Genomic DNA, 121,896 nt, shown 5'->3' on the forward strand with positions numbered 1-121,896 from the left:
CCCTGGAGCTGCAAAGACCCAGTTCTGGGCCCCAGCAGTTACACATCAGTAGTGCAGCCTAGCAAAACTGTCGCGACATTCCCAGCCTCATTTTTTTTTTTTTTTTTAAATCCAGAAAGAAGCTGGAGAGGTCTGTGGCACAGGTGCTTAGGAGAGTCAGAAGAGCCCCACTGGCAGCACAGACTGGCCATAAACAACTTTCAACCATTAGCTACAATAGTCTCCAAGTCAGCATTCAGTGGTATCCTGCTGCACAGGATTTCAGTTAATATGACAGTGACAGGCTGCATGCTAGAGCTGAGTACCAGTCATCAAGCCGTGTTGCTCTGGGTTTTTATAGTAAGTCAGGGAGAGATGTATCTCACACTTCATTAGTGCAGAAGAGGGAAGCCCTGGACCTCTCTCCAGAGCACAGGCTAGCCTGGGATGAGCTGAAGTCCTCTGCCTCCACCTCCTGAGTGCTGTGAGTGCAAGCATGTATTACCATGCCCAGCTGCCACTTTGTCCCCTGCAACTCATCCTAGTAGGGATTTAATCCTCCTAATGGGACTTTACCTTTTGCCTGGTGGCATTAACGACTAAGGGATCAGGATTTGTCCTGCTTACAGGCTATGAATCAATTGCTGTGCTCATGAACATAGGCTCAAGAATGTAGACACCATATCAGAGCAGCAGCAGTTGACCAAACACTGAGCCACATTTCCTCAGGGTTCTGTGAGGAGGGCAGACTGCCCCTCTGGAGAGTAATCCTGGGCTTTGAACACACCCAGCTCTTGCATACTGGACAATAAGCATGCTGCCCTTTAGTCAGATGGATACTTCTTTTATATTTTTAGATTTTTGAGATAGGCTTTTGCTCCTGCCCAGGCAGACCTGGACTTCACTATGATGTCTCAAGCTGGCCTTGAACTCACAACAATCTTCCTACCTCTGCTTGGGATTAAAGGTATGTGCCACCACCCTGGCCAGAATGACACATTTCGTACAGACATTTCTGAAAGGTCATCTAGAGAGTAAGCACTTAGCACATATGCCCTCAAAATAGGCAGAATCACAAAAGGCCCCTTGTTTGAAGATCAAAGCAGGATTTCTTCCTTCAGTAATGCGTGGGCATGTACCATTCTCCAGTGCTGCTCAACTCCTCAGGGATCCTCCACTCATCTGAAAGACAACAGCCCCAGTGCAAGTTGCTTGTTAGGATAAAGTTGGGATGTGCTCAAAAGAGAGTTTTGTGTGGGACTTGAGCTGTTGTTGCATGTAGAACCAAGTGTTCCAGTATGGTTCCTTCAGGAGGCCCCTGAACACAGGGTTTGTACCTTATTCTGGTGTGTAGAGTGTTTACCAGAATAAAATTTCTCTTTATATTCTTAGACTTCTCATTACCACCTTACTTACAGCATAGATTACCCTTTTCATAAGATGGCAAATGAAGTCCTGACCTTCCTCTTAAAATCCAGACTGTCCCCATCAGTGACAAGACAGGGGATATATGGTTAGAAGGATTTGGCTATATATCCAGGCATATGGTCACCTTATCTCCCTCACTGCCCACGCTAAGGGGCCCTGCTTGTTTAAGAGAACTGATAGTTTCCTCACATAGGATAAGAGTTTGTGGATTCTCATTAAGATTTTGTATTAGCCGGGCGTGGTGGTGCACGCCTCTAATCCCAGCACTCAGGAGACAGAGGTAGGATTGCCATGAGTTCGAGGCGACCCTGAGACTCCACAGTGAATTCCAGGTCAGCCTGGGCTAGAGTGAGACCCTACCTCGAAACCCCCCCCAAAAAAAAATTGTATTATTTTATGAAAATGTTACTTTAAAATTTGCAAACCTGGGATGGAGCAATAGCTCAGTGGTTAAGGTACTTGCCTGCAAAGCCTTAATGACCTAGGTTTGATTCCCCATATCCACGTAAAGCCAGATGCACAAAGGGGCACGTGCATGTGAAGTTCACTTGCAGTCTCTGGAGACCCTGGTGTGCCCATTCTCTCTGCCTGTCCTCTGCTCCACACCCCACCCAACGGCTTGCAAATAATTTTTTTTAATTTGCAAACTTGATAGTATCTACTATATTACTAGCCTCAAATACCCAAAAAGTTAACTTGGCCCTGACATGTTATACCAAAGGTTTATTTTTACATAATGCTATAGCAGAATTTATTTTAGAGAGACAAGTTGCTAAGCTATTGGGCTTTTAAATCAAGACTTCATGTTAAGCTGGGCATGGTGGCACACACCTTTAATCCTAGCTCTCAGGAGGCAGGGTAAGAGGATCACCTTGAGCTTGAGGACACCCAAAGACTACATAATGAATTCCAGGTTAACCTGGGCTAGAGTGAGACTCTACCTTGAAAAACCACACACACAAAAAGACTGCATGTTAATGTAATTTCTAACAGGAAGTTGATGGTTCACTGTATCTGATGTATCCCTGCCTGTTTACAGAAGATAATGATCACTGAGTGGCGACTGTGTTCTGCCTGACCCATAGGAGGCTTCACAGTTTGAAATGATACCAGGGAACCATATATGGAGGTATAGATTTAGTATCTCTTTCAATGTGTCAACTAATCTGATGAGATAACTTTGTCAAAACAGATTGGGGACATAAAAACCGCTGAAAAGTATTTCCAGGATGTTGAAAGAGTGACTCAGAGACTGGATGGACTGAAGGGCAAAATGATGGTTTTGATGAACAGGTAAAAACTTTCAGTATGCATTTTATCCAAAAAAGCATCCTTTCTCTACTCTTCTACCAGCCTTGACCTCAGTGCTAAGACCGTGGGTCTCTAGCCAGGAGACATGATAGCCTCCCAGAATTGAAGGCCTACTCTTACTCAAGAACTGATTATTTTATGTTTCATTTTATTTACTTATTTATATATTCAAGAGAGAGAAAGAGAATGAGACAGAGAATGGGCACGCCAAGGAATCTAGCCCCTGCAAACTCCAGACATACACCACCTTGTGCATCAGGTTTACATGGGTTCTTGAATATTGAACCTGGGTCCTTAGGCTTCATAGGCAAGTGCCTTACCCACTAAGCATCTCTCTAGCCCCCAAGAACTGATTTAAAGAGACCCTATTCTTTTTACTTTTGTATTGACAACCTTTATACATACAGACAGTATACCATAATCAGAATCTCAATCCACCACCTTCTCTTCCCTGCTCCCCAATTGCCACTCCACTGAATCTCCTCTTCTTTCCAACTAGTCTGTCTCAGCCAGGCATGGTGACGCACACCATTAGTCCCAACACTCAGGAGGTAAAGGTAGGAGGATCACCATGAGTTTGAGGCTACCTTGAGATTATGTAGTGAATTACAGGTTAGTCTGGGCTAGTGTGAAACCCTACCTCAAAAAGAAAGAAAGAAAGGGAAGTAAGGGAGGAAGGAGAGAAAAGAGAAGAAGGAAGGAAGAAAGAAAGAAAGAAAAAACTAGCCTCTTCTACTCTGATGTCAGCATTCCCCCTCCCCCCACCTCTATTACGCAGGTCATGTGTAGGTAACTCCAGCCACTGTGAGGTCATGAACATAACAACCACTTTGGGCCTGGAAGACAATATTGCAAAGTACTCCTCCTGTTCCTTTGGCTCTTATATTCTTTTCATCATCTCTTCTGCAGAAGAGACCCATTCTTCAGAATACTACCCGTGGGGCTGGAGAGATGGTTTAGTGGTTAAGTCACTTGCCTGCAAAGCCAAAAGGCCCAGGTTCGATTCCTCAGGGCCCATGTAAGCCAGATGCACAAGGTGGCGCATGTGTCTGGAGTTCGTTTTCAGTGGCCAGAGGCCCTTGCTCACCCATTCTCTCTATCTAACAAATAAAAGTTGGGTGTTTTTTTTATTTAAAAAAAAAAGCTTTTTTTCAAATTTTTATTAACTTCCATGATTATAAAAAATATCCCATGGTAATACCCTCCCTCCCCTACTTTCCCCTTTGAGACTCCATTCTCCATCATATCCCCTCCCCTTCTCAATCATTCTCTCTTTTAATTTGATATCATCATATTTTCCCCCTATTATGGTGGTCTTGTGTAGGTAGTGTCAGGCACTCCAAGGTCATGGATATCCAGGGCATTTTGTGTCTGGAGGGAGCACATTGAAAGGAGTCCTACCCTTCCTTTGGCTCTGACTATAGAGATACCAACAGACCCAGTTATTCCCTTACTGGACATCTACCCTAAAACCTTCAAACCACAGGCCAGAGAGCTTTGCTCAACCATGTTTGTAGTGGCTCAATTCATAATAGCTAAAAGCTGGAATCAACCTAGATGCCTATCACTAGAAGAATAGATAACTAAGATGTGGTATATCTATACAATGGAATTCTATACAGCAGTAAGAAAAAATGATACAATGAAATTTGAGGAAAAATGGTTGAACCTGGAACAGATCATTCTCAGTGAACTTACTCTTCCGCATTAGACCCTGAGCCTTGGAAGGTGTGATATGGATATTGCAGTACTGAGCACTATGGTCACTTCTTTCCAGCACCATACATTCTGAGTCATCCCAGGGTCACTGCCCTCTGAAAAGAGAAGATTCTCTACCAAAAGTGAGATTAGCATTTAATATAAGGGTATGAACATTAAAAGAAGTACTTACTGGGCAGTTGATAAGCATAGTATATACATTTAGCCAGACAGCAGCACACATTACACCCTTACTGCTCATGACTACTGCTGTTTTAAGTTTTCAGTATCAGGGATGTATTTCCTCCCATGGAGCACGCCTCCAGTCCAGTTAGAGGGCAGTTGGTTTCCACCATGACAGATGTGCCACTATTGCACCCATTGGCTCATTTGGCCTGACTGGCCAAATATAAGGCTTGCAGTGTCCACTGTTGAGTATCTTCACTGGTGGTATCTCTTTCTCCCATTGAACTGCATGCAGAATGGCTTCTTCCAGTTTTCTGTCAGCTGGCCTACATGGAGGAGGTTATCAACTCAGATCCAACAGGATTTCTCAGTGGCCTTGCAGCCTAAGTATGTGGAGTCTTCAGCAATAGGGTCTTACCATCTATTCCTGGTAGGAAACAAAGAGCCTTGGCAATGGCCTATAATGTTTGTGGGGCATCAGGGACCTACCTCCCTGGCCAACAACTCACTGGATGATATCCCATCCCTGGCACTGAAAATTTTTTTAGCAACAATCTATGGCTCCTGAGTGTTCCATTGTCCAAAAAAGTAGGATTCCATGTGATTAATTTATATCCTCTTAGATTTTGATTAGCCCTCCCTCTACCTTTCCTTTACTCGATCTCTTCCCCTAACCTCACTTTGGGCCTTTTCACCCCCATTTATCTATTCTATTTACATATATACAATACCATCCTATTAAGTACCCCTTTCCCTTCCTTTCTCTTCCCTTTATATCTCTTTTCTAGATTACTGGCCTCTGCTACTGAGTTTTTTTCCTTCTCACACAGAAGCCCAGTCATCTGTAGCTAGGATCCACATATGAGAGAGAACATGCAGCACTTGGCTTTCTGGGCCTCGGTTACCTCCCTTAGTATAATCCTTTCCAAATCTATCCATTTTCCTGCAAATTTCATAACTTCATTTTTCTTTACCGCTGAGTAGAACTCCATTGTATAAATGTGCCATATCTTCATTATTCACTCATCAGTTGAAGCTTTAAAAAAAAAAAAAAAAAGAATACCACCTGTGGCCCATTTTCAGTGTAGATGCAGTACACAGTACACATGAATGTTTCACCCCTGCCATTTTGTGGTTCACAGCGTTCCTGTTCGCAGGCTGCTTTACCTGAGTCAGACTTTCCAGGATAACAAGCAGCTTTGAGTGTGTCCATGCATCAAGACAAGCTATAGACTTCAGGAAGTGAACACAGGCTGGAAAGATAGCTCCATTACTAAAGGAGCTTGCTTGCAAAGCCTGGCAGCCCAGGTGTGATTCTCTGTTACCCATATAAAGCCAGATGCACAAAGTGGCACATGTGTCTGGAGTTGGTTTGCAGTGGCAGAGGGCCCTGGTGCACCCATACTCACTTTCTCTTTTCTGCCTCTTTTTTTTTTAAGTGAACACAGGACAGAGGTTAGTGGTAGGGTGGAAAGTAACCTTGAGTGGTATTACCCTGTCTGAACTGACGTGCTAGCAAGCCTACATGATGTTTTAGTCAGCTGTAAGGTCGCTGCCTCCTCCTGAGAGTGTGCATCTTACTCTGGTGTGTGTCACATATCCCTGTGGTGCATGTGGAAGCCCCTGTGCCTGGTTGGTGTGCACTAGACCTGGCTTTTCCAGACTTAACTGCTTTTTCTGTCATTTACATTACAGAGCCTTCTTGCACCTCGGCCAGAATAACTTTGCAGAAGCTCATAAATTCTTCACAGAGATTTTGAAATTGGACCCCACAAATGCAGTGGTAAGACACCCAAGGAAAAATAATCAGTGCCCACAGGTCCCTCTATGTTATGCATCTTGTAGATGCTACAAACCTGCATGCCAGCAAATTCAAGTCCTCACTCCTATCTAGTCCTGGCCACAGACACTTTCAGAAGCGAGGGGGCTGACAGTGCATAAGGCCAGGAGCAGGCAAGCTTGCATCTCTGCCCATCCTGACTGAGCAATGTCCTCTCCTCCAGGCCAACAACAATGCCGCTGTGTGTCTGCTGTACCTGGGCAAGCTCAAGGACTCTCTGCGGCAGCTGGAGGCCATGGTGCAACAGGATCCCCGGCACTACCTGCACGAGAGTGTGCTCTTCAACCTGACCACTATGTATGAGCTAGAATCCTCACGGAGCATGCAGAAGAAGCAGAGCCTGCTTGAGGCAGTTGCCAGCAAGGAAGGGGATAGCTTCAATACCCAGTGCCTCAAGCTGGCCTAGGTCCTACCAGGTCTCTCCCCTAGGAACCCTGGAGCAGATGTGTCACTGCCACTCTTGTGGACTCAATAAAAGCCTGTTTGGCTGGTGAATAGGAACATATCTTCAGCTAGGGCCACTGTACTACCCCCATAGCACTGCCTGTTTGTGAAATGGGGAGGAGTACATGTTAGGATGAGGAGCACAGGACACTGGGTCTCGTTGGTCTGTTCCTGCAACCTAATTGCTCAGTTGCTAATTCTAAATATCCTCGGAGAAATGCTAGATATATCACCTGTTCTGGCTATAAGAACTCAATGTTGTACATCAGTTAAGAGAAACACCAAACAGATCATCATTCATTATCATTCCATCCTCCACATCCCAAACCAAACACATCACTTTCATTCAGCTGAGCTATTTCCAGCCTGATGCAGACCACCCTGCACTGCCGAGGGATGGGTGGAGGCCCATCATTACTGCTTCTGCATTTTACACACTATCTTGAGAGCACAAGGGGGCATACTTTAGTAGAGTGAGTAAAACAGAAGAATCAAACTGTGTAGCCCAGCCAGAGGCCCTGGGTAAGGAGCTGGGAAGATGCCTCAGAGGTTAACAGTGCTTACTTGCAAAGCTAGCCAGCCAAGGTTCAATTCCCCAGCACCTGCAAAATGCTGGAAGCAAAGAGTGTTATCTGCTATTCGTTTGTAATAGAAAGAGATCCTGGTGTACACACTCACACATAGCTGTGCAATAATAATCCAATAAGAAGAAAAAAGAGGCACTTGGAACACAGGGCAGGGCAGAGAAGCAACTGTGGGCCCAAGCAGCATAAATTAGCCAACAGGAGTCGTTAGGAACACAGGCCAGGAGGGGGAGGCATTGTGAGTACAGGCATGTAGCATTTGTGCATTCTTTCATGCCTGAAAAGATGTTTTAAAGGCTGCGACACACAGGGCTAGGGATGTGGTAGAACATAGCTTGTACCTAGCCTGCAAGAGCACCTCAGACAAAAGGCTCAGATGCAAATGTCTGTGTCGCCAAGCAAAGAAGAAATGAGTAGTGATCTGTTGTAATAAAGTGAAAAGATACAACACTTGTGTGATTTTTATGAGGAGATATGACAAATGCCTATACCCTGATAGGGTAAAAACAAACTAAAAAATATTACACCCAAATCTAGCTTAGAGAATCATTGAACTTATTGGGGTTATTTACAGGACCACAGGTGAGGTTATTTGCCAAGGAAGCTGCATCACTAAAAAGCCCATCCTGGCATGGGTGACAGTTCATGCAAGCTGTATTGCTGGAGCTCCAGCACAGTTTATAACCTAGCAGCAGGTTTCCTCTCCCCAGCAAATAGTACTGCTTATATGAATCTTAAAGCTTTTTTGTGGTTTTTCGAGGTAGGCTCTCACTCTAGCCCAGGCTGACTTGGAATTCACTATAGTCTCAGACTGGCCTCAAACCCATTGTGATCCTCCTACCTCTGCCTCCCAAGTACTGAGATTAAAGACATGCACCACCACACCCAGCTCCAAAACAAAACAATAGTGGCCTCCTACTGATGCATGCTCTGCACAGCAGTGGTCTTTGCCATACCCTACAGAACCAGACTTAAGTTCCCATCTGTGTCACAGACCTTCCAGTCAGAAAATAGTTGCACTCATAATAATCATGTCACTACTACACATTTGAGTACATCTGCCTGGCATGTTGGTAGTACAGCACCTGGAGTTCATAATCAAATGGGACTGTCAGTGACATTTTCCCCCAGCAGCCTGTACAGCACCTTCTGACACTCTATATAATAAATGCTACCAGGCTGTTTCCATTTGATTTCATGTCCTACAGCCAAAATGCCTTTAGCAATAGAGTCTTACCATCTAGTTCTAGCATGCAACCAATGCCTATGCAATAGTCGTGATGGTTTGTGAGGGCCTGTGGGCACCCTTACCAGCATCTTGTAGCAAGGTAGTCAAACCTTGACACTGGGAGTTTCACTCATCCTTAAGGCTCCTATGAGTGACTTTGTTACTTACTGTTGTTTTTACTACTAAAAAGAGTAAAGAAGTGTGGGGGTGGGGAGGGAGGGAATTACCATGGGATATATTTTATAATCATGGAAAATGTTAATAAAAATTTAAAAAAAAAAAAGAGTAAAGGGACTCAGTGGATAAAGGCACTTGCAAAGCCTGTCAGCCCAATTCAGGTCCTCAGTACCCACATAAAGACAGATATGCACAAAGAGGCACATGCATCATTTACAGTGGTAAGAGGCCCTGACCTGCCCATTCCTCCCTGCCTCTCTCTGCTTATAAATAAAAATTTAAATTAAAAAAAAAAAGAGATGAGCAAGATGTGGTGATACACACCTTTAGTCTCATCACTTGTGAGGCAGAGGTGGATGATGATTCTGAGTATGAGGCTAGTCTGTGGATGGGCATGCCAGGGTCTCTTGCCATTACAAATGTCCAGAAAAAACAAAAGGAAATTTTTTTGGTGTTTCATTTTTCTTGCAGTCAGGTTTGCATTACTGGTAGAAATCACTCAACGAAGAGCAGTTTGTGGGAACAAAGAGGTTTATTGTGGCTTATAGGCTCTAGGGGGATGATCCATGATGGCAGGGGAAACAATGGCAGGAACAGAGGGTAGAAATTACCCCCTGGCCAACATATGGTGGACAACAGGAACAGGAAAGCATGGTAAACACTGGCATGGGGAAACTGCCAATAAGCCCACCCTCAAAACTACACGCCCCCCCAGAAGGCGTTAATTCCCAAATCTTCATCAGCTGGGAACCTAGCATTCAGAACACAGTTTATGGGGGCCACCTGAATCAAACATTCTGTCCATGGCCCCAATAAGCTGATAATCATCTATGATGCAATGCATTCAGTCCAGCTTTAAAAGTCTCCATAGTTTTTATCAATCCCAATGATGTTCAAGCATCCCCATAGTCCCAGATCTTTTAACTGAGCCATAATACCAAAAAGTAATCTCAAAAAACCCATAATGGCACAGAATAAACATTCACACTGCAAAGGATGGCAATGGGCATAGCAAAGAAACATCCAACCAATACAAGATTTAAAACAGCAAGGGGAAACATCAAACTCTGTAGCTTCAAGTCCAACAATTCTAGCCAGTAACAAGTCTAATTCTGACCAGCAATAAGTCTGGCATTCCAATTCTACCCCTCCAGCTAGGCTACTCACAGTCCTGGAAAACTTCATCTGGGGCCCACGGCTTTCCTTAGCAGCCATCTTGTGGTCCCAGCATCTCCACTGGATCTCCACTGCAACCCACGGCTCATCCTCATGGCCCCATACAGGCATCCAGCAAACCTGTTTCACATTGCCCATGGCCATTTCCAAACACAAGCCGTGTTGCAAATTCAATGACCCTCTCTTCCCTGCATTTCTTATACTCCACAATACCAAGTAGGGTGCCAATTTGTTAATCCATGGGGAAATAAAGCAGACTTTGAAGAACAGGACTCTTCTTGAGTACTCAGGCCCCTTCAAAAAGAGTCTACATTCTTCCTGTTGCCTCAGTGCAGGTCAGCTGGCCGATCTCAAAGGTTGTAATCTCTCAATTGCAGTTGAAAAGGCAGCAGTTCACCCAAAGATTTTTTCTTTTTTTTCTGTGCCATATCCCTCTGCTGACACCAGTTCATTTCTGCACAGAGCAACTCTGCACAACTTCTCAGGTCATGGGCATAACAGCAAGCTTCTCACACAAACTGCTAGCCCAGTCCAAGCAAATCTCTCACCCTCATAAGCCAAATCTCACAGTCCATAGTTGTAACTGCATTCAGGTGTTTCAACTCTGACCATAATAGTCCATCAAGCTATACTTAAACAGCACTGAAAAGTGTCTCTTAGGCCAAGGTTTCAAATCCTTCCACATTCCTCTTGAAAATCAGTTCCAAAAGGCCAAAGCCACACAATCAGGTGTCTAGCAGCAACCCCACTCCTGGGACCACTGTTGCAGTCAGGTTCACATTGCTGGTAGAAACCACCCAGGTAGGAAAAAGGGGTTTATTTTGGCTTACAGGCTCGAGGGGAAGCACCACGATGGCAGGGGAAAACGATAGCCTGAGCCATCACCCCCTGGACAACATAAGGTGGACTGTAGCAATAGAGTGTACCAAACACTGGCAAGAGGAAGCTGGGTATAACACCCATAAGCCCTCCCACAACAATACACTCTCTCCAGGAGGCATTAATTCCCAAATTTCCATCAGCTGGGAACCTAGCATTCAGAACACCTGAATGAATGGGGGACACCTGAATCAAACCACCAGTTTTTATAAGGCAGGGTCTCACTCTAGCCCAGGCTAACCCGGAATTCACTATGTAATTTCAGGGTGGTCTCAATCTCATCAGCAGTACTCCAAACCTCTGCCCCTGGAGTGGTGGGATTAAAGGCATGTGCCATCAAACCCAATGCTATCCAGCTTTATGTGGGTGGCTGGGGAGTTGAACCCTCAGCCACCAAGAAAGCACCTTTAACCACTGAGCCATCTCCTCAGCCTTGATTGCTATAGCAATTACTTTATTGTTGCTGGGATAGAACACCGAACCAAAAGCAGCTTATGCAAGGAAAGGATTTATTTCAGCTCACAGTCCCAAGGGAAAAAGTTTCATCATGGTAGGGCAGGCATGACAGGCCTAACCAGGAAACCAAAGTCACATCTCCACAGGAGTGAAAAGAAAGCTATCTACTGGGCTATCACCCCAAAGCCCCCCCCACACACACACACACTCCCAACAAGGCTCTACCTCCCAAAGGCCCCACCTTTCCCATTGCCACCAGCTGGGGACCAAGTATTCAAAGCATGTGAGCCTGTAGGGGACATTTTATTCAAACCACTACAACTGCTTTAGCACTTTATAAACCCAGTGTACACATCAGTCTAAATTATTCAGATCCACCTTTCTTACCTTGTAAAGATCATGTCCTACCATGGGGCTCAGCAAAGCAACTAGAATCCCATACTGGTCTCAAGGTCCTTGCTCAATCAACCTCTTTCTTAACTCCTATGAACAGTCCCATCTGGCCCAGCGAAGGGCATTAAACACAGCTGGTCATACCCAGTTCCCTCAATAATACCTGTGCTTCCTCTATTGTCTCCCAGTCCCTTATATTCATGGGAACCTCAGCCAACCATAACCAGGCGTCCTTTGTGGCTCCTATAAGCCAGTCCTTCAAGGACTAAGTCCCATCATATTCCTCAGGTTATGCAGACTTTGTCTCCAAAACGAATTTTTTTAAAAAGTGCTTAGATCAGTTTCTCTGCTTCCACAGCACTCAAACTGAACCCATCCACCCCCACGCCTCACAGCCTCAAGAGCCAGGCCATGACGGGCTCTTTTATTCCTTGCTTAGTTTTCCCTAATTTAAGTAATTTTTTAAAATTTGTATTTATTTGCAAGTAGAAAGAGATAGAAGAGAAAGTGATGAAAGGGCACACCAGGGCCTCCAGCTGCTGCAGACAGACTCCAAATATGTGTGCCACTTTGTGCATCTGGCTTTACATGGGTACTGGGGAAATGAACCCTGATCATTAGGCTTTGCAGACAAGTGCCTTAACCGCTGAGCCATCTCGCCAGCCCAGTGTAATTAAGTCAGATGCAGAGCATTACCTGATTGTCATCAGTGTTGTACTGGGCCATGCCCCCTTCCTGTGTATTGAAGGTTGGACCTGACGCATCTTTTCTGTCACTTCTACCTCACTCCCTTCTCAAGGTCCAGTTCTTCCCATGGATTATAAGATTTTTGGATCACAGGAATGGCTCTTTAGCATAGATCTAACTTCTCTTTTTCCCCTGCATCCTGCCAGCTATAAGTGGAAAGGCAGCACCTCCATTTCATCTTCCCTTCCACTTGCCTGCAAAAACCGGGCTAATTCTTATTCCCATTGTAATTCCTTCTATGGGCAAGTTTTTTCATGGGCAGACAGCTCAGCCTCATTTGCATGTCTATTCACAGCAAATGCCACACAAAATATGTGCTACTTTTAGAAACTTAATGTATTCTCTAGTCTGTCAGCTATTCTGAGGGTATCCTCATACTCTCAAAGCAGACCCTCGTCATCAAAGAGCGATGCCACCCCATAGCATATATAGGAGCTGACCCCCTAAGGAGTCCACTCTCAAACAGCTTGGTTGAATGTCTTATCCTATCTCTGGAAGCATGCAAGGAACCCACCATCCCATACCACATGTGGAAAGGAAGCCTTATCAAGATTGTCCCTGTGAGCAGAGCGTGGTGGCACATGCCTTTAATCCCAGCACTCGGGAGGCAGAGGTAGGAGGATCTTGCCATGAGTTAGAGGCCACCCTGAGACTACATAGTGGATTACAGGTCAGCCTGAGCTACAGTGAGACCCTACCTCAAAAAAAAAAAAAAAAGCAGACATGAACTCGGGATTTGGGGTTCAAAGATTGTTCCTGTATCCCATTACAAATCCTCAGAGTAGTCGCAGTTGCATATTTTAACACCTATTGTTGGGCCATGCCACTGCTGTTCCACCCCAACTGATCCCTAGTTCTGTCTGTCCCTGTATGTATGTGTGCCAGTTGTGTTGTGTGACTTCCGGGGAAGACATGAACAATCGTCTAATTACCCCAGATAGACAGACCAAAGAAACAATTCCACCTAAGTCCATCTTAGTGACCCAGGGAGTTTATGGTATTTCTTCCGGGAGCACAGAAGAGCAGTGATAGGAACATGATTAAAGGCAGCTGCGTCATCAAAAGGCCTACCCCAGTGTGGGTGGATGGCAGCTCACAAACTGCATCTCTGGAGTCCCCTGCTCACTCTGCAAGCAGCTGGGAACCAGCAAGCTAGTCTCCACTCCCCAATAATTGCTACTGCTTATATAATCTTGAGGAGGGACCTTATTAATCTGCAACTATTTAAGTATCCTTACAGAGCCTGGTTGCATGGACTTCTATCTTTGGTCCCTCAAGAAGGGAACTATTTGGGGGATGCGGGGATTTCAAGGTAGAGTCTCACTCTAGCCCAGGCTGACCTGGAATTCACTATGTAGCTTCAGGGGGGCCTCAAACTCATGGTGATCCTCCTACCTCTGCCACCGAGTGCTGGAATTAAAAGGCATGTGCCACATTTTAATTAAAAAAAAATGGTTAAACAAAGCTGTACACGGTGGCACACGCCTTTAAACCCAGTACATGGGAGGCAGAAGTAGGAAGATCATGGTGAGCTCCAGGTCAGCCTGAACTACAGTGAAACCTTACCTCAAAAAATAAAATAAAGCCGGGCGTGGTAGCGCACGCCTTTAATCCCAGCACTCGGGAGGCAGAGGTAGGAGGATCACCGTGAGTTCGAGGCCACCCTGAGACTCCATAGTGAATTCCAGGTCAGCCTGGGCTAGAGTGAGACCTTACCTCGAAAACCAAAAAAAAAAAGGAAATAAAATAAAATAAACCTAGCCAGGCATGGCATATTTGTCTGGAGTTTATTTGCAGTGACTAGAGGCCCTGGCATGCCTATTCTATCTGCCTCTTTCTCTCTCAAATAAATAAATAAAATAAACCTACCTTATTATTTGCAAAGAGAGAGGCTGAAGGGTGGGTGGATGGTTGGGTAGGTAGATAGGTGGTAGGTGAGTAGATAAATGCGTAGGTGTATGGACCCCTTAATTCAGGAGAAAAATGCAAAAGGAACTTGTTTCTGAGCAGGTGCATGATAATTTATTATGAGTGATTAGAACAATAATGGTTGGTAAGGAAATTGGCAATGTGCTTTTTTGCATAAACTTGCAAATAGCCTATCATTCCTGGTTTCACATACCAGAGTGAGAATAGTCTGGCTTCCTGGGATAGTTGGAACTCACTCGCGAATGTTTATGCTCGTGTGTGTGTACATGCATGCGTGTGCATGTGCACACGTTTATACATTTGCTTTAGTGCCTTCACTCACGAGAAGGGAACAGTACACAATAATGTCTGTTTTCATTTGATCAGGAGAGCAATATTGAGTGTACTGTGTGCCAGGCCATGGAGACAGCATGAAGGACTGATGCCTGCCACTGTGGCCAGGGACTGGCTTGGGATGGTAGCTATAATGCAAAGACCAAAGCTGACCATATGAGTGGCATAAATCTTTGGCCACAATCTTGAGAGGCAGAAGATAGTCATTTGATCTTTTCTGACCTCTGACTGTCATCCAGTGGGGCTTATTGAGCATTCGTCCCCTGTGAAGGAGGCCAGGACTCCGGAGAGGTTGGTGTTTCTGTTGCCAGGACATGCAGTGGCCCCTGGCACTGATGGTGTGATGCCTGAGATGAGCAGGGTGCCCACTCTGACCCGATGGGAACCTTGGTGGCTTGGATCCCACTTTCATGGCCTGACACAAGCAAGGCATTCTGGTCAGGTCTCAGCCCCTAAACAGGAACTGCTTTTTGGTGAACTATGAATCTTTGTCCTTGGTGACAGTGAATGTGCTCTTGGTACTACCTCTGTCCCATATGCCATATTCCTAGCAGAGTTTCTATCCTAAAGAGGCTGCAGAATAGGCTGGGCACAGGTTGGTACACACTTGCTATAACTCTTGGGGCACGATCAGGAATTCAAGGGTATCCATGGCTGCATAGCAACTTTGAGTATTAGGTTACATAAGACCCTGTTTGACACAAAACAAAACAGAACTTGCAGAACAACTGAGGCAAAAAATAAGGTAACAGTGGCTTGGCCTAAAGCTGAACTGGTGTCACTCTATACTCCAAGATGGCCTCCAAATTACAGTGACTCTCCTATCTCAGCCACCCAAGTGCTCAGATTAAAAGCATGTGCCACCATGCCTGGCCTTGAGTGTTTTTGTGTCAAGTGTCCTCATCCCTGGTGCCACGTCATGTCAGTGAAATAGGGAGGCTAAAAGGATAGTGCATTTGGGTGTGTCCAGTGCTGTGTTATCCAGTCTTTTTTTTTTTATTTAATATTATTTATTTAAGAGTGACAGAGAGAGAAAGAGGCAGATAGAAAATGAGTGTGCCAGGGCCTCCAGCCACTGCAAACAAACTCCATATGCATGCGCCGCCTTGTGCTGAAGGAACCCCAAAATGGGGACCCCACACTCTGCCCCGTGTTATCCAGTCTTTACACACACACACACACACACATATATTAGAGAGAGACAGAATAGGTCCTTTAGGCTATCTTATCTCTCTTTTTTCTTGTTTTAATGGGAATTCATCTTGTTTTTTTTTAATACTTTTTAAAAAGTATTTTAAGCCAGCTGTGGTGGCATACACATTTAATCCCAGCACTCTGGGAAGCAGAGGTAGGAGGATCACCATAAATTGGAATCCACCCTGAGACTTCATAGTGAATTTCAGGTCTCCCTTGAAGGTTACCCTGGGCCAGAGCGAGACCCTACCTCAAAAAACCACATACACACACACTCAAAAAAAATTATTTATTTGAGAGAAAGAGAGAGAGAGAAAATGGGCTCACCAGGGCCTCTAGCCACTGCAAATGAACTCCAGATTCATGTGCCACCTTGTGCATATGGCTTTACATAGTTACTGGGGAGTTGAACTAAAGTCCTTAGGCTTTGCAGGAAAGTGCCTTAACCACTGAGGAATCTCTCCAGCCCAAATAAAACAATTGTTTAAGGTAGGGTTTCACTCTAGTCCAGGCTGACCTAGAATTCACTATGAAGTCTCAGGGTGGCCTTGAATTCATGGCAATCCTCCTAGCTTTGCCTCCCAAATGCTTGGGATTAATGGCATGCACCACCACACCCAGCTCCAAATATATATTTTTTTATTTCAGTCAGGCATGGTGTCACATTCCTTCAATCTCAGCACTCTGGAGGCAGAGGTAGGATTGCCATGAGTTCAAGGCCACCCTGAGACTACATAAGTCAGCCTGGGCTATAGTGAGACCCTACAAAAAAAAAAAAAAAAAAAAAACACCTTTCTAAAAGACAAAACACAGAAAAAGCTTTTGTTTGTTTGTTTGTTTGTTTGTTTTTGTTTTTCAAGGTAGTGTCTCACTCTAGCTCAGGCTGACCTGGAATTTACTCTGTAGTCTCAGGCTGGCCTCGAACTCATGGTGATCCTCCTACCTCTGCCTCCCAAGTGCTGGGATTAAAGGCATGCGCCACCACGCCCATCTAGAAAAAGCTTTTGTAAAGCCAAGGATACTATGATAGACCACAGAGGCAGCCTATGAATAGGAGAAAATCTCTGTCAGTTATCCATCTGACAGAAGATTAATATCTAAGATATACAAAGGACTCAAAAAAAAAAAAAAAAAGAAATCAGGGGCTGGGGAGAGATGGCTTAGTAGTTAAGACATATACCTGCAAAGACTAAGGACCCAGGTTCAATTCCCTAGTACCCACATAAGCCAGATGTCAGATGTCTAGACTTTGTTTGCAGTAGCTGGAGGCCCTGGCATGCACACACACACACACACACACTCTCTCTCTCTCTCTCTCACTCTTTTTCTCAAATAAAGAAAAAAGTTTTGTTTTTTTTTTTAATTTTTTAATGATATCAGGAGCTGGGCATGGTGGCACACACCTTTAATCCCAGCACTCAGGAGGCAGAGGTAGGAGGATTGCCATGAGTTTGAGGCCACCCTGAAACTCCATAGTGAATTCCAGGTCAGCCTGGGCTAAAGAGACCCTACCTCAAAAAAAAAAAAAAATATATATATATATATATATCAGGGCTGGACTTAGAGGTTAAGGTATTTGCCTACAAAGCCAAAGGACCCAGGTTTGATTCCACAGTACCCACATTAGCCAGATGAACAAGGGGGCACATGCGTCTGGAGTTCATCTGCAGTGTCTGGAGGCCCTGACATGCCAGTTCTCTTTCTCTTTCTCTCTCTCCTTCTCTCTGTTTAAATAAATATATGGCTGGAGAGATGGCTTAGTGGTTAAGCGATGCCTGTGAAGACTAAGGACTCCAGTTCAAGGCTTGATTCCCCAAGACCCACGTAAGCCAGATGCACAAGGTGGCGCATGCATCTGGAGTTTGTTTGCAATGGCTAGAGGCCCTGGCATGCCCATTCTCTCTCTATCTGCCTCTTTCTCTCTGTGTGTCTGTTGATCTCAAATAAATAAAAAATAAATAAATAAATGTTTAAATATATATAAAATATTTTTTAAAAGATATCAAAACAGAAGAAAGAAGAAGGGATTCATTGAGGGGGAAATTGGAAGGGGGATGGGGGTGGGAGAGTATTATGATCATGGTATATTATCTGTGTTTATGGAAGTTGTCACTAAAAGTTAGAAAAGGGGGCTGGAGAGATGGTTTAGCAGTTAAGGCCCTTTCCTGCAAAGCCAAAGAACTCAGGTTGGATCCCTCAGAACCCACATAAGCCAGATGCACAATGTGGCACATGTCTGGAGTTCATTTGCAGTGGCTGGAGTCCCTGGTGCACCCATTCTTTCTATCTGCTTCTCCCCCCTCATAAATAAATAAATAAAATTAAAATTAAATAAAAAGAACTGCATTATGAAAATGGGATGTCTGAGTTGGTTGTAGCTCAGTGGGAGAGTGCTTGCTCAGTACTTGTGAGGCCCCAGATTCCATCCCAGCAAAAACAAAATAAAACATTATTTTTTAAAATTATTGACCAGTTCCATAATTATAGACAAACCATGATAAATGCCCCACTTTCACTTTCACAATTCCACTTCCCATCATATCCCCACCCCCTCTGTATCTCTTATTTTGATGGCATCATCTTTTCCTCCTATTATGATGGTCTTGTGTAGGTAGTCCCAGACACTGCAAGGTCATGAATATCCAGGTCATTTTGTGTCTGGAAGAGTGCACTGTAAGGAGTCCTACCCTTCCTTTGGCTCTTACATCCTTTCCTCCACGTCTTTCACAATGGACCCTGAGCCTTGGAAGGTGTAATAGAGATGTTTCAGTGCTGAGCTCTCTCTTGTCACTTCTTCTTGGCACTATGGTGCCTTTTGAGTCATCCCAAAGATTATCACCATCTGAAAAGAAAAGATTTTGTAACCAAAAGTGAGAGTAGCATTAATATATAGGTATGAACATTAAGAGAAGTGCTTACTGGGCAGTTTGGTGAGCATAGTATATACATTTAGCCAGACAGCAGCAGACATTACAGCCCTAGGGCTCATGACTACCCCTGTCACAAGCTTTCAGTATCAGGCATTTGTTCCCTCCTTCGCCTTCCAAGAGACCAATCATCCCACAGCCATGCAAGGGTCACACCTACAGACCCAGCAACTCAGAAGGCTGATGGTGAGGAGCATGTGTGCCCAAGAGTTCAAGAATAATCCTGGCACCTCCACACACGGAAAACCCACCCCCATTTGAGACTACATGGAAGGGAAAAAATCAAATAAGGGATCAGGGTGAAACAAAACCTGAAGAAACCAGACACAAAGAGAACCTACTTCATGGCTCTAGATAGTCCAGGTTCCAAACCAGGTCTGCAACAGTGACTGGGACTTCAGGACAGGAGTGTCTAGGCTGAGGCAGACACTGACTGTCATTTTGTCCAAATTTAAAAACACAGGCTGAGAATGGTGACGCACACCTTTAATTCCAGCACTCAGGCAGCAGAGGTAGGAGGATCGCTGTGAGTTCGAGGCCACCCTGAGATTACATAGTGAATTCTAGGTCAGTCTGGACTAGAGTGAGACCATATTGCAAAAAAAAAAAAAAAAAAAAAAAAAATTTGTAAACATCGCAAGTAAACAACTTAATACTTCACCTTAAAGCCTTGCAAAAGAAGAACAAGGCAAACCAAAAATCGGTAGACAGGAAGAAATAATAAAAATTAGGGCAGAAATTAATGAAATAGAAACCAAAAAAAAAAAATCTAAAGAATCAATGAAATGAAGAGTTGGTTCTTTGAAAGGATAACCAAGATATATAAACCTTTAGCAAATCTGACCAACAGACAGAGAAGAGACACAAATTAATAAAAATAGAGATGAAAAGGCAGCACCACAACACATACCAGAGAAATTCAAAAAATAATAGGGATATAAACTAAGAATGTATACTCCATTAAGTTGGAAAATATGAAATAAATGGATTTCATTGATTTATATGACCTACCTAAATTAAATAAAGATGACATTAACAACTTAAATAGACCTGTAATAAGTATGGAGATCCAAGCAGTTATCAAAAATCTCCCAAATAAAAAAAGTCCAAGCCCAGATGGATTCACTGGTGAATTATACTAGACCTTCAGAGAAGAACTAACACCAATGCTTCTTAAATTTTTCTATAAAATAGAAAAGGAAGGAATCCTACTAAACTCTTTCTAAGAAGCCAGCATCACCCTGATACCAAACCAGGCAAAGATATAACAAAAAAAAAAAAGAAAGAAAGTAAGAAAGAAAACTACAAACCAATCTCTCTTATGAACATAGATGCAAAAATTCTTTTTTTTTTAATTTGATTTATTAGTTTTCTTTTCATCAAATACAGGCAGTTTGGTACCATTGTTTAGGCTCATCTATGATCTACCCCCTCCCATTAGACCCTCCTTGTTGATGTAAATGGGTCATGCACTGTGGGGTTAATCCCCAGTTATTGGTATGCTAAATGTCTCTGCAAATCATGACCCGACATGTGACTCTGACATTCTTTCCACCCCTCCTCCTGCAAAATTTCCCTGAGCGATGTTGGGTTCATTTTTGGTCTGTTTCAGTGCTGAGGTGTTGGGGGCATCTGAGACTCTGGCTCTCTGATTTGGTAGGAGTTGATTTTTATCTGCATTGGTCTCCTACCCCATTGCAAAATTTCTTAACAAAATATTGCCAAAAAGAATACAAGAATTTATCAGAAAGATCATTCACCCGAACCAACTAGGCTTTATCCCAGAGATGCAAGGATGGTTCAACATATGTAAATCAATAAGCATAATACATTTTATGAATAAGCTGAAGGGTAAAAAATCATATGATCATCTCTTTAAATTTTTTTTGTTTGTTTATTTATTTATTTAAGAGTGACAGAGAGGAGGAGGAGAGAGAGACTGAGAGAGAGAGAGAGAGAGAGAGAGAGGATGGGCACGCCAGGGCTTCCAGCCACTGCAAACGAACTCCAGACGCATGTGCCCCCTTGTGCATCTGGCTAACGTGGGTCCTGGGGAATCGAGCCTTGAACCAGGGTCCTTAGGCTTCACAGGCAAGCGCTTAACTGCTAAGCCATCTCTCCAGCCCATGATCATCTCTTTAGACGCAGAGAAACCATTTGACAAAATCCAGGACCCCTTCATGATAAAAGTCTTATAAACACTGGGAATAGAAGGAACATATCTCAACATAAAAAGGCAAAAAAGGAGACTTCCAGTTAAGACGGCGGCACAGGTAGCACGTCAAAGCAGCCTAGGGGGGAAAAAGACCAAAAAAATTCAGCAAAATACACACTTTTACTAAAAAGTGAGGTGTATAGGAAATTGAAGCGGCAGCGGAGAAGTAGAAGAGATCCAGAGCATCCAGAGCCCGCACAGGCTGGCAAAAGCGGTCCCCGCAGCTCCGCCAAACGCAGCGGCGGCGGGCACACCAGAAAGCCGCCAGACTCGGCTCCAGCCACAGGAAAAGCCAGGTGTGGGAGCTTCCACTCACACCGGAGCTCTCCACAACTCAGGAAACATGAAGGGAGAGTGGCAGTGAACAACAGAGGAGCAGACCACGAAGTAGAAGAACACGTGGAACAGCGAGAGAACCAGAGCAGCTGCGGCTTACTCCCGCCCCCACTGCCTGAGCCCAGCTCCAGCAAACAGAGCACCGTCCTGGGACATGGACACGCCAACTTGAGCCAACAGCGGGACCCAAGCAGGAACAGAGTTCGGCAGCAAAAACAGTTGCTCCAGCACCGGTAACAGCGGCCCCAGCAGTAGCAGATCCAGTAGCGGCAGCAATGGCAGACCCAGCAGCAGCAGAACCAGGAAAGTAGCAGTGGCAGAACCCGCAGCAGCAGCTTCAGTGGCAACAGCGGCACTGGACCCACAAACAGCAGCTTCAGCAGCAGCGGTGGCTCCAGAAGTGGCAGCTACAGCACCAGCAGCACAGGCAGCAGCAGCAGTGGACCCAGCAGCAGCTGCTGCAGCAGCAGCTACAGACCCATCAGCAGCAGCTTTAGTAGCAGCAGTTCCAGCAGAAGGGGTGCTGATCTACAGGGCCACACTTGGCCAGGCCCGGTTTGCCCCACAGGAAAAGCCAGTGCCCAGCTCCAGAAATCAGAACAGCAGCGCAACAACCCAGACAGCAACTTGACTGAGACCAAAATCATCCAAGGTAACTGGGATTGCACCAGGGAAGGGTCTCACTTGGTCACAAGCTGACTTGGATCCCTCAACAGACCAGAAATCTTAACCTCTTTGTTGATAGAGGATCTGGTTGTTATAATAACTACTCTTGCATATATACTTGGGGATGTTTTTGATTGAATGTGTACAGTGCTTAGTTAAATTTTAGAATCTACCTGTATTTATTCCACTCAGCCTGCTTGAATACTCCCATAGAAGGGAAACTCAACCCCTAGGCACACCTTGGTAGATATTCTGAGAGTCTTAAGAGCCACACCTAACACCTTAAGCTCCTACCCTGAAAGTATATAACATCAAATCAATTGATACAGCTAAGAACACCCAGCTAGCTAGAAAATCCAAACTTTGACTTAATCCAAGATGCAAAAATATATATATTATAACATAAGAAACACTAAAGAGCAAGACAGTATAAATCCACCTAAAAGTATTAATGCATCAGAAATGTCTTGCAGTGAGAACAAGTTAGAGGAAATGCCTGAGAGATTTCAAAAGAATGATTGTAAATATGTTCAAAGAAGTCAGAGAACAAATCAAAGGAGTCAAAGAGGAACTTAAAGAGGAAATCAAAGGAATCAAAGAAGATGCAGGAAACCAATTTCATGAAATAAAGAAGGCAATACAAGACACAAGTAAGGAAATAGAAATAATAAAGAAAAACCAGTCAGAATTACTAGCAATGAAGAACACAGTTAATGAAATAAAAAACTCTGTAGAAAATCTCACCAGTATAATGGATGAAGGAGAGGACAGAATATCTAAGCTAGAAGACCAGGTGGCAGATCTAATACAGTCCAACAAAGAGATAGACAAACTTATAGAAAAGTAGGAGTGGGAATTTCAAGATATTCAGGATACTATGAAAAAATCAAATATAAGAATTCAGGGCATAGTAGAAGGAGAAGAATTCCACTCCAAAGGCATAGTAGGCATCTTCAACAAAATAGAAGAAAACTTCCCCCAAATTGGGAAAGAGATGCCAATGCAGATACAGGAAGCCTTTAGAACCCCAGCCAGACAAAACCTGGAAAGAACCTCTCCTCGCCATATTATAATCAAACTTTCAAACACACACACCAAAGAAAAAATATTGAAAGCAGTTAGAGAGAAAAATCAAGTTACCTACAAAAACAAGCCCATCAGGATTACAACAGATTATTCAACACAAACTTTTAAAGCCAGAAGGGCTTGGAGTGATATATTCCAAGTTCTGAAAGAAAACAACTGTCAACCAAGGTTACTTTATCCTACAAAGTTATCCATTCAAATAGACACAGAAATAAGGACATTCCAGGACAAAAGCAGGTTAAAGGAGTATTTGAAAACAAAACCAGCTCTACAGAACATACTTAATAGAATCCTCCATGCTGAAGAAAAGGAAAAGCACACATATAAGGAACCTAGAAAAAACAAGCAATACTCATATATTAGTTAACACAAGAGAGGACAGGTAGAACTAGAACCCACCCCCCCCCACGAAAAAAAAATGGCAAACATAAATGCACACCTTTCAATAATATCTCTTTATATTACCAGCCTCAATGCCCTGACAAAAAAAAAACATACGTTTGCAGACTGGGTTAAAAAGCAGGATCCAGGCTGGAGAGATGGCTTAGTGGTTAAGCACTTGCCTGCGAAGCCTAAGAACCCCGGTTCGAGGTTCAATTCCCCAGGACCCAGATGCACAAGGGGGCGCACGTGTCTGGAATTCATTTGCAGTGGCTGGAGGCCCTGGCATGCCCATTCTCTCCCTCTCTCTCTCTCTCTCTGCCTCTTTCTCTCTCTGTTTCTCTCAAATGAATGAATAAAAATTGAATAAATTTTTTAAAAAAAAAAAGCAGGATCCTACAATTTGTTGTCTCCAAGAAACTCACCTTTCTACAAAGGATAGTCATTATCTTAAGGTGAAAGGTTGGACGACGGTGATTCAAGCAAATGGGCCTAGAAAACAAGCAGGGGTTGCTATCCTAATATCTGACAAGGTAGACTTCAGTCCAACGTTAGTCAAGAAAGATAAGGAAGGTCACTTTATATTGATTAAGGGCACACTCCACAGGAGGACATTACAATTCTAAACATATATGCACCTAACAGGGGGGCTCCCAAATTCATCAAACAAACACTATTAGAACTAAGGTCACAGATAACACCAAACACAGTGGTGGTGGGTGACTTTAACACCCCACTCTCATCAATTGAAGGGTCATCTGGGAAAAAATAAACAGAGAGCATCTGGACTAAATGAGGTCATAGAACGAATGGACCTAACAGATATATACAGGACATTTCATCCAAAGGCTGCAGAATATACATTCTTTTCAGCAGCACATGGGACATTTTCTAAAATAAACCATATATTAGGACACAAAGCAAATCTTAACAAATTCAGGAAAATTGAAATAATACCTCGCATTCTATCTAACCACAATGGAATTAAACTACAAATCAGTAACAAAAAAGGCTACAGAGCATACACAAAATCATGGAAACTAAACAATACACTAGTAAGTGATGAATGGATCAATGAAGAAATCAAGAATGAAATCAAAACATTTATAGAGTCAAATGATAATGAGAACACAACATATCAAAATCTCTGGGACACAATGAAGGCAGCTCTAAGAGGTAAATTTATAGCCTTAAGTGCCTATGTTAAGAAATTAGAAAGGTCGCAAGTAAACGACCTAATGCTTCACCTTAAAGCCTTGGAAACAGAAGAACAAGGCAAACCAAAAATCAGTAGACAGGAAGAAATAATAAAGATTAGGGCAGAAATTAATGAAATAGAAACAAAAAAAAAACAATCCAAAGAATTAATGAAACAAAGAGTTGGTTCTTTGAAAGGATAAACAAGATTGATAAACCCTTAGCAAATCTGACCAAAAGAAAGAGAGAAGAGACACAAGTTAATAAAATCCGAGAAGAACAAAGTAACATCACAACAAATTCCAGAGAAATTCAAAAAATCATAGGGACACACTATAAAAGCATATACTCCACAAAGTATGAAAATCTGAAAGAAATGGATGATTTCCTTGATTTATATGACCTACCTAAATTAAATCAAAATGAGATTAATCACTTAAATAGACTTATAACAAACATGGAGATCCTAATAGTTATCAATACTCTCCCAACTAAAAAAAGCCCAGGCCTGGATGGATTCACTGCTGAATTTTACCAGACCTTTAAGGAAGAGCTAACGCCATTGCTTCTTAAGCTTTTCCAGGAAATAGAAAAAGAAGGAATTCTACCAAACTCCTTCTATGAGGCCATCATCACACTGATACCAAACCAGGCAAAGATAGAACAAAAAGAAAATTACAGACCAATCTCCATCATGAACATAGATGCAAAAATTCTCAACAAAATATTGGCAAACAGAATACAACAGTATATCAAAAAGAACATTCACCCTGACCAAGTAGGCGTTATCCCAGAGATGCAGGGATGGTTCAACATACGCAAATCTATAAATGTAATACATTACATAAACGGGTTGAAGGACAAAAATCACATGATCATCTCATTGGATGCAGAAAAAGCATTTGACAAAATCCAACATCCCTTCATGATAAAAGTCCTACAGAGACTGGGAATAGAAGGAACATATCTCAATATAATAAAAGCTACTTATGACAAGCCTACAGCCAACATATTACTAAATGGGGAAAAACTGGAAGCTTTCCCACTAAAATCAGGAACAAGACAAGGGTGTCCACTGTCCCCACTTTTATTTAATATAGTTTTGGAAGTCTTAGCCATAGCAATAAGGCAAGAGACACACATAAAGGGGAAACAAATTGGAAAGGAAGAGATCAAGTTAATCATTATTTGCAGATGACATGATTCTATACATAAAGGACCCTAAAGACTCTACTAGCAAACTGTTAGAGCTGATCAAAACCTACAGCCATGTAGCAGGATACAAAATAAATACACAGAAGTCAGTAGCCTTCATATATGCTAACAACAAACACACAGAGGGTGAAATCAGAGAATTACTCCCATTCACAATTGCATCAAAAAAAATAAAGTACCTTGGAATAAACCTAACCAAGGAAGTAAAGAACCTCTACAATGAGAACTTTAAAACACTCAAGTGAGAAACTGCAGAAGACACTAGAAAGTGGAGAAACATCCCTTGTTCCTGGATTGGAAGAATCAATATTGTGAAAATGGCAATCTTACTTAAAGCAATCTACACATTTAATGCAATCCCTATGAAAATTCCAAAGGCATTCTTCATAGAAATAGAAAAAACAATCCAAAAATTCATTTGGAATCAAAAAAAAAACCTCGAATATCTAAAATAATACAGAGCAACAAAAATAAGGCTGGTGGTATCACCATACCTGATTTTAACCTATACTATAGAGCCATAGTAACAAAAACAGTGTGGTACTGGCACAAAAACAGACATGTAGATCAGTGGAACAGAATAGAGGACCCCGATGTAAGTCCAAGTAGCTATAGCCAACTGATATTCGATAAAAATGCCAAAAATACTCATTGTAGAAAAAACAGCCTCTTCATCAAATGGTGTTGGGAAAACTGGATATATATCTGCAGAAGGATGAAAATAGATTCTTCTCTCTCTCCATGAACAAGAATCCAAATGGATTAAAGACCTTAACATCAGACCTGAAACTCTGAAACTGCTAGAGGAAAAAGTAGGGGAAACCCTTCACATATTGGTCTTCGCAAAGACTTTCTGAATACAACCCCAATTGCTCAGGCAATAAACCACAGATTAATCACTGAGACCTCATGAAATTACAAAGATTTTGCTCTGCAAAGAACACAGTGAAAAAAGCAAAGAGGCAACCTACAGAATGGGAAAAAATCTTTGCCAGCTATATATCTGATAGAGGATTAATATCTAGGATATACAAAGAACTCAAAAAGTTAAATAATAAGGAATCAAACAAGCCAATCAAAAAATGGGCTATGGAGCTAAATAGAGCATTCTCAGAGGAAGAAATAAGAATGGCATATAAGCATCTAAAAAAATGTTCTACATCACTAGTCATCAGGGAAATGCAGATTAAAACTACATTGAGATTCCATCTCACTCCTGTCAGATTGGCCACCATCATGAAAGCAAATCATCATAAATGTTGGTGGGGATGTGGAAAAAGAGGAACCCTCCTACACTGCTGGTGGGAATGCAATCTGGTCCAGCCATTGTGGAAGTCAGTGTGGAGGTTCCTAAAACAGCTAAAGATTGATCTACCATATGACCCAGCTATAGCACTCCTAGGCATATATCCAAAGGACTCATCTCATTTCCTTAAAAGTACGTGCTCTACCATGTTTATTGCTGCTCAATTTATAATAACTGGGAAATGGAACCAGCCTAGATGTCCCTCTACTGATGAGTGGATAATGAAGATGTGGCACATTTATACAATGGAGTTCTACTCAGCGGTAAAGAAAAATGAAGTTATGAAATTTGCAGAAAAATGGATGGATCTGGAATGGATTATACTAAGTGAGGTAACCCAGGCCCAGAAAGCCAGGCGCCACATGTTCTCTCTCATATGTGGATCCTAGCTACAGATGACTGGGCTTCTGCGTGAGAATGAAAATACTTAGTAGCAGAGGCCAGTAAGTTAAAAAGGAGACATAAAGGGAAGAGAAAGGAAGGTAGGAGGATACTTAATAGGTTGATATTGTATATATGTAATTACAATGATTGTAATGGGGAGGTAATATGATGGAGAATGGAATTTCAAATGGGAAAGTGTGGGGCTGGGGAGGGAGGGAATTACCATGGGATATATTTTGTAATCATGGAAAATGTTAATAAAAGTTTTAAAAAAATAGTACATAGGAAAAAAAAAACATTTAAAAAATATTTTTAAAAAAAGAAATGAAGGGGGCTGGAAAGATGGCTTAGCAATTAAGGTACTTGCCTATGAAGCCTAAGTATCCAAGTTCAATTCCCCAGTACCCACATAACCCAGATAGACACGGTGGTGCATGCATCTGGCCAAAGACCCTGACATACTGATTATCTTTCCATCTCTAATAAATAAATAAAATATTTTTTGGTTTTTTTTGTTTTGTTTTGTTTTTTAAGGTAGGGTCTCACTCTAGCTCAGACTGGCCTGGGATTCATTATGTAGTCTCAGGGTGACCTTGAGCTCATGGCGATCCTCCTACCTCTGCCTCCCGAGTGGTGGGATTAAAGGTGTGTGCCACCACGCTCAGCTAAATAAAATATTTTTTAAAAGAAAGCAAAGAGGGGATGGAGAGATGGCTCAGTGATTAAGGTACTTACTTGCAATGTCTGGCAGCCCAGGGTTCAATTTTCTAGTACCCACAAGACAGATGTATCAAGTGGTGCAAGCATCTGGAGTTCCTTTGCAGCCAATTCTCTCTCCCTCTCTAATAAGTAAATAAAATATTTTTAAAAAGAAAGAAAAGGGCTGGAGAAATGGCTCAATGATTAAGGCACTTGCTTTCAGTGCTTAGAAGCCTGGGGTTCAATTCCCCAGTACCCATATAAAGATAGATGTACCTTAATCTCAGCACTCGGGAGGCAGAGGTAGGAGGAGCACCGTGAGTTCAAGGCCACCCTGTGACTACATAGTGAGTTCCAGGTCAGCCTGGACCAGAGTGAGACCCTACCTCGAAAAACCAAAAAATAAAAAAAATAAAAAAGATAGATGTACCAAGTGCATCTGGAGTTCATTTGCAGCAGGGAGAAATTCTTTGTGTATTTCTCTCTGTGTTTACAAATAAGTAGATAAGTATCTTTTTTTAAAAGCCAATCATGTCAGGTGTGATGGTGCACGCCTTTAATCCCAGCACTCAGGAGACAGAGGTAGGAGGATCACTGTGACTTCAAGACCACCCTGTACTACAGAGTGAATTCCAGGTCAGCCTGGGCTCGATAAGTGAGAACCTACCTCAAAAAATAAAATAATTAATTAAATTAAATAATAAAAAGCCAATCATGGTGATGCACACCTTTAATCCCAGCACTGGGGAGGCAGAGGTAGGAGGATCATTGTGAGTTCAAGCTCAGCCTGAGACTACATAGTAAATTCCAGGTCAGGCAAGACCCTACCTGTTGCAGTCAGGTTCACCATTGCTGGTAGAAATCACCCAACCAACATCAGCTTATGGGAAAAAGAGGTTTATTTTGACCTACAGGCTCAAGGGGGAAGCTCCATGATGGCAGGGAAAGGGGGATGGCATGAGCAAAGGGTGGACATCTCCCCCTGGCCAACATAATAAGGTGGACACTAGCAATAGGAGAGTATACCAAACACTGGTATGGGGAAACTGGCTATAACACCCCCACAAGCCTGCCCCCAACAATACATTCCCTCCAGGAGACATTAATTCCCAAATATCCATCAGCCGGGAACCTAGCATTCAGAACACTTAAATTTATTGGGGACACCTGAATCAAACCACCACACTTCCTCAAAAAAAAAAAAAAAAAGAGGATGGTCAAGCGGCGCCTGGCCGAGCCACTGGCGCTGCACGTGCCCTGCAAGCGGCTTCTGCTCTGGCTTCCCCAGGAGCCGCGGCCGCTCTGGACTCCGCTCGCCGGGCTGCGCGGCCCAGAAGCGCGGAATCGACGCGGGCGCCTCGGCCAAGCCCGAGAGCCGTGGCCGGACCGGCGGGACGCCGACCGCGCAGCCCCGGGACGGGAGGGAGCCCCGCGTCGCCCGGCCGCTCACGGGCGTGGCCCACGACGGGGCGCAGGGAGGAAGAGTTTTGGCATGGAGGAATCCTTTACCACCTGTGGACCGGGCAGGTGTCCAGGGAGCGAGTGAAGCCAGCCTGGCCGGCAACACTTCAGGACAAGAACGGAGTGGCTGAGATCGAAATGGAGTCTTGACAAGAACTGCTGACAAAATAGAATTTTCTAGGGCTGGAGAGATGGCTTAGCGGTTAAGCGCTTGCCTGTGAAGCCTAAGGACCCCGGTTCGAGGCTCGGTTCCCCAGGTCCCACGTTAGCCAGATGCACAAGGGGGCGCATGCGTCTGGAGTTCGTTTGCAGAAGCTGGAAGCCCTGGCGCGCCCATTCTCTCTCTCCCTCTATCTGTCTTTCTCTCTGTGTCTGTCTCTCTCAAATAAATAAATAAAAATTTTAAAAAAAATTAAAAAAAATAGAATTTACTAAATTTGCAGAGTCCTAAGGAAAGAGTGACTTTCCATACTTGACATTGTTTCTAGACCTGAAAATAAGTAAAAACTATTTTGACAATAATTAACTATAGTTACTACGGAACTCCCAGTGGGGATTTATCAAGGATATGGTAGAGTTATAGGTGAAATATTTTCTGTACATGTTTTTTATGAAGATAGTTTTGTTCGAGATCTAACTGTGAAGATACACTAGTCTTACAGAAAGGAGTCTGGCAGTTGTAGAAATAGATGGGAAGCACACCTACCTGTCTCCCTCTGTTAAATCTTTGCACTGATAAAAAGTTGTGGGGGGAAAAAAGTTTGTGGAATATGCAGTGAATATCATTTTATAGAACTAGTATTAAAATATTTTCTAGGGCTGGAGAGATGGCTTAGCGGTTAAGCGCTCGCCTGTGAAGCCTAAGGACCCCGGTTCGAGGCTCAGTTCCCCAGGTCCCACGTTAGCCAGATGCACAAGGGGGCGCACGCGTCTGGAGTTCGTTTGCAGAGGCTGGAAGCCCTGGCGCACCCATTCTCTCTCTCTCCCTCTATCTGTCTTTCTCTCTGTCTCTATCACTCTCAAATAAATAAATAAAATATTTTTAAAAAATTTTTTTCTAGTACATCTACTGACTCAGCTGAACAAATCGGTGACTTGAATATCTATGCAAAATTACCATGTGGGAGATACTCTCTGAAAGCTGATAATGTTCTAAAAGAACTTTGTAGATTGAACTCGTGAGAATTTCAATTTGGGAAGCATTTTAACTTTCGATATTTCATGTCTGTTAAACTGCTATGGCAATCAAAACAATGGGAAGTGGGTGCTTGCCCCTCCCCCTCCTAAGATAAAAAGAAAAGAATTTATTCTATGATCAGTTTATTGACTTTAATTACTTTGAGGGCATTTTTGTTACTACTTTAGACCTGTAGTTCTCAACACTTTAAAAGCCTTTACATGAGCCCCATTCAAGACATTTCCTTAAATCTTCTGGAAGTGGGCCTTACATGTTGTTACTTCACACACCAGTCCTCTCCTTCGTTTCTCTAATGTGCAGACAGGGTTGAGAACCACTAGACCAATGACAGTTTTTCCTACTTAAAGGTGATGACTAATTTGAGCTGATTAACCCCTGTTCATTAGTTTTGTCCTTGTTTTGCTCTGCTGATGGCTAAGTTACTTTGTTACTGCTACTATTTTGTTGTTAAAAATAAAGTAACAATTTGTGTTTGAGTTATGTATCAATGAATAATTTTTGTGCTGCATCCAGAATGTTGGCTTTGTTACTGACTAGCTTGTCACTATATTTTGTTGATATTAAATGTAAAATGTGGAGAAATGATAAATAGTGTCTACCTCAGAGTGACAACATTTGTTGTCTAGGGCTCTAAGTACTTTATATGCACCTCTTGTTTAAAGTAGAGCCAGCAAGTCATTAGAGTATAAACTGGCTTCTTCCTGTTTTTTTTCTGCTGTAAATGTGACTAGAAGTTTCAGGATAAATATAAAATATAAAATAATGGAAAAGAGAGAGAGAGAGAGAGAGAAATCATGTACTACTTCTCTTGAATCTTGACTGTGAAAGAAATTTCACCCTTGTGGTGGTTTGAATAGAATAGATGGCCCCCAATATATTCAGTCGTCTGTTTGTAGTTTGCATCTGCTGTCTACCTGGCTGGAGGCAGTGTCACTGGATGGATCTTAAGGTGTGGTGGTGGGTTTCTGATTTCAATCTAAAGATATGCAAAGTGTGCCTAGCAGTTCTTGAAGTGTGCTGTGTGGCTTTTGACCTTTAGGTTTGTGCTTCCCTCTCTCTGCTTGGTCCTGTGAAAGGCCAGCTTCTTCTGCCATTATGGAACTTCCCCTGGATCTGTAAATTTCAATAAATCCCTTCCTCCATAACTGTGCCTGGTCTGGAAATTCATCTCAGTGAACCTAAATCTGTCTGATACAACCCTGAAGCAGGGCGTGGTAGCACATGCCTTTAATCCCACAGGTAGGAGGATCACCATGAGTTCAAGACCACCCTGAGAATACAGAGTGAATTCCAGGTCAGTGTGTGCTAGAGTGACACCCTGCCTTGAAAAAAACTAAAAAGAAAAAAAGAAATTTCACACTGAAAAAAAAAAAATACTATCACAGACATGTAGGAATTAAGTAAATATATAAACTCAAGTAGGTAATATAAATGGCAAAATATCTTATGTGTATGTGAATAAGGTAACTTAGAGGCACAAGCATCAAGTTAAAGTGAAACTACTTTATTTTGAACAAGACACAAACAATGTAGAGGTACCCCTAACATGGGACCATTTCCCCACCCCTTTATAGTTTTGAAGAAAAGGGTCTCTCATCCGGTTAGCTGTGCTGTGTACAACTATACACTCCCAAAGGATGGGTGTGGTTTCCCACCCTGACACACACCTACAAAATATACTTACTCTGCAGTTAATGAAAGCATGAATTTTGTTACAGATGAATGTATACATCAATCTAGGACTCCCACACCTCTAATCTAGACTGAATTAGGGAAAATGAATGTGACTTATTATTTATGTAGCATCTGTATGAGAATCACATTGAGAGTTCCCTTCACTAAAAGTATTCTGATCAGATAATCTTGGCAAGAAAGAGAACCTAGCATCAAGCCTATTTGGTAAAAACAGAAGAGAGATTTCCGGAATGATAATCATAGTGGAGATCTCATAAGGCACGGTCACTGCTCAGGAGGCACCACTATGCCATCTGCTCCAAAAACTTCATGTACTGTTCCCGGGCGTTGAGGTGGTCAGCTGGCCGCTTGTATGCTGTCCACACTGGTTCTCCCACAAACAGCCTCATGGCCTTCACGTAGTTCTAGAAAACAAACACAACCCACACCTCAATGAACACATCCATCACCTTCTGCTCTCATCTCAACACTCGTCTCCCCATCTCTGAGCAGACGCTGCGGCTGCTGCCAGGCGGCAGGAGTGTCTGTGGCTCATACTGTGTCCATGCCCTGTGCACAAACATGGCTCAGGCCCAAGCACTGCCACCTGCACAAACACGCCCACTCTCCTTTCTGCCTCTTCTGGGTACACTATCCTAGCAATCATCACAGGGCCAGTGGTCCTGGCTGGTAAGAAAGGACCACTTTGCTAAGCATGGCGGCACGCATCTTTAACCTCAGCATTTGGAAAGAAGGGCAGAAGTCACCCTGAGTTCAAGGGCAGCCTGGGACTACAGAGTGAGTTCCAGGTCAGCTGGGGCAAGACAGAGTGAGACCCTATCTTGAAAAAACAAAACAAAACAAAACAAAACAAAGAAAGAAGTGCTGGGGAGATGGCTTAGTGGCTAAACCTTTTGCTTGCAAAGCCAAAGGAGCCAGGTTCAGCTCCCCAATACCCACATAAAGCCAGATGAACAAGGTGGCGCATGTGTCTGGATTTCATTTGCAGTGGAGAGAGGCCCTGGTATCACCTTTTTGTTTGTTTGTTTGTTTGTTTGTTTGAGGTAGAGTCTCACTGTAGCCCAGGATGACGTGGAATTCACTATGTAGTCTCAGGCTGGCCTGGAACTCACAGTGATCCTCCTACCTCTGCCTCCTAGGTGCTGGGATTAAAGGTGTGTGCCACCATGCCCAGCTGGTGTGCCCATTCTATCTGCTTCTATCTCACTCTCTTAAATAATTAATTAACTAAATATTTTAAAAAATATTACTTATTATTTTGAGAGAGAGATTGATACAGAAATAGGCAGGTAGAGAGAGAGAATGGGCATGCCAGGGCCTTCAGTCACTGCACACGAACTCCAGATATGTATGCCCCCTTGTGCATCTGGCTCACATGAGTGCTGGGGAGTCGAACCTGAGCCTTTTGTCTTTGAAGGCAAGCACCTTAACCACTAAGATATCTCTCTAGCCCCAAATATTTAAAAAAAAAAAAAAGAAGAAGAAGAAGAGGGGGCGCTGAAGAGATGGCTTAATGGTTAAAAGGTAAATGCCTGAGTAACCTAAGGATCCAGGTTTGATTCTCCAGGTCCCATGTAAGCCAGATGGACGTGGTGGTGCATGAGTCTGGAGTTCGTTTATAGTGGCTGAAGGCCCTGGCATGCCCATTCTCACTTTCTCTCTCTCTCCCTATCTCTGTTTAAATGGATAAATAAAATGTTTTTAGGGGGAAAAAAAAGGAGGAGGTAGAAAGAAGGAGGAAGGAGGAAGAAGGAGGAAAAAGGGAGGAGGAGGAAGGAGGAAGGAGGAAAAAGGAAAGAGGAGGAAGGAAGAGGAAGGAAAGAGGAAGGAGGAAAAAGGAGGAGGAAAAGGAGGAGGAGGAAGAGGGCTGGAGACATGGCTTAGTGGTTAAGGCACTTGCCTGTGAAGCCTAAGGACCCATGTTCGACTCCCCAGATCCCATGTAAGCCAGATACACAAGGTGACACAAGTGTGTAAGGCTGTGCATGTGCACAAGGTGCTGCATGCATCTGGAGTTCGACTGCAATGGCTGGAGGCCCTGGCATGACAATTCTCTCTCTCCCTCCCTCCCCCTCCCCCTCTCCCTTTCTTTTTCTCTCTCTCTCATAAAATAATAAAAATGCAGGTCTGGAAAGAGGCTCAATCAGTAAAGGGCCTGCAGTACAAGCAGGAGGACCTGAATTCAGAACCCACATAAAAAGTTAAGGGGAAAGGGAGATAACTCAGCAGTTAAAGGTACTTGCTTGCAAAGCCTGTGAGCCAGGGTTCAATTCCCCAGTACCCACATAAAGCCAGAAGTACATCCTACAATGAGTCCATAAACAAGTGTTGAGGTTTTGCACCAACTGCCATGGAGCATCCCCAAAGTATACCAAGTGAGAAAAAGTGACATGCAGAGAACTACAGCATGCAATTGCCCATGGGAAAGAAGATAAAGAATTCTGGACTGAAAGGTTGCTCAGCAGGTAAGGCACTAACATACAAAGCCTAATGATTATCTTTCTCTCTCTCTCTGCTTGCAAATAAAATTTTTTTGAACCTTTTTAAAATTATGCTGAGAGCTGGAGAGATGGCTTAGCAGTTAAGGCACTTACCTGCGAAGCCTAGTGACTAAGGTTCAAGTCCCCAGAACCCATGTAAGCCAGATGCACAAGGTGGCACATCTGGAGTTTGTTTGCAGTGGCAGGAGGCCCTGGTGCACCCAGTCTTTCTCTCTGTCTATCTGCCTCTTTCTCTCTCTCTCTCAAATAAATAAACAGAAAATAAATATATTTTTTAATTATGCTGAAATCTCAAGCCGGGCATGGTGGCGCATGTCTTTAATCCCAGCACTCAGGAGGCAGAGGTAGGAGGATCACCATGAGTTCAAGGCCACCCTGAGTTAATTCCAGGTCAGCCTGTGCCAGAGTGAGACCCTACCTCGAAAAACCAAAAGAAAAAAAAAAAAAGGTTGAAATCTTAGGCTTAAACCAAATCACAACCCAAGACCCCAAGAGTTCCTTGCTTATTGGCAGTCCTAATGACTACACTATTGCTGAACAGATCCATATCCAAATGACAGTTCCACCTTCCAGGTGCCTCACAGCCACAAGACCCTGCATCAGTAACAAAGTGTAGGCTGCCTCTCAGTAGGAGCAAAACATTCTCCTGTAGACACCAACCTCCATTTGGCCAAAAGCGTATGCTGAATCACTCACTGTATGTCAAGAACAAAGCTGAGGTTGGACTCTCCCCACGGGCTCTTGGGCCATAGGACTTGCTGGCTACCTTGGTGGAGCAAAGCTCCAGGGCTATGAATTATGACTGCCTGTGCTCCCAGAGTCCCAGGCAGCGGGGCTACAGGTTGTCTCCATGAAGCAAAGCTTCAGGGTTGTGAGCCGTGACTGCCTGTCTCACAGGTGATAGTCCTCACACAGCACAGCTAGTGGGCTACACTCTCAGCAAGTGGCATGGTCCACCAGTTTCTCTCTGTATGCACAGAGCAGACCCCAGATCACAGCCTCACACACCCTCCTCCTCACCTGCTCATCCGGTGTGAAACGGTGATAGATGCCAGCAGGAAGTGTGATCATGTCTCCCTTCTCCATGTAAATCCGGATCCACCTGTCCTCCTTATCCCTGACGTCAAAATACCCACTGCCCTCCAGGATGTAGCGAATCTCCTCATCAATGTGCAGGTGCTCTTCAAAGAACATCTTGATCTACGTGGGAGAAAAGCCTGTGAGTCTGCTAGAGACCATGACATAGCCCCAGCTCTCAATAGGCCAGAACCATGGTAAACACTACATTCACTGCAGATTGTTGTTAAAAGTACAAAGGGAGAGCTGGAGAGATGGCTTAGTGGTTAAACACTTGCCTGTGAAGCCTAAGGAATCTGGGGCTCAATTCTCCAGGCCCCACATTAGCCAGATGCACAAGGAGGTACACACATCTGGAGCTCATTTGCAGTGGCTGAGGCCATGGCACGCCCATTCTCTCTCCCTATCTGCCTCTTTCTCTGTCTGTCACTCTCAAATAAATAAATGAAACTAAACAACAACAACAACAAAATAGTGCCAAGGGAGGGCTAGAGGGATGGCTTAGCAGTTAAGGCATTAGCCTATAAAGCCAAAGAACCCAGGTTCAAGGGGGTGCACACGCCTGGAGTTCATTTGCAGCAGCTTGGCATGCCTATTCTTTCTCTCTCTCTCCCTTTTTCTCCGTCAAATAAATAAATAAATAAATTAAAAAAAAAAAAGCAGCAGCAACAAGGGAGAGGGCTGGAGAGATGACTTAGTAGTTAAGATGCTTGCTGGCAAAGCCTAGAGACTGAGGTTTGATTCCCCAGAACCCATATAAGCCAAATGCACATGGTGGCGTCCATGTGGAGTTGTCTGCAGTGGCTAACGGCCCTGACACATCCACTTCCTTTCTTTCTCTCTCTCTCTCATAAATAAATAAATAAATTCTTATTTAAATATTCTTTTTAAATACCAAGAGTTACTGGGCATGGTGGCACAACCTTTAATCCCAGCACTTGGGAGGCAGAGGTATAAGGATCACCATGGGTTCAAGACTACCCTGATACTACAGAATGAATTCCAGATCAGTCTGGGCTAGAGTGAAACTCTACCTCAAAAACACCACACACAAACACAGTTTTGGGACTGGAGACATGGCTTAGCAATTAAGGTGCTTGACTGCGAAACCTAAGGACCTATGTTCAACTCCCCAGATCCCACATAAACCAGACACACATGGTAATGCATGCACAAGGTTGCACATACGTACATATCTAGGGTTCAACTGCAGTGACTGGAGGCCCTGGAATGCCAATTCTGCCTCTCTCTCTCTCTCTCTTGTTCCCACTCTCTCTCATAAAAATAAATAAATAAATAAATAAGTAAGTAAATAAATAAATAAAAGGTTAGGGGCTGGAGAGATGGCTTAGCGGTTAAGCGCTTGCCTGCAAAGCCTAAGGACCCCAGTTTGAGGCTCAATTACCCAGGACCCACGTTAGCCAGATGCACAAGGGGCACATGCATCTGGAGTTCATTTGCAGTAGCTGGAAGCCCTGACATGCCCATTCTCTCTCTCTCTGTTGCGCTCAAATAAATAAATAAAAATAAACAAAAAAAAATTTTTTTTAAAGGTTAGTCTGTTGGGCTTGCCTCAAAAAAAAAAAAAAGGAGCCGGGTGTGGTGGTGCACGCCTTTAATCCCAGCACTCGGGAGGCAGAGGTAGGAGGATCACCATGAGTTCGAGGCCACCCTGAGACTACATAGTGAATTCCAGGTCAGCCTGGGCTAGAGTGAGACCCTACCTCGCAAAACCAAAAAACAAACAAACAAAAAAAAAAGTACCAAAGGAGGAACCAGATTGTTTTGAAACCCGTAACAAACATCAGTATGAGAATTAAATTGCATAGCACCATGTGTCAGACATTATTCCCAATTCTTTTTTCATATGTGTATCTTTTTTTTTAATTTTTTTAATTTTTATTTTTATTAACATTTTCCATGATTATAAAATATATCCCATGGTAATTCCCTCCCTCCCCACCCCCACACTTTCCCATTTGAAATTCCATTCTCCATCATATTACCTCCCCATCACAATCATTGTACTTATATATATACAATATCAACCTATTATTCCCAATTCTTGATAAACACACAACTCACTGAATCTTCACAGCCCCACAAAGGGACTCCACAGAGGAGTGAATGGTGGCACAATATCACAGCAAGACTGCCACAAAGACGTGCCAACTCTAGCTTGTCCTCCCTCCCATGTGGGGCCATGGAGTCACAGTGGACCAGGAAGGGATCCGTGCATGGAAGGACAATAGCTACCATTGCAAGAAAATCATCTCTGAGTTCTAATCTGCCTTTATATTTTTCTAAAGGTCTTTGTCCCTAATGTTTTATAATCAAAATATCTCAATGCACAGAAAAGTTTGAGGCCTTTGACAGTAAATGTTCATACCCTAACCCTAAAAGGTTAATGAACAGGTAAAATTTGATGTTAAAAACACAAAGCCAATGGTTGTGGTGGCACATGCCTTTAATCCCAGCACTTGGGAGTTAGAGGTAGGAGGATTGCAGTGAGTTCAAGGACACCCTGAGACTACAGAGTGAATTCCAGGTCAGCCTGGGTTAGTGGGGGTGGAGGAGGCACAAAGACAAACTGGGTACAGTGGTGCATGCCTATAATCACAACACTTGGAAGGTAGATAGATGTAGGAGTATCTTTGTGAGTTTGAGGCCAATCTGGGACTACACAGTGAGTTCAAGGTCAGCCGGAGCTAGAGCAAAACCTACAAAAAAAGAAACAAAACAAAAGAAAACCTACAAAGCTAGGGACAGTTGTGCACATCTGTAATCCCAGCACTTGGGAACTAGAGGCTGAGTTCCGGGTCATCCTCAGCTACAAGCCAGCCTAAGCTACACAGTGAGATCCAGACCAGCCTGGGTCATACAAGGAGTTCCAGGCCCCCATGGGCCCTATGGAAAGAACCTGATAAGCCTGGGCAACATAACAAGACCATGTCTGAAATAAACAAACAAATGTAATGCTTAAACATAAATCTATGACTGGAGAGATGGCTTAACAGTTAAGGTACTTGCCTGTGAAGCCTAAGGACCCAGGTTTGATTCGCCAGTACACATGCAAGCTAGATACACATGGTGGCACATGTGTTGAGTTCTTTTGCAGTGGCTACAGGCCTTGGTGCAGCCATTCTCTTTCTCTGCCTACCTACCTCCCTGCCCTTCAAATAAATTAATTAATTAATGAAATTAAATTAAATAAATATAAATCTGGGAAAATATGTTCAAGATCTATCTAGCCAGAGAAGCTTCTCTATGGAGAGAGAGAAACTGAGGAGACTCAAAACTCATCAAAACTAGCTGGGCATGGTGGTACACGCCTCTAATCCCAGCACTCAGGAGGCAGAGCTAGGAGGATCGCCATGAATTAAAGGCCACCCTGAGACTACATAGTGGATTCCAGGTCACCCTGGGCTAGAGTGAGACCCTACCTGGAAAAAACAAAGAAACAAACAATAACAACAAAAAACTCATGAAAGCTGAAAATAAGAGGCTGTTGAGAGCTTATCATTAAATGAGACATTTATATCATACCTTTCAAGGCTCAGGAAACATTGCACAAGGTACAATGGAAAGAATGTAAGAACCACAGGTTGATGACAAGGGGCACTGTCATCCAGACATGAACTGGCTGGTGAACTCATGACCTCATGGTAGGTTACCATTACCCCCACAGGAATTGTAGAGTTCTGAGCCCATCAACATTTTGACATGGAAGACAGAGGAGGATGCTCAGCTAAATGGAGGCGGGGAGGGGACAAAAGAGGGTAATGAGACAAACAGGATCAAATTAGAGTTTGCTCATGTATGAACATTCTCAAGGCCAGGCACAGTGGCACATGCCTTTAATCCCAGCACTGGGGAGGCAGAGGTAGGATTGCTGTGAGTTTGAGGCCAGCCTGAGACTCCATAGTGAATTCCAGGTCAGCCTGGGCTAGAGTGAGATCCTACCTCAGGAAAAAAAAAAAAAAGTTCTCAATAACAATGTATCAGTGGCAGCTGGAGGGACGACTCAGCAGCTAAGGCATCTGCCTGCAAAACCTAATGACCTGGGTTCAATTCCCCAATACCCATGTACAGCCAGATGCACAAAGTGGTGCATGGATCTGGAGTTTGTTTGCAGCCCTAGCACACTCATTCTGTCTCTCTCTTCTCCACTTATCTGCTTGCAATTAAATAAATTTTTATTTATATATTTATTTACTTCCAGTCTAATAAAAATGTTTTTAAAAAATGTTCATTATCAGGGGCTGAGGGATGGCTTAGCAGTTAAGACACTTGCCTGCAAAGCCAAAGGACCCAGGTTCAATTCCCCAGGACCCATGTTAGCCAGATGCACAAGGGGGAACATGTGTCTGGAGTTCGTTTCCAGTGACTGGAGGCCCTGGTGCACCCTTCTCTCACTCTGTCAAATAAATACATAAAAATTCAAAAAAATGTTTATCATAAAAAAATTAACTTTAATTAGGTGTGGTAGTGTATGCCTTTAGTCCCAGCACTCAGGAGGCAGAGGTAAGAGGATCGCTCAGGCCACCCTGAGATTATATAGTGAATTCCAGGTCAGCCTGGGCTAGAGTAAAACCCAACCTCGAAAAATCAAGAAAACAAAATAATAATAGTAATAAAAGAAATGTTTCTCACCAGGCGTGGAGGCAGAGGTAGGAGAATTGCCATGAGTTTGAGGCCACCCTGAGACTCCATAGTGACTTCCAGGTCAGCCTGGGCTAGGGTGAGACCCTACCTCAAAAAGCAAAAAAAAAAAAAAAAAAAAAAAAGTTTCTCATAAGAAAGTCTGGGCAGCCAGGCCACTAGCACCTGTAATCCTAACTACTTGAAAGTCTGAGGCAGGAGGATGACAAGTTCAAGGCCTGCTTTGGCTACAAAGAAAGTTCAAGGCAAGTCTAGGCAGCTTAAGTGAGATCCTGTCTAACTACTTGAAAGTCTGAGGCAGGAGGATGACAAGTTCAAGGCCTGCTTTGGCTACAAAGAAAGTTCAAGGCAAGTCTAGGCAGCTTAAGTGAGATCCTGTCTCAAGGTAAGTAAAAAGAGGGCTGACAATATCATTCAGGTGGGCAAGCACAAGGCAACCAGCCTCAACTCCCAATGCCAAAAACAAAAAAAATGAGGAAAAAAGAACAAACAAAACCCAAAGTATAGATAAGAAAGCAAAACTCAGACAGAACTGATTAAATAATGAGAAAGGCAGGGGTGGGAGGAGTCCATGAGACCAAACAATCTTCAGAGGCTCCATGAAATTTATCAGCTTCAGGAGTCAGGAAGAGGAGTTACACATCCCATTGTCAAGGACAGTGGGAACATTCTGAAGAACCTTCTGCTAGTAAATCTGATGGCCCAGATGATCCAGACAGGTGCCCTGAAGACACAGGCCCCAGAGCTCCTCAGAACCCAGCATTTTTTAGCAGCAAAAATTCTAGAGAAGAGTCAGGTGTATTGGCACACATCTTTAATCCCAGTACTGAGTAGGAGGCCAGCCTGGGTTAGAGTAAGTTCCAGGTCAGCCTTGACTTGTATGAGACCCTACATCTTAAAACAATAAATAGGGCTGGAGAGATGGCTTAGCGGTTAAGCGCTTGCCTGTGAAGCCTAAGGACCCCGGTTCGAAGCTCGGTTCCCCAGGTCCCACGTTAGCCAGATGCACAAGGGGGCACACGCGTCTGGAGTTCTTTTACAGAGGCTGGAAGCCCTGGCACGCCCATTCTCTCTCTCTCCCTCTATCTGTCTTTCTCTCTGTGTCTGTCACTCTCAAATAAATAAGTAAAAATACTTTAAAAAAAAAACAATAAATAAAAGAGGGCTGGAGAAATTGCTTAGTAGTTAAGGCACTTGCCTGCAAAGCCTAATGATCTGAGTTCAATTCCCCAATACCCACATAAAGCCAGATGCACAAAGTGACACATGCATCTAGAGTCTGTCTGTAGCAGCTGCAGGCCCTGGTGTACCCATTCTCTGCTTTTCTTCTATCTCTTGCTGCTTGCAAATAAATAAAGAAAAATATTAAAAAAAAAATAAACAGCCAAGTATGGTCTTTAATGTCAGAACTAGAGAAGCAGAGGTAGAAGGAATGCCATGAGTTCGAGGTCGCCCTGAGACTACATAGTGAATTCCAGGTCAGTCTGGATTAGAGTGAAACAATATTTCAAAAATAAATAAATAAATACGAGAATTCCAAGGAGGATCTGGATGCAGGGCTGTGAACATCCCACAGGCCCAGATGAGTTCCCTGGTGAGCCTACCATCTGAAAGGGGGGCACAACTACCCTAAACAAGGAGGAACTCCCCCCAGTTCTTTCCATGGAGACAGACCACTCTGCCTCAAAATCCAAATAAAGGATGAAAAGTTTTAAGAATGAAGGAAACAATGTCCCTTTCCAAAGGGGGGCTTCTTTGCCTCCTCACCTTTTCTTCGTAATTGGGAAGTCTGTCTTTGCAGATGGTGATGATGTCCATGTAAGAGTAGTTTCGCTCTCTCCGGATCGTCTCCAGTTCTGGATCATTCTCATATTTGTCAGCGTCCAGCTGCAGAAGTCGAAACACAAAAGGGGGTCATATTAGCACAGGGAGGTATAGCAACTGGGCTGGGAGGATGGCTCAGTGGCCAAAGGCTTGCCTAGCATGTGTGGTTTGGCACTGCTGGTACAGCACCATGCTCCCTCCAGACCTGCAAGGTGACCTCCTTCAAAACGTATGATGGCCTACATCTTGAATCCCAGCACTCAGAGGAAGAGGTAGGAGGATTGCTTGAGTTCCAGGCCAGCATGAGACTACATAGTCCAGGTCAGCCTGGACTAGAGTGAGACCCTAACCTCAATAAAACAACAAAAACGTCTTACTGGATGCCAACCACTGAGGAAGTTGAGGTAGAAAGATCACGATACTTAGCGATCAGCCTGGGCTACAAGGGAGTCCAGGTCAGCCTGGGTTAGAGTAAGACGCTGCTTCAAAACACCAAAAAAGAGAATACAGAAAATAAAAACAAAAATGTCTTACTGTGGCTGAGAAGATGGCTCAGCAGTTAAAGGTACCTGGTTGCAAAGCCTTCTAACTCAGGTTCAGTTCCCAAGCCACCCACATAAAGATGGACAAGCATTTGTTTACATGCAAAAAATAAATTTCTTTCTTTTTTTTTTTTTTTGTTTGTTTCTTTGTTTTTCAAGGCAGGGTCTTACTCTAGCTCAAGATGACCTGGACTTCATTCTGAGTGCTGGGATTAAAGGTGTGCCACCACACCCAGATTTAAATTTTATTGTTTCTATTTGCCAGCAGACAGAGTATGAGGCAGGCAACAGGGCCTCTTACCAGTGCAAACAAACGTGCCACTTTGGGCATTTGGCTTTGCATTGGCACTAGGGAACCAACCCAAGTCAGCTGGCTCTGCAAGCATGCATCTCCTAGCCCATAAATAAAAGATTTTAGATGTCTTTGGTAAAACCTAACTATGCATCTAAGAAAATCACTGCAATGAATTTAATGAACTTTAGCTTCTGTTTTGCAATAAAATAATGCACAATTCCCCCTTTTTTCCCCTTTTTCTTTCTTTTTGAGAGATAGGGTCTCATACTAGCTTATGCAGCCCTGGAATTCTTAGCCTCTGTAATGCTGGGATTACAGGAGTGAGCCACCACACCTAGTTTGGGTGACATTTTGATGAAGGACAAAAAAGTCCACCCAGGTCATGCTAACAGCTGTGTTTTGAACACAGGTCCCAAGAACTGCCTAGATTACACATGAAGTCAATGACCCCTTCACTCCCTGTCATCTCTCACCCTGCCTCATCCCATAAATCTCTCTCTTATCCTAGCAGACCTGCATCTGCCACCATCTCTCTTTGCTGCTTGGCTAATCAACTTTCAAAAACCTTGTTTCAGTGACTGACATACCGTGGTGGACAAAACCAGCCTGATCGGAATATGTAGTATTCAATCGTTATGGAGACAGAGGGGCTAGAGAGATGGCTCAGAGGTTAAAATGCTTGCTGGCACAAAGTGAAGCATGTGTTTGGGACTCATTCTCACTCTCTTAAAAAGTAACTTAAAAAGAAAAAAACAGAGCCGGGCATGGTGGCACATGCCTTTAATCCCAGCACTCAGGAGGCAGAGGTAGGAGAATCACCATGAGTTCGAGGCCACCCTGAGACTACATAGTGAATTCCAGGTCAGCCTGGGCTAGAGTGAGATCCTACCTTCTCACTCTAGCCCCGGCTGACCTGGATGGAATTCACTCTAAGTTGTAAAGTAGCCTTGAACTCATAGCGATCCTCCTACCTCTGCCTCCTGAGTGCTGGGATTAAAGGCATGCGCCAACACAAGAGCTAAAAATATTTAAACAATAAAAAATAAGGGGCTGGAGAGATAATGTAGTGGTTAAGATGCTTGTCTATTAAGCCTAAGGACCCAGGACCAATTCCCCAGTACCCATATAAACCAGATGCACAAGGTGGCCCATGCGTCTGGAGCTCTATTTACAGTGGTTGGAGGCCCTGGGCTCCCATTATGTCTTTGCCTGCCTTCCTTTCCCTCCCTCCCTCCCTCCTTTCTTTTTTAACAACTTTTTTTTGTATTATATTTTTATTTCAGAGAGAAGAGAGGCAGAGAGAGAGACAGACAGACAGAATGGGTGTGCCAGGGACTCCAGCCGCTGCAAACTCCAGAAGCGTGCTCCACCTTGTGAATCTGGCTTACGTGGGTCCTGGGGAATTTAACCGGGAGTTCTTTGGCTTTGCAGGCAAGCGCTTTAACCACTAAACCTTCTCTCCAGCTCCCCCCGCCTTCCTTTTTGTCTCTCTCTGTGTCAAATAAATAATTCCTTTTTCTCTTTCTCCTCTCTCTGTCAAATAAATAAATAATGCTCCAGTACCCACATAAAGCCAGATGCACAAAGTTCACTTGCAACGACTGGAGGCCATGGTGTACCCATTCTCTCTGTCTCTCTTCTCTATCTCTCTGCTTGCAAATAAATAAAAAATAAAGCAACAAAGAATGTCCCTCAACCGTGGGTCCAGGGTGGGCTACAGTCTACAGAAATGTAGATTAGCTAAAAGAAAAAAGAAAAAAAAAAAACCTCAAAGACAGTCCAATCCGGCCTCAGCCATGGCCAGAAACCGCTCTGTAATCTCCACTCCCAAACAGGCGGGGCGAGCAGGCAGCCGGCCGCGCTCTGCAGACAGCAAGCCTGAGCTCGCGAGCGCCCTCCGCAGGGCGAGCTCTCAGGAGCCGCGCTCCAAGCCCCCGACCCCGGCACGCGCGCCGCACCTTCCAGTAGAGCACGCCGAGCGCGCGCAGCTGCTCCAGGCCCACGGGACGGTGGGGCTTGGCGCGGTGCGGCCGCCACGGCTCCTCAGCCGACTCGTCCATGTACCAGGCCTGCACCATGGCTGCGGGCAGCGTCCGCTGGGGCTGGGGGCGGGGCACAAGGGGCGGACGGAGCTGCGCGCCCTACATCCGGGGAGGGGCAGTCCCGAACCGAGCGCCGCCCGCAGGGACGGGAGAGTCGGGCGTGCACCCCGCAGACTGTCCTTGAACCTTCAGCGCCAGTTTATGAGGCCGAGGACCTAGCAGTTCATACTTCACGGCAGGGAAAAGTCCAAAACAAAAAGTGGCATCCGTCCAAACTCTACAGGCACAGCTGTTAAATCGGGTCACACAGAGGGCCCGGGTTTCAGGTGGGACTTTGCCCTCCCTAAATTTTTGCAGAAACTAACATGCTTGCTTGCTTGCTTTTTTTTTTTTTTTTTGGTTTTCCCAGGTATGGTCTCAGGCTTTAGCTCAGGCTGACCTGGAATTCACTATGTAGTCTCAGGGTGGCCTTGAACTCACGGAGATCCTCCTACCTCAGCCTCCAGAGTGCTGGAATTAAAGGCATGCGTCACCTTGCCCAGCCAACCCTCTTATCTTACATTTTTTTTTTTTTAAGAGAGAGGCAAATAGAGAAAGGATGGGCACACCAGGGTTTCCAGCCGCTGCAAACAAACTCCAGACACATGCACCACTTTGTGCATCTGGCTTACCTGGGTCCTGGGGAATTGAACCTGTAAGCCCATCATTCCTTAAACCTTCCCTGTCCTCTATACTCTTTGTTCCTTCCACATATGAAATGTCCTAAAATAAAAACAACTTCTCCTGTGCAATAACGAATGTATCAATACAGATACATACTTAAAATAGACTGAAATTTTCAGCTTTATCTTTCCAGAACTTGGGAGGCTGAATTAAGATTAACTAGCCTGGGCTACACCTGTCTCATAAAAGGGTGGGGGCTGAAGAGATGGCTTAGCAGTTAAAACCCTTGCCTGGGAAGCAGAAGGACCTAGGTTTGATTCCCCAGTACCCATGTAAGCCAGATGCACAAGGTGGCACATGCATCTGGAGTTCATTTGCAGTGGCACTCTCTCTCTCTCTCTCTCTTTCTCTCAAATAAAATAAAACTGCATTACCATCTCCAGTCCTTCACTTCCCGTCCCATCCTGGCCCTCTTGAAGGAACTTCAGACTTCCCAAGGTGGTGTTGCCACTGTGGCTATGCATCTATAACCTTAACATAGAAACTACCACATTCCAGAAATGAACTTACCCAAACGTTTTATTCCTAACCTTCCCTAACTGCCCAGTGCCATCATCCAAATGTGTCAGTGTTTTCCTATTTTCTTTCACCCTCAATGTCCAGCCCAACATGCAGCTTTGACCAGAAACAAATCCATTCACTTCCCTCCATTTCTCTTTCCCATCTTTTTGCCTATGGCATTAACTACTGAAGTTGTACCCAGTTTTTGCCCCAGTACAGTCAGTCATGCTTTGCACAGCACCCATGTGGCTTTCTAAAGCCACCAACCCTTTAATACAATATCCCTTTGTTAGCCTTCTGTTTATGTTTTTATTAGTTTTGGTCTCACTCCAGGCTGACCTAGAATGCAGTAGCCTAGGATGGCCTAGTCTTCCAACCTCAGCCTCCCAATTATAGGTGTGCTCCACCATGCTGGGCTCTAGCCCTCATTTCTGAACCCTGACCTCTGGCCACCTCCCTGACCTGGTCACCTGCTTCAGACTCTTTGCCATGCATGTTTTCCATCTAAAATGTTCTTCCTGTCCCACATTCATACATATATGTGTCTATACATACATCCAGTTCAGTGGGAATTTCCTGTCCTGGGAGGAGTCTTCCCTGATTACTTCCTACACAACCAGAGCTCTGTTTGATCATTGATTGTCTGCTTGAAAGGTTTGTGTTAATGGTGGATTAAGATCTGTCTCCACCATACGGGTACCAACCTCAGGACTATGGTACTTGCTAGGTGAGTATTTGCATTATCAAGCACTACTTATGCCTTGAGGATCAGAGATTATGTGTTACTTATCAGCCATGGCTGCTGTACCTTCCAGTAGAGCATGACCAGCATGTATAATAATAAAATATAAGCTGGGCGTGGTGGTGCACACCTTTAATCCCAGCACTCGGGAGGCAGAGGTAGGAGGATTGCCATGAGTTCGAGGCCACCCTGAGACTACATAGTGAATTCCAGGTCAGCCTGGGCTAGAGTGAGACCCTACCTCGAAAAACCAAAAAAATAAAAATAAAAATAAATAAAATATAAGAGTTTGTTATTTTGAGGGGCTGGGATGAAGAACACTGCAGATAGTTTTCACAGCATTGCTATAAGTACAGTTCTGTCCCAATTTAAATGCTGCCTGTTTCAATCCAATATATATATTGGAATTAAAGCTATGTGCCACCACACCCAGCTCAATCCATATAATTTTTAATATTTTATTTATTTATTTATTTGAGAGAGAGAGAGATAGACAGAGAATGAATCATGGCCTCCTCATCATGGCAAACAAGCTCCAGATACCTGTACCACCTTTTGCATGTGGCTGTACGTGGGTGCTGGGGAATCAAACCTGGGTCCCTTGGCTTTTCTGACAAGTGCCTTAATTGCTAAGCCATCTCTCCAGTCCTGCTTCAATCCTTAAAATGATGATGATAATAATGATAATAAGGTGCAAGATGATGCTTTAAGTATTTTGCATACATATTCTATCTCTTGACCACTCTATGAGGTTGATTACTTATGCTCTTTTTGTGGGGGGGTCGAGGTAGGGTTTCACTCTAGCCCAGACTTACCTGGAATACACTATGTAGTCTCAGGATGGCCTCAAACTCATCGCAATCCTCCTACCTCTGCCTCCCAAATGCTGGGATTAAAGGTGTGCATCACCATGCCCAGCTATCCTCTTAAAGGTGAAATAAATGAGGCATAGAGAGGTTATTCACAGGGCCAGACTGTCACAGGCTGGAGTAGGAACTCATGGAGCCTAACCCAACAGTCTGTGCACATAAAAAGCTGCTGCTCTTATTGAGCAAATGTCATAAAATTGGGAGCATGCTTCCATTTCCACTTCTGCATCCCAGTTACACAATTACACAGCTACTATTTGTTGGCCTCCATCTTAAGCAGATAACTTTTCCTTTCCAATTGGGGAGGAGGGAGGGCAGCAGGTTCATTCAAAGAAAAGCATACTTATAAAAAGCAGGATGGTCAAGATGCCCAGCACTGCTGTGCAGGAACCCCTCTTTGGAACAGATAGAATCATAAAAACAGCACTTATTATTTTCCTGTGGGCATTGCTTACCCATGAGAGTGTTCCTTTGAAGGAGGAGCTTTTGAACTTGAACTGTTTCTTCCAGAATAGCCAGCAGCAACCCTGAGTTATGTTTCATGACCAGAATTTATTGCCCCAGTAAAGACACTTGGGACAAACTGTTCAGATCTTTGGAAAGACTGCTGGAGAAGGCTGAGCAGGTAAGGCCATTTACTGAATAAGGATAACCTAAGACCCCCAGAACCATAAAAAAAAATCAAGCAAGGCAGGCGTGGTGGCACATGCCTTTAATCCCAGCACTTGGGAAGCAGAGGTAGGAGGATTGCAATGAGTTCCAACCAGAAGCAACTTATGGAAGAAAAGGGTTTATTTCTGACTTACAGTTTCTTTTCTTAATTGAAAACTTCCACGATTATAAACAGTATCCCATGGTAATTCCCTCCCTCTCCCCCACTTTCCCCTTTGAAACTCTACTCTCCATCATATCCCCTCCCCCTCTCAACCAGTCTCTTTTATTTTAATGTCATCATCTTTTCTTCCTATTATGATGGTCTTGTGTAGGTAGTGGCAGACACTGTGAGGACATGGATATCCAGGCCATTCTGTGTGTGGAGGAGCATGTTTTAAAGAGTTCTGCCCTTCCTTTGGCTCTTACATTCTTTCCGCCACCTCATCCACAATGGACCCTGAGCCATGGAAAGTGTAATTGAGATATTTCAGTGCTGAGCACTCCTCTGTCAGTTTTTCTCAGTATCATGGTACCTCCTGAGTCATCCCAAGGTCACTGCCCTCTGAAAAGAGAAGGTTCTTTAACCAAAAGTGAGAGTAGCATTAAAATAAGGGTATGAACATTAAGAGAAGTGATTACTGGGCAGTTTGGTTAACATAATATATTCTTTTATTTGGACAACAGCAGACGTTACACCCTAGGGCTCATGACGACCACTATTGTAAGTTCTCAGTATCAGGGATATATTCCCTCCCATGGAGTATGTCTCTGGTCAAATTAGAGGGCAGTTGGCTCCCCCATAACAGATGTGCCACTATTGTACCCATTGGCTCATTTGGTCTGGTTCGCCAAATATAAGGCTTGCAGTGTCCACTGTTGGGTATCTTCACTGGTGATTTCTCTCTCTACTGGAGGTCATTTCTGATGCATTAATAGTTTTTGGTGGATTTATATTGTCTTGATTTTTTGTTTCTTGTGTTATAATGTACGTATTTTTGCATCTTGGATTAATTCAGAGCTTGGATTTCCTAATGAGCTGTAGTATTATTAGATTTATCAATCTATCTGATGTTATATATCTTCAGGATAGGAATTTAAGGTGTTAGGTGTGGCTCTTAAGACTCCCAGAGTATCTACAAAAGTGATGTTTGATGTTGGGTTTGCCTGCTATGAGAGTATTCAAGTAGGCTGGGTGGAACAAAATACAGGCAGATTCTAAAAGTTAACTAAACAATGTAGACATTCAATGAAAAACAGCACAGAGTATTTATGCAAGAGTAGGTATTATGACAACCAGATCTTCTAACAAAGTCACAGTCCCTTAGGATGTGTGTTGCCTCATACCCTTAGTCCGGTCAACTAGGAAGCTAAGATTTCTAGTTTGTGGAGGGTTCAATGTGAGCTTGTGACCAAGTGGGACCCTTCTCTAATGAACAACAGAAAAGGAAACAAAGGCATTATAAATCAGGAAGCAACAAATTACAAGCCCAAAATATTAAGAATGGCTGGGCTGGAGAGGTGGCTTAGTAGTTAAGGCATTTGCCTGCAAAGCCAAAGAACACAGGTTTGACTCCCCAGAACCCATGTAAGCCAGATGCACACATCTGGAGTTTGTTTGCAGTGGCTGAGGCCCTGGCACGTCCATTCTCTCTCCCTCTCTCTACCTGCCTATTTCTGTATCTCTCCATCTCTCAAATAAATAAAAGTAAGATATTTTTTAAAAAGAATGGCAAATCTGACCTTCCATCAGATTTAACATAAAATTTACCTTGACATGGAAGGTGCAATTAGCACTTCCAATTCAAGCCTATATACCAGGCTTATTGGGCGGGTGCTGACCTGGTGTAATCCCAGTTACCTTTCGGGATGGTTTTGGTCTCAGTTATGCTGCACTCCTACTTGGGTCCCCCTTTGTTGCACTGTGGGCTCAGGTAGGCTGGCTGGGCCACTGGATGGCTGCTCTGATCACCTGTGCCAGCTGTTGTGTAGGTGAGCTCTCTCCTCCCCAGGTCTCTGGTGTTTGCTGGCGCTTGCACTGGCAGTGGGGGAGGGGAGGCTGTGATGGTGGCTGAAGTTCTCCCACTGGTCCTCGTGATCCTTCCTCACAAGCTGCTCCTCCGTTCTTCCCTGCCATCCTCCCTTCATGTTGTTTGAGTATGGGGCGAGGCTGGTGTGAGTGGAGCCTTCTGCCTGCTTCTGTGGACTCTAGATGCTCTGGATCTCTCCTGCTTCTCTGCTGTAGTTGATAATTTCTTATATACCTCACTTTTTAGTAGAAGAGTTTTGTTTTTTTTTCTTTCTGTCTTCCCTAGGCTGCTTTGGTGTGGTTCCTACACCACTATCTTAACTGGAAGCCTGACTTATAGTTTCTACGCACACTTTAATCAGGGCAGAAAAATATGATAGCTGGCTCACAACATCATACATCCACAGCAGAGTAAGCAGCAAGTGTGAGCTAGCCTGGTCAACCAATAGGCTGGACTAATAATCCTCAAGCCCAGTTCCCAGTGACAAATCTCCTCCAGCAAGCTCCACTTCCCAAAGGCTCCACAAGCTGGAGACTAAGTATGAAGCTTAAACACAAACACTTGGGCTATGGGGATCATTGGACATTCAAACAACAACACTCCCTTAAACAGATTTTTATCTGGTATTTTGTTTCTCTCTAACCCGGGCTGACCTGGAATTCATTATGTAGTCTCAGAGTGGCCTTGAACTCATGCGATCTTCCTACCTCTGCCTCCCAAGTGCTGGGATTAAAGGCATATGCCACCATGCCTGGCTTTGGCTTATAGTCTTGAAGGGAAGCTCAATGATGGCAGGGGAAAGCACGGCATGAACAGAGGCTGGACATCACTTCTGCCAGAGAAGGTGGCAAATAGCAGCAGGAAAGTGACTATAACACCCATAAACCTGTCCCCCAAACTACATCTCCTCTAGCAAGTCTCTACTCCCAAATTGCCATCAGCTAGGAAGAAAGCATTCAAAACACATGAGTTTATGGGAGACATCTAATTCAAACCACAATACTAATACATTGGGGCTTGTTGGTCAGCCAGTTGAACCAAAAATGAGGGAGCTGGGCTGGAGAGATGGTTTAGCAGTTAAGTGCTTGCCTGTGAAGCCTAAGGACCCTGGTTCAAGACTTGATTTCCCAGGACCCACGTTAGCCAGATGCACAAGGGGGCACACGCATGTGGAGTTCGCTTGCAGTGGCTGAAGGGCCTGGTGTGCCCATTCTCTCTCTCTCTCTCTGCCTCTTTCTCTCTTTGTCACTCTCAAATAAATAAATAATAATAAACAAAAATGAAATATATTTTTAAAAATGAGGGAGCTTCATGTCCTGTGAGAGACTCTGTCTCAAGGAAATAAAGCCGGAAGAGTGATAGAGGAGGACACTTGACATCCTTCTCTGGCCTCCACATGCATATGCAAGAGGCAGATGCATCTACATACACATGTGTGTACATCACATCAGGAGGTTATGTCCAGCCTGTGCTCATGCAATATTTTCCCCTACCATCATGGAGCTTCCCCTCAAGATTGTAAGCCAAAATAAACATCTTTCCTCCCACTATCTGCTTTTAAAAAATATTTCAATTTTTACTTATTTGAGAGATAAAGAAAAAATAAGAGAAGGAGCATGCCAGGGCCTCCAGCCTCTGCAAACAAACTCCACATGCATGCTCCACTTTGTGCACCTGGCTTACATGGGTCTTGGGGAATCAAACCATGGTCCTTTAGCTTTGTAGATAAGCACCTTGACCACCAATCCATCTGTTCAGGCCTGCTTTTTTTTAAACATTTTTATTTATTTATTTGAGAGTGACAGAGAAAGAGGCAAATAGAGAGAGGGAGAGAGAATGGGCATGCCAGGGCCTTCAGCCACTGCAAACGAATTCCAGACGCGTGTGCCCCCTTATGCAACTGGCTAACATGGGTCCTGGGGAGTTGAGCCTCGAACCGGGGTCCTTAGGCTTCACAGGCAAGTGCTTTAACTGCTAGGCCATCTCTCCAGCCCTCCCCCTTTTTTTTGATATAGGGTCTTACTCTAGCCTAGGCTGACCTAGAATTCACTATGTAGTCTCAGGCTCGCCTAGAACTCACAGCAATCCTCCTACCTCTGCCTCTAGAGTGCTGGGGTTGAGGTGTGCATCACCATGCCTCACTATCACTTGCTTTTGACTGCATGCTTTGTGCTAGCTAGGAAATGGTAAGTAGGACAACAAATATTTTCTTGGAGTTGTCATGAACTTTTCACTTAAAGCATCATTATACTATAAGAACTTCAGTGGAGGCTAGGAAGATGGCTTAGTGGTTAAAGGCTCTTGCTTACATAACCTGTTGACCTGAGTTCACTTCTCCAGCCATCCCCACATAAATATGGGTGAGTAGTCAGTTTGCATCAAGAGACCTTGGCACATACATACACACCAATAAGTTCTTCTTTAAAAAAGAATCATAGAAGTCAGGGGCAGAGATTAAGTAAAGGAAAGGTAGAGGGAGGGCTAATCAAATCTAAGAGTGTGCAAATAAATCACATGGAATCCTCCAGTTTCAGACAATGGAACACTCAGGAGCCATAGATTGTTGTTAGAAAATTTTCAATGCCAGGGATTGGAATACCTCCAGTGAGTTGTTGGCCAGGGAGGTCCCTGATGCCCCTAGAATATTATAGGCCACAGCCAAGGCCCTTGGTTTCCCACCAGGAATAGATGGTAAGACCCTACTGCTGAAGACTTCACATACTTGGGCAGCAAGGCCACTGAGAAATGCTGCTGGAACTGACCTGATAACCTCCTCCATGTAGACCAGCTGACAGAAAGCTGGAAGAAGCCATTCTACATGTAGTTCAATGGGAGAAAGAGATACCACCAGTGAAGATACTCAACAGTGGACACTACAAGCCTTATAATTGGCCAGCCAGCCAAAATGAGCCAACGTGTGCAATAGTGGCACATCTGTCATGGTGGAAACCAACTGCCCTCCAATTGGACTGGGGGCCTGCTCCATGGGGGGAAACACAACCTTGATACTGAAAACTTAAAACAGGGATAGTCATGAGCCCTAGGGGTGTAACATCTGCTGATGTCTGGAAAAATGTATATAATGTGCTTATCAAACTGCCCAGCAAGCACTTCTCTTAATATTTACACCCTTATATTAATTCTTCTCTCATTTTGGGTAGAGAATCTTCTCTTTTCAGATAGCAGTGACTTTGGGATGACTCAGAAGGTATCATAGTTCTGGAAAGAAGTGACTGGAGTAACATCTCAATCACACCTTCCAAGGCTCAGGGTCTAATGCAGAAGAGGTGGCAGAAAGAATGTAAGAGCCAAAGGAAGGGTAGGACTCCTTATAACGTGCTCCCTCCAGACATAAAATGACCTGGATATCCATGACCTCATAGTGCCTGACACTACATAAGACCATCATAAGAGGAGGAAAAGACCATGACATCAAAATAAAAGAAAGATGGGGAGGGGGTATGATGGAGAATGGAATTTCAAAGGGGAAAGTGGGGGAAGGAGAAGGAGGGTATTTCCATGGGAGATTTTTTATAATCATGGAAAATGTTAATAAATATTGAGGGAAAAAAAAAGCCCAGGGTGGAGGATATAGATTCTCTCCCCCTGGTATAGTGGACAATAGCAAGTCTCAGAGGGCTGAGCTGAAAAAGTTTCAAGTCTTGCAGACATTTGAAAACTGGATTTGGAGCTGGAGAGATGGCACAATAGTGAAGGCACTTGCCTACAAAGACTAACAACCTGAGTTTGGTTCCCCAGTGTCCATGTAAAGTTAGACGCACAAAGTGGGGAAAGTGTCTGGAGTTCATTTGCAGCGGCTGGAGGCCTTGGCATGCTCATTCTCTTTGTCTGTCTCCTCTCTATCTCTCTCTGTTTTCAAATAAATAAATAACAATACTTTAAAAATAATAAAAAAGAAAGAAAGCACCCCAGAAAATGAGACATCCACCATAGGACCTTTGAATGGAGCAAGCCAGGAATCACACTAGACCCCTGGACAGAGAGAAGCAGTAATCCTACTACAATCCAGGAAAAAAGAGAACTGAGTGTTGAAAACAAAAGATTTCCTGTCTACTGCTCTTTGTTTGCCTTTCATTCTAGAACGACTTCTTTGAAATTTGTTCAGATAGTCTGTAATTCATTAAAAATGTTTCCTGGGAGGAAAAAAATAAATAAATAAAGGAGATATAAAGGGAAGAGAAAGGAAGGGAGGAGGGTACTTAATAGGATGGTATTGTATATATGTAAGTAGAATAGATTAATGGGGGTGAAAAGACCCAAAGTGAGGTCAGGGGAAGAGATTGAGTAAAGGAAAGGTGGAGGGAGGGCTAATCAAAATCTAAGAGTATGCAAATAAATCATATGGAATCCTCCAGTTTCGGACAATGGATCAATCAAGAGCCATAGATCATTGTTAGAAAAATTTCAGTGCCAGGGATGGGATACCTCCAGTGAGTTATTGGCCAGGGAGGTCCTGAGGCCCCCAAAACATTATAGGCCATTGCCAAGGTCCTTGGTTTCCCACCAGGAATAGATGGTAAGACCCTATTGCTGAAGACTTCACATACTTGGCTGCAAAGTCACTGAGAAATGCTGCTGGAACTGAGCTGATAACTCCTCCATGTAGACCAGCTGACAGAAAGCTGGAAGAAGCCATTCTACATGCAGTTCAATGGGAGAAAGAGATACCACCATTGAAGGTACTCAACAGTGGACACTGCAAGCCTTATAATTGGCCAGCCAGGCCAAATGAGCCAACAGGTGCAATAGTGGCATGTCTGTCATGGTGGAAACCAACTGCCCTCCAACTGGACTGGAGGCCTGCTCCATGGTGGGAAACACATCCCTGATACTGAAAACTTAAAACAGGAATCATCATGAGCCCTAGGGGTATAACATCTGCTGATGTCTGGAAAAATGTATATAGTGTGCTTATCAAACTGCCCAGTAAACATGTCTCTTAATATTTATACCCTTATATTAATGCTACTCTCACTTTGGTAGAGAATCTTCTCTTCTGTTTTCAGATGACAGTGACTTTTGGATGACTCAGAAGGTATCACAGTGCTGGCATGTGCTACCATGCCTGGCAGATATTTTTTATAATCATGGAAGTTGTTAATAAAATAATTTTGAAAGAAAAAAAAAGAAAGAAAACAGGGCTGGAAAGATGGCTTGTGGTTAAAAGGCACTTGCTTGCAAGGTCTGAAAGCCCATGTTCAATTCCCCAGTACCCATGTAAATCCAGATGCACAAAATGGTCCTTGCCACTAGGCACCAGCACTTGGGAGGCAGAGATAGGGGATCCTCAGTCCCCTTTCCCCAAGGGCTCACCTCAGTGAGGTCTTGATGTTCAGTGAAAACTTATACCACCTTTTGCCCAGCATGGTAGTGCATGTCTTTAGTCCCAGAACAGGACATAGCGAGATCGGAGGAGGATCACTGTGTACCCGAGGCCACTGAGACTACAGAGTGAATTCCAGGTCTGCCTGGACTATGAGGCCCTACCTCAAAAACCTGCCCCCCCCCCAGATGGTACTTGCATCTGGAGTTTATTCTGGGACACCTCTCTCTCTCTCTCTCTCTCTCTCTCTCTCTCTCTCTCTCTCTCTCTCTCCCTCTCCTTATAAATATTTTTGTTTTTTTGTTTTGGTTTTTCGAGGTAGGGTCTCACTCTAGCCCAGGCTGACCTAGAATTCACTATGTAGTCTCAGGGTGGCCTCAAACTCATGGTGATCCTCCTACCTCTACCTCCTGAGTGCTGGGATTAAAGGCGTGCACCACCATGCCCCCCTCTAATAAATATTTTTTAAAAGAAAAGAAAACAGTGCGGGCATAGTGGTAGACATCTTTAATCCCAGCACTGGGGTGGCTGAGGTAGGAGGATCACCATGAGTTCAAGGACAACCTGGAGCTACAGAGTGAGTTTCAGGTCAGCCAGGTAGCAAGGTGGAAATAAAGGGGCAAAAAGGAACCAGTTGAAATGTATGGTCCCATAAACTCAGGCGTTTTGTTAGTATTGAGTTTACTACTTGAATCTCCAGTGGCAAAGCCCTGATGGGGAAGATAAATACGTCAATGGGGTGGATCTTGTTGTCCACTCTTACAAAAGTGTGAAAAGAGCAGCTTGGAGCTCTAGCGGTTGGTGTTTGCTGGCTGTTTGGTGGTGTCTCTCTCTGTTAGCATCTGTGGAGGTGAGCCAGCTTCTTCTGCCATTGATGGTGTTCCCCTAGAATCTGTAAGCCTGAAATAAACCCCTTCTTCCCATAAAAAAAAAAAGGCACCATAGAGCTGAGAAGTGACAGAGGAGTAGTCAGCACTGAAACATCTCTATCATACCTTCCAAGGCTCAGGGTCCATTGCGGAAGAGGTGGCAGAAAGAATGTAAAAGCCAAAGGAAGGACAGGACTACTACACAAGACCATCATGATAGGAGAAAAAGATGATGACATCAAAATAAAAGAGAGACTAATTGAGAGAGGAAGGGGATACAATAGAGTGGAATTGTGAAGGGGAAAGTGGGAGAGGGCAGGGAATTATCATGGTTTACCGTTTATAATTATGTATGTATGTATGTATGTATTCTGTTTTATGTGTGTACATTTGAACTTTTTCAAGTAAACGATTTAAGTTACACTTATTACCCATGAATTAAGAAAATAGCCATTATTGCCGGGTGTGGTGGCGCACACTTTTAATCCCAGCACTTGGGAGGCAGAGGGAGGAGGATTGCTGTGAGTTTAAGGCCAGCCTGAGACTACTTAGTGAATTCTAGGTCAGCCTGAGCTAGAGTGAGACCCTATCTCGAAAAACCAAAAACAGCCATTATGCATGTAAACTTTTCTTATCTAAATAAAGTGAATATGGTTCTAGATTTCTTAGCAGAGAAGACATACCTAAAAACAACTGCCTGGAGGTCACACTCTGCAAAATTTTGTTTAAACTAATTAAAGGGGAAGCACACTCCATTGTGAATCCAGGTCAGCCCAAGCTAGAGGAAGACCCTACCTTGAAAACCAAATAATAATAATAAACAAAACCTAATACATCTTGGAAACAAACATGGGAGGCATATATTCAAGTGTAGGCTCTTTTCCCTGGGCAGGGGGGTGGGGGTGGGGAAACAAACGTATCTATAGCATAGCTGAATGATCCCAAACCTCTATGTTCCCAGGACAAAAAAATCAAACCAAACATTTGTTTATCCCAGTGTGAAGCCAGTGTCCTCATTCTTCATTTATCATCAAATAGTTCCCAAAATATGTTCCATGTTATGCAAATTTAAAAAATATGTCAGGTCTCTCATCTCCTTCTAAAGCTACTAATGGCAACGTAATCCTCTCTCCCATGACCTCTTCTAGTCCCCTACTCTCCCAAAGGCCACATCTCCCAAAACACAAACTGGTGGACACATTCAAACCATAGTAGCTTGGAAGAAAAACATTATTTGGGGGCCATGAGGATGAACCGTGGCTTGCAGTGGAGACCCAGTGGAGATGCCGGGACCATGAGATGGCTGCCGAGGAGCTGCCGGCCCCAATGAAGTTTCCCAGGACTGTGAGTAGCCTAGCTGGAGGGGCGGAATTGGAATGCCAGAGACTTGTTGCTGGTTAGAATTATCGGACTTGAAGACTTGTCACTGGCTAGAGTTGCTGGACTTGAAGCTACCGAGTTTGATGTTTGCCCTGGTTGTTTTAAATCTTGTATTGGTTGAATGTTTCTTTGCTATGCCCAATGCCATCTTTTGCAGTGTGAATATTAATCTGTGCCATTCTGGGTTTTTTGAGGTTATATTTTGGTATTATGACTCAGTTAAAAGATCTTGAACTATGGGGATGTATGATCATCATTGAGATTGATAAAAACTATGGGGACTTTTAAAATGAGATGAATGCATTGTATTTTACATCATGTATGGATATCAGTTTATGGGGGCCAGGGGCAGAATGTGGTGGTTTGATTCAGGTGTCCCCATAAACGTAGGTGTTCTGAATGCTAGGTTCCCAGCTGATGGATATTTGGGAATTAATGCCTCCTGGAGGGAGTGTATTGTTGGGGGCGGGCTTATGGGCTTTATAACCAGTTTCCCCATGCCAGTGTTTGGCACACCCTCCTGTTGCTATGGTCCATCTTATGTTGGCCAGGGGGTGATGTCCACTCTCTGCTCATGCCATCGTTTTCCCCTGCCATCGTGGAGCTTCCCCTCGAGCCTGTAAGCCAAATAAAACTCTTTTTCCCAGAAAAAAAAACAAAACAAAACAAAAAAAAAAAACATTATTTGGCATTGACAACACATTTTGTTATTAGGGAGGAGGTGTCTCCTAATTCCGAGTGTTCCATGGAATATTCTGTAGTGAACACCAATGCTGGGGGCGGTGGGAGGTGGGGCCCAGTCAGGAAAGCAGAAACTTAAGAACAACTAACTAAAATAAGTACTTAGGAATTAGATATGTTGGTCCGTGTTCAACTTCTTAGTAATAACAACCAGGATGTCAAAGTAATAGACACCAAATGTATACTAGAAGAATAGATTTTCCTTCTGGTGGAAGGAAACTATTGTCCACATGACACATTTTCCCCTGCCAGTTGCCTGGCTGCCTGTCAATGACTTTGGCAGGTCTCCAGCACTCGAAGTGTTAGCTTCCCACATATTTGGATCTGAAGTGGCAAAGGCACCCTCTGTGCAACTGTCCCCCAGACGTGGCCTCTGTGAGCCTCACGATTCCTTGCACTGAGGAGGCTCTTCATCCTGGGACCACCTTCCTTCTCTCAAGGACCCCACATTGGGATTTCAGTAGCTCCTTCCATACCTGTTCCAAGAGCTCCAGAAGGAAGATTTGTTTCTGTCCATCAGAACCGGCCCAGTCCCCCACTCTACCCAGGGCCTCCGCCTCCAACTAAAAGCCCGCATCTCATTTTCTGCTGGCTCTTCAAATTAATGCTATCTTGAGGTTTTTCAAACATTTTAATATTTATTTATTTATTTAAAAGAGAGACAGAGGCAGATATATGTGTGTATGTATGTGTATAAAGCTAAGCATGGTAGCTCACACCTCTAAAACCAGTACCTAGGAGATAGAGGTAGGAGGATCTTTACAAGTTCCAGGCCAGCCAGGACTACATATAGCCAGGACTACTACTGTGTTTCAAAAACAACCAAAAGAAGTTGCATGAGGTCAGGCGTGGTGGTGCACGCCTTTAATCCCAGCACTCGGGAGGCAGAGGTAGGAGGATCGCCATGAGTTCAAGGCCACCCTGAGACTACAGAGTGAGTTCCAGGTCAGCTCTGAGCTACAGCGAGACCCTACCTGGGGGGGGGGGGATTTAAAGTTGCATGAAAAGACACAGAATGCCCAAAACAATACTGACTCATGACTAGATGATTAAATGGAATATGCTGACACTCGCTTTTAAGTCACAGAAGTCTTTTATCCAGAGAAGTCACATGTGAAAATGATAGAGATTCCTGATATCATTTAGAGATCACAGGCTTCTAGTACAAAATGAAGAACAGCTGGGAACTTAGAGGCTGTCTCCGTGAAGAGGAATGAGCTGATATCATTTGAGAGGGAGACAAACCCTAGAATAGAGTCACCCCTGCCCACTTGTTCTCAATGTTGTTTCATGTGAGATGACCATGTACCCCATGAGCAACCCTAGAGATTCAGGCAAGCCCATATTGTTTATTTTGCCCAAGAAAATATCAGCAGGTATTACTTGTCCCATTTATGCTTTCAAACCTAGCACTTGAAGCCGGGTATGGTGGTCCATGCCTTTAATTCCAACACTTGGGAGGCAGAGGTAGAAGGATCACTGTGAGTTCAAGGCCAGCCTGAGACTACATAGTGAATTCCAGGGCAACCTGGGCTAGAGTGAGACCCTACCTTGGAAAAACAAAATAAATCAATAAAACCTAGCACTTGGGGGAGTTGGAGAGATTGCTCAGCAGTTAAGGCACTTGCCTGCAAATCCTAACAACTTGGGTTCAACTCCCCAGTACCCATGCAAAGCTAGAAGCACAAAGTGGCACATGCATATGGAGTTGGTTTGCAGTGGCTGAAGCCCTAATGTACCCATTCTCTCTCTCTCTCTCTCAATAAATAAATAAAAATATTCTTTTAAAAAACCTAGCACTTGGTTATTACTGTTTTCTCCCATCAGGCTGCCATGCATGATCGACAATGCTCCAGACACCCATTTCATCAGGTTGTGGCCACTCTTTCACTTCCAGGGTCTCCTTCCACTCTCCTGAGGGACCTCCAGCACTGGCAGCTTAGTTCGACAGGGGTTTCAGCAGAGCCACCTAGCATAACTTTAAGGACCAAGAATTCAACCAAAGTCAGTAAAAGATATTCTCTCTCTCTCTCTCCCTCTCTAATAAATAAATAAATTATTTTTCTCTCTTTTTTTCTTTTTGGTTTTTTAAGGTAGGGTCTCATTCTAGCTCAGCCTGCCCTAGAATTCACTATGTAGTCTCAGGGTGGCTTCAAACTCACGACAATCCTCCTACCTCTGCCTCCCAAGTGCTGGGATTAAAGGCGTGTACTACCATGCCTGGCTAAATAAATAAATTTTTTAAATTAGAAGAAAGATATTCCAGCCAGCCAAAATTTCTGGGACTGTAGGTATTTGTATTGAGCACAAGTTGATTGAGAAAAAAAACAGAAAAACCATAGCCAATAATTTTTGGTTTCATTTTTGACACGGGGTCTTCATATATGGCTCAATCTCAAACTTGTGATTCTATTTCCTCAGCCTCTTGACTGCTGGGATTACAGGTGTGCACCAGTACACCCAACAACTCTAATTTCTTTTTATGTGTGTGAGAAAGGGCCTCGTGTAGCCCAGGATGGCCTCAAATTCTTAGGACTTGAAATCCTGATACTTCTGCCTCCACCTCCTCCTTGGTGCTGGGACTACAGGTGTGCATCTCTATACCCAGCTTTTGGCTCCAATAATTTAAAAAGAATGACTTTTAATCTTCCACAGTGCCATGCCAATAGTGGTCACTACTGTTAATACTTTGCCAATATATCTGTGTTGGTTTGTGGGGGTTGCCACAAAAAAAGCATCCCAGACTGCTGGCTTGAACAATAGAACTATATTGTCTTACCTTCCTGAAGGTTGTGTCCAAGATCAAGGTCTGACCAGCTAGGTTTCTCCAGAGACCTCTCCCCTGAGGTTTCAAATGGCCACCTTCCTATTGGATTCTTGTGTGGTCTTTCCTCTGTGCAGGCTCCTGACATCTCTGTGTACAGATCTGTTCTCATGAGAGCAGCAGATAAGATGAAGACCACCCTAATGACCTCACTTGCCTTAATCACCTTGGTAAAGTTCTATTTCAAAATGTAGTCCCTGGGGCTGAGCCTTCAACTCATGAATTTGGTGGGGAGCATAATTTAGCCCTGAACAGTATCAGTACACACATGAAACTAGACATCTCCTAACTCAGCTTTGAGTCCCGAGGAGCACAGCTTCCCAAGTGCCTGACCTCCATGGCTAACTTCTTCCTAGCCCTAGCCTCCCTCAGGTATGATGGACAGTTCTCCTGAGTTCTGTGTCTAGCTCACTCTGCCCACATTCAGGGACCTCTCCATCCCATAATTCTATCCACAAAGCAGCACCTATGCTCTCTGTTGTTACTTGCTTTGTTTCAGGAATAGCCCCACTCTGGGTGTGGTAGTCTGAATGTATGTCCCCCATAAGTGTTTTATTTAGTACTTTATTTTTTGAGAAAGAGAGATGGGTGGGGAAGAATGGGCACCCCACGGCCTTTCAGCCACTGTGAATGAACTCCAGACATCTGTGCCCCCTTGTGTGCCTGCATGACATTGCATGTTTTTGTCACTTTTGTGTCTGGCTACTTGTGACCTGGAGATTGGAACAAGCTTTCTTAGGCTTTGCAGGCAAGCACCTTAACTGTTAAGCCATCTCTCCAGCCCTAGACTAGGTGTTTTATTAGCTTGTAACTTAGGTCTCAGGCACCTGGTTGGAGGAGTAACTGGGGGCGGATCCTGGGATCCATCCCCAAAGTGTTTTGTGAGCCAGATCTGATTCCAGTTCAAAGGATTAAGAGAGCTGTCTGAGCTGTGGTGGGTAGGGTGCTTGCTGCTTTTTGGAGTGTGCTGGATAGTGGTGGTTTCTCTCTGCTTGGATCTGTGAAAGTGCACCAGCTTCTTCTGCCATTGATGGAACTTCCTCTGGATCTATAAGCTAGAAATAAATCTCTCCTTGCCATAAACTGTGCCTGGTTTGGATGCTCATCCAGCATTACAAAGTCCTGTGTTTTGAGCCACCTGGGGAGAAGGGCATTAACTTAGTCCCACATGGCCTAAAGTCTCAGCTCTGTTCAGGTAAGACTGTAAGTTGTTGTTTGCTTTGAGGCAGGGTCTCACTCTAGCCCAGGGTGACCTGGAACATACTTCCAAGCTGATCTGAAATTCATGGAGATCCTCCCACTTCTGCCACTTGCCTAACTTGCTTTATTGTGTTTTGTTTTGTTTTGTTTTGTTTTTTCAAGGCAGGGTCTCATTCTAGCCCAGGCTGTACTGGAATTCACTATGTATTCTCGGGGTGGCCTCAAACTCATGGCGACCCTCCTACCTCTGCCTCCCCAGTGCTGGGATTAAAGGTCTGTACCACCGTGCCTATTTTTTTGTTGTTTTGATGTAGGGACTTGCAGGTTGACCAACCTAGAATTCACTATGTAGTTGCAGGCTGGCCTTGAGCTCACAGCAATCCTCCTACCTTAGCTTCCCAAGTGCTGGGATTAAAGGCATGCACCATCACACCCAGCTTTTTATTGTCTTTTTAAAAATCAATTATTTGTAAACAGAGAGAGGGAATGGACATGTCAGGGCCTCCTGCCACTGCAAATGAACTTAGACGCATGTGCTACTTTGTGCACATAGCTTTACCTGTGTACTGCGGAATTGAACTCTGGCCATAAGGACTTGCAAACTATCACCTTGTAGTAAAAAGCTTCATGTTGCTGGAATGAACTTCCAAAGCAGACATGTAGGAGGATTTACAGATCAGGGAAGTTCCATAATGGCAGAATTAGCTGGCTCCCTTTATCAGATCCATGCAGAAAAGAGAGAAGCAAGCACCACCAGCACAAGCAAGCACACTCCAGGAACTCTAAGCAGAGCTCAGGGACTTTACATACCTTTAGACTGGAATTCCAGGTCTGCCCCATACCTTAAGAGCTGAACCCTAGGATCTGTCCACAGTGACACCAAATTATAAGCATTATATTAGGGGATATACATTCAAACTACTACATTATGCCCCTAGCCCCCAATAGATTCATAATCATCTCATGCTATAAATTATATTTAGTCCAACTTCAAAGGATCCCATAGTCTTTACCAACTTAAAATAGTACCAAAGTTCCAAGTCTCCTCTGAGATTTAAGATTGTCTTTTAGCTGTGAGTCCTGTAAAATCAAAAATTATATACTTAAAACAAACATTTAATGGAATAGAAACCGAAAGAACAATCCAAAGAATCAATGAAACAAAGAGTTGGTTCTTTGAAAGGATAAACAAGATTGATAAACCCTTAGCAAAACTGACCAAAAATAAGAGAGAAGAAACACAAATTAATAAAATTAGAGATGAAAAAGGCAGCATCACAACAAAAACCACAGAAATTTAAAAAATCATAGGGACATACTCTAAGAACATATACTCCACTAAGTATACTCCTTTAAACTGCTTTTGTCATGGAATGTCCTTATTTCTCCATCTATTTGAATGCATAACTTTGCAGGATAAAGTAACCTTGGTTGACAGTTGTTATCTTACAGAACTTGGAATATATCACTCCAAGCCCTTCTGGCTTTAAAAGTTTGTGTTGAATAATCTGCTGTAGCTTCACAGGCAAGCGCTTAACTGCTAAGCCATCTCTCCTTTTAAAAATTTTTTTTGTTTATTTATTTAGGAAATAAATGTTTTAAAGACAGTGACAGATAATGTTATACACGTACAGTCATTCCAGAGTGGTGTGGCCACATTCTAGACATGACCTTATGGCATGGCCAGCCATTGCGTTCAGCGTTTATTTTGACAGGTGTAGTCTTACCAGAAATAATTAAAACCAAGCTGAAATGGGAAAAGCGATTATTGCATGGGGTGAGTAAGTTTGATAGAATTTGAACTCATGAGTCTTACTAATTTTCTTTTCTTTTCTTTTTTTTGGTTTTTCGAGGTAGGGTCTCACTCTGATCCAGGCTGACCTGGAATACACTATGTAGTCTCAGGGTGGCCTCGAACTCACGGCGATCCTCCTACCTCTGCCACCCGAGTGCTGGGATTAAAGGCGTGCGCCACCACGCCTGGCTTACTCATTTTCATATTCACTTTTCTTCCACAATGTAAACACATGGTCACATCTTTAAAATAAAATATAGATTTTTCTCTTAAACTGAAAAAAAAAAATAATCTGCTGTAATCCTGATGGGCTTGCTTTTGTAGGTAACTTGATTTTTCTCTCTAACTGTTTTCAATATTTTTTCTTTGGTGTGTGTGTTTGAAAGTTTGATTATAATATGGCGAGGAGAGGTTCTTTCCAGGTTTTGTCTGGCTGGGGTTCTAATGGGTATTCTTAGCTTCCTGTATCTGCATTGGCACCTCTTTCCCAATTTGGGGGAAATTTTCTTCTATGATTTTGTTGAAGATGCCTACTATGCCTTTGGAGTGGATTTCTTCTTCTACTATGCCCTGAATTCTTATATTGGATCTTTTCATAGTGTCCAGAATATCTTGAAATTCCCACTCATACTTTTCTATAAGCTTGTCTTTCTCTTTGTTGGACTGTATTAGATCTGCCACCTGGTCTTCTGGCTTAGATATTCTGTACTCTCCTTCATCCATTCTACTGGTGAGATTTTCTACAGAGTTTTTTATTTCATTAACTGTGTTCTTCATTGCTAGTAATTCTGACTGGTTTTTCTTTATTATTTCTATTTCCTTACTTATGTCTTGTATTGCCTTCTTTATTTCATGAAATTGGTGTTCTGCATCTTCTTTGATTCCTTTGATTTCTTCTTTGATTCCTTTGATTTGTTCTTTGACCTCTTTAACATATTTACAATCATTCTTTTGAAATCTTTCTCAGGCATATCCTCTAACTCTTTCACACTGGAGGTCATTTCTGATGCATTAATACTTTTAGGTGGATTTATATCATCTTGCTTTTTAGTGTTTCTTGTGTTATAATGTATATATTTTGCATCTTGGATTAAGTTAATGCTTGGATTTTCTAGCTAGATGGGTATTCTTAGCTGTATCAATTGATTTGATGTTATATATTTTCAGGGTAGGAGCTTAAGGTATTAGGTGTGGCTCTTAAGACTCTCAGAGTATCTACAAAGGTGTTCCTAGGTGTTGAGTTTCCCTGATATGGGAGTATTCAAGTAGGCTGAGTGGAATTTTTATTATTTAATCCACAGGTAGATTCTAAAAGTTAACTAAACACTGTACACATTCAATCAAAAACAGCCCCAAGTATGTATGCAAGAGTAGTTATTATAACAACCAGATCCTCTATCAACAAAGAGGTTAAGATTTCTGGTCTGTTGAGGGATCCAAGTCAGCTTGTGACCAAGTGAGACCCTTCCCTGGTGCAATCCCAGTTACCTTGGATGATTTTGGTCTCAGTCAAGTTGCTGCCTGGTTTGTCAGGCTGCTGATCTGATTTCTGGAGCTGGGCACTGGCTTTTCCTGCGGGGCAAACCGAGCCTGGCAACTGTGGCCTACAGATCAGCACACCTGCTGCTGGAACTGCTGCTGCTAAAGCTGCTGCCTCTGCTGCTGCTGCTGGGTCCACCGCTGCTGCTGCCTCTGCTGCTGCTGCTGTAGCTGCCATTGCTGGAGCCACCACTACTGCTGAAGGTGCTGCTGCTCGGTCCACTGCCGCTGCTGCCACTGAAGCTTCTGCTGCTGGATCTGCTGCTGTTGCCTCTGAAGCTGCTGCTGCTGGGTCTGCCGCTGCTGGCATTACTGGATCTGCTGCTGCTGGGGCCACTGTTACTGGTGCTGGAGCCACTGATGTTGCTGCCGGACTCTGCTCCTGCTTGGGTCCTGCTGTTCACTCAAGTTGGTGTGGCCGGGTCCTGGGACCGCTGCTCTGTTCGCTGGAGCTGGGCTCAGGCGGTGGGGGAGGGGAGGGAGCCAGAGCTGCTCTGGTTCTCTCGCTGCTCCACGTGTTCTTCTACCTCGTGGTCTGCTCCTCCTTTGCTCACTGCTGCTCTCCCTTCACATTTCCTGAGTTGCGGTGAGCGCTGGTGTGAGGGGAAGCTCCCTGCACCTGGCTTTTCCTGTGGCTGGAGCCGAGCCTGGCAGCTTTCTGGTGCGCTGCCCCCACTGCCGCAGTCGGCGGACCTGCTGGGGCCGCTTTTGCCGGCCTGTGCGGGCTCTGGATGCTCTGGATCTCTTCTACTTCTCCCCTGCTGCTTCAATTTCCTATACACCTCACTTTTTAGTAAAAGTGTGTATTTTGCTGAGTTTTTTTTGGCCTTTTTCCCCCCTAGGCTTTTTTGGCATGGTACCTACCGGAAGTTCAGGATGGTATTGTATATATGTAAGTAGAAGAATAGATTAATGGAGGTGAAAAGTCCTAAAGTGAGGTCAGGGGAAGGCATTGAGTAAAGGAAAGGTGTAGGGAGGGCTAATCAAAATCTAAGAAGATATAAATAAATCATAGGGAAACCTACCTTTTTGGACAATGGAACAGTCAGGAGCCATAGATTGTTGCTAGAAAATTTTCAGTGCCAGGGATGGGATACCTTCCAGTGAGTTGTTGGCCAGTGAGGTCCCTGATGCCCCCAAAACATTATAGGCCATTGCCGAGGCCCTTAGTTTCCCACCAAGATTAGATGGTAATACCCTTATCGCTGAAGACGCCACATACTTGGGCTGTAAGCCCACTAAGAAATTCTGCTGGAACTGAACTGATAACCTCTTCCATATAGACCAGCTGACAGAAATCTGGAAGAAGCCATTCTGTATGCAGTTCAATTGGAGAAAGAGAAGTCACCAGAGAAGATACTCAACAGTGGACACTGCAAACCTTATATTTGGCCAGCAAGGCCAAATGAGCCAACCGGTGCTATAGTGGTACGTCTGTATTGGTGGAAACCAAACTATCCTCTAATTGGATTGGAGGCCCGCTCCATGGGAGGGAATACATCACTGATACTGAAAACTTAAAACATGTGTAGTCATGGGCCCTAGTGGTGTAACATCTGTTCCTATCTGGGTAAATGTATATAGTATGCTTATCAAACTGCCCAGTAAGCACTTCTTTTAATGTTCATACCCTTATATTAATGCTACTCTCACTTTGGGTAGAGAATCTTCTCTTTTCAGATAGTGAACTTGGGATGACTCAGAAGGCATCATGGTGCTGGGAAGAAGTGACAGGAGTGCTTAGTACTGCAATATCTCTATCACAGCTTCCAAGGCTCAGGGTCTATTGAGGAAGAGGTGGCAGAAAGAACGTAAGAGCCAAGGGAAAGGGCAGGGCTCCTTACTGCATGCTCCCCCCAGACACAAAATAGCCTTGATATCCATGACCTGACAGTGTCTGACACTACATACACAAGACCATCATAATAGGAGGAAAAGATGATGACATCAAAATAAAAGAGAGTCTGTTTGAGAGGGGGACGGGATATAATGGAGAATGTAGTTTCAAAGGGGAAAGTGGGGAGAAGGGAGGGCATTACCATGGGCTATTGTTTACAATCATGGAAGTTGTTAATAAAAGTTGAAAAGAAAAAAAACTACTAAGTAGTACTAAAAAACAAAATAAATTAAAGCAAATAATACAATGTATATATAAAGGAAAAAAAAATTTTTTGGGGGGGGTTTCGAGGTAGGGTCTCACTCTGGTCCAGGCTGACCTGGAACTAACTCTATCATCTCAGGGTGGCCTTGAACTCATGGCAATCCTTCTACCTCTGCCTCCGTTGTGCTGGGATTAAAGGCCTGCGCTACCACGCCCAGCTTGGAAAATATTTTTTTGAAGAAGGGTCTCAGTCTAGCCCAGAGTGACCTGGAATTCATTATAGTGTCAGGGTGGCCTCAAACTCACAATGATCCTCCTTTCTCTGACTCCTAAATGCTGGGATTAAAGGCATGTGCCACCACACCCAACAAGGAACATGTTTTGATTTCCTTCCTAAATAACCTATTGTGAACTACTGGGTGTAGAACTCTTGAACTCAGTGCAAATCTTCTTGTAATACTAGGCAAGTGCTCTACCTCTGAGCCATATCCCCAGCCTTCCAGTGCAAATTTTCTGACCTCAGAGCCCTGATGGCCAGTCTTAATTTCATGTCCTATTCCACTCTGGAATCATAAGTTACTTGCTTTTCTGGAGGCCCGCTCCATGGGAGGAAATATATCCCCGATAGTGAAAACTTAAAACAGGCTGGTCATGAGCCCTAGGGGTATAATGTCTGCTGCTATCTGGCTAAATGTACATACTGTGCTTATCAAACTGCCCAGTAAGCACTTCTCTTAATGTCCATACCCTTATTTTAATGCTACTCTCACTTTTGGTAGAGAACCTTCTCTTTTCAGATGGCAGTGAACTTAGGATGACTCAGAAGGCATCATGGTGCTGAGAAGTGATAGAGGAGTGCTCAGTACTGTAATATCTCTATCACATCTTCCAAGGCTCAGGGTCCATTGCGGAAGAGGTGATGGAAAGAATTTAAGAGCCAAAGGAAGGGTAGGACTCCTTACAACGTGCTCCTCCAGACACAAAATGGCCTGCATATCCATGACCTCACAGTGCCTGACACAAGACCATCATAATAGGAAAAGATCATGACTTGAAAATACAAGAAAGATTGATTGAGAGGGAGAGGGGATATGATGGAGAATGGAAATGGAAAGTGGAGGGAGGAAGAGTATTGCCATGAGTTTTTTTTCTTTTTTTTCTTTTGGTCTTTTGGGGTAGGATCTCACTCTAGTCCAGGCTGACCTGGAATTCACTATGTAGTTTCAGGGTGGCCTTGAACTCTCAGAAATCCTCCTACCTCTGCCTCCCGAATGCTTTTTTAATTTTTAAAAGAAAAAATAAAGTTACTTGCTTTTAGCCAGGTGTGGTGGCACATACCTTTAGTCATAGCACTCAGGTTGAGGTAGGAGGATCATCATAAGTTCGAGGCCAGCTTGGGTTTCAGAGCTAGTTCCAGGTCAGCCTGGTCTAGTGTGAGACCCCCCCCCCCCAATAAAATAAAACACAGCCAGGGAGATGGCTAAGTGGTTAAAGGTGCATACTTGCACAATGTGCTAGGCTGGGTTCAGTTCCCCAGTACCCACGTAAAGCTCTATGCACAAATGGTGCTGGAATCTGGAGTTCATTTGCAGTGGCAAAAGGCCCTGGCACACATTCAAATATATATTAGTGTATTTACTTATTTATTTGAGAGACAGAGAGAAAGAGGCAGAATGAAAAAGAGTAAGTATAAACTGGGCGTGGTGGTGCATGCCTTTAATCCCAGCACTTGGGAGGCAAAGGTGGGAGAATTATCATGAGTTACAAGCCACCCTGAGGTTATATAGAAAATTCCAGGTGAACCTGGGCTAGAGCGAGACCCTACCTCAAGGAAAAAAAGTGGGGGAGAGAGTAAATATGCACACACCACGGCTTTTCCACTGCTGCAAACAAACTCAACACATGCACCACTTTGTGTATTTTGCTGTACAGGGGTACTAGGAAATAGAACCTAGGCCACCAGGATTTCAGGTTTTCCTGAACCATTTCTCCAGACACACACACACACACATATACACACACAATCTGTTTTTTTCAAAGTAGAGTCTCACTGTAGCCCAAACTGACCTGGCACTCATTCTGTAGTCCCACACTGGCCTAGAACTCACAGTGATCTACTTCTGCCTCCTGAATGCTGAGTGCTGGGGTTAAAGGTGTGCACCATCATGCCTGGACCGTGTCTATATATATTAAGGATTTTTTAAGTTATTTGAGATAGAATGGGCACACCAGGGCCTCTACCCTGCAAACAAACTCCAGACACATTCACCATCTTGTGTGTCTGGCTTACATGGGTGCTGGGGAATTGAACCTGAGTCAGACTTTGCAGGAAAATGCCTTAAGTGCTAAGTCATCTCTCCAGCTCCCCCCCCCCCTTTTTTTTTGTTTGGTTTTCAAGGTAGGGTTTCACTCTAGTCTAGGTTGACCTGGAATTTACTCTGTATTCTCAGGGTGGCCTTGACCTCATGGCAATCCTCCTATCTGTGCCTCCCAAGTGCTGGGATTAAAGGCGTGTGCCACCATGCCCGGCTCAGCCCCCTATTTTTTAAAACAGAAAATAGGGCTGGAGAGATGGCTTAGGGGTTAAGTACTTGCCTGTGAAGCCTAAGGACCCCGGTTCAAGGCTCAGTTCCTCAGGGCCCATGTTAGCCAGATGCACAAGGGGGCACACGCGTCTGGAGTTCATTTGCAGTGGCTGGAAGCCCTGGAGTGCCCATTCTCTCCCTCTTTCTCTCCCCATCTATCTGTCTCTGTCTGTAGCTCCCAAATAAATAAATAAAATAAAAATTTTTTAAAAGGCGTGTGCTAACACACCTAGCATGCTTTGAAAAAAAAAAAAAAACCAGAAAAGTTACTTTTATCATAGCCACCCACAAACACCTGCTTCACACAACAATGACATCAAAAGAACATGGCCTGATGTTGAGGACATCCAATGCTCTAGACTACAGTTTTCCTCAGCTCCAGAGGCCTTGAGAACCCTGTGATTTCATGCAGCACAATGGAGTATCTCGTTGCACAATTAAGAGCCCAAGCCACTGTATCAGGTAGAAGGAATGCGGAAACGGCTGACACAGAAGATCTCCCACTGAGCAGGTGTGAGAAAGAACAATCTGGAATCCATGTGGCATCTGGACAGGTGCAGGGAAGGGTCAGAACATCCAGCAGAGCTTTGGTGATAGGTGGGAAAGAGATGCACAAGTATGTAATGAGTCATTGTTCCTGTAGTGCAACTGTACAATAAACGCAGTATACTTTTGGATGGTGGGTACCAGAGCAGCCCAAGGAAGCATGGTAAGTGATAACGGTTGAGAGACCATTTAACTCAAAGTGTTTTGATCGGATGCACTCCAGCCATTTACCAGCCAAGTGGGGAAGTGCAGGGCACACTAGACAGGGCAATTATACGTGAGACGGTAATGAGTGACATAAGGACAGGAAAGAGGAATGAGGTAAGTGTTCTCAGCAGATGATGAGATTGTGTGTTTGGGAAATGCAAGGCAATTAAGGGGTGAAGTGTTAGGAGAGCTCAAGAAGCAGTATTGTGGCTTTGATGTTACAAAAGACTATGGCTTTTCTATAGCTGAACAATACCCCATCTTCATAATTAATTGCATTAAGGAGTAGATTAGGCTGGATATGCAGTTGAAGGCTTTCTTAGCATGTATGAGACCTACAGTTCCAGCCCAAAATGTAAAGGTCTTCTGACAAGCCTTCTTGCTGTGCCAGTAGGTAGTGGGTGGGTGTGGAGCTGGGAGGTGCATTTCATGAGAGGGAACCTGTCAGCTCTGGATTCTCTTTCCCTTTTAAAAAGTCATGAATGGTAGGGGGTGAACTTCAGAGATGACTCAGAGGTTAGTTAAAGAAACTTGCTTACAAAGCCTGCAGCCTGGATTTAATTCCCCAACACCCATATGAAACCAGCCATACAAACTGGTGCATGCATCTGAAGTTTGCAGCAGCAAGAGGCGCTGGCACACCTGTGCAATCTCTCTCAAATAAATATAATAACACTAGGTATACTGGCACATGCCTGCAATCCCAATGATGGTGAGGTGGAGACTGGAGGTTCAGGAGTTCAAAGCCATCATTGGAACCCTGCCTCAAAAATACCAAGAGTTGGGCTGGAGAGATGGCTTAGCGGTTAAGCACTTGCCTATGAAGCCTAAGGACCCCGGTTCGAGGCTCGGTTCCCCAGATCCCACGTTAGCCAGATGCACAAGGGGGCGCACGTGTCTGGAGTTCGTTTGCAGAGGCTGGAAGCCCTGGCGTGCCCATTCTCTCTCTCTCCCTCTATCTGTCTTTCTCTGTGTCTGTCGCTCTCAAATAAATAAATATTTTTAAAAAATAAATAAAAATAAAAATTTAAAAATACCAAGAGTTGGGCTGGAGGAATGGTGTAGCAGGTTTCCTGCAAAAATTTCCCTGCAAAGCCAAAGGACTCAGGTTCGATTCCCCAGGACCCACGTTAGCCAGATTCACAAGGGGGCGCAGGCGCCTGGAGTTTGTTTGCAGTGGCTGGAGGCCCTGGTGCACCCATTATTTTTTCTCTGTGTCTCATCCCCTTTCTCTCTGTCAAATAAATAAATAAAGTAAAATACGTTTTTAAAAGATACCAAAAAAAAAAAAAAAAAGATACCAAGATTCTGTGGTACATAAAAATAAAAAAAATACCAAGAGTTGGGCTGGACAGAAGGCTTAGTGGTTAAGAAGTTTACCTGCAAAGACAAAGGATCCCGGTTTGATTCTCCAGGACCCATGTAAGCCATATGCACAATGGGGCACAAGCGTCTGGAAGTCGTTTGCAGTGACTAGAGACTTTGGCGCACCCATTCTCTCTCTCTCTCCTTCTCTCAAATAACTCAATAAAAAATACCAAAAGTTTGCAGGGTATGGTGGCACACACCTTTAATTCCAATACTCAGGAGGCAGAGGTAGGAGGCTCACTGGGAGTTCCAAGCCAGCCTGGGCTAGAGTGAGACCCTACTTTGAAAAAATCAAACAGAAAAAGAAAACCACAAAGTTATTATTTCTTAACTTTGGGTTCAACTTTTTGGGCTTTAGAAAAAGTTGTGGAGGGGCTGGTGAAATGGTTTAGTGGTTAAGGCGCTTGCCTGCAAAGCCAAAACCCAGGTTCAATTCCCTAATACCCATGTAAAGCCAGATGTGTAAGGTAGTGCACGTGTCTAGAGTTTCTTTGCAGTGACTACAGGCCCTAGTGCACCTCTCTCTCTCCCTCAAATGAATAAATAAATAGAAAGATGCGGATCCTATGAATTTAACAATTATATTTAGGAAACCACGTCACCTACCCAGGCAGACCTGCATCTTAGGAAAAAGGTGGATCCTATGAATTTAACAATTACATTGTAAGAAATAAAGTCACCTAGCTGGGCAGAGCTTCATCCTTCACTCATTCACTCCAGCAGATACTTGAAATAAATTACATTGCCTCCGATGGCAGAGGAATTTGCCTGCAGGATAGGAAATGAGACTTGCACTGGGTGTAGCGGTACATGGCTACAATCTCAACACTTGAAGCTGGGGCGAGATCACAAGTTCAAGGTCATCCTTGACTACATAGCAAGCTCAAGGCCATTCTAGACTACATGAGATCATACTTCAAATTCAGTATTACTTTTTTTTTTTTTTTTTTTTTTTTTGGTTTTTCAAGGTAGAGTCTCACTCTGGTCCAGGCTGACCTGGAATTAACTCTGTCACCTCAGGGTGGCCTTGAACTCATGGCGATCCTCCTACCTCTGCCTCCCGAGTGCTGGGATTAAAGGCGTGTGCCACCATGCCGAGCTTCAATATTACTTATAAATTTTATTTATTTATTTGAGAGAGGGTGACTGTGGGCATGCCAGGGCATCTTGTTACTGCAAACAAACTCCACATGCATGTACCACCTTGTGCAACTGGCTGTGTGTGAATACTTGGGAATCAAACCCAGGCTGGCAGGTATTGCAAGCAAGTACTTTTAACCACAGAGCCAACTCCCAGCCCACAATATAAGTCTTTTTTGAGGTAGAGTCTTGTTTTAGCCAAGACTGATCTAGAATTCACTATGTAGTCTCAGGCTGGCCTCGAACTCAGCAGTCCTACCTCTGGCTCCCAAGTGCTGGGATTAAAGACGAACCACCACACCTGGCTGGTATTACTTTAAAAAAATTGTTTTCTTTTGAGATAGTGTCTTATTTTAACAAAGACTGACTTAGAACTCATGCTGTAGTCTCAGGCTGGACACAAACTCACAATCCTACCTATGGCCATTAGGCCTTGCAAGTAAATGCCCTTAATTGCTGAGCCATCCCTATAACTAACACTCAAGATTACATTTTCTTATTTATTTGAGAGTGGTGCACCAGGACCTCCTCCTGCTACAAACACAAAATCCAGATCAGCAGGCTCTGTAAGCAAATGTCTTTAACCATTGAGCCATTTAACAAATTGCCCCCTCCTCAAATTTACTTAAAAAACAAAACCAAACAAAAACCAGCCATGCCTGGTGGCACATGCCTTTAATCCCAGCACTCAGGAGACAGAGATAGGAGAATAGCCATGAGTTCAAGGCCAACCTGAGACTACATAGTGAATTCCAGGTCAGTTTGGGCTAGAGCAAGGCCCTGCCTTGAAAAACAAAAACAAATTTAATTTGAGACAGATAGATGAGGGTGTGGGGGTGGTGGTGGTGGAGAGGAGGGCAAGGAGAGAATGGGCATACCAGTGCCTCTTGCCAATGCAAACAAACACCAGACAAATGCGCCACCTTGTGCATCTTGGTTTTATGTGGGTTCTGGACAATCAAATTCAGGTCCTTGGGCTTTGCAGGGAAGCCCTTTAACCACTGAGACATCTTCTCAAATCCAAATTTACTCTTTAAAACCGCTTTTTTGGGGGGTGGAGGCACTGGAGGTATTGCTTCGTGGATAAGTTGCTTGCCTGCAAAGCCCAAGGACCCAGGTTTAATTCCTCAGGACCCACGTAAGCCAAATGCACAAGGTGGCACACGTGTCTGAAGTTCATTTGCAGTGTCTGGAGGCATTAGTGTGCCCATTCTCCATATTTATCTGTCTCTCTCAAATAAATAAATATAAATATTAAAAAGTTTTTTTTAATTTTTTTTTGTTTTGTTTTTTGAGGTAGGGTTTCACTCTAGCCCATGCTGACCTGCAATATAGTCTCAGGGTGGCCTCAAACTCAAAGCAATCCTCCTACCTCTGCCTCCCAAGTGCTCGGATTGAAATGCCCGGCTTTTTTTTTTTTTTAATTTTTTTAATTTTTATTTATTTATTTGAGAGCGACAGACACAGAGAGAAAGACAGAGGGAGAGAGAGAGAATGGGCGCGCCAGGGCTTCCAGCCTCTGCAAACAAACTCCAGACGCATGCGCCCCCCTGTGCATCTGGCTAACGTGGGACCTGGGGAACCGAGCCTCGAACCAGGGTCCTTAGGCTTCTCAGGCAAGCGCTTAACCACTAAGACATCTCTCCAGCCCTTTTTAAAAAAATTTTAACCTTATTTGATTTGAGAGAAAAATAGAGAGAGTGAATGGGTGCACCAGGCCTTCAGTCACTGTAAACAAACTCCAGACGTAGGTGCCACCTTATGTATCTGGCTTATGTGGGTCCTGAGGAAGTGAACCTGGGTCCTTTGGCTTCACTGGCGAACACCTTAACCACTAAGCCATCTCACCACTAGGCCATCTCTCCAGCTCTTTTAAAAAGCTTTTTAAAAATATTTTTGGGGCTGGAGAGGTGGCTTAGCACTTAAGATGTTTGCCTGCAAAGCCAAAGGACCCCAGTTTGATTCCCCAGGACTCATGTAAACCAGATGCACAAAGGGGTGCATGTATCTGGAGTTCATCTGCAGTGGCTGGAAGCCCTGACATGCCCATTCTCTTTCTCTCTCTCTCTCTCCCTTCCTCCCTCTCAAATAAATAAATAAAATAAAATAAAAATATTTTCTTTATTTACTAGCTGGACTGGTGGCACACACCTTTAATCCCAGCACTTGGGAGGCAGAGGTAGGAAGATGGCCGTGAGTTTGAGGCCACCCTGAGATCACATAGTAAATTCCAGGTTAGCCTGAGCTAGAGTGAAAGCCTACCTTGAAAAATCAAATAATAATAAAATAATTTTTTTTGCAAGAGGACAAGAATGGGAGCCCCAGGCCTCTAGTCACTACAAACGAACTCCAGATGCATGTGTCACCTTTTGCATCTGGCTTTTTATGTTTGAGCATACCAGTGTGTCCTACTGCTGGAAATGAAAGCCCAAGGCTTGCATCACTTTTTATAGCTGACTTTTAGTGGTGGGGAATTGAACCTGGGCCAGCAGGCTTTGCAATTATGTGCATTTTAACAGCTGAGCCATCTCCTCAGCCTAAGATTACTTCTTGTTTGGTTTTTGGAAGTAGAGTTTCACTCTAGCACAGGCTGACCTGGAACTCACTATGTAGTCTCAGGGTGGCCTCAAACTCATGGTGATCCTTCTACCTCTACCTACCGAGTGCTGGGATTGCCTGGCTACCCAACATTAGTTTTGAAGGGAAGGAGAGAAGAAAAAGGAGGGCTGACTGGAGAGGCTCCAGGACAGTCCTCTAGAATATCTAGCAAAGCACTATTCCTTACCCAGGGCAGTGGATATAAGGGCATTTACCAAATAATAGAACAAACTATGTATGTTTTATGCCATTCCTGTATTTTTATTATAAAAATATATTAGAACAAATAAAGAATGTCAAACATGTGTTTCAAATTTGCACAATATTTAAAGAAAGAGCCAAAGAAGTTTCTTAGAGATATATTTATGAATGTTAGTCTTTTTTTTTTTTTTTTAAGTAGAACCTTTGTATGGTCACATCATGTGTTGGCACCATCATTCCCCTTCTCCCTGTATCAATTCCACTGAGGGCCCACTTCAGTGGGACTGCTTAAAGTGTGTATATGATGTGCAAGGGTATGCATGTGTCAGTCTGAGGACAACTTAGAATGTTTGTCCTCTCCTTCCACGATGCTTAAGACAGGAACTCCCTTGTTTTTCCACCACATGGGCACCAGACTAGGTGGTCCAGGAGCTTCCATGTTCTGGTTCCACCTCCCATTGCTGAAGGGGTACTGGGATCACAGATGTGTGCTGCTTTGTGTTTGGCTTTGTGTTTGGTTTTGCATGGGTGCTGGGGAATTAAACTCTGACCAGAGGCTTGCGAGTGCCTATAACTGCACAGCCATCTCCCTAGCCCAATATCTTGGTCTTCAAAGGTCAGAGCTGCTCCCACACAGTCAGGAGGCAAGGTTACCTGTGTGCAGGCTCTGCCCTACTCAAGACCTCAACATCCTATCCTGGCAGGGCAACATCTTCTCTAATGTGCACATAGTCATAAGGCAGCGGGAGGAGACTCAATCTTGTATATTGAGAGGAAAATTGATCATTCTGGATTATCTCTAGACCTCCTGGGATTTTTGTGTAAGGAAAGGTCTCACTCTAGCCCAAGCTGACCTGGAACTTACTATGTAATCCCAGGCTACCTCTACAGTGTTGGGTTTAGAATCCTACACCACTACACCTGGCTTCCTCTTTTTTTTTTTTTTTCCGAGTTAGGGTCTCACTCTAGCTCAGGCTGACCTGGAATTCACTATGGAGTCTCAGAGTGGCCTTGAACTCATGGCAATCCTCTTACCTCTGCCTCCTAAGTGCTGGGATTATAGGTGTGTGCCACCATGCCCAGCTCCTCCTCATTTTTTGAGAAAGGGTCTCTTGCTGAACCCAAAGCTCACTGATTTAGCTAAACTACTTAGCCAGTAAGCCTAAGCAGTTCTCTTGCCTCTGCCTCCCCAGTGATGGGATCACAGGTGACCACCACCACATTTGGCTTTGCAAGGGTGCTGAAGATCTGAACTCAGGTTCTCAGGCTTGCAAGGAAAGCACTTTACCCACTGAACCATCTCCCTAGCCCTGTCTGCATCATTTAACCAATGTTTTATTGATTTCTTATTAAAACCAAAGCCTAAGCATTTTGGGCCAGCCTGCAAAAAAAAGCAAGATATTAAGTCCAAAAAGCTTAAAGCCAAAATCTAACAGTTGCCAAAGCTCAATGTTCTCATTCTGATACATTTAAGTATTTTTTATCGAGATATTAAAGGAAACCATGGGGTCCTCCTGCTTCAGCTGGAAAACTGCCCCTGCCTGTCTACTGCATTTGACTGAGCTGTGGTCTCAATACACACAAGGGGCAGAAGAATAACCGCTGGTTCAGGGTTCAGTGATCTCATTCAATCTTCAGACCGCTTCGCTCCTTCTCTAGCCAATCTGTCAGCTTCTTCATTGCCCACAAATCCTGAGTGACCAGGAATGTGCATCTGTTAAAATAAAAATGTCCTTATTTTTGATTTTGACACAAGTAATATACGACATTCTCACTGAAACTTAAGCATTCAGAGCAGACTAAGTACAAAAGCTCACCTCTGCAGCACCCCCCGCCCCTGATATATGTTGACATATAAGAGTCATAGCCTTTAACTTTTATTTTTGCCTTTTCTTTTCTTGGTGATACTTGATATTGAACTCAGGGCACCTCACATAAGCTAGATATGTACTCTACCACTGAGCTACATCTCTAAGCCCCTTTTATTTAATATTTTATTTTTATTTATTTATGAGAAACATAGATAGGCAGAGAGAGAGAGAGAGAGAGAGAGACTGGGCACACCAGAGCCTCTAGCCACTGCAAAGAAACTCCAGATGCATGCACTTCCATGTGCATCTGGCTTATGTGGGTACTAGAGAACTGAACCTGGGTCCTTGGGTTTCACAGGCAAGTGCATTAACTGCTAAGCCATCTCTCCAGCCCACCAAGCCCCTTTTTGAGGTAGGGTCACATGTATCTCATACTGGCTTTGAACTCACTATATAGCTGAGGAGGACCTTGAGCATCTGATTCTTGTGTCCATCTCTCAAGTGCTCAGGTTATAAGCTGGTGTCAAACAGCATGCTTGGCATTTGTTTATTTTGAGACAGAGCCTTATGCAGTCCAGTCTGGCTCCAAACTTGCAATAAAGCCAAAGGCCACCTTGAACTCCTGATCCTTCTGTATCCATTTCCTAGGTGCTACAATCACAAACATCTGCCACTACAACTAGTTCATGGGGTGCTGTGGATGGATCTATGCTTAAGGCATTCTAAGCAAGCACTCTTGAAGCAAGCACACTGAACTATATCCCTAAGCCCCCAGTTTTTTAAAAAACAGGCTCCTTGAAAACAAAAAAATACAGGGAGCTGGGCATGGTGGCACACGCCTTTAGTACCAGCACTCTGGAAGCAGAGGTAGGAGGACTGCTGTGAGTTCGAGACCGCCCTGAGACTACATGAGACTACAGAGTGAATTCTAGGTCAGCCTGGGCCACAGTGAGATCCTACCTAAACAAACAAACAAACAAAAAAAAAATTAGAGGAGGTGGGTAAGATGATGAGGACACTATGAAGAGATCAAAGTGAGTATATATAAGGAATTATCAACCATAGCAGAGACCCAGGAGAGACCCAGAGCTTCTAACAACCAGGCAGCCAGCCAGAACTGGTTCCTGCCACTGTCTGGTACAAGCTGCAGGAACAGGAACAGAAGCCAGGTAAAGGGATTTTCTTTCTTACTTTCCTTCTTCTTTTTTTTTTTGGGGGGGGGTTGTTGTTTTTCGAGGTAGGGTCTCACTCTAGCCCAGGCTAGGGTGGCCTTGAACTCATGGTGATCCTCTGGGATTAAGGGCATGTGCCACCATGCCAGGCTAGGCTACTAACACCAGCCTCCTCACAAAGTGAAGAAAAGTGGAAGACAGCAGGGACCAGATGAGCAGATGCTAAAGAATAACACGAAAGGGACCAGCTGAGCAAGCAATTCCAGTACAACTCCAGGCACTTTACAGCCTCCCTTCCCTCAACCACCCAAGAAGTCATCCACACTCTAGCCACACAGTATCCAGTACAGCAGATCAGAACACCAGATCCAGTGATCCAAACACCCTAACCAAAACCACAGCACAACAGAGGGACCGAGGTGGGCACTCAGCATTGCTGAGACTAAAGGGAAATGGGCCTACTTCCACAAAATCAGGTACATAAGCCTGAAGTGATAGTGCTAACCTCACCTTCCAGGTCAGGACAGGTTATGTGTTAGAACTAACTGGTATACTTTGGTCGGCTTTATGTTCTCCAGTAAGTTATATTTTGGTTTGACTATTATTTCCTTTGATGTTTCCTGATTTATAAGGCCTTCCTTTTTCTTCTGTCATTATGGGGGCGGGTTCTTACTCAGACCCTTTTCAGACCAGAAATCTCAGCCTCCCAGTTGATAGCCTTAGGGACTTTGACTTAATTAGATTATCTGTTTGTTTTAATACATACTCTTATGTAAATACTCTCTGCTAGTTTTTCTTGAATGTGTATATTGCTCAGTTGAATTACAGAATTTCCCATGAATCTATTCTACCCAGCCTACTGGAATACTTGCATAGCAAGCAAAGGCAAGGGTCACTTCTGCTGTTATTCTGGGAGTAAAATAAGAGTTACACCTGGCACCTTAAACTTCTACCCTGAAGATATATGAAGTTGGATTTAAGGTCTAAGAGTACTGCAGATAATTAGAAAAATTCAAGCATCAAATTAACTCAAGATGCAAAAATCTCTAGATTATAATACAAGAAGCACAAAAAATTAAGAAAGTACAATTCTACCAAAACTTATACATCCATCAGAAATGATGTCCAGTGAGATTGATTTACATGAAATGCCTGACAAAGAATTTTTTTAAAAATTATTATATCTATGTTCAAAGAAATCAAAGATTGATTTACTAATCAAAGGAATCAAAGAAGAAAACTCCTGTAGGAATCCCAAGAGAACACAGGAAACCAACTTAATGAAATAGGCGGTCAATACAAGACATGACTAAGCAAATAGAAATAATTAAAAAGTACTAATAAGAAATACTAGCAATACAAAACAGAGTAAGTCAAATAGAAAACTGTAAAAAGTCTCACCAGTAGAATGCATCAAGGAGAGGACAGAAGACCAGGTGGCAGATCTAATACAGTCCAACAAAGAAAAAGACAAAGTAATAAGAAGGCATGAATGGGAATTTCAAGACATTCAGGACACTATGAAGAGATCAAGCATAAGAATTCAGGGTAAATATTACCATTCTATTCACAATAGCTAGGAAATGGAACCAGCCTAGATGGCCCTCTACTGATGAGTGGATAATTTAGACGTGGCACATTTATACAATAGAGTTCTACTCAGCAGTAACGAAAAATGAAATTATGAAATTTGCAGGAAAATGGATGGATCTTGAAAACATTATACTTAGTGAGGTAACTCAGGCCCAGAAAGCCCAATGTCTCATGTTCTCTCTCATATGTGGATCCTAAAGACTCCACATATTTGGGCTGCAAGGTCACTGAGAAAGCCTGCTGAAGGTGAGCTAAAAACCTCCTCCCTGTAGACCAGCTGACAGAAAGCTAGAAAAAGCTACACTGTACACAGTTCAATGGGAGAGAAAGAAATCACCAGTGGAGATACTCAACAGTGGACCCTGCAAGCCTTAAACTTGGCCAGCCTGACCAAATGAGTCAACAGGTGCAATACTGGCATATCTCTCAGGGGGACACCGACAGCTCTCTAACTGGACTGGAGGCCTGCTCCATGGGAGGGAATACATCCCTGATACTCAAAACCTATGACAGGTGTAGTCATGAGCCCTAGAGGTGTAACGCCTGGTGGTGTCTGTCTAAATGTATATACTATGCTCACCAAACTGCCCAGTAAACACTTCTCTTAATGTTCATACCCATATATTAATGCTACTTTCACTTTTGGTTAGAGACGCTTCACTTTCCAGATGGCAGTGATCTTGGGATGACTCAGAAGGCATCATGATGCTGAGAAGAAGTGACAGAGGAGTGCTGAGCACTTTAGTATCTCTATCACACCTTCCAAGACTCAGGGTCCATTGTGGAAGAGGCGGCAGAAAATTTTTCAGAGCAAAAGGAAGGGCAGGACTCTTTACAACGCGCTCTTCCAGACACAAAATGTCTTGGATATCCATGACCTCACAGCGCCTTCCCTACACACGATCATCATAACAGAAGAGAAAGATCATGACATCAAAATAAGCCAGGTATGGTGGCACATGCCTTTAATCCCAGCACTCTGGAGGCAAAGGTAGGAGGAGTGCCATGAGTTCGAGGACACCCTGAGACTACATAGTGAATTCCAGGTCAGCCTGAACCACAGTGAGACCCTACCTCAAAAAACCAAACAATAATAATAATAATAAAATAAAATAAAAGAGACTGATTGGGAGGGGGAGAGGATATGATGGAGAGTGGAGTTTCAAAGGGAAAAGTGGGGGGAGAGAGGGATTTACCATGGGATATTGTTTACAATTATGGAAGTTGTCAATTAAAAAAAAAGAAAAAACAAAATTAATTATTTCTGAGTTTGAGAGACACACAAGAAAGAGAGAATGGGGTGTGCCAGGACCTCCTGCCACTGGCAAACAAACTCCAGACACAGGTGCCACTTTATGCATCTGGCTTTCCCTAGGTACAGTTACAGTACATCCTGGTGGGGAAAGCATGTCAGCAGGAGCTGGAGACAGCTGGTCATATTTCAGGAAGCAGAGGCAAATGCTGGTGCTCAGCTCACATTTTTTGTTGTTGTTGTTTGTTTTCCAAGGAAGAGTGCTGGAACTAAAGGAGTGTACACCATGCCCAGCTCACCTTTCTTTTTGTTCAAGCTGGAACCCAGGCCAAAGGATGGTACCACCAGCTAGGGTGTATTTCCCATCCCAGGTAACCTAATTAAGAAAATCTCTCACAGACAAACCCAGCAGTTTGTCTCCTAGATGATTCTAGATCCTGTCAAGTTGACAATTAGTATTAAACATAGAGTTCCTTATAGGAAAATCATACTCAACTATAGACCCAATTGAAATTTTAAAATTTAAAAGAAAATTCAGTATAAGGAGAAGAATTTTACTCCAAAGGCATAGTAGGTATTTTAAACAACATTTTGGAAGAAAATTTCCTCCAAATAGGCGAAGAGACACCAATACAGATACAGGAAGCCTTTAGAATGCCAAACAAAATCAAGAAAGAACATTGCATGGTCACATAGTTAGAAACAAAAATCAAGTCAGATATAAGTGCAAGCCCATCAGGATAATGGCAGATTACTCAACACAAACCTTAAAAGCCAGAAAGGATTTGAATGATGGTATCACAAGTTCTGAAAGATAACAATTGTAAACCAAAATTTATCCAGCAAGGCTATCCATCCAAATTGATGGAGAAATAAGGACATTCCACAACAAAAAGAGGCAAAAGGAACATATGTCCACTAAACGAGCTCTACAAAAAATGTTTGAAGGCATTCTTCATGCTGAAGAGAAAGAAAAGCAAACACATACAGAAACAGGAAAAAATAAACCATACTCAAATAGTTAACACAAGAGGGTAAAGGGAAACCAGGAAAAACTACAAAACGAGAAGAATGGCAAGAATAAATTAACACCTTTCAATAACTCTTTTTTAAAAAATAATAACTCTTTAACATCAATGGAATCAATGTTTCAACCAAAAGACACAGGTTTGCAAACTGGGATAGGTCAGGATTGCTTCTATTTGTTAACTCCAAAAATTTCTCCTTTCCATAAAAGAAGAACACTATCTTAGGGTGAAAGGAAGGAAAATGATCTAGAAAATAAGCAAGTGTTGCTATCCTAATATCTGACAGGGTAGACTCCAAACCAATGTAAGTTAGGAAAGATAAAGGAGGTCACTTTATACTGATTAAAGGAACAATTCAACAAGATGACATTACAATGCTAAGCATATATTCACCAAACAAACACTATTAAATTTAAGGGCATAGATAACACCAATTACAATTGTAGTGGGTGACATCAATAACATACTCTCAGCTACCAACAGGTCATCCTGGCAAAAAACAAACAGACCCAAAGTGAAGTCAGGAAAAGAGAATGAGTAAAGGAAAGGTGGAAGGAGGGCTAATGAAAATCTAAGAGTATGCAAATAAATCATATGGAATCCTCTGATTTCGGGCAATGAATACTCGGGAGCCATAGATTGTTGTTAGAAAATTTTCAGTGTCAGGGATGGGATACCTCCAATGCATTGTTGGCCAGGCAGGTCCCTGAGGCCCCCAAAACATTACATGCCATTGCCAAGGCCCTTGGTTTCCCACCAGGAATAGAGGGTAAGACCCTACTGCTGAAGACTTCACATACTTGGGCTGCAAGGCCACTGAGAAACGGTGCTGGAACTGAGCTTATAACCTCCTCCATGTAGACCAGCTGACAGAAAGCTGGGAGAAGCCACTCTACATGTAGTTCAATGGGAGAAAGAGATACCACCAATGAAGATATTCAACAGTGGACACTGCAAGCCTTATATTTGGCCAGCTAGGCCAAATGAGCCAACCGGTGCTATAGTGGTACGTCTGTCATGGTGGAAACCAACTGCCCTCCAATTGGATTGGAGGCATGCTCCATGGGGGGGGGAACACATCCCTGATACTGAAAACTTAAAACAGAGATAGCCATGAGCCCTAGGGGTGTAACATATGCTGATGTCTGGATAAATGTATATACTATGCTTATCAAACTGCCCAGTAAGCACTTCTCTTTAACACTCATACCCTTATATTAATGCTACTCTCACGTTGGGTAGAGAATCTTCTCTTTTCAAATGACAGTGACCTTGGGACAACTCAGAAGGTATCATAGTGCTGGAAAGAAGTGACTGGAGTACTGAGTAATCTTGATCACACCTTGCAAGGCTCAGGGTCTATTGAGGAAGAGGGGGCGGAAATAATGTAAGAGCTAAAGAAAGGGTAGGACTCCATAAAATGTGCTCCCTACAGACATAAAATGGCCTGGATATCCATGACCTCATGGTGCCTGACACTACCTACACAAGACCATCATAAGAGGAGGAAAAGACCATGAAATCAAAATAAAAGAGAGACTAAGATGGGGAGGGGATATCATGGAGAATGGAATTTCAAAGGGTAAAGTGGGGGGGGAGGATATTACCATGGAATACTTTTTATAATCATGGAAAATGTTAATAAAAATTGAGAAAAAAAAAAAACAGAGATGCATCTGGATTGAATGAGTTTATACAACAAATGGACCTAACAGATATCTACAGAACATTTCATCCAAATGCTGCAGAATACACATTCTTTTCAGCAGGACATGCAGTATTTTGTAAAATAAATCATATATCAGGACACAGAGCAAATCTTAAAAAATACAGGAAAATTGGTATAATTCCTTCACTCTATCTGATCACAATGGGAATAAACTATATATCAGCAACAAGAAAAGCTGTATGCATACACAAAATCATAGAAATTAAACTGTACACTACTAAATGAGGAATGTGTTAATGAAGAAATCAAGAAGGAAATAAAAAAATTATAGAATCATGATTTGCAGAGATTGCTTAGTGGTTAAGGCACTTGCCTGCAAAGCCTAAGGACCCATGTTCAACTCTGAGAGTCCCACATTAGCCAAACACACAAAAGTGAGACAAACGCAAGGTTGCACATGCCCAATAGGTGGCGCAAGCATCTGGAGTTTGATTGCAATGACTGAAGCCCTGGCATGCCACTTCTTTCTCCCTGTCTCTCTCTCTCTCACTGATAATTTTAATTCTCAATAAAATACTGGCAGAGTACAACAATATATCAAAAAGATTTTCATCCAGACCAAGTAGGTTTTATCCCAGAGATACAGGGATGGTTCAACATATTCAAACCAATAAATGTAATACATCATATAAATGGTCTGAAGGACAAAAATCACACGATTATCTCAATAGATGCCGAAAAGGAATTTGACAAAATCCAAAACCCCTTCATGATAAAAGTCCTACAGAAACTGGGAACAGAAGGAACATATCTCAACATAATAAAAGCTATTTATGACAAGCCTACAGCCAACATATTACTAAATGGGGAAAAACTGGAAGCTTTTCCACTAAAATCAGGAACAAGACAAGGGTGTCCACTGTCCCCACTTTTATTTAATAAAGTTTTGGAAGTCTTAGCCATAGCAATAAGGCAAGAGACACACATAAAAGGGATACAAATTGGAAAGGAAGAGATCAAGTTATTATTTGCAGATGATATGATTCTAGACATAAGAGACCCTGAAGACTACCAGCAAACTGTCAGAGCTGATAAATACTTTTAGCCATTGTTGCAGTCCGGTTCACATTGCTGGTAGAAATCACCCAACCAAGAGTAGCTTCTGGGAAAAAGAGGTTTATTTTGGCTTACAGGCTCGAGGGGAAGCTTCACGATGGCAGGGGAAAACGATGACATGAGCAGAGGGTGGACATCACCCCCTGGCCAACATAAGATGGACCATAGCAACAGGAGAGTGTGCCAAACACTGGCATGGGGAAACTGGCTATAAAGCCCATAAGCCTGCGCCCAACAATACACTCCCTCCAGGAGGCATTAATTCCCAAATCTCCATGAGCTGGGAACCTAGCATTCAGAACACCTAAGTTTATGGGGTACACCTGAATCAAACCACCACATTCCACCCCTGGCCCCCATAAACTGATATCCATACATGATGTAAAATATAATGCATTCAGTCTGACTTTAAAAGTCCCCATAGTTTTTATCAATCTCAATGATGATCATACATCCCCATTGTTCAAGATCTTTTAACTGAGCCATAATAACCAAAATATAACCTCAAAAAACCCATAATGGCACAGAATAAATATTCACACTGCAAAAGATGACATTGGGCATAGCAAAGAAACATTCAACCAATACAAGATTTAAAACAACCAGGGCAAACATCAAACTCGGTAGCTTCAAGTCCAGCAACTCTAGCCAGTGACAAGTCTTCAAGTCCGATAATTCTAACCAGCAACAAGTCTCTGGCATTCCAATTCCGCTCCTCCAGCTAGGCTACTCACAGTCCTGGGAAACTTCATCGGGGCTGGCAGCTCCTTGGCAGCCATCTCATGGTCCCGGCATCTCCACTGGGTCTCCACTGCAAGCCACGGTTCATCCTCATGGCCCCATGGGGTCTCTATGCAGGCAACCAACAAACCTGTTTCACACTGCCCATGGCCATTTCCAAAACACAAGACCGTGTTGCAAACTCAATGACCCTCTTTCCAGCATTTCTTATACTCCACGATACCAGGTAGGGTGCCAATTTGTTAATCCAGGGGGGAATAAAGCAGACTTTGAAGAACAGGACACTCCTTGAGCACTCAGGCCCCTTCAAAAGAGTTGACATTCTTTTTGTTGCCGCAGCGCAGGTCAGCTAGCCCAGTCTCAAAGGTTGTAATCTCTCAGTTGCAGCTGAATTGGCAGTAGTTCACCCAAAGATTTTTCTTTCTGTGCCATATCCCTCTGCACACACCAGTTCATTTCTACGCAAAGCAACCCTGCACAACTTCTCAGGACATGGGCATAACAGCAAGCTTCTCACACAAACTGCTAGCCCAGTCCAGGCACAGCTCTTTCTCACCCTCATAAGCCAAACCTCACAGTCCATAGTTCTTACTGCATTCAGGTCTTAGAGCTCAGACCAGAATAGTCCATTAAGCTGTACTTACAGCACTGCAAGTCATCTCTTAGGCCAAGGTTTCTACTCCTTCCACTTTCCTCTTGAAAATCAGCTACAAAAGGCTGAAGCCACATAGTCAGGTGTCTAGCAGCAACCCCACTCCTTGGTACCACTTTACTGTTGCAGTCCGGTTCACATTGCTGGTAGAAATCACCCAACCAAGAGTAGCTTCTGGGAAAAAGAGGTTTATTTTGGCTTACAGGCTCGAGGGGAAGCTTCACAATGGCAGGGGAAAACGATGACATGAGCAGAGGGTGGACATCACCCCCTGGCCAACATAAGATGGACCATAGCAACAGGAGAGTGTGCCAAACACTGGCATGGGGAAACTGGCTATAAAGCCCATAAGCCCGCCCCCAACAATACACTCCCTCCAGGAGGCATTAATTCCCAAATCTCCATGAGCTGGGAACCTAGCATTCAGAACACCTAAGTTTATGGGGGACACCTGAATCAAACCACCACAGCCATATAGCAGGATACAAAATAAACACAAAGAAGTCAGTAGCCTCCTTATATACTAACAACAAACATTCTGAGGATGATGAAATCAGGGAACTACTCCCATTCACAACTGCCTCAAAAATAAATAAATAGGGCTGGAGAGGTGGCTTAGCGGTTAAGTGCTTGCCTGTGTAGCCTAAGGATCCAGGTTCGAGGCTTGACTCCCCACGTTAGCTAGATGCACAAAGGGATGCATGCATCTGGAGTTCGTTTGCAGTGGCTGGTGGCCCCGGCGAGCCCATTCTCTCTCTCTCTCTTTCTCTCTCTCTCTCTCTGCCTCTTTCTCTCTATCTGTTGCTCTCAATCAAATAAATAAACAAAATTTAAAAAAAAAATAAAGGGAGGAGGGTACTTAATAGGTTGATATTGTATATATGTAAGTACAATGATTGAGTTGGGAAGGTTATATGATGGAGAATGGAATTACAAAGGGGAAAGTGGGGGGGGGGGGAAGGAAGGGAATTACCATGGGATATTTTTTTATAATCATGGAAAATGTTAATAAAAATTTAAAAAAATAAATAAATAAATTTACCTTGGAATAAAAGGCTGGTGGTATCACCATACCTAATTTTAACCAATACTATAGAGTCAGAGTACTGGCACAAAAACAGACACATAGATCAATGGAAAAGAATAAAAAGACTCAGATATAAGTCCAGACAGCTATAGCAACCTGCTGGTGTCTGGTGCTCACCAAACTGCCTGGTGAGTACTTCTCCTAATGTTCAAACCCATGTATTAATTCTACTCTCACTTTTGGTTAGAGGAGCTTGTCTTTTCCAATGGTGGTAACTTTGGGATGACTCAAAAGGAACCACAGTGCTGAGAAGAAGTGACAGTGGAGTATCCAGCACTAAGACATCTCTATCACAACTTCCAAGGCTCAGGGTTCATTGCGGAAGAGGTGATGGAAACAATGTTTTTTTTTTCTTTTTTGTTTGTTTTTCGAGGTAGGGTCTCACTCTAGCTCATGCTGACCTGGAATTCACTCTGTAGTCTCAGGGTGGCCTCGAACTCTTGGTGATCCTCCTACCTCTGCCTCCCGAGTATTGCGATTAAAGGTGTGTGCCACCACGACTGGCCAACAATGTAAGAGACATAGGAAGGTAGGACTGCTTACAATGCAGTCTTCCAGAAACAAAATGGCCTGGATATCCATGACCTTGCAATGCATACTACTACCTACACAGGACCCTCATAATAGGAGGAAAAAATGATGACATCGAAATAAAACAGACTAATTTAGAGGAGGAGGGGATATGATGAAGAGTAGATTTGTGAAGGGAAAAGTAGGGGAGGGAATTATCATGGATTATTATCTATAATTAATGGAAGCTGTCAATTAATTTAAGTCTAATATTCATTCATTAAAAAACAGAAAAGAGGGCTGGAGAAATGGCTTAGTGGTTAAGTGCTTGTCTGTGAAGCCTAAGGACCCCGGTTTGAGGCTCGATTCCCCAGAATCCATGTTAGCCAGATGCACAAAGGAGTGGATGCGTCTGGAGTTTGTTTGCAGTGGCTGGGAGCCCTGGCGCGCCCATTCAATCTCTATCAGCCTCTTTCTCTCCCTCTCTCTCTGTCACTCTCAAATTAAAAAAAAAAAAAAAAAAAAAAAAAAGAACAAAAACTATAAAAAAAGAAAAGAAAAGCCAGGAGTGCTAGCGCATGCCTTCAATCCCAGCACTTGAGAGGCAGAGGTAGGAGGTTCACCATGAGCTCAAGGTCACTGTGCAACTACCAAGTGAATTTCAGGTCAGCCTGGGCGAGAGTGAGACCCTACCTCAAAAAACCCACCCACCCACACACACACACACACACACACACACACGTGTAAAAACTAAATAAAAATTACTTAGTTGGGCATGGTAGCACACATCTTTAATCCCAGCACTTGGGAGGCAGAGGTAGGAGGATCACCATGAGTTTGAGGCCACTCTGTAGCTACACAGTGAATTCCAGGTGAGCCTGGACTAGAGTGAACCCTATCATGAAACACGTCCCCACATATTACTTAAATAAACAAGTAGATAGGGAGCTAGGAAGATGGCTCAGTAGTTAAAGGCAATTGTTTGCAAAGCCTGCTGACCCAAGTTTAATTCTCAAGCTGAACACAAAAACATGGTGCAAATGAGAAAGAGAGGGGCTGGAAAGATAACTTAGTGGTTAACGTACTTGCATGCCCTAGGGACCTCTGTTCAATTCTCCCAATCCCACATAAGCCAAATGCACAAGGTGACACAAGCACACAAACTTGCACAAGTATTCAAGATGGAGCACCATCTGGAGTTTGACTGCGATGGCTGGAGGTCCTGGCATACCAATTCTCCCCCTCACTCGCCCATAAAAAAATATTTTAGCTCACAGAAAGCTAGAAGAAGCCATTCTACATGTAGTTCAATGGGAGAAAGAGATACCATCAGTGAAGATACTCAAGAGTGGACACTGCAAGCCTTATAATTGACCAGCTAGGCCAAATGAGCCAATGGGTGCAATAGTGGCACATCTGTCATGGTGGAAACCAACTTCCCTCCAATTGGACTGGAGGCCCGCTCCATGGGAGGGAATACATCCCTGATACTGAAAACTTAAAACAGCAGTAGTCATGAGCCCTAAGGGTGTAATGTGTGCTGCTGTCTGGCTAAATGTATATACTATGCTTATCAAACTGCCCAGTAAGCACTTCTCTTTAATATTCATACTCTTATATTAATGCTACTCTCACTTTGGGTAGAGAAACTTCTCTTTTCAGATGGCAGTGACCTTGGGACAACTCAGAAGGTATCATAGTGCTGGAAAGAAGTGACTGGAGTGCTGAGTAATATCTCGATCACACCTTCCAAGGCTCAGGAACTAATGCGGAAGAGGTGGCGGAAAGAATGTAAGAGCCAAAGAAAGGGTAGGACTCCATACAATATGCTCCTCCAGACACAAAATGGTCTGGATATCCATGACCTCATGGTGCCTGCTACTACCTACACAAGACCATCCTAAGAGGAGGAAAAGATCATGACATCAAAATAAGAAAGAGACTGATTGAGATGGGGAAAGGATATGATGGAGAATGGAATTTCAAAGGGGAAAGTGGGAGGAGGGAGGGTATTATCATGGGATATTTTTTATGATCATGGAAAATGTTTTAAAAAATTGAGAATAAATAAATAAACAAAAGTATCACTAAGTTATCCAGCTTAGCTTTGAACTTACTCTGAAGCCTAGGCAAGCCTTGAACTTGTGATGCTCCTGTTTCAGCCTCCTGAGAAGCTGAAATGTTTTGCTTTTGTTTTGTTTTCTCAAGGTAGTATCTTGCTATAGCCCAGGCTGATCTGAAATTCACAATGAGTATCGGGATGGCCTCAAATTCACAGCGGTCCTCCTACCTCTGACTCCCTAGTACTGGGACTAAATGTGTGTACCACCATGCCAAACAGAGAGAGAGAATAGATATGCCAGAGCCTCTAGCCACTACAAATGAACTCCAGTCACATGTGCCACTTTGTACTTCTGGCTTTGCATGGATACATAGGAGTCAAACTGTGATCATTAGGCTTAACCACTGAACCCCAGCCCCGTGCTATTTTTATTTTAAAAATTAAGCCCTCTCTCCAGCCCCTGTGCCCTTTTTGTGAAGGCAGGTTCCCACTCTAGTCCAGGCTGACCTTGAAATCACAGAGATCTTCCTACTTAAGCTTCCCAAATGCTGGAATGTTTCTTTCTTTCTACCTACCTACCTACCTATCTATATATTGTAATGCATTTAGACAACGGACATTGTGCACACGAGGAGAGCTCAACCACTGAGTCACCATCCCTGGTCCAACAGTGCTACAGCAAATTTACAAGTCAGGGACCATCATTATCAGTGTTCTGAGGCAGAACAAGGCAGGGCTGAGACCATGGCTGTAAGTTTAACTTGCACTGTACTGTTTAGAGAAAAAGCTTTATAATAAGTATCATCACTTTATTAAAAAATACTCCCTGGAGAAGAAAAAAAGGACAGAAAACCAAAAAATATTATAATAAAAAAAATACTCCCTGGGCTGGATAAATGGTTTAGTGGTTAAGGCACTAGCCTACAAAGCCTAAGGACTCAGATTCAATTCCCTAGTTCCTACGTAACTCAGATGCACATGGTGGCACATGTGTCTGGAGGTCTTTGTAGTGACTAGAAGCCCTGGCATGCACATTCTTTCTCCCCCATCCCCAACCCATCTATCTGCCTACTTCTCTCTCACTCTCTCAAATAAATAATTTTTTTTTTTAAAGCACTCATTTTGGAAAACTAAAAATAGCCACCCTACTTTTTTCTTTTCTTTTTTCTTTTTGGAGGCAAGGTCTCACTCTAGCTGGGGCTGATTTGGAGTTCAGTCTGTAATCCCAGGCTGGCCTCAAATTCACAGTGATCCTCCCAAGTACTAGGGTTAAAGGTTCTTTTAATTTTATTTGCAACTTTGGCTAATTCCACAGAAGAGGCCAACTTCCTCTTCACTTCATAATGACAAGGTATGCCTGGGCCAGGCATTACTCTGCTCAACTAACCAAACGTAAGGATGCAAAGAAGCCCTCAAGTCAAACATCAGTGAATCTTACATCCAGAAATACTCTGGTTAAAAGAGCACCATTCAAAATCTTGCTGGATCTGAGCTGATAACTTCCTTCATGTAGGCCAGCTGACAGAAAGCTGGAAGAAGCCATTCTGCATGTAGTTCAATGGGAGAAAGAGAAATCACCAGTGAAGATACTCATCAGTGGACACTGCAAGCCTTATAATTGGCCAGCCAGGCTAAATGAGCCAACGGGTGCAATCTGTTATGGGGGAAACCAACTGCCCTCTAATTGGACTGGAGGCCTGCTCCATGGGAAGGGAATATATCCATGATACTGAAAACCTAAAACAGGGGTAGTCATGAGCCCTAGGGGTGTAACATCTGCTGTTTTCTGGCCAAATGTATATACTATGCTTATCAAACTGCCCAGTAAACACTTCTGTTAATGTTCATACCCTTATATTAATGCTACTCTCACTTTTGGTAGAGAATCTTCTCTTTTCAGATGGCAGTGACCTTGGGATGACTTAGAAGGTATCATGGTGATGGAAAGAAATGACCGCAGTGCTCAATAATGCAATATCTGTATCACACCTTCCAAGGCTCAGGGTCTAATGTGGAAGAAGTGGCGGAAAGAATGTAAGAGCCAAAGGAAGGGCAGGACTCCATACAACATGCTCCCTCCAGACACAAAATGTCCTGGATATTCATGGCCTCACAATGCCTGATACTACTTGCATAAGACCATCATAAGAGGAAGAAAAGATCAAGACATCAAAAGTAAAAGAGAGACTGATTGAGATAGGGAGGGGGTATGATGGAGAGTGGAGTTTCAAAGGGGTAAGTGTGGAGAGGGAGGGTGTCATCATGGGGTATTTTTTATAATTATGGAAGTTGGTAATAAATAAATTAAAAAATTGTTTTAAAAAGCACCACTCAAGATGACCCTAAGAGTCAAACACTTTTGATGTACATTATGTTATTAGTGTAATGGAAGCTGTCACTTTAACCTACATTGCTTATGTCCTTTCTGTAAGCCATTCTTAATTCATTTAGACACTCTCATCACTGTAGCCATATGATGTATATACACGACTTACCCACTGAATATCCATGCCCTGGGTGAGCTCATCCAGCTCCATGAAGTCCTCCTTGTTGATCACATCTTTCCCAGCACTTGTTCTCCACCCATTCTTCTTCCAGCCTTGAACCCAGTTAGTTATCCCTAGGAGAATGCACTCTCAGGCTCATCCATGCAGAAGGCTCCCAGCACTCTCTACTCACATGGCTCTTCCTGGGTTCCAGTTGCAGCCCAGACACTTCCCTTCCTTAGTTAGCTTCAGCTGCTTAGGCCTTTAGCTCATGCCTGAAGTAGCCTATCTCTCCTCTTGTTGCTAGCTGTATCCAACCTGTGGCTGGCTCTAAGCTTACAATGTCACATCCTCTAAGAAATCTCCCGCAGCTTCTTAAGCATCCCCACGTGTTCCTATGCATACTATCCCTAACCCCAAAAGCCAGCATGCTGGGATACTAAGTTATACAAGGATGAATCAGTCTTGGATGCCACAAGAACCAGGCCACATCTACTTGAGGACAAGCAGACCTGGACCCCAACCTCCCTCTTTCCTCTAAACCTGACAAACCCAATGTCATCCCTACTACCATCTGTGTCCTGTTGTGTTACGCTATCTCCTATCAGGAAAGAAAGCCTACTTCCATTCACAGTGATTGGGAAAATAGACTAAATGGGACACGAAAGCTCACCATTGATGGTGAACATGCTGTCTGTGTATAGCACCAGCTTGCTGATGTTCTGAGCCTTTGCTTGTTCAATGGCTTTGCAGGCTGCCTTGAAAAAAAACAAGTCCATGGTCATGCTATGTGGAAAATACTCAACTTTCTATATCACTGATGATCAAGATGATTTCAAAACTGAAACGCTTCTTTTTGTGGACATACCATGATTATATTCTCTATGTGAAGTAATGCTAAACATTTAATTCTCCTGTTAGTGCCTACTTGAAATAAGTTTTTGACTATTTCTAGAAAATTACTATCTTCCAGAACTGTTACTATCCCTGAGTTTCTTGTGGGCTTTGAATACTTTCTATACAGAGACAGTAAAACAAGAGGAGACAAAGTTGACATGCTCACAGTCAACACCAAGGAAGGACAAACACATTTCTCTGGTCACTTACATGGATCTCTGCTCTCTGGTTTGTCTGTCGTCCAGGAAGTCTAATGCCTAGGTTTCTATTTCAGAGAAGTACAAAAGAAAAACTTATATAAAGCTAATTCTCAAAGTGATTTCTCTCACTGGATTACAAACTAGCGTTCAGGCTTAAACACAAAGCAGCAAAGACCAAACCAGGGCTGGGGGTGTAGCTCAGTGGGAGAGACCCTCTCTAACATACACAAGGGACTGAGGGAGGAAGGGAGAAGAGGAAGAGGAGAAAGGCATGGTGATAAACATCTATAATCCTAGCACTGAGGAGGCCAAGGCAGGAGGATCAGGAATTCATGGCCAGGCTATGCTACATGAAAGTCTGTCTCTAAACAATACACCTAAGATTTACAATTTTTTTTTTTTTTCGAAGTAGGGTCTCACTCTGGCTCAGGCTGACCTGGAATTCACTGTGGAGTCACAGAGTGGTCTTGAACTCTCGGTGATCCTCCTACCTCTGCCTCCCGAGTGCTGGGATTAAAGGCGTGCACCACCACGCCCAGCAAAATTTACAATTTTTTTGTTCATTTGTTTTTGGGTAGGGCCTCACTCTAGTTCAGGCTGACCTGGAACTCATTCTGTAGCTTGAGACTGGCCTTGAACCCCCAGAGCTCCTCTTATCTCAGCTAGGATTAAAGGCATGCACATCCTCACCCAACAAGACTTGTTAAAAAATTTGTTGTTTATTTTTATTTATTTAAGAGCAACAGACAGAGAGAAAGAGGCAGATAGAGAATGGGAGTGCCAGGGCCTCCAGTCACTGCAAACAAACTCCAGATGCAGGTTCCCCCTTGTGCATCTGGGTTGCGTGGGTCCTGAGTAATCGATCCTTTAGCCAGGGTCCTTTGGCTTCACAGACAAGGGCTTAACCGCTAAGCCATCTCTCCAGCCCCATCAACAAAATCTTTTTTAATGAAAAAAACAAAGATATTTGGAAAGCAAAAAATAGTAATTCACTAGGGAACAATTTATATTAACTGTGCCTGGAGACATTTATTTAGCACATGTATAAATACTGAAGATGAACATCAAAACTGCCTTATACAATCCTCACAGAGCTCAAATCCCAACTTTAAAGTTAGCCACAGGGCTGTCTGCTACACCTTCAGAGGTGAAGTATATCTGAACAATCACCTGACTACGCTTTCTGACATACTTCTGGGTCACACATCTTCAGAAGAGACCTATGATGAGATAGTCTGAGCTGCTGCCTCACCCAGCATCCCCTTCCAAACAGGTTCCTAGAGCCCACATGCCTCTTATCTCCTACACTAAGAGACAGGGAGACAGAGCCTCCCAGGAGCTAGGGCTTGGGGATAATGCAGAGGCTTCGTGTTTGGCAAAGTCAAGTACCTAGATGTCTAGTAGCAGAAAAATCAAAGTTGCTTCTGCTCTCAAGGCCAGTGTCATTCATCTGGCAGATTTCCCAAAGAATCCACCAATAAACAATTGAGCTACACAGTCAGCTTATATTTTTGACTCACAAAGGGTGGCCTGGCCCCCAGTAAACACCAATTCCAGCTCGAGCACGCCTTCGCCCATTACTGGAACAGCAGCCATCTGTGTAGACAACCACCGATTCACCTGTGAGAGAGAGAAAACAGTGAGCCTGGACTGACTCTGATAAAAACTGAAAGTCACTCAACAGTTACCATGGCCGAGTTACCACTCAAACTGAGGGAACTTTGCAATGCCATAGTTTAATGTCTAAGACAATGTGAATTCCTTATATGAGACCATTTTTTGCTGGTCTCATGTGCCAGGCAAGTTAAAAGGTGAAGGTGATTACTTTCTAAGGACAAAACCTGCCACAGTGAGACCTGCTATTATTCCATAGTAAAGGGGTCACAGGACAATTAAACATTCTTTGTGCTGGAATCACATGCACTCTCAGAAAGTTGTCCTTTATGAGAAGGCAGTGCTTAGCTTGATGCTTATTCCCTCCTCCCACCGCCCAAAGGCTAAGGCTGCCGACAATCTCCTCAAATCCTCTCAGCACATATGTCTCTGGTACAGTGGGTCTACCTCTGCCACCCTCCTTCCAGATGGGGTTTGAACAACATGGGAACTGTATGGATCAAGCTGGGAAAGAAGGACACAGACCACTCTCAGACCCAGTAGCTAAGGATGAAGGATAGAAGGCTGAGGCTGAAGTATTACAAGTTCATAGCCTGCCTGGGCTTCTGAGTATATTCAAGGCCAGCATAGGCAACTCAGTGAGATCCTGCCTCAAAATAAAAGGAAAAAGAAGGCTGGGAATATAACTAGTGGTAGAAGTGGTAGAGTACTTGTCTAGCATACCTAGCATAGGTAAGGCCCTAGTTTCAATCCTTAGCATTACACCAAAACGAGAAGCTAGGGGTTCTAGAGAACCTTTTCAGAAAAGAATAAAGCTCTGAAAACCCTCCCATTTTGAAAGCAGGGTAAGTTTTTATAGTGATATATTTTCATAATTATTACATTTAAAGTTTTAAACCTAAAAACAAAATTTTTAAACCTGTCTGGGCATGACGATGCACACCTTTAATCCCAGCACTCAGGAGGTAGAGGCAGGAGGACAGCTGTGAATCTGAGGCTGCCTTGAGACTACATAGTGAATTACAGGTCAGCCTGGACTAGAGGGAGACACTACCTTGAAAAAAAAAAAATTAAACCTAAACCAGACATACCCATATAAGAAAATGTGTCCTTGCTCACTACAGGAGCTGCCTCTGTGGTCTGTCTCATGTGCTTTGCCCAGGGCTCCACACTTTCTTCACCTTCATCCACAGGCTCCCGGGGTCTCTTGCTGATCTTCTCAAGCATACCGGAGTTTTCCTGGACTGAAAGACAGAGTCAAACCATGGGACAAACCAATACAGGTGCTTGCTTGCAAAGCATGCCAGCCTAGGTTCAATTCCCAAGCCAACCATGTAAAGCCAGATAGGCACGTACTTCCAACAGCAAGAGATCCTGGCATGCCTACACACACAAGCAAATAAATAAATAAAATTAAAAGGAAAGGGCTGAAGAAATTGCTCAATGGTTAAGGCATTTGCCTGCAAAGCCTAGGGATCCAGGTTTGGTTCCCCAGTACCCATGTAAAGCCAAATGCACAAAGTGTCACATACATCTGGTGTTTGCAGTGACTGGAGGCCTTGGCATGCCCATTCCCTCTCCCCTCCTTCCTCTCTTCCTGCAAATGTTTATATAAAATATTCTTTAAAAAGAAAAACAAGAGGGACTTCCAGGTAAGATGGCTGCATAGTAGTCATGCCAAACAAGCTGATGGAGGGATTTAAGTAAAACCACAGCAAAATACACTTTTCTTCCAGTGAAGCTGGGACTTCCGGTTAAGATGGCAGTATAGGAACCACACCAAAGCAGCCTAGGAGAGAAAAAGCCAAAAAACAAACAAACAAAAAAAAAAAAAAACAGCAAAATACATTCTTCTACTAACAAATGAGGTGTATAAGAAATTGCCAATAGAAGCAAAGAAGTAGGAGAGATCCAGAGCCCACAGAGGCAGGCAGAAGCACTCTAGCAGCAGTGGCACCAGGTCCACAAGGCCACAGCTGCAAGGTTCAGCTTGAGCTGCAGGAATAGCCAGGTTGAGGGGATTTTCCACTCACATCGGAGTTCTTCACAAATTCAAGAAACGTGGAGAACCACAGCAAACAATGGAGGAGCAGAGGATCACGTGGACCAGTGGGAGAACTAGACCCACCATCCACAGCCTCCCCTTCCCCACAACCAGCACAAGTGCCAGCAAGCACCAGAGACCAGGGAAAGGGAGCTCACAGCATCCAGCACCATGACCAGAGCAGCAATCCAACAACCCAGCCAGCCTCCTTGAACCCACAGTGCACCAAAGAGGGACCCAAGCAGGAGCACAGCATAACTGAGACCAAATCCATCCCAAAAGGTAACTGGGATTACACCAGGTCAGTACCCGCCAAATAAGCCTAGTATACAGGCCTGAACCAAAGTGCTAATTGCACCTTCCATATCAGGATAAATTATATGTTAAATCTGATAGATGGTAGGATTTGCCATTCTTAAATAAGCTATATTTTGGGCTTGTTATTTGTTGCTTTTTGATTTATAGTGGCTTTGTTTCCTCTTCTGTTGTACATTAGAGAAGGTTCTCACTATGTCACAAGCTGACTTGGAACCCTCTACAGACCAGAAACCTCCTTGTTGACAGGATTAAGGGTATGGAACACCACAAACCCTAAGGGACAGTGAGTTTGTTAGAGGATCTGGTTGCCATAATACCTACTCTTGCATAAATACTCTGCTGTTTTCCATTGAATATGTACATTGTATAGTTAAATTTTAAAATCTGCCTGTATTTTGTTCCACTCAGCCTACTTGAATACTCTCATAGCAGGCAAACCCAACACCTAGGGTTACTTTTGTAGATATTTTGAGAGTACTGAGAACTACACATGGCACCCTAAGCTCCTACCCTGAAGATATATAACATCAGATTGACTGATACAACTAATAATACTGCAGCTAGAAAATCCAAGCATTAAATTAATCCAAGGTGCAAAAATATATACATTATAAAAGAAACACCAAAAATCAAGACAATATAAATCCACCAAAAAGTATTAATGCATTAGAAATGACCTCGAGTGAGAATGACATAATAAATAAAAACCAGTCAGTATTCCTAGCAATGAAGAACACAGTCAATGAAATAAAAAGCTCTGTAGAAAATCTCACCAGTAGAATGGATGAAGGATAGGACTAGAAGACTAGAAAACCAGATGGCAAATCTAATACAGTCTAACAAAGAGAAAGACAAACTAAAAGGAAAGTACGAATGGGAATTTCAAGATATTCAGAACACTATGAAAAGATCAAATACAAGAATTCAGTGCATGAAACCTTGTTAAGCGCTTGCCTGTGAAGCCTAAGGACCTCAGTTCGAGGCTCGATTCCTCAGGACCCACGTTAGCCAGATGCACAAGAGGGAGCACATGTCTTGAGTTCGTTTGCAGTGGCTGGAGGCCCTGGCGCACCCTCTCTCTCTCTCTCAATCTCTCTCTCTCTCTCTCTCTCTCTCTCTCTCTGCCTCTTGCTCTCTCTGTCACTTTCAAATAAATAAAAATAAACTAAAAAATTTAAAATAGAAAAAAATATATAAGAATTCAGGGTATAGAAGGAGGAGAAGAATTTCACTCCAAAGGCATAGCAGGTGTTTTCAACAAAATCATAAAAGAAAACTTCCACAAAATGGGGAAAGAGGTGCCAATGCAGACACAGGAATCATATAGAACCACCACCAGACAAAAACCTGGAAAGAACCTTTCTTTGCCATATTGTAATTAAACTGCCAAACACAAAAACCAAAGAAAAAAATACTGAAAGCAGTTAAAGAGAAAAATCAAGTTACCTACAAAGGCAAGCCCATCACGATCACAGCAGATTACTCAACACAAACTTTCAAGGCCAGTAGGACTTGGAGTTATGTATTCCAACTTCTGAAACATAACAACTGTCAGCCAAGGTTACTTTATACTGCAAAGCTATCCATTCAAATAGACGGAGAAATAATGACATTCCACAACAAAAGCAGGCTAAAGGTATGTTTGAAGACAAAACCAGCTCTACAGAAAAAACTTGAAAGAATCTCAGAGCTGAAGAGAAAGAAAAGCACACATATAAGGAACCTGGAAAAACCAAACAATAATCAAATATTAGTTAGCACAAGAGAGCAAAGGTAAAATCACCTTACTCCTGTCAGATTGGCTACCATCATGAAAACAAATGACCATAAATACTGGTGAGGATGTGGAAAAAGAAGAAACCTTCTACACTGTTGGTGGGAATGCAATCTGGTGAAGCCATTGTGGAAATCATTGTGGAGGTTCCTGAGACATCTAAAAATAGATCTACCAATGACACAGCTATAGCATTCCTAGGCATATATCCTAAGGACTCATCTCATTCATTACCTTAGAGATACTTGTTCAATCACGTTTATTGCCACTCAATTCACAATAGCTGGGAAATAAAGCCAGCCTAGATGTCCCTCAACTGATGAGTGAACAATGAAGATATGGTGCATTTATACAATGGAGTTGTAGTCAGAGGTATTTTTAGAATAGATGGATCTGAAAAGGATTGTACTAAGTGAGATAACCCAGGCCCAGAAAGCCAAGCGTTGCATGTTCTCTCTCATATGTGGATCCTAGCTACAGATTACTGGGCTTCTGTGTGAATAGGAAGAAAACTCAGTAGCAAAGGGAAGAGAAAGTAAGGTGGGGAGTATTTAATAGGATGGTATTGTATATATGTAAGTAGAAGAATAGATTAATGGGGGTAAAAAGGCCCAAGTGGGGTCAGGGGAAGAGATTGAGTAAAGGAAAGGTGGAAGGAGGGCTGGCTAGTCAAAATCTAAGAGGATATAAATAAATGGAAACCTACTTTTTTGGAACATTCAGGAGCCGTAGTTTGTTGCTAGAAAATTTTCAGCGCCAGGGATGGGATACCTCCAGTGAGTTGTTGGCCAGGGAGGTCCCTGAGCCCCCCAAAACATTATAGGTCATTGCCGAGGCCCTTGGTTTCCCACCAGGAATAGATGGTAAGACCCTATTGCTGAGGACTTTACATACTTGGGCTGCAAGGCCACTGAGAACCCTTGCTGGAACTGAGCTGATAACCTCCTCCATGTAGACCAGCTGACAAAAAGCTGGAAGAAGCCATTCTATATGTAGTTCAATGGGAGAAAAAGATAACACCAGTGAAGATACTCAACAGTGGACACTGCAAGCCTTATAATTAGCCAGCTAGGACAAATGAGCCAACGGGTGCAATAGTGGCACATCTGTCATGGTAGAAACCAACTGCCCTCCAATTGGACTGGAGGCCCGCTCCATGGGAGGGAATACATCCCTGATACTGAAAATTTAAAACAGGGCTGGAGAGATGGCTTGGTGGTTAAGCGCTTGCCTGTGAAGCCTAAGGACCCTGATTCGAGGCTCAATTCCCCAGGACCCACGTAAGCCAGATGCACAAGGCCCTGGTGTGCCCATTCTCTCTCTCTGTCACTCTCAAATAAATAAAAATAAATTAAAAAAATCATAAAAAAAAAGAAAAAAAACAGAGATAGTCATGAGCCCTAGGGGTGTAACATCTGCTGATGTCTAGATAGATGTATATACTATGCTTATCAAACTGTCCAGTAAGCACTTCTCTTAATATTCATACCCTTATATTAATGCTACTCTCACTTTGGGTAGAGAATCTTCTCTTTTCAGATGGCAGTGACCTTGGGATGACTCAGAAGGTATCACAGTGCTGGAGAGAAGTGACTGGAGTACTAAGTATCTCGATCACACCTTCCAAGGCTCAGGGTCTATTGTGGAAGAGGTGGCAAAAAGAATGTAAGAGCCAAAGGAAGGGTAGGACTCCTTATAACATGCTCCCTCCAGACTTAAAATGGCCTGGATATCCATGACCTCATAGTGCCTGACACTACCTACACAAGACCATCATAAAAGGAGGAAAAGATCATGACATCAAAATAAAAGAGAGACTGATTGAGATGGGGAGAGGATATGATGGAGAATGGAATTTCAAAGGGGAAAGTGGGAGGAGGGAGGGTATTACCATGGGATATTTTTTATAATCATGGAAAATGTTAATAAAAATTGAGAAAAAAAAGGAAAAAAAATTTCCCAAGGGAGAAAAAATTCTGTTGGATTTTTCCTCTGAGTGACTCTAGTTTGACTATCAGCCTGGTCTTTTGGGGCTCAGCCTAAAACAGTGGCTACCTGTAGGTTTCATTTTTCAAGGTAGGGTCTCACTTTAACCCAGGCTGATTTGGAACTCACTGTATAGTTGCATGCTGGCCTCGAACTCTCAGAGACCCTCTTATCTGTGTAGTTTACCAGTATGCCCAGCATTTTAACAAATATATATATATATATACATACATATATACATACATACATACATATATATATATAACTTTTTTTGAGAAAGAAAGATAATGGGCATGCCAGGCCCTCTAGCCACTGCAAATGAACTCCAGATCCATGCACCACTTTGTGCATATGGTTTATATGGGTACTGGCAAATCAAACCTGGGTCCTTAGGCTTCACAGGCAAGTGCCTTACCAGTGAAGCCATATCTCCAACACCTCAGAACCTTCTATTTTATGTTTTTAATTTTTTTATTATTGATAACTTCCATAATTATAAAAAATTAACTATAATCCCACCCACTTTCCCCTTCACAACTCCACTCTGCATCATATGCCCTCTCCCTGTCATTCAATTTCTCTTTTTATTTTATTTCATTTGTTTGGTTTTTCAAAGTAGGGTCTCACTCTAACTCAGGCTGACTTGGAATTCATTATGTAGTCTCAGGGTAGCCTCAAACTCATGGCAATCCTACCTCTGCTCCCAAGTGCTATGGTTAATGTCATGTACCACCACTCCCTGGTCTCTTTTATTTTAATGTCATAGCTTTTTTCTAATACCTGTAATTTTTATACTTAACAAGTGTAAGAAATAAAGTGACAGTGGGAAGATTAAAAAAAAAAAATAAAGCTTTATAGGTTTTTAACAGCCATAGGGGAGAAGCAGGAGAGACCAAGATCTACCAGAAAGGAGGAAACCAGCTATGATCCTGCCAAGGTGCTTGTGGCCCGATCCCCGAAGACCCACATGCCCACCAGGCACAGCACCGCCAAGCTGCAGGAGCAGAGATCAAATAAGGGGATTTTCCAACCTCATCAGCCTCCTTGCAAAGTCTAGAAACTTTAAGGAGAGACTGCAGAGACCAGCTTAAAGGGGATACAAATGAGACCAGCTGAACATTCCAGTACAGGCTTCCTGCACTCTCCCATCCCCCAACCATCAAAACCACAAATCTTTAGAGAACTCGTTCAGGACCCAGTAGCAGGGCATCCAGCATGGCTGATCAGAACACCAGATGCACAGCACAACACAGAGGGAACAAGGTAGGCACTCAGCATTGGTGACATTGGAAGCCACCCCAAAAGATAACAAGGCCCACTGACAAAAAAGCAGGTACATATGCCTACATTGGAAGTCTAATCTCTCTTTCCATGTCAGGGCAGGGTATGGGTTATATATTCTTAGTTGGCTTTATCATTCTCAATTAAGCTATATTTGGGGTTGACTATTGTTGCCTTTGATGCTTTCATATTTATAGGGCTTTTGTCTTTTTCTTCTGTTATTATTCGGGGCAGGATCTAATTCAGACTCAGCCTGACCTGGAACCCATTTCAGAATATAAACCTCAATCTTCCAGCTGACAGGATTAAGGGTGTAAAGCAACACACTCCCATAGGATTTGTGGCTTAATAAGGTTATCTGTTTGTTTAAATACCCATACTTACATACTCTGTGCTGGTTTTTATTGAATGTGTATATTGCTCAGGTGAATTTTAGAATCTTGCCAGTAAATTGCTCCACCCATCTCAGCAGAATACTTGAATGCAGGCAAACTCAACACCTAGGATTACTTATGCAGTTGGGTTGCAGAACAAGAGCTACACTTGGCACCATAAGCTCCTACTCAGAAGGTACATAAAGTTGGATTTCCAAATCTAAAAGTGAAAGGCCCAAGAATTCAGAAGCCCAGAAATACTATCACACTCCAAAGGGAGCTTAAGTGGGCCCCTGCATACCTCAAACTCCAAGCTTTACTCTCTGTTGGAAGCAAGTAAAGAATCCCTATTCTCATTATATCAGAGCCCGCTCCTAATATAAAACTAGGTAAAAAGGGCATGAGATAGCCCTCAAGGATGGGAAATGAATAATAAAGTGAACCACTTATTTGGTTTCTGTAAATAGCCTGCACCATAAGCCCTAATAGCCTGCACCGTAAGCCTTAGTAGCCCGCACCATAAGCCGTAGCAGCCTGCCTCAGACCACCAAGGTCATAGGAGACTGATACCACACTCTGCTACTCCCACCCAAGGACCTGCGCAAATGCTGACCACCAAGGTCATAAGAGACTGACTGGTCCATGAGGGGCTTGAACAAATTAAACTAATTGGCTTAGAAACTATGGAGTGGCACAAACTGACTGGCTCGCACCCCACGGGCTCCTGATGTTAAAAAAATGATTGGTCTAATGCACAGGCTTTGTTAGAAACCCTATAAAAACTGTCCCGTTCCTGCATTCAGGGCTCTGCAGTCCTCTACCCCTGTGCGGTGTACAACTGTGGGACCCAGCGCGCTTGGAATAAAAACTCTCTTGCTGTTTGCATCAAGACCGTTTCTCGTGAGTGATTTGGGGTGTCGCCATTTCCAGGCAGAGTGTGGGGTCCTCATTCCGGGGGTCTTACAAAAGCACCACAGACAATTAGAAAACCCAAGTATCAAATCAACTAAGGATGCAAAATCGCTATATTATAATACAAGAGATACAAAGAATCAAGACAATACTTTGCCTGACAAAGATTTTTTTAAAAAAAAATGATTTTATCTATACTGAAAGAAACCAAAGGAATCAAAGAAGAAAAAAAAGTATTTAAGAAGAAAACAAACTCCTGAAGGAATTCCAAGAGAACACAGGAAAACCAGCTTAATGAAACACGGAGGTCATTACAAGACATGAGTAAGGAAACAGAAATACTGAAGAGAACAAAAAACAACAAAACAAAACAAAACAAAAAAAGAAATACCAAAGGGGGGAGGAAATGGGCAGAAATACTAGCACTGAAAAATGCAGTCAGTCGAGACTTCCGGTTAAGATGGCGGCGTAGGTACCACGCCAAAGCAGCCTGGGGGGAAAAAGACCAAAAAAACTCAGCAAAATACACACTTTTACTAAAAAGTGAGGTGTATAGGAAATTGAGGCGGCAGCAGAGAAGTAGAAGAGTTATAGAGCATCCAGAGTCCGCACAGGCAGGAAAAGCGGCTCCAGCGGCTCCGGCAGCTCGGGCAACCGCCGCAGCCGCAGCGCAGCAGAAAGCCGCCAGTCTCTCGGCTCGAGCCGCAGGAAAAGCCAGGTGCGGGATTTTCCCCTCACACCGCGCACTCCGCAACTCGGGAAACGTGAGGGGAGAGCGGCAGCGAGCAGCAGAGGAGAAGACCGCGAGGTAGAACAACACGTGGAGCAGCGAGAGAACCGGAGGAGCCGCGGCTCCCTCCCCTCCTCCACCGCCTGAGCCCAGCTCCAGCGAACACAGCAGCGGCCCGGGACCTGGCCACGCCAACTTGGGCTGACAGCGGGACCCAAGCAGGAGCAGAGTTCGACAGCAACTTCAGCGGCTCCAGCACCGGTACCAGCGGCCCCAGCAGCAGCGGACCCAGGAGCGGCAGCGGCGGCAGATCCCGCAGCAGCGGCTTCGGGGGGAGCAGCAGCGGTGGTCACGGCAGCGGCAGCTTCAGCAGCGGTGGTGGCTCCGGTGGTGGCAGCTATGGCAGCAGCAGAGGCAGCAGCAGCGGCTCGGTTTGCCCCGTAGGAAAAGCAAGTGCCCAGCTCCAGAAATCAGAACAGCAGCCCGACGACCCAGGCAGCAACTTGACTGAGACCAAAATCACCCAAGGTAACTGGGATTGCACCAGGGAAGGGTCTCACTTGGTCACAAGCTCACTTGGATCCCTCAACAGACCAGAAATCTAAACCTCTTTGTTGATAGAAGATCTGGTCATTATAATAACTACTCTTGCATACATACTCGGGGCTGTTTTTGATTGAATGTGTACAGAGTTTAGTTAAATTTTAGAATCTACCTGTATTTAATCCACTCAGCCTGCATGAATACTCCTATAGCAGGGAAACTCAACCCCTAAGAATATCTTTGTAGATACTCTGAGAGTCTTAAGAGCCACACCTAATACCTTAAGGTCCTACCCTGAAAATATATTACATCAAATCAATTGATACAGCTAAGAATACACAGCTAGCTAGAAAATCCAAGCATTACATTAATCCAAGATGCAAAAATATATACATTATAACACAAGAAACACTAAAAAGCAAGATGATATAAATCCACCTAAAAGTATTAATGCATCAGAAATGTCCTCCAGAAAGAAAGAGTTAGAGGAAATGCCTGAGAAAGAGTTCAAAAGAATAATTATAAATATGTTCAAAGAGGTCAAAGAACACATGAAAACAATCAAAGAAGAAATCAAAGAGGAAATCAAAGGAATCAAAGAAGAGGCAGGACACCAATTTAATGAAATAAAGAAGGCAATACAAGACATAAATAGGGAAATAGAAATAATAAAGAAAAACCAGTCAGAATTACTAGCAATGAAGAACACAGTTAATGAAATAAAAAACTCTGTAGAAAATCTCACCAGTAGAATGGATGAAGGAGAGGACAGAATATCTAAGCTAGAAGACCAGGTGGCAGACCTAATGCAGTCCAACAAAGAGAAAGACAAACTTATAGAAAAGTATGAGTGGGAATTTCAAGATATTCGGGACACTATGAAAAGATCAAATATAAGAATTCAGGGCATAGTAGAAGGAGAAGAATTCCACTCCAGAGGCATAGTAGGCATCTTCAACAAAATCATAGAGGAAAATTTCCCCCAAATTGGGGAAGAGGTGCCAATACAGATACAGGAAGCCTTTAGAACCCCAGCCAGACAAAACCCAGAAAGAACCTCTCCTCGCCATATTATAATCAAACTTCCAAACACACACACCAAAGAAAAAATATTGAAAGCAGTTAGAGAGAAAAATCAAGTTACCTACAAAAGCAAGCCCATCAGGATTACAGCAGATTATTCAACACAAACTTTTAAAGCCAGAAGGGCTTGGAGTGATATATTCCAAGTTCTGAAAGATAACAGCTGTCAACCAAGGTTACTTTATCCTGCAAAGTTATCCATTCAAACAGATGGAGAAATAAAGACATTCCATGACAAAAGCAGGTTAAAGGAGTATTTGAAGACAAAACCAGCTCTACAGAAAATACTTGATAGAATCCTCCATGCTGAACAAAAGGAAAAGCACACATATAAGGAACCTAGAAAAAACAAGCTATACTCAAATACCAGTTAACAGAAGAGAGCACAGGTAGAACCAGTAACACACACACACACAAAAAAAAGGCAAACATAAATACACACCTTTCAATAATATCTCTTAATATCAACGGTCTCAAAGCCCCAACGAAAAGACATAGATTTGCAGACTGGGTTAAAAAGCAGGATCCTACAATTTGTGGTCTCCAAGAAACTCACCTTTCTACAAAGGATAGACATTATCTTAGGATGAAAGGTTGGAAGACGGTGTTTCAAGCAAATGGGCCTAGAAAACAAGCAGGGGTTGCTATCCTAATATCAGACAGGGTAGACTTTAGTCCGACGTTAGTCAAGAAAGATAAGGAAGGTCACTTTATATTGATTAAGGGCACACTCCAACAGGAGGACATTACAATCCTAAACATATATGCACCTAACATGGGGGCTCCCAAATTCATCAAACAAACACTATTAGAACTAAGGTCACAGATACCACCAAACACAGTGGTGGTGGGTGACTTTAACACCCCACTCTCATTATTTGACAGGTCATCCAGGGAAAGAATAAACAGAGAGGCATCTGGACTAAATGAGGTCATAGAAGGAATGGACCTAACAGATATATACAGGACATTTCATCCAAAGGCTGCAGAATATACATTCTTTTCAGCAGCACATGGAACATTCTCTTAAATAGACCATATATTAGGTCACAAAGCAAATCTTAACAAATTCAGGAAAATTGAAATAATTCCTTGCATTCTATCTGACCACCATGGAATTAAACTACAAATCAGTAGCAAGAAAGGCTATAGAGCATACACAAAATCATGGAAACTAAACAATACACTACTAAATGATGAGTGGGTCAATGAAGAAATCAAAAAGGAAATCAAAAAATTTATAGAGTCAAATGATAATGAGAACACAACATACCAAAATCTCTGGGACACAATGAAGGCAGTTCTAAGAGGTAAATTTATAGCCTTAAGTGCCTATATTAAGAAATTAGAAAGGTCGCAAGTAAACGACCTAATGCTTTGCCTTAAAGCTTTGGAAAAAGAAGAACAAGGCAAACCAAAAATTAGTAGATGGGAAGAAATAATAAAGATTAGGGCAGAAATTAATGAAATAGAAACAAAAAGAACAATCCAAAGAATTAATGAAACAAAGAGTTGGTTCTTTGAAAGGATACACAAGATTGATAAACCCTTAGCAAATCTGACCAAAAGAAAGAGAGAAGAGACACGAATTAATAAAATCAGAGATGAACAAGGCAACATCACAACAGATTCCAGAGAAATTCAAAAAATCATAGGGACATACTACAAAAGCATATACTCCACAAAGTATGAAAATCTGAAAGAAATGGATGATTTCCTTGATCTATATGACCTACCTAAATTAAATCAAAATGAGATTAATCACTTAAATAGACCTATAACAAACATGGAGATCCGAACAGTTATCAATAATCTCCCAACTAAAAAAAGCCCAGGCCCGGATGGATTCACTGCTGAATTTTACCAGACCTTTAAGGAAGAGCTAACACCATTGCTTCTTAAGCTTTTCCAGGAAATAGAAAAAGAAGGAATTCTACCAAACTCCTTCTATGAGGCCAGCATCACCCTGATACCAAAACCAGGCAAAGATAGAACAAAAAAAGAAAATTACAGACCAATCTCCCTCATGAACATAGATGCAAAAATTCTCAACAAAATATTGGCAAACAGAATACAAGAGTATATCAAAAAGATCATTCACCCTGACCAAGTAGGCTTTATCCCAGAGATGCAGGGATGGTTCAACATACGCAAATCTATAAATGTAATACATTACATAAACGGGTTGAAGGACAAAAATAACATGATCATCTCATTAGATGAAGAGAAAGCATTTGACAAAATCCAACATCCCTTCATGATAAAAGTCCTACAGAGACTGGGAATAGAAGGAACATATCTCAATAGAATAAAAGCTATTTATGACAAGCCTACAGCCAACATATTACTAAATGGGGAAAAACTGGAAGCTTTTCCACTAAAATCAGGAACAAGACAAGGGTGTCCACTGTCCCCACTTTTATTTAATATAGTTTTGGAAGTCTTAGCCATAGCAATAAGGCAAGAGACACACATAAAAGGGATACAAATTGGAAAGGAAGAAATCAAGTTATCATTATTTGCAGATGACATGATTCTATACATAAAGGACCCTAGAGACTCTACTAGCAAGCTGTTAGAGCTGATCAAAACCTACAGCAATGTAGCAGGATACAAAATAAATACACAGAAATCAGTAGCCTTCATATATGCTAACAACAAACACACAGAGGATGAAATCAGAGAATCACTCCCATTCACAATTGCATCAAAAAAAATAAAATACCTTGGAATAAACCTAACCAAGGAAGTAAAGAATCTATACAATGAGAACTTTAAAACACTCAAGCGAGAAATTGCAGAAGACACTAGAAAGTGGAGAAACATCCCTTGTTCCTGGATTGGAAGAATCAATATCGTGAAAATGTCAATCTTACCTAAAGCAATCTACACATTTAATGCAATCCCTATCAAAATTCCAAAGGCTTTCTTCATGGAAATAGAAAAAACAATCCAAAAATTCATTTGGAATCACAAAAAACCTCGAAAATCTAAAATAATACTGAGCAATAAAAAAGAGGCTGGTGGTATCACCATACCTGATTTTAACCTATACTACAGAGCCATAGTAACAAAAACAGTGTGGTACTGGCACAAAAACAGACATGTAGATCAGTGGAACAGAATAGAGGACCCAGATGTAAGCCCAAGTAGCTATAGCCACCTGATATTCGATAAAAATGCCAAAAATACTCATTGGAGAAGAGACAGCCTCTTCAGCAAATGGTGTTTTGAGAACTGGATAAATATCTGCAGAAGGATGAAAATAGATTCTTCTCTCTCACCATGCACAAGAATTAAGTCCAAATGGATTAAAGAACTTAACATCAGATCGGAAACTTTGAAACTGCTAGAGGAAAAAGTAGGGGAAACCCTTCAACATATTGGTCTTGGCAAAGACTTTCTGAATACAACCCCAATTGCTCAGGCAATAAAACCACAGATTAACCACTGGGACCTAATGAAATTACAAAGATTTTGCACCGCAAAGGACACAGTGAAAAAAGCAAAGAGGCAACCTACAGAATGGGAAAAAATCTTCGCCAGCTATATATCTGATAGAGGATTAATATCTAGGATATACAAAGAACTCAAAAAGTTAAATAATAAGGAATCAAACAAGCCAATCAACAAATGGGCTATGGAGCTAAATAGAGAGTTCTCAAAGGAAGAAATACGAATGGCATATAAGCATCTAAAAAAATGTTCTACATCACTAGTCATCAGGGAAATGCAGATTAAAACTACATTGAGATTCCATCTCACTCCTGTCAGATTGGTCACCATCATGAAAACAAATGATCATAAATGTTGGCGGGGATGTGGAAAAAAAGGAACCCTTCTACACTGCTGGTGGGAATGCAATCTGGTCCAGCCATTGTGGAAAACAGTGTGGAGGTTCCTAAAGCAGCTAGAGATTGATCTACCATATGACCCAGCTATAGCACTCCTAGGCATATATCCAAAGGACTCATCTCATTTCCTTAGAAGTACATTCTCAACCATGTTTATTGCTGCTCAATTTATAATAGCTGGGAAATGGAACCAGCCTAGATGTCCCTCAACAGATGAGTGGATAATGAAGATGTGGTACACTTATACAATGGAGTTCTACTCAGCGGTAAAGAAAAATGAAGTTATGAAATTTGCAGAAAAATGGATGGACCTGGAAAGTATTATACTAAGTCAGGTAACCCAGGCCCAGAAAGCCAAGCGCCACATGTTCTCTCTCATATGTGGATCCTAGCTACAGATGACTGGGCTTCTGCGTGAGAATGAAAATACTTAGTAGCAGAGGCCAGTAAGTTGAAAAAGAGACATAAAGGGTGGAGAAAGGAAGGGAGGAGGATACTTAATAGGTTGATATTGTATACATGTAAGTACAATGATTGTAATGGGGAGGTAATATGATGGAGAATGGAATTTCAAACGGGAAAGTGTGGGGGTGGGGAGGGAGGGAATTACCATGGGATATATTTTATAATCATGAAAAATGTTAATAAAAATTAAAAAAAAAATGCAGTCAGTCAAATAAAAAACTCTGTGGAAAGTCTCACCAGTAGAATGGATGAGGGAAAGAACAGAGTATCTAAACTGGAAGATCAGCTGGCAGATCTACAGTCCAACAAAGAAAGACAAGATAGGAAGGTATGAATGGAAATTTCAAGAGATCAAACATAAGAACTTATGGTATACCAGAAGAAAAATTTCAATCCAAAGGCAAAGTAGGAGTTTTCAGCAAAATCACAGATGAAAAATTTCCCCCAAATTGGGAAAGAAACACTAGTGCAGACACAGGAAGCTTTTGGAACACCAAACAGACAAAACCTGAAAAGAACCTATGTTAGCCATGTTATAATTAAACTACTAGACATGCAAACTGAAGAAAATATATTGAAAGTAGTTAGAAAAAGCAAGTCACCTATAAAGCAAGCCCATCAGGATCACAGCAGATTACTCAACACCAACTTTTTTTTTTTTTTCAACACAAACTTTAAAAGCCAAAAGGGGGACTGGAGATATGGCTTAACAGTTAAGGAACTTGCCTGCAAAGCCTACCAACCTGACTTCAATTCCCCAGGATGTACATAAAACCAGATGTACAAAGTAATGTGTGCATCTGGAGTTCATTGGCAGTAGCTGGAGGCCCTGGCACAACCATTCTCTCTGTCTGTATCTCTTCTCTCTCTGCAAATACATAAGTAAAAATATTTTTAAAAAGCCTGGAGAGATGGCTTAGTGGTTAAGGTGTCTGCCTGCAAAACCAAAGGATCCCAGTTCAATTCTCCAGGACCCACATAAGCCGGATGAACAAGGGGGGGGGGCGCATGCATCTACAGTTTGTTTGCAGTAGCTGAGGCCCTGGCATGTGACCCTCTCTCCCTCTCTCAAATAAATAAATAAATAAAAATCTTAAAAAAAAAAAAAAGCCAGAAGGGCTTGGAATGACATATTCCAAGTTCTGAAAGATGACAACTGTCAACCATGATTACTTTATCCTGCAAAGCTATCTATCCAAACTGAAGGAGAAATAAGGACATTCCACAACAAAAACAGGCCAAAGGAATTTATGACAACTAAGCTAGCTCTACAGAAAATACTTGAAGGAATTCTTAATGCTGAAGAGAAAGTAAAGCACACATGAGGAAACAGGAAGAAATTAACCATACTGATTTAATAGTTAAAACAAGAGAGTAACAGGAAAACAGGAAGCACTACAAAACAAGAAGAATGGCAAGAATAAACACATACCTTTCAATAATAGCTCTTAATATCAATGGCCTCAATGCCCCAACCAAAAGACACAGGCTTGGAGACTGAATAAAACGGCAGGATCCTGCTGTTTGTTGCCTCCAGGAAACTCATCTCTCAATAAAAGATAGGGACAGTCTTAGGATGAAAAGATGGAAAATGGTATTTCAAGCAAACAGGCCTAGGCAACAAGCAGGGGTTGCTATCCTAATATCTGACAGGACAGACTTCAAACAAACATTAGTGAGGAAAGATAAAGGAGGTTACTTTATACTGATTAAGGGAACACTCCAACAGGAGGACATTGCAATTTTAAGCGTATATGCACCTAACATGGGGGCTCCCAATTTCATCAAACAAACAGTATTAGACTTAAGGTCACAGATAACAACAAACACAATTTTAGTGGGGAATTTCAATGCTCCACTCTCATCAAGTGACAGGTCATCCCGGAAAAAAATAACACAGAGAGACATCTGGATTAACTGATGTCATGGAACAAATGGACCTAACAGGTATCTATAGAACATTCCATTCAAATGCTGCAGAATAAGCATTATTCTCAGCAGCACATGGAATGTTCTCTAAAATAGACCATATATTAGGTCACAAAGCAAATCTTAACAAATACAGGAAAATTGAAAAAAATCCCTTTTACTCTGACCACAATGGGATTAAACTACAAATCAACAACAAGAAAAACTACACAGCATACAGAAATTCATGGAGACTAAACAGTACATGATTGAATGATGAATGGGGTCATTAAGGAAACCGATAAATTCATAGAATTAAATGAATACAACATACCAAAACCTCTGGGTCACAATGAAGGCAGTCCTGAGAGGTAAATTTATCGCTCTAAGTGCCTATATTAAGAAATTAGAAAGCGGGACGTGGTGGCGCACGCCTTTAATCCCAGCACTCGGGAGGCAGAGGTAGGAGGATCACGTGAGTTCTAGGCCACCCTGAGACTACATAATGAATTCCAGGTCAGCCTGAGCCAGAGTGAGACCCTGCCTCGAAAAACCAAAAAAAAAAAAAAAGAAATTAGAAGCCAGGTGTGGTAGCGCATGCCTTTAATCCCAGTACTCAGGAGAAAGAGGTAGGACTGTTGAGTTTGAGGCCAGCCTGAGACTGCACAGTGAATTCTAGGTTAGCCTGGGCTTGAGTGAAACCCTACTTTGAAGAACCAAAATTAAAAAAAAAAAAAAAAAATTGAAGAGTTCAGAAGTAAACAACTTAATGCTTCACATTAAGGCTTTGGAAAAAGAAGAACAAGGCAAACCAAAAATCAGTAGACAGGAAGAAATAATAAAGATTAGGGCAGGAATTAGTTAAATAGAAACCAAAAACATAATCCAAAGAATCAATGAAACAAAGAGTTGGTTCTCTGCAAGGATAAACAAGATTGATAAACCCTTAGCAAATCTGACCAAAAGACAGAAGGGTTAAAAATTAAAGAAATTCAGAAAATCATAAGGACATACTTTAAGACTATATAGTAGGAGGATTGCCATGAATTTGAGGCCAGCCTGAGACTACAGAGTGAATTCCAGGTCAGCCTGAGCTAGACCCTACATTGAAAAAACCAATATATATATATATTTTTTCTAAGTTTGAAAATCTGAAAAAAATGGATGATTTCCTTGATCCATTTGACCTACCAAAAATAAATCAAGGTGAGAAACTATTTAAGTAGACCTATAGCAAGTACAGAGATCCAAGCAGTTATAAAAAGTCTCCCAACTAAAAAAAAGGCCAGGCCCAGATGGCTTCACTGGTGAATTTTACCAAACTTTCATGGAAGAACTAACACCACTGCTTCTCAAACTTTTCCATGAAATATAAAAGGAAGGAATTCTACTAAACTCCTTCAATGATGCCAGCATCACCCTAATACCAAAACCAGGCAAAGACAGAACAGATAAAAATCACAGACCAATCTCCCTCATGGACATAGATGAAAAAATTCTGAAAGCAAAATACTGGCAAATAAGCCAAGCATGGTGGTGCACGCCTTTAATCCCAGCACTCGGGAGGCAGAGGTAGGAAGATCACTGTGAGTTTGAGGCCACCCTGAGACTTTATAGTGAATTCCAGGTCAGCCTGAGCTAGAGTGGGACCCTACCTCAAAAAAAAATATATATATATGTATGTATGTATGTATGTATGTATGTATGTATGTATGGCTGGAGAGATGGCTTAGTAGTTAAGCGCTTGCCTGTGAAGCCTAAGGACACCGGTTCGAGGCTCGGTTCCCCAGGACCCACGTTAGCCAGATGCACAAGGGGGCGCACGCGTCTGGAGTTTGTTTGCAGTGGCTGGAGGCCCTGGGGTCCCCATTCTCTATCTCTCTCTCTGTCACTCTCAAATAAATAAGAATGAACAATCAATCAATCAATAAATAATATATATATATGCAAAATATATATATGTGCAAACAAAATACAAGAATGTATCAGAAAGATTATTCACCATGACCAAGTAGGCTTTATTCCAGAAATGCAGGGATGGTTCAACATATACAAATTGGTAATTGTAATACACTATATAAATGGACTGAAGGACAAAAATAACATGATCATCTCAATAGATGCAGAAAAGGCATTTGACAAAATCCAATATCCCTTCATGGTAAAAGTCCTACAGAAACTGGAAATAGAAGAAACATATCTCAACACAATAAAAGCTATTTATGACAAACCTACAGCCAACATAATACTAAATGGGGAAAAACTTGAAGCTTTTCCATTAAATTCAGGAATAAGGACACAAAGGTGTCCACTGTCCCCACTTTTACTTAATACAGTACTGGAAATCTTAGCCATAGGAATAAGGCAAGAGACACACATAAAATGGATGAAATTGGAAAGTGAGAGATCAAATCATCATTATTTGTAGATGATATGATTCTAAAAATTAAATTAAAATTTTAAAACCATGGATGGGAGGATGGTTTGGTGGCTAAAGGTACCTTCTTGCAAAGCCTGCTGGCCCATATTCAAATTCCCCAGCCACCCATGCTAGATAGGCATTCATTTGTACTGGCAAGAAATCCTGTCCCCAACCCACATATATATGAATAAGTAAGTAAATAAATAAATGAAAAGCTGCTGGGATTACAGGATCTGTAATTACAGAACTCTGGAGACTGAGGCAGGAGAAATGACCAGCCTGGGCAACATAGTAAGTTCTAGGCCAGCTTGGGCTACAGTGTGAGACTTTGTTACAAATTAACAAACTCACAAGCACTCATGGTGTTTGGGAACAAGAAGGTAAGAAAGAATACTGAATGAAGGTTTCCGTGCTTAGAAACATGCCCTTTGCACTTGCCTGCAAAGCCTAATTACCAGAGTTCAATTCGCCAATATCCACATAAAAAAGCCAGATGCACAAAGTGATGCATTCATCTGGAGTCCATTTGTAACAGCTAGAGACTCTGGCGAATCCATTCTCTGTCATCTCTCTTCTATCTCTGCTTCCAAAAAAAAAAAAAAAAAAAAATTAAAAGGATATGTGCTGGGTGTGTTGGCAAATGCCTTTAACCTCAGCATGAGGGAGGACAAGATAGAATTGCTGTTAGTTCAAGGCCAACCTGAGACTACATAGTGAATTCTAGGTCAGCCTGGGCTACAGAAACCCTACCTATAAAAACCAAACAAGGGCTGGGGAGATGGCTTAGTGCTATGCAAAGCCAAAGGACCAAGGTCTGATTCCCCAGGACCCATGTAAGCCAGACGCATAAAGTGGTGCATGTGTCTGGAGTTCATTTGCAGACACTGGAGGCCTTGGTGCACCCATTTTCTTTATTTCTCTCTGTCTCTCTCTAACAAATTTGAAAGGGGGAAAAAAAAAAAGATATGTGCCCTTTGGAAATGCTGAATCTGAGCACAACCTACCTCACCCAGAAAGAAACCTGCTCCATCCAGAACTGTTCTTATATCACAAAGAAGCTGTGTTCAAAGTCCAAGCATCTCAGGGGCTCAATAAAGGATGGAAATTCAGCTCTGCTCAGTCTTAAATCTTATTTTAAATCTCTGTAAACAGTTCTTGAATATTCACTTCCCAAAGTATGACCTCATATGTATTTTTAAATTTGTATTTTTTTGAGGTAGGGTTTCACTCTAGCCCAGGCTGACCTGGAATTCACTATGCTGCCTCAGAGTGGCCTCAAACTCATGGCGATCCTCCTACCTCTGCCTCCTGAGAGCTGGGATTAATGGTGTGCGCCACCACCCCAGCTTGATCTATTTTTAAACCTCTATGTTTTAGAGTCAGTTTCCTTGTCTGAGTTCTATGTATCAGAGTATGGTATCCTTATATCAAGCTTTCGAATTCCAGTAATTTCTATGACCCATGAAATGAAAAGAAACTTTAAAACCACAGCCCATCTGGGCATAGTGATGCATGCCCTATAATCCCAGTACTGGGAAAATGGCAAAGGAGGTACATGAGTTTTGAGGCCAGTGTGGGCTACAAAGTGATTTCCAAGTCAGTCTGGCTACAGTGAGACCCTATGTCAAAAAATAAATAAATATTGAACAAAGGCAGGTGTAGAGGCACACACCTTTCTTTAATCCCAGCACTCGGGAGGCAGAGGTAGGAGGACGGCTGTGAGTTCAAGGTCAGCCTGAGACTACATAGTGAATTCCAGGTCAGCTTGGGCTAGAGTGAGACCCTACCTTGAAAAACAAAAACAGAAAATAATAACAAAAAATTAAACCACGGCTTATTTGGCCCAACAATAGTAGAAGTGCTAAAACAAGCCACCAAATAAACACAGCCCATGGATTATGGGCTAATACCATCAGCACTTCCAAACACTCAGGAGGAGAAACAAACCCTGCCTACATCATTATGTACTCCAGACTTCCCTTAAATTCTCCAGGCATACACTGTCACAATGAACCAGTACCCTTCACTCTAATCTGTACAAGGGGAAAGTGGACACAATTACTGTATCCCTTCTACGTGTGTATCCCACCAACACCTGGGATACTATAGGCTTTGAATGGGTTAGGGTTGAACTGATGTGAGGCAAGTACCTACCTTCTGCACCATCTGGGCTGGCAGAGTTCCTCACAAAGGCCCAGGCCTCATCTTCAGTGGCAAACTTCTTAAACCTGGCAGCAGGAAACCTATCTACTTGGGCTTTACACTCATTCCTGGAAAAAATGCACACATTAATTCATCCTTCTCTCTTCAATTTACCTCTATGTAATGTTTCTAATTTTCACTATTTTCATTCATATAGTTCTTACCAGTATAATTTCTTAATATTTTATTTATTTCGTTATTTGGAAAGAGAGAGATAATGAATGAGAATTGGTGCACCAGGGTCTAGTGCCATTGCAAGTCAACACCAGACACATGTGCTACTTTGTGCATCTGGCTTTATGTGGGTACTGGGGAATAGAACACAGGCCTTCAGGTTGCAAGAAAGAGCCCTTAACCATTGAGCCCAGTCAGTATCATTTTTTTAAAGTTTTGTTTTTCAAAGAAATTTTAGGTTCCCAGAAAGTAGTGCCCTTATGCTCTGTCCTGACACAATCTCTTCATTATCCATAGCCCTGCAAGCATGAAACATGTTACATCTTTTCTTTTTTGTTTGCCTTTTGTTTTTTCTTCCCGGAGGTGGGGTCTCACCTAACCAAAGGCTGATCTGAAACTCATTCAGTAGTCCCAGGATGGCCTCAAACTGACAGTGATCTTCCTACCTCTGTCTCCTGAGTGCTGGGATTAAAGGCGTGCACCACCATGCCTGGCAAAACAGGTTACATCTTCACCTAAAATCCACTGTTTAGAGTAGAACCCACTAATCACGATGTAGCCTATGGAGTTGAACAAATATAACAGAAAATGGCATGCACCCACCATTCCTATACCACCAAGAAGCGCTCCTTTGCCTTAAAATCCTGTTTCAGAATGGGCATGGTCGTGTAGACCCGTAATCCCACAACTCAGGAGGAGAGGCAGAAGGATCACTGCAAGTTTGCGGTCAGACTAGTCTACATAGTGGACTGCAAGCTAGCCAGGGCTATGTACGGAGACCTCGTCAAAGAGGGGGGAAGGCTCAATGTGTTAAAGGTGCCTGCTTGCAAAGTATATCAGTCAGGTTCAATTCCCCAGTACTCACATAAGCCAGAGGCACAAGGTGGCGCATGCGTCTGGAGTTCATTTGCAGTGGCTAGACCAGATTCTCAGTACCACATAAACTGGTCAAGGTGGCATACATCTGCAATCCCAACACTTGGGAGGTAGAAGCAGGAGGATCAGGAGTTAGATGCCAGCCTAAACTACATGTGACTTATTTTTTTTTAAGGGGGAGGGCGCTGGAGAGACGGCTTAGCAGTTAAGGAGCTAGCCTGTGAAGTCTAAGGGCTAACTTTGATTCCCCAGAACGCACCTAATTTGCAGTGGCTAGATGCCCTGGCACACCCATTCTCTTTCTTTTAAATAAATAAATGCAATATTTAAAAAAAGAAAATATGGAGCCGGCCGTGGTGGCGCACGCCTTTAATCCCAGCACTCGGGAGGCAGAGGTGGGAGGATCACCGTGAGTTCGAGGCTACCCTGAGACTACGTAGTGAATTCCAGGTCAGCCTGGGCCAGAGTGAGACCCTACTTTGAAAAAAAAAAGAAGAAGAAAGAAAGAAAGAGGGAAGGAGGGAAGGAGGGAAGGAAGGAAGGAGAAGGAAGGAAGGAGGGAGGGAGGGAGGGAAGGAAGGAAGGAAGGAAGGAAAATATGGGGAAATACAGATTAGGAGGCAGGGAAATCCTAAGAATCCTGATTGGTGCTGACTACGAGTTCCCTGTAGGGAATCCTGTCATTTCACCAAGAACAAACAACTCTGCGTGCCACCACACGGAGTGTGAGGCGTGCGAAGTGGAGCCTCCCGGCCAGCGTCAGGCAGACGCACCGACCTCCCACACCAGGGCTCCGCGGAGCCTCCTCCGTCCGCAAGGCCGACTCACCAGGTGAGGAAGACGCCGGTCCTGCGGCCCCTCCTCACCGCATAGAACATCCCGAGCCGGCAGAGGCCGCGCCTGCAGCGCACGGCGGCCACGGAGACGCTGCAGGACAGAGGCAGCAGCCAGGGCATCGCTCACTCGCTCCCAGCCGGCAGCATCTCGGCTGCGGGCTCTCGGCTACAGTCCCGCCGGGCTTAGAGCACACTTCCGGTGCGAGGTGATGACGTAAGCCTGGTGGCGCAGGGAGATGACGTCTGTCAAGCGTCACTATTTCGTCCTAGCGCTACAATTAAAGAATGAAGCAAGTCCGGGTAGTGGCGCACGCCTTTAATCCCAGCACTTAAGAGGCAGAGGTTAGGAGGGTCCCCTTGCGTTCGAGGTCACCCTGAGACTGCATAGTGACTTCTAGGTAGGCCTGAGCGAAAGTGAAGCCCTACCTCGAAAAAACAAAACAAAAATATGAAATCCTTTTTTTTTTTTTTTTTTTTGAGGTAGGGTCTCACTCCAGCCTAGACTGCATACAACGCATTCCGTAGTCCCAGTGTGGCTTCGAACTCTTGGCGATCCTCCTACCTCTGCCTCCCAAATGG

The 121,896-nt window shown here is 43.2% G+C and overlaps 3 protein-coding genes across 5 annotated transcripts in view; 1 reads left to right on the forward strand and 2 right to left on the reverse strand.

The window, feature by feature from the left end:
* Trappc12 (trafficking protein particle complex subunit 12) overlaps positions 1-8,663 on the forward strand; it is a 140,667-nt gene extending 132,004 nt beyond the window's left edge. For all 3 annotated transcript variants that reach the window (XM_045143017.1, XM_045143019.1, XM_045143016.1), the window contains exons 10-12: positions 2,600-2,700; positions 6,298-6,385; positions 6,606-8,663. In XM_045143017.1, the coding sequence (XP_044998952.1) occupies positions 2,600-2,700; positions 6,298-6,385; positions 6,606-6,848 (432 nt within the window). In that variant the 3' untranslated portion in view covers positions 6,849-8,663. The remainder of the gene's footprint in view (positions 1-2,599; positions 2,701-6,297; positions 6,386-6,605) is intronic.
* A 23,873-nt stretch (positions 8,664-32,536) lies between these two features.
* On the reverse strand, positions 32,537-45,744 carry Adi1 (acireductone dioxygenase 1). Its single transcript, XM_004656529.2, has 4 exons — positions 45,608-45,744; positions 42,756-42,875; positions 36,270-36,449; positions 32,537-33,152 (listed from the first exon to the last, which is right to left on the reverse strand). Exons 1-4 carry the CDS (start codon positions 45,725-45,727, stop codon positions 33,033-33,035), a joined length of 540 nt encoding a protein of 179 aa, XP_004656586.2. The 5' UTR covers positions 45,728-45,744; the 3' UTR covers positions 32,537-33,032.
* A 10,796-nt stretch (positions 45,745-56,540) lies between these two features.
* On the reverse strand, positions 56,541-121,437 carry Rnaseh1 (ribonuclease H1; the record flags this gene model as incomplete). The annotated part of the gene is given in 9 exon segments (NM_001285996.1): positions 56,541-56,606; positions 94,834-94,958; positions 95,498-95,582; positions 95,932-95,986; positions 97,442-97,541; positions 98,627-98,753; positions 117,624-117,655; positions 119,384-119,499; positions 121,310-121,437. Coding segments are annotated over 9 exon segments (834 nt in total), but the record flags the coding sequence as incomplete, so codon positions are not given.
* Between the last annotated feature and the right edge of the window lie 459 nt (positions 121,438-121,896).

The sequence above is a fragment of the Jaculus jaculus genome, chromosome 2 (genome assembly GCF_020740685.1).
Source record: "Jaculus jaculus isolate mJacJac1 chromosome 2, mJacJac1.mat.Y.cur, whole genome shotgun sequence".
Classification (NCBI taxonomy): Eukaryota; Metazoa; Chordata; class Mammalia; order Rodentia; family Dipodidae; genus Jaculus; species Jaculus jaculus.

Bases quoted from the DNA above. Each gene is read 5' to 3' on its own strand.
- Adi1 (XM_004656529.2), bottom strand. From the start codon at position 45,727: ATGGTGCAGGCCTGGTACATGGACGAGTCGGCTGAGGAGCCGTGGCGG. The intron at 42,876-45,607 runs GTGCGGCGCGCG...CGACTTCTGCAG, and splicing joins TCGGCGTGCTCTACTGGAAG to CTGGACGCTGACAAATATGA. The intron at 36,450-42,755 runs GTGAGGAGGCAA...TCTCCCACGTAG, and splicing joins TTCCCAATTACGAAGAAAAG to ATCAAGATGTTCTTTGAAGA.